The sequence below is a fragment of the Lissotriton vulgaris genome, chromosome 9, assembly GCF_964263255.1.
Source record: "Lissotriton vulgaris chromosome 9, aLisVul1.2, whole genome shotgun sequence".
In the NCBI taxonomy this organism is placed as follows: domain Eukaryota; kingdom Metazoa; phylum Chordata; class Amphibia; order Caudata; family Salamandridae; genus Lissotriton; species Lissotriton vulgaris.
Window position 1 is genome coordinate 1,180,042,819 of NC_141697.1, and position 144,179 is coordinate 1,180,186,997.

At 45.0% G+C, this 144,179-nt stretch overlaps 1 protein-coding gene across 1 annotated transcript; it reads right to left on the bottom strand.

Annotated features, from left to right (window-relative positions):
• Positions 1-7,221: 7,221 nt before the first annotated feature.
• LOC147692984 (uncharacterized) lies at positions 7,222-46,917 on the bottom strand. Its single transcript, XM_086939567.1, has 3 exons — positions 46,750-46,917; positions 8,792-9,399; positions 7,222-8,722 (listed from the first exon to the last, which is right to left on the bottom strand). The coding sequence occupies exons 1-3, from the start codon at positions 46,915-46,917 to the stop codon at positions 7,222-7,224; spliced, it is 2,277 nt and encodes a 758-aa protein (XP_086795693.1).
• Positions 46,918-144,179: the final 97,262 nt, after the last annotated feature.

Genomic DNA, 144,179 nt, shown 5'->3' on the forward strand with positions numbered 1-144,179 from the left:
TAGCGGGCGGATTGCCCCCGCCAGGTAGCCACCGCCGGCCTGGCGGGGGCAATCCGCCCGCCATCCGCACCTATATTCCCCCCCCGCCATATTAGTATGGCGGGCGGGCCTTGCAGCCGGGGCGGAAAAGGATTAATATGGTGGCAGTGTCTATTAGACACCGCCAGCCATATTACAATGGGCTCAGTTAGATGCCTTTCCGTGGCGGCAATGCAGACACGGAAAGGCATGCAGTCTTCACAGTGAAGGAGAGGTGGGGGGTGCACACGGGGGGTACCTGTGGTACCCCCCAGCATTTGCATACACGAAGCGGCAGGCACTGCACGGTGCCTGCCGCTTCGTGTATGCAAATGCATACATGCATTTTTAGCATTGTGGCGGGCGGTGCAGAGAGCACCGTCCGCCACAATGTTAAAAATGAGGGATGCGCCGGCCACTGTGGCGGGCGCATCCTAATCCCCACCACGGGACCCCCGCCCTTATGGCGGGCGGTCCCAATCCCCGTGAGGATGCCCGCCCGCCATCCTAATGACCTCCTTAGTCTTATCATTATGATTGATATGAATGAGAATCTACCTGGAAGGGGCAAGTGCGAAAAATCAAAAGGGATACAACTCTCGTAATTGTAGTCCAAACACACTAGAGCTAGAAGCATCTAAAAGGCTGTTACTGCTATGCCACCACTCAATTTAGCGCCGGGAATCTCGTAGGAGCATCTGTGCGCTTTATAAAATAATTTTCATTCATTCATTCAATTCCAGAGAGCTTGCAGGATTAGGTTAGTCCAATCCTACATGCTTAGGTCTCTGACAGAAATAGTACTAGTATGATTAGAATTTTTATCAATATAGGTGATAAAATGCCCCCCACACATCATGAAATACCAGTCATAACAACCAAACTGAGCAATACTAATCCAAACTCAAAAATAAGTGTTCTCCAAATACCACCTTACCCACAAACGTGCAAGTGTAGGCCCATTGGAGTGTGGAGAAGTGTGGCTCAATGCTTAGAGCGGCAGACCTTGATGCAGAACGCTGGCCAGGGACCAGGGTTCGATTCCCGCCTCGGCGGGTTTCGGGCTTAAATTCCTCTGATCGGATATTCTCGCCTCAGTGCTGATTCTAAGCATGGGTCCCACGCTGCAACTCTGGGCAATAGCTTGCTTAGTCTCCACAAAGGCCCCCTGATACACAAGGGATGCCTGGTTTCACCATGGGATGCCCAGGAGTGGACACCCCACAAGGAAAAGCCAGGAGGGGTTCCCTTGTGGTAGGAGTACAAGCGCCGGGATGCCTCCGGGTCACTGTTCGCGCTATACAAATACACCACATTTACATTTAGTGGAAGTGTAGCTCCTTTCCAAGGTATTCCCACTCTCTTCCAATGGGATTAGGTTTGCTCACAAGTAAGATTTCTCTATGCTAGGTTAATTTTTTGTGTCAGTACATTTGCATGTATAAACTCACATTTTATACCTGCAGATTAAGCAATTTGCACACCAGTACAGCCCTACATAACGTGTATTTATAAAGCGTATGTTCACCCAGAAGGGTAACTTTGCGCCGAATAGCAGATGTTTATTGTTATCCAACTCAATTGTACTCATTTTATCAACCACAGAAGGATGAAAGACTTAGTGGACCCACTGGGATTTGAACCTGTTTCCAGGAGGTTGAACACAGGTCCCTACAGTGGACACAATAGTCCACTAAGGCCCAGATGTAGGTAAAAGCAAATTACCGAATGGTAAATACCGAATTTTACCGATTCGGTATTTACTATTCGGTAATTGCTATGTAGGTAAAAAATTCGGTAAAAATACCGAATCGGTAAGATTTGGTAATTACCGATTCGGTAATTACCGATTCGGTATTTGCTATGGAATCCTATGGGCCTTGAAGCCCATAGGATTCCATAGCAAATACAGATTCGGTAATTACCGAATCGGTAAATTTACCGATTGTACAAGGGGGACAGAGTGTCACTTTGACACCCTGTTGCACCCCTGTTACAGGCTTGTGTGCCATGTGACACACATACATGCCCTTAGGGCATGTATGTGTGCCACATGGCACAGGTGTACATGCACAGATGTGCATGTACACAGGAATTCGTTATTTACCATGTAATAGTATTACATGTTAAATACTGAATCCTGAATGGCCTGTAGCACTGTTAACAGTGCTACCTACATAGCAAATTACAGATTCTGTATTTTTACAGAATCAGTAAAATTTACAGAATCGGTAAATTTACCGATTCTGTAATTTTACCGATTCGGGTCAATTACCGATTCGGTAAAATTACCGAATCTGTAGGTTTTTCAAACCCCTACATACCAATGTCCAAATACCGGTCGGAAACGGCTGAAAATCGGTATTTTCGGCCGTTTCCGACCGTATTTGGACACCTACATCTGGCCCTAAGCCACCAGACCTCGTGTCTAGGTGGTGTGGGTTGAAACAGAGATGAGGCAGGACCTTCAGGCTGCTGTCAGAAGAGTGGTATCTACAATGTATTAATTTATTTTAAAAGTTTATATAGCGCTGGCTAGACCCAGAGGTATCAGAGCGCTTTACATGAGAAGATAATATAAAGCAAACATGGCATACAAGTAGATAAAAAGATAATGAAACAACATGTGAGATATACAAATCAGAATAGATATACAGGTGCAAGAGCTATACACTTCAAGTAATTAGGTAGATGATGTTCAGGAAGTGGACAAATATTACTGGACAAATATAACATGGTGATTGGAGATCAGGTGCAGGTCACAGGTTAAGACCCCCAATAATAATTGGGCAAAACATGGCATACAGGTAGATAAAAGATAATGAGAACAACATGCGAAATATACAAATCAAATAGATAAACTGGGGCAAGAGCTACATATATCAAGTAATTAGGTAGATGATGTTCAGGAAATGGACAAATATTACTGGACTAATATAACATGGTGAATTGGAGATCAAGTGCAGGTCACAGGTTAGGACCCCAATAAGAATTGAGGAGGTGGATTTTGATTTTACAATGTATAATGAGCCCCAACAGCAGCTGACCCTGGGGTCATTCTGAACTGGTGGTCAGGCATTGGTGCAGTGGGGGGGGGAATGCACCATGCAGCCAGACAATGCTGCCAGGTGCTCCCTATGGAAGGCGTGCCGCGCGGCTGTGGCACAGGGCGCCAGTGGCCAGTCATGACTGCCCTCCTCCTCCTATGCTTCCGGAGTCCTGCAGTCACACATGCACTTTGATGTGGAAGTGATCTCTCTCTCCCAGGCTGCATTGCTTCTTCTTACCACATCACTGCACAGCTTAATGAATTCACACGTGTGAGGAAAGTGCTGGCAGAGGCGACTGGTGTTTCAATGCCAAAGTTGATTCAGTCACATGAAAAATATCACCTGTCTGTGGAATTACACGATAACAAAGAAAATGAACTGCAGTCTTCTGTTGACACAATTTGCTAAATGTTTCCACCAGTGCCTTCCAGAGCCAAGGCCCAGAGCCATTAGAGCTTGGCTCAAGGAGGCTGCAGAAGGAACAACCTGCAACTTGCATCTCTTCAAGGGGCCCAACTGGTAGCCGCAGTCTGTAGCTGCAGCTTACCTCAGAGAGCATGCATTTTTAAAGTTGGTCTTTGAAAATGCCTAGCTCCCTCTGGGGGGGTAGATGGCGGTATCAGCCGCTCCTCTTTCTCTCCTATCTACAGCACTATTATATCATGGGCATAATGAACTGGTAATGGAGGCCCACTGTGCGCTATATCTAATGTAGAGTAAGTGCTTTGATAATTCACAATTTTCTGCCTGCTTTATGTCTTTTGCTATGGTCGGCATCCCTTGTTTTCTGTTGTTCTCCGGGTGAGCGCTACTTTAAGGCCACTATAGACAGCTGCCTTATGGTGCTACCATAAAAGAACACAAGAGGGTGCCAGATTGCATCTAGTGGGCTTAATAATTGCCTTATTATTCGGAGAAGGCGAGCATCCAAATGGCAGTCTGTCATTATGCTGAGGACTTTACTTGTATGCCAATATGTATGTTTAAGAAAAAGATGAAGTTTAAACAAGAAAGAGTTGTTTATCAATGTGACAACAACATAAAGTTTGGACAGACTTGCCCTGGTTTTAGAAATTGCGTATCTTTGCAGCTCGAATCTGCAATTGGTATGGCATTGTAGTATTGTGACTTGTCTTAAAGGTGAACACAAAGTAGCAAGTTCCCAGTGGGAGTTGTCCCCCAGTGCACCGCGTTGAATAATACCCGTAGGTATAATGAAGTTCAATCAAACACAATGTTCATTCCAAATTGTTGTAATTATAGTTTTCAAAAATTAATTGTGTTGGAAATGGGATCCCTGGCTGGCCAGGGCTTGCGCCAAGGTCAGTCAGAGACCACCACTCCCAAGTCAGGGCAAGGGAGTTACACGCCAAGATAACCCCTGCTCACCCTCTAGGTAACGTGGCGCGAGCAGCAAGGCTAAACTTGGAGGCGATGTGAGCTAAGTATTTGCGCACGCACCCCAGCAACAACACCCAAGGCCCACCACAAAGGAAACTCCACACAAGGTTATATAAAAAATAGCCTTTGTATTATAGTTAAAACACAATAGATAACACACAAACTTTACAATGTGCCAACAGGCACAGGCAGAATTTACAAGGGATTATGTACAGGACAGGGCCACATGGACCACTGTCAGGGGTAGGCACTTGTTAGAAATAATACTTGTAGGTATAACACTTAGCACATAAACATATACTGACTGTAGCACCAAAATAGTAAATGCAGCACACAACCAGTAATCACTGGTAAAGAGTAAATACCTCCTACGCAACCCTAAACACTGTAGGAAAATCACGCAGGGAACTAGGACCTTATCATCAGGACCTATAGAAGGAAAACCATCACCTAAGCAGGTCACTTTTAGCAAAGGGAAGGAAACCTAAACAATCCTCTAAGCAGGTCACTTTTAGCAAAGGGGATAAACATAAAATACCTAAGCAGGTCACTTTTAGCAAAGGTAATAACATAAACAATCCTCTAAGCAGGTCACTCTTAGCAAAGGGGATAAAACATAAAATACCTAAGCAGGTCACTTTTAGCAAAGGTAATAACATCAACACATTGCACATGAGGCATTAAAACATATTCAGAGGTGCAGGTAGAACATTTGCGCAGGAATCATACACACAAATAAATTACAATGCGCAGGGTGCACATAGCACCACACTAGAACTGTCCCTCAGGCCAACTGGCCTCGCAAGGGGCTGAAATGCCCTGAGCCCAATGTCAGGGGAGGCTGCGCAGGCAGCCAGAACACAAAGCCTAAACGTAGCAACTGTCCACTAAGTGCTGGACAGTTGTGAATCGCAGATAGCCAACGTTGGAGCCACGTGGGCTCAAGAACACAGGTGAGGGAACACAGCGTGGGAGCCACGGGGCTCTGACCAACTAACTGCCTGTGTCCCCCTAGAGCCTCTCAGGGCTCGCAAAACAGGTATGCTGGCACTTTTAGAGCTTCTGTGCTCTAAACAATGAAGATGGCACCAGAACCTCTCTCAGGGCTCTCAAAATCGCTGTGGGCATGGAGCCTCTCGGGGCTCAAAATACAGATTGCCCCCAGGAGCCTCGGGGCTCCTAATCACCAATGCGGGCTTGGGGGAGTCCCTCACGGGGGACTCCGAGAACCGGAATGGCGCCTCGTGAATTCAAATGCCCGGGTTGTCGGAGTGGCCCGCTGCCAACCGGGGCCACTCTAACCATAAAAGACCCTGTCCCCGCACTCACCGGGTCCTTGCTGGAGCTGCGGGGGCAGGAACACTGCTGGCTCACTTCTCCGGGCAGCGCGGGGCTCCTCGTCTCTCGGGGAGCCTCGAGGACACGGCTGGCTGCTTCCTTCATCTCGCGGCTCGGTGGGGGGCGGGACTTCCGGTTCGCCTCTCCCGGGCCGCGCTGCAATTGGCCGGTCGGCCCAGCACTTCCGGGTCGCACTAGGCAGCGGCCCGGCAACGGTTCTCGATGCTCCCGGGCTGCGGCGGTGATCACGGGCAATGCCGGGTGGACACCGGCTTGTAAACAATAAAAACACCACGGGGCAATGCCGGGTAGGCACCGGCCTTTAAATAAAATATAAAGCGAAGTAGGCACTCGCTATGCGCCGCAATTTCGGGCAAATGCCGGGTGGCACCGGCTTGGCAATCAGAGCGCTCCCAAGCGCTCTCACGGCAAAGAAAAGCGCTCCCAGCGCTAGGGACACAGAGAAGCGCTCTCAGCGCTACACAGGCAGGGAAAAGCGCTCACAGCGCTAAGAGGCAGAAACAAAGCGCTCCCAGCGCTGGGGACAAGGGAGGGCGCTCACCAAGCACAAGGTCCAGCAGAAAGTCTTTTAGGCAGGCAGGGGGGCAAGGCTGGGCCCCGAGCCAGCACACTGGGTCTCCAGGCAGGGAGACAAGCCAAGTGGCGGTCCTCCTGGCCCCAGCAACAGCAGCAGCCCCCTCTGGCAAGGATCCTGGAAGAGAACAGAACAACTTGTAAGGGGACACAGCCCCTTCTTATACAGTAAATTCCTTTGTCTGTAGGTGCAGGGTGGGGGAGAAACCAGTTGCAGCTGGTTTTGAAGTACCCTTGATAGCTCAACCACCCATTTCATTCACTGGCAGGGCTAGGGTCATCAGTCGCACTACAGGGGGTGGAGCCAGCATTGTGTGGGGAAAGTCCAGCCCCATCAGGGACCAGGTGCACTCCTCCCAAGCCATCAACATGCTAATCTCCACACTCACCACCGGGCAGACCCATCCAGCCTTCCTGGAGCCAGGCTCACCAGCCATCCCCAGCCAATCACACGGCAGGCATATTTTACATTAATATGCCAAGTCCTAGAAGTGGCATTTCTACACATGACACACACATGCCACATACACCATTGCGAAGCATTCATTCTCACGAGCTCGCACATACCAAATTCGAGCTTGCACTCCCCACGCATCAGGAACTACCAGGGACACAGACATTCCCCATGCATTCCTATGGGAGAGCAGGCCAGCCTAACTACATGCACGCACTTTACTCTGGGACACAGGGAAAAAGTGCGCAGAGACCAGAAAATCAGTAACACAGATCACAGATTAAAAGCAAAAAGATTAGGGGTGAACCTGCCAGAAGGGCCATGTCCAACACAACCCCCTTCCAGCCAAAACGCAGGGCAGACCAATCACCACCGTGATGGGCTTCCCTGCTTGGGGCGATAAAAGACGGACGCGGGCCCGCAACTGCAGGGACACCCTCCTGTTTTACGCCACGGTGAACCCCTGGGGTTCTTTCTAAAACTATGGTAGGGACTAACTGGGCTACCCCACTGGTACTCTCCAGCTGCCCTCGGCCAGGACCAGGCCCTAGGCCACCCAGGTGCCACTGGTTCCTGCCTACTCACAAAGTGGGGGGTAGTAACCCCTGGCACATAATAGCCATTCTCCACTCTTCCTGTCTGCAAGACAGAGCTAGACTGCCACTGGTTCTCCAGCCTAGGGTCTACAACCTTAGGTGGACCAGGAGTCTCAGGGAAGGCTCTCCTCCCCTTACCTCTTCTCCTAGGGTTCCTCCTCCTCCTTCGAGGGGTACCCTCAAAACACTGTTCTCCCAACCTAGGGTTTAACCCCTCAGGTGGTACCGGGGTCAGAGGTGGGCTCTCCCACCCTCTGCACCCCCTTCCAGAGTCCTGCTCCCTCCCAACCGGGGCGGTACCTCTGGAGAAAGAACTGGTCAGGACACTGATTACAGTATTCCCACCCTTCAGGTCAGGCAAACCCTGAACCTGGACCTCCAACCTCCGGCCTAGAACCTTTGGTGGAATCACTGCCTGGCACTCCAGGACTTCTGGGGACTCACATCCTATCCCCCAATCACTCCTTTCGCTGGACTTCTGTACCCTCCATACTGGAGCAGTACTGCCAGACTCTACAACCATAGAAGCTCCGCTTGCAGATGCTCCAGGTCCTCTACACACTAGGAGATCTCCCTCAAGTGAACTAACAGGTAAGCTTAGGTCCCCACCCTGGTGTTCCCTAAAGAAACCATCCAGGCTCTGAGGCAGGGCTTCGGGCGTCTGGGGACTCTCGGTCTCACACTCACTCCCGCTCCTCTGAGACAGGCAGTAAGCCCCTACACCCTCCTCACTATACTGGGACCTAGCTGGGCTACTTTCACCCTCCTCCACCACGCTGGATTGGAGGAAACCTGACCCACTATTGTTGGAATCACTCACTAGAGACGCTAAAGAACCTCTCGCACCTTCCCATCGGTCTGCTTCCTCTGCAAGGGTGTCTGGATCAGTCAACCCAAATTCCAACAGGTGTTGGCACAACTCTGGCAAACAACTACTGAGCACCTGCTCTCTTAGAACCAGATCAAATAGCTTGGCAAACTCAGTTCCCATGTGAACCTCTAACCAATCAGACAGTGCACCTTGACAGTCATCCACAAACTCTTCCCAAGACTGGTGAGACAGTTTCCTAATGCCTCTGAATTTCAACCGGAACTCCTCTTCTGGGGAAACAGGTACTAGACTCAGGGAACTGGGAGTGGGACTGTCTACACTGACACTTAAATCGCTGCCACCACTGGACTCCACCCTCCCTGGGGAATCCAGACAATTACAACTGTGGGCAGGGGAGAGTCTATCTTCTAGGGCTGCTCTCTCACGGATGATGGCCCTTCTCTCCACCTCTATCCTCTCCCACGCTAAGGCTCTCTCGATCTCCAGCTGTTGTTTCTTGACACCCAGCTGCGCCATAGCCTGGGCATGCTCTAACATGAGCTGTTCCATTGCTAGCTGATGCTCCCTCTCTTCCTTCCTATCTAACCAATCCTCTGGGGACAGGGAAAGGGATGGGGCGCTAGTACTGACACTGGACCCAGCAAGGGACTTCCTACCTATGGGGTCCTCACTATCTGCTGGTGCCCATTCACTGTCATCATCATCCAACTCACATTCTTCATCAGAATCTTCAGGGCTCTCCACAGACTCACATCCCTCATGGTGTGCGGCCCGGGCCCTATCTCTCTCACTGTGCTCAAGATCCCACTGACCCTTTTGCCGCAGGATCAGGCTGTCCCTAAGCTGGGACTGAGTATCCAACTCACTCACCTCTATGCCTCCCTTTTCACAGAATCTGACCAGCTCTAACCTACTGTATCTAAAAAGACCACAGAGATCAAAAGCAGGCTCCATTTTGGCGGACGTTCTCAAGAAAAGTTTGACACAGGGAACCTGGGGGTCTGAGCTTAACAGGAGTACACAATTAACAAAATTCAGTAAGATTCCTATCTCAGAGAACTTGCACTCCTCTGTCCAGTGTAACACACACTCATTCACACACACCCTCCCCTCGGACTGGTAAGGCAGTTTCTACCACCCCTGATTTCTCAACCTGACCATAAGCGACACAGGTACCAAACTCTGGGAGCAGGGCGGGGAACAAGGTACTGGACAAAATACAAAATGACACCTTTCAGGAGAAGCAATACTGATCTTCACCTAAAAAACAATAATCCCCAAAATGTGGTTATCTAAAAATGTAGATTTTTGTAGTGCGGCCTGTCGCTACTGTGGTACAGCGCAAACACAAATCCTTATCCTCACCGCTGCGTCCAATGTTGGAAATGGGATCCCTGGCTGGCCAGGGCTTGCGCCAAGGTCAGTCAGAGACCACCACTCCCAAGTCAGGGCAAGGGAGTTACACGCCAAGATAACCCCTGCTCACCCTCTAGGTAACCTGGCGCGAGCAGCAAGGCTAAACTTGGAGGCGATGTGAGCTAAGTATTTGCGCACGCACCCCAGCAACAACACCCAAGGCCCACCACAAAGGAAACTCCACACAAGGTTATATAAAAAATAGCCTTTGTATTATAGTAAAAACACATTAGATAACACACAAACTTTACAATGTGCCAACAGGCACGGGCAGAATTTACAAGGGATTATGTACAGGACAGGGCCACATGGACCACTGTCAGGGGTAGGCACTTGTTAGAAATAATACTTGTAGGTATAACACTTAGCACATAAACATATACTGACTGTAGCACCAAAATAGTAAATGCAGCACACAACCAGTAATCACTGGTAAAGAGTAAATACCTCCTACGCAACCCTAAACACTGTAGGAAAATCACGCAGGGAACTAGGACCTTATCATCAGGACCTATAGAAGGAAAACCATCACCTAAGCAGGTCACTTTTAGCAAAGGGAAGGAAACCTAAACAATCCTCTAAGCAGGTCACTTTTAGCAAAGGGGATAAACATAAAATACCTAAGCAGGTCACTTTTAGCAAAGGTAATAACATAAACAATCCTCTAAGCAGGTCACTCTTAGCAAAGGGGATAAAACATAAAATACCTAAGCAGGTCACTTTTAGCAAAGGTAATAACATCCACACATTGCACATGAGGCATTAAAACATATTCAGAGGTGCAGGTAGAACATTTGCGCAGGAATCATACACACACAAATAAATTACAATGCGCAGGGTGCACATAGCACCACACTAGAACTGTCCCTCAGGCCAACTGGCCTCGCAAGGGGCTGAAATGCCCTGAGTCCAATGTCAGGGGAGGCTGCACAGGCAGCCAGAACACAAAGCCTAAACGTAGCAACTGTCCACTAAGTGCTGGACAGTTGTGAATCGCAGATAGCCAACGTTGGAGCCATGTGGGCTCAGGAACACAGGTGAGGGAACACAGCGTGGGAGCCACGGGGCTCTGACCAACTAACTGCCTGTGTCCCCCTAGAGCCTCTCAGGGCTCGCAAAACAGGTATGCTGGCACTTTTAGAGCTTCTGTGCTCTAAACAATGAAGATGGCCCCAGAACCTCTCTCAGGGCTCTCAAAATCGCTGTGGGCATGGAGCCTCTCGGGGCTCAAAATACAGATTGGCCCCAGGAGCCTCGGGGCTCCTAATCACCAATGCGGGCTTGGGGGAGTCCCTCACGGGGGACTCCGAGAACTGGATGCCCGGGTTGTCGGAGTGGCCCGCTGCCAACCGGGGCCACTCTAACCATAAAAGACCCTGTCCCCGCACTCACCGGGTCCTCGTTGGAGCTGCGGGGGCAGGAACACTGCTGGCTCACTTCTACGGGCAGCGCGGGGCTCCTCTTCTCTCGGGGAGCGTCGAGGACACGGCCGGCTGCTTCCTTCGTCTCGCGGCTCGGTGGGGGGCGGGACTTCCGGTTCGCCTCTCCCGGGCCGCACTGCAATTGGCCGGTCGGCTCAGCACTTCCGGGTCGCACTAGGCAGCGGCCCGGCAACGGTTCTCGATGCTCCCGGGCTGCGGCGGTGATCACGGGCAATGCCGGGTGGGCACCGGCTTGTAAACAATAAAAACACCACGGGGCAATGCCGGGTAGGCACCGACCTTTAAATAAAATATAAAGCGAGGTAGGCACTCGCTGCGCGCGCAATTTCGGGCAAATGCCGGGTGGCACCGGCTTGGCAATCGGAGCGCTCCCAAGCGCTCTCACGGCAAAGAAAAGCGCTCCCAGCGCTAGGGACACAGAGAAGCGCTCTCAGCGCTACACAGGCAGGGAAAAGCGCTCACAGCGCTAAGAGGCAGAAACAAAGCGCTCCCAGCGCTGGGGACAAGGGAGGGCGCTCACCAAGCACAAGGTCCAGCACAAAGTCTTTTAGGCAGGCAGGGGGGCAAGGCTGGGCCCAGAGCCAGCACACTGGGTCTCCAGGCAGGGAGACAAGCCAAGTGGCGGTCCTCCTGGCCCCAGCAACAGCAGCAGCCCCCTCTGGCAAGGATCCTGGAAGAGAACAGAACAACTTGTAAGGGGACACAGCCCCTTCTTATACAGTAAATTCCTTTGTCTGTAGGTGCAGGGTGGGGGAGAAACCAGTTGCAGCTGGTTTTGAAGTACCCTTGATAGCTCAACCACCCATTTCATTCACTGGCAGGGCTAGGGTCATCAGTCGCACTACAGGGGGTGGAGCCAGCATTGTGTGGGGAAAGTCCAGCCCCATTAGGGACCAGGTGCACTCCTCCCAAGCCATCAACATGCTAATCTCCACACTCACCACCGGGCAGGCCCATCCAGCCTTCCTGGAGCCAGGCTCACCAGCCAGCCCCAGCCAATCACACGGCAGGCATATTTTACATTAATATGCCAAGTCCTAGAAGTGGCATTTCTACACATGACACACACATGCCACATACACCATTGCGAAGCATTCATTCTCACGAGCTCGCACATACCAAATTCGAGCTTGCACTCCCCACGCATCAGGAACTACCAGGGACACAGACATTCCCCATGCATTGCTATGGGAGAGCAGGCCAGCCTAACTACATGCACGCACTTTACTCTGGGACACAGGGAAAAAGTGCGCAGAGACCAGAAAATCAGTAACACAGATCACAGATTAAAAGCAAAAAGATTAGGGGTGAACCTGCCAGAAGGGCCAAGTCCAACACATTGCAATTCCATTTCTCTTTAGATGTGGTACAAGTATTCCTTAAGCATCAGTAAATACATCCACAATTTTTCTCCCATACATCCCATGCATTTCGGGCTAGTTCAGCCCTTCGTCAGGGGAGTGGTTGGGGTTAGGCTTTGAACGCGGTAAAATCAAAAGTTTCTGCTCGCGTAGGTGTGCAGCCTCACAACCCTGGGGTTTTGTGCGGAGTACGATCTCCCAGGACGTGTTTTTTTTTGTACTGGGTGTTGGGCTATGTTGATAATATGCATTATTGCATGACTTAGATGTTTAACATGGCCCGGGGTCTGGCTGGATGCTGGTGCGCCTTTGATATGGTGTGAGTGCAGTAGCAATGTGAGTGCATTCGCTTGTGATCTGGAGCTCAGTCATCCTGGCTCCATTTACGGGTAGTCCAAGTTAACAGTTTGCCCAGTGACTAATAGTCAGCATGGGGAGTTGTTTTAGGTAGATGTCTTGCGATGTCTGGTTATTGTGTGTTTGCACTCCATCTGATGCCTGATGTTAATACACAGTGAGAGACACAATAGCCACCACTGCATCCTGGATGTCCCCCACCAAGATCCCCACTCAAGATAGCGAAGAAATGTGGTACCACGACAAGGATCATACAAACCATCACCGTGCAGATAGTGAAGAAATGCAGCACCCCTACAAAGATCATACAAACCATGACCATGTGCCCTCAACCATGGACTATAGTCAAAGTAAACGCCCTACTCATACAAAGACAAGCACCACAGAAACAAGTTTTTGAGAGATTCACCTGGACTGCAACAGGACACCAAGACACAATGATCACGACTGAGGGGCAAGAGGAGCAGGTCACATGAAACACATCCATCCTCAAAATGTTCAAATGTCCACTTTTCTGAGTGCCGTCCTAGGATCAACCACCTGTCCTTCCATCCTGGAGACACAAATGAAATCTGATAGAGCCTAGATATGGCTGGTGAGAGGCCTAGGACCCCACATTTTCATGTGTACATTGGGACCTGAACATAAGGAAGGTATGACTTTCAACCCCCTCTGCTACCATCTCAACCCCTTAAATTCTATGAACTTCATGGAGAGACTGGAAAAGACCGCAGGGATGAGAAGGACTTTTGCGGGGCGGGGTATCCCCACTGAGGGCCTGACGGGCCAGGAATGCAAAGTGCCCCCTTCCCCATCTTGTCAGATAAGGGGATGGGAAAGAATATGTAAATCAGGAGGAGGCCCCCAACAAGGCAAGGACAAAGGGTGTGGGGAGGGGTCACTCAAATGCCGGGCACCTTTCAATCTGCCCTATTGGACCAGGGCAGCAACAGGATAACACAAGGAGGCCAGTAGCGACAAGGGAGGGAGAGTGTCGAAGATGCCAGGGGCGGAAGAAGGTACAGGGGTCTGTCCATAGCAAACAACGGACAAGGGCTGCAGGGGCAGGTGGACAGCGCTGCCATCCCTCACCCACAGGCCTCGGGATGCTGAGCAGCAGGGCAACTAGACGGAGACTGCGAGGACATGTGGATCCACCAGGCTGTGGGCAGGACACCTACAGCCCAAACACAGTGAGGGCAGGTTATAGGACAGCAGCAAAGTGGAAGCAAGTGGAGCCTACAAGCCCACAGTCTCCGCTCTACAGAGACCATAAGGTGACGGATCAATAATTGATTATGAAGCAAAGTGATTTATGATGACAAAGTTATGGCGTGACTTGATCTCCATCTGCAAGGGGAGGAGTGTTGTAATGATGTTGTGGCCTTATAATCCCAGCAACGTCCCTAATTTATTGGTAAGTGAAAAGAGGGACAGAATTTGCATAAAGGCTGGGATTCAAGGATGGTCCTCATCTTCCTCCCCTGCTGTTTATCTTGGAATCCAGATGTTCTATTTTCCTTTGCATCTTTGATGGGATGCTATCCTTGCACTTAACTTTGACATTTGGCATTATTACGTCAGCATGAAGCTCACACTGCGCAGAGGACCAAATAAAAGGGATGTGGGTGAGAAGGAACCCCGGTCGCGAGCTGATGACGTGCATTAGCTGCCTCAGTTGTACTGAGTGCGCCGGCAGCAGTGCGCTTCCCTCAAACCAGCCTCAACTGTGCGAGTAACCAGCGAAGGACTACGTTATTCTGTGGGTTTATGTCAACTTATGTTGGTGAGCTGTCATGTTAGTGAGCTGCTTATTTTATGTTATGTTATCTTTTCCTAGGGAGTATGGAAGGCAGAAATGTACGTGGTATGTGGGCATTGGTGCCTCACCAGAAAACGTTGTGGGTTTTGTGTTTTTTTGTTTGTTGAATATGTATATAGCGCAAACTCGTTCGAAGGTATTCGAGTGCTTTACATGAGCACCGCATTTACATTACACATTCAGACACGGGGAAATTACAGGGCAGATTTACAATAACTGGCGCATCCCTGCATATCAGTAGGGATGCACCAGTTATTGTGCGTCATGGCAGACAACTCTTGCGCCACCATGGATGCGCCGCATTTATAATGCGGCACACTATGGCGCAAGAATTGAAAGATGCATGATGTATCTGATGCCGGAAAGTTGACGCAGTGCTGGAGTTGTGTCGAAAGCGCGACGCAATTCCAGCACTGCTCGGGGTGGCCCTGTACTAGCTGTGCTGCGTCATTCCTTACCCCTGCTTCAAGCAGGCGTAAGGTTTTAACGCAGCGGGGTCGGAAAGTGACTGAGTGACATCTTGTAGATTTCACTCAGCCACTTTTCCGAGGTGTTCCTGCGTCGGAACGCCCCCCTGTGCGGGAACACCCACATGTGGCGCAGTTAAAACGTGATGCATTTCCCTAGATGCATCACGTTGTAAATACCCCGCAGCATGGTGCTGGCTTTGCGCCGCGTCACAAAAGTGACGCAACGGCAACGCAAATGTGGCGTACAGGGCTTGTAAATCTGCCCCTATGTGATTTGCCCAGAATCACAGGATATGGACGCGACCCCGAGGCTCGAATCCTGGTTTCCAGCACCAAAGTCAGCAGTCTAGGCGACGGACCACATCCTCTCCCCTTATCAAGTGCCTGATCTGCCTGTGGTATGTTGTTTTGTGTCATTTTAGCTGACATTTGAAAAAAGGGACATTTACAAATGCCCTCATCACGTTAAAATTCAGTTTCAATGCATTAGCAGCTGGCACCAAGCTTTTAAGCTGAGGTTCTTCTGTTCGGTTATAGTTGCCTCTAATGTGCTGTAATCAGTGATTCATCCCGTGCATGGACAACAGAGCGAACTCTATCCGAGCTCTGGCTCTGTTCCTGTCGTGGAATATGGCTGTGAGACACTGGTGGCTGGTGACTTTTCAGAGTGGAAAATTTTAAAAAATAGAGGGACAAATGGTGCATTCTTTTGCTAAGTTTGCTAAAAGACATGTGGCAAAAGCAAGTTAATAAAGCAATTCTGAAGCTGTAGTCTTGAAATATTTAAAAACATGACAATCGTGCCCCATATCTTGCAGGGGCGGAAGAAAAATGTTAATGACAGAAAAATGATAATGGGACAGTGAGGCAAAAGAAGGGGTAATTAAGAGAAGCTGGAATGAACTTGAGAGAGAGATAATGAGTACATTAATAATGTACATGCTGTGCTTCCTCTGGCGAGAGAGGTTCCCAAAGGCCAATCTTAATGAGGTGTTCTTTCAAATTGTATTTTTATATGTATAAGTTTAAATCTGAGTTCTTGGTTATGTAGTTATCTTAATTGATCAACCATAAAGACATTTGCATTTGAGGTACTTGTCCTGTCTGTACTCTTACAATTCATTTTTAAAATAAAATAAGCCACAACCATCTAATGTATGTACTTCTTTTAGTTCCTCACAATTACCTCTATTGTTTGGTTTATTACAAATCATTACAGTTTTGGTAAAAGAACAAATTAAAAACGACATAACCAATGGGAATGCAAAGTTTTGTTTCGCGGCAAGAGGTTCTTTGTGCAAAGATAAGTCCACCAGCTTGGAGAAGGAAACCTTAAAAACAGCCTTGTGGTCCTATCCAATTAACACCTGAAATAAGACAGCCTGGACAAATGTTAATACTTTACAGACACTTCATCTGATTAACATAGTGAGTAAAAAAGAATATAGATTCACAACAAAGTGCTAAAGCGGGAACCGAGTAATGGCAGCAAAGTGTCACAATCATAATCGGTTGATTAACCACAGTAGCAAAACGACCCTGAAATTGGAAACTAGTTCAGAACTAAAGCATTTCTTTCAAAATCAATATTGATTAGTACTAAACAGTCATGAAAAAAGAACACAATAACAAATACCAAGATTCATTCTTTTTGAATATCCAACCACCAAGGGCTGTCGCTAGTCACCCTTTTTGTCCTGAAGAAGACCCTACCTGATGTATCTACAAACACATATACCCACAGGGTCAAAACGTCGACGTGTAACCATCTCATGTCCAGGCTCACTATAGCGATTAATTTAGAAAATAGTATGAGCTAGAGTGAAAGACCGGAAAAGGGCAGAGAATGTATATTATTGTCCTGTTTTTTTGTTTGAATTTGAAGGTCACTTTTTTCACTATATGTCACCACAGACACCCACTGAATTGTCTTTTCATTTGTTATTGTGTTCTTTATTAAGACAGCCCATACTACTTTCTGTATAAATTGTTCACAAAATTGGTGAGAAAGAAATGATTTGGTTCTGAACTAGTGCCCTATGGTACTTACCCAACAGAACCACTTGTAGCTTTGAAATTATAAACCCAGGTTCTGAGGGAGACAGGGTGACCCTATTGATCTAAATGGCTGAAATAGGAAACAACCAGGGTAATGCTAATACTCTGCAGGCAGGTAAAAACAAACATCAGATTAAAAGATAACAAGAGCAGGGAAGTGTCGAATTTAATGGCAAAGTGATACTGCAAAGTCCAGAGAATAGATGAGAGATGCACTCTTGCAGCATTCAATGACAGAGGAATCATTAGCTCACATTCCGGGGGCGGCTCCTCCGTTATAGCGGAGGAACATCGCCCCACTGAAATGCCCCCAGAGAATTACTATTTTTTATTTTTCATCACTCCGTCCCAAACGGAGTGTCAGGACGGGACAGGCCTGCTGAATGGCAGCACCAGCAGTGAGGAGGGTGGACTGCCTTTGCACTTTTCTAAAGTGTGCATGTCTCTTTGGCCGTCCATCTTGCTGTGCTGGGGAGCGCTGAGACAGGCTGCTCCCTCCAATCAGGGTGCTACTCTCATGCTGGGGAACAGCATGAGAGCACACCAAGATTGGCCTTTGAGCCTGCCTCGAAGAGAGAAGACAATTGAAAACATTGAGTTCATTGCAGTAAGGTAAATGTGTTTTATTTAATTTAATGTTTTATTTGTGCCACCCGGCCCTCCATTCTCGGGACTTGCCAGCCGCTACTGTCAAGTTCATGAACACACAAAGTCCGGATAATAGCAGCAGTTCATCAGATGAAAGATACAATTGCACAGCATTCAATGACAAAATAGTTATAAACTCACGTAAGTAAACACACAAAGCTCAGTTCAGATGACTCCTAATGCAGAGAAACTTCTTGGAGAGGGGAAGCGAGCTAAGGGTTTACCAAGGGTGAGGAGGCGGGCCCCCCAGTGTGACCATTGAGTGGCTAAACCTGTTTATGGCTAACATGACAAATTTGGTCAGCAAAATATTTAGGGGCATATTCTCAAGAACGTGTGATAACCATCGAAAAAGTAACTTTTTTTTTTTGTGTTCAAATCGTTTTTATTGGTCAGCAAATGAAGACAAAAAGAATACAAGCAATAGTACATATGTACGTGGTTCTTTCAGGTTGAAATACAATAAAGTAAGTAAGGAGGCAAATTAAATTAATACAAAATTAGTACGAAATACAAAATACCGAATTCAAATACAAAATAAGGAAAAGTAAGGTAAATGAAAACACAATAAGGTTCCACATAGCTCGTTAAAAACAGATGGATACTTATAATGCCGACATGTGACTTGAGATTGAACGTCATTGTTTCCAAGTAATAACAGTATTTGATTTCCAAGCAGTTTCAACAATGAGAGTGTCAGCATAGGAAACAACAGATCGAGCCCATGCGGGCAAAACTATGAATAAACAATGATTCGTAATGTGTTGTGTTTCATTAACTGTGGTCTTATGTGTATGTTTATGACGCTACAAGGTAGCTCTAACCCCATCGCCAACATCTTAGTAATGAAATATTGAACCTGGACTACCAGTAGTAGGTTCCACAGTGGCCTATCCTTGGTTAATACGAGATGGTAACTGTATGTAGGGTCAACGAGTCTTGAATACCTATGGTGGATCAAAGGAGAAGGAGGTAGCGTCAAGAGCAGTCCAAAGTTTTTTGCTAGATGCGCGCCATGGGGAAGACTGTAGAGCAGAGTTATCTGTTCCTCTAATGCAAGACAGCCAATCTCTCCACATAATAAAAGAGACCTCTGATGCGCTCTTCCATTTGCACAAAATAGCTTTGCACGCTAGTGTAAGTAGTAGATCGAGTAGCTGTCGATCATGGTCTCTTGATAATCTCGGGTCAATGGCCCCCAGAAGTATGTAGATAAATTCCCTCTTCGGCTTAATCTTAAATATGTGCTCAACTTAACACTACTCCCAACATCGCAGTGTATCGCTGGAAAATTACGCCGTGTTAACGAAGCATTCTCAACACGGCGGTACCATGCGATAGTCTCCAGACAACGCATCAAATGTCCGCGTAAAAATCAATGCCACGCTGTAAAAATGCGAAGCGTGAACGCTAAAAGTCCTGCGATGAGGCCAATCGCGGTACAAAAAGCAGTGAAAACCAGAAAAAGGCCTGCAAATCCCACGTGTCTGGCAGGAAAATGCACTTTAAAAGCTACAAATACAACACACCAGAAAAAATCCAAAGTGCGTAGCGACATGAATGCAACCTGACCAAGAGCAGAGGCCAACGCGAACCCCACAAGCCCCACAGACCACCAGCAAGGAACAACAGGGTCGGGGAAGGCCAAGGAGAAGAGGGAGAGGAAGAAGGGGTGCAGTCCGCAGGCAAACCAGATCAGCGTTACAGAGGTGACAGAACACTACCATCAACTGACCCACAATTAGACTAACGGGAATGTAGTCAGAGTGTTGAGGAGGCCAATAGAGGAGGCCAAGAGGCACTGGCATGATGTGAAAATCTAAACCAGGCACGAAGCCGCTACCAACAGGAAGGCAGCAATGGCAACAGGAGGCGGGAGTCCTGCTCCACAAGAGGAGCTGGAGGAAACGGAGGCCACAGTCATCAGTGTGGAGACAGTGCAAGGGATCGGGAGTGCGGACACAGCTCGAGAGGACCTGACACAATATCAACAGGGTGAGTAACGACCAGGGACTGGAGGGACGGCGGGAGATGGGCACAATGGCGCACATGCACAACGAGATAAAGCACACTGCACACCCACAATGACCCAGGATAATGTCCATGTTCCCCGTAGCACACTCCAGCACACACACATAGCAAGAAAGGCACACCCACATTGATGATAATGTGGTACAATGCGCAAACACGACTCTGAATTACAGAGGACACAACTGGGTCCATACACGCGCAGAAACAGGCCTACTACATCTAGCAGGGCTGGAAACTGTGAAATGGAAATGTACTCATACAACCTCACATCCGTCATGTAGTCGAAATGTACACACTCCCGCATCCAAATCCTGCACCTCCCAAACAGGCACAATGTACATTGTCTGACAGTCTGCATGTAAACAAGAACAATGCGCCAACATACATGTCAACACAATGTCACCATGCATCTCCCCTTCACATTGCAGAGGGACACACAACACCTCCAGCAGAGCAGAGAAGACCACATATCAGTGATGCTGGAGAGGACCACCACACCTTCAACACCGACGCCCTACAACAGCCCATGGACATCCCACGCAACCCACCACCAGGACCAGGGCAGCCAAGCTACACAGAGGAAAACACAGACCCTGCAACAGACAACACAGCAGGAAGCACCCGCAAGCACGGATGGCTCACAACACTTCACCGAGCCACACACGCCAAAAGGAGGTTGCCGAACAGGTGCGGGTGGGGTCCGAACCCATGGAAGGTGAAGTAGATCACAGACGTGGGTGTTCATTATCCTTCAGGTACCACCCACACCCCACAGAGGAGACCCACACTGCCATTGACACATGCAGATGCACATACCCGGTACATAACCACGCCCATGGGCACGCAAACATCAGTCACACACCCACGTTGGCTCTGTGTACGATGGCCCAATCCACTCTCCTTACAAATTGAGGGGTTATCGACAAAGTTACATCTCCAAGCTCCAACCCGCTGCCTGCGGTGACATGGTTGCATCCGCTGTATACAGCACATAGTACTGTGGTAGGGCCCGGGGCCCTCATGCATACATCAAGACCACAGGGACACATTCAGATATCATGTCGAACTGGGTACGGGCACGTGCGCCCGGACCCTTAATTGGCAGGGCCACATGTACAGTGATGCCTGTGCTGGATGTGTGTGGGGTGAGTGTAAGCCAGCCCGCACGGAGTGTTTAGTGCTGAAAACAACCTGAACAGTGGACACCAGTGCAACGGAAACATAGAAACCTGCATAACCGAGTCAACTGCTGAGCAACTTGGAGGGAGCCGGAGCAAGTACAGAGGTCACCCAACATACAAACAGAAGTGTCCATGAGTTGCAGTGCACTGAGGTAGGGGCACTAGAGCTGAGCGTGCTCATCTGAAGAAAATGTCTTGTATTGCGTCCCTTTGGGATATTCCTGATGCAGACGCAGTGGGGTGTGTTAGAACTGCATCATCTTCCACATCAACATCCCAGGTCTCCCACACTGCCTGAGGTGACATTGCTGCGCAACCTCTCCACAGCATAAAACTCAATCAGTGACGGTCTGTGGGTTGCGGTGCACTGAGTTAGTGGCACCTGGAGTGCAGAGCAGGGTAACAGGCAGATGATGGCATCCACGACAGGTGCCAGCAACTCCGTTAGTCTGTCAGTACCACTATTTCGACTCTGGTAGATGGCGGTTGGAGGTGGTCCTGGCGATGGTGGCGTGTGCCTCCTGCGGTGATGCCACGTCCGGGCCGGTCAGGACTCGATTGGATGTGTGAGCCCTGGTGGACCACAGTTGAGGCAGGAGGCAGCGGACAGTGCAGGGCCACAGACACATGGCATTGACGACCCCAAGGCCATTGTCACAGAGGCCATCAAATATTGAATCAAGCAGGCTCCCTGACTTGAGCCGTACAGAGTTAGTGGCCCCGGATGCACAGCGGCCGGCACAGGCACCCCGCCATGGGACAGTGACTTGCTGTCCACTGAGGTAGGGCCATGCAGACTGAGTGGGTCTTTGTCGATGTTGAAGGTGAATGTGGCGAAGGGTTGCGGGGGGACAGTGGAAGGTGTCCTCCAGGGGTATGCAACGCTTACAACGCGCGCGTTACCACGACCTACCATTACAACGCGGTCGTAACAACGAAAGTTGTTACCACGCAATGCGCTGGGGGGCGCTCAAGGATAGGAAATGATTTAATTTACTATCCCAACACCTTCCCTACTATCCACGGGGACTGGTGTTGGAATAGTAAATTAAATTATTTAATTTTGCGCCCCCCCAGCGCAATGCGTGGTAACAACTTTCGTTGTTACGACCGGGTTGTAATAGTAGGTCGTGGTAACGCGCGCGTTCTAACGACATACATCCCCTCCAGGGCATGATGCAGAGGTCTGATGTTATCCGGAAGCAGCAAATTGAGGAGCGGAAAGCGACAGCCTCGTTGCCAACACCAAATCGGTATCAGCTACATGAGGATGAAAACTACCCACTAGTCCATAGACTTAGATGCCACCAATGTACGACCTGAGAGTGTCCATGATTGTCGGGGAACAGACTTGGTGGCACCGGGTTTGAGAAGGGCTGCAGTCTGTGATGATGCTGGTACACTGATATGAACTCCGCCATTGCAAAATCAAGACTCTGTGACCTACTAGACTGCACTGTAGGTCGGAGGCAGCAGTCAGCAGTGGCCCACAGCCACGTGTCGTAGGCTTGCGATGCACATTGTCAGTGACACCAGGGCAGTCGTCAGTAGTCTTCAATCATCTCCATAACGATGATCCTTTTTTTCCTTCCAAATACAACGTGTCATCCTCTTACGCCTCTCCATGCATGCAATATGTACTCTGCCTTTGAATAATTGATGACCAGTTCCAATTCTGTGGCCTACTCGAGCGCAGTGTAGGCCGAGAGCAGTAGTCCGCGTGGGCCCACATGCACATGTGTTTGTGATGCTGTTGTGAACGTATCTAAGACCCTAATTAAATATTCCCGATTAATGCCCTTATGTGGTTATAACAAATCATATCCTTATAAAGGCATAAGAATCATATACATATTTAGTCATAGCCAATGCAGTCCAAATACGGCAAGGCTACTTCCCTAGACTCCTAGAAAGTACAACGTGTTCTTTAAATAAACCAAACCTCCAACAGCCCGGGAATTCCCCCTGCTTTTGTTTTGATTTGTCCTAGAACTCCTGAGAGTCCTGAAAGAACTGCCAGTTCTTAGTGACAATTCTTAGTGACGTCTTATGTCCAACCTTACGTCAAACTCGGCACCTTCCAGATATAAATATACCAGCATTTGCCTTAAGCAACACATGGTGGTTTGGTGCAGAGCGGCTATCTACTTACCCAAAGCCCAGCTGATGCGAGTGCCGAAGGAAGCCGACCCTCCCATTTGACGCACTGAGAAAGACGCTGTCTTTTCTCCTGCCGAGAAATCCAGCTCCAGTGTTTCCAGTCACCCCTGCGGGTTGCTGGGAGATCGAGTCCTGAGAAAGAGATACAAGACCTCCTTCATTCTAAAACCAAGGTACGGAGCTGATTAGACCCTTAGAGAATTCTTGATTCAGATTCTTGGCAAAACTAACTTAACTTAAACTGCAGCTCACTTACTCCTTCCCACGTACTAGGCTTAGGTTAGGTACACTGGGGTAGGCGTATTTTAGAAGCACCAGTTGAGTACGTTTAGTCAACTATTATCATCGAATGTTATTGTATATATTTTATCCGTTTTAAGTATCATATGGCTCAGAAACCATATAAATGCTTTTACAGTATTATTTCATAATACTCCTTTTACTGTACGCACTTTACTGTATGACAAGTATTGCAATTGTGGCAATTCATTTCTCTTGCATGAGAAAGAAGACTGCTCAATAAATAACAACTTTTATTGAAAACGCCCGTCTCTCTATTACTGAGTGAAATAGCTATCTATTGTTTTCGCACGACTCTGGAGATATACTCCTTATTCTGGAGGGAGCAAAGTTGTCATGTTTATGCGGTTGTCAGAAACTAATCCCTTCTTGTCTAATCAGGAAAGTAACTCCTTTCTGTTCATTCGAGAAAGTTTCTAGTGACCTCTGAGCTAGCTGGCATACCTAATTAAGTCTAACATATTCAGTAGAGACATAGTCGACCTCAGTTCCTATGTCTAAAATACCGTTTATGTTATTCCAATGGCGCCCAACGTTTGGTAAGGCGATAATCTAACGCAAGATACTAGAGTAACTCAGTCGTGCTTTTTCACACAGACCCCTTTTCCCGTAAAAACTCCAATAGAGGTCTGGAGTGGGTAAAAGGTTAAAATCCGCCAGAACTTAGTAGGAAGAGATTCCTATGTATTAGTTTTTGGTTTAGTCAACGTTTAAGGATACAGTGTTCCAAAATATTGTGCACCTAATCTTTGTTTCCTTGAAACTTGCTCTGCAAACTTTCATTAAACAATGTCAAATAACGGTGACAACAACGAAACCGGTGGAGCTGCAGTAGATGCGAATCAACAGGGTTCAAACGTTACAGGGTTTAATGAAGATGATGACCCGAATGCTATAATCATCCTGGTCAATATAAGAAAAACTATAACTATAAAACTTATAGAAAATGGAGTAACATCAAGAAGTGGTACAGTCGTATTTGTGGTAGAGGCCCATGAATATCGGCAGACAGAGGTATTCTATTCCTGGATAACTTTCCCAGCAGCACATGCTGTAACACACGAGTTCCACTACTACAAAATAGAGGAATCTCCAGAGGAATACTCTCCTTTCGAGGAAGTTGAAATTCCACTAACATACCAAGAGCACCTGCTCTGGTTTAATGGCGCCCTAAAACATCAAAATCACATTACCAGGCTCGGTCCACTAGATAGACCAGGAGCCAAATGGCCGGTTCTAGCCAGCTATACACACCATCCCGACATTGAAAAAATGTCAAGCGGAGAACTTTTAGTTCAACTAAAACAACTAATTAAAATACATAGACAATTGGTCCAATATGTCATGCGGACTTCAACAGTCCAACCTGCAATTAAAATTCCACAAAACACCCCGCAACAGCGGAACACAAATAAAATTACACCACAGAATATACAATCACGTATTGGTAAAGTAGCCGCAAAACGGGAACAAATTCCATTCTGGTTAGCTCAAAAAATCACTCAAATAGAGGCAGTATTTCCTGATACTACCCCTCACGAAAAACACAGAATCCTGACTATCTGTCTCCCAACGGGGATCGCACCACATGTGGAGGACTGTGACACTTGGGACACAGTCTTTGCTTCTATCTACACAAAAACACATGGTGTTCCGTCTATGGCGTTTATACCAGATGTACTAAGACAGATTCAAAATGAATACGGTCCAGAACCTGCTTTAACTCTAGGTATGAAATTACTGAAAGACTTTAAGCAGGTCTCGGCTATATTACTAGCCAACATAAAAGGAGAAGCAGCATCTGTGGCGATCCGCCAAAAATTGAAAGAAACAGATATAGCAGAACAACCTTTTGAACTTGCCAGAATAATTGAAAAATCCTATGAAGATTTAGGTAGAGATAGTTTGGGTGGTAAACCAGTAAAACCACAACTAACTGAAAATCCTGAAAAAACTTTCATTAAAAATAATCTCAATTCTCAAAAGAAGAAGTGGGAGGGTAATAAACAAACCTCTCCCAGAGAAAAACAGTTTCAGACCAGAGGAAGGTCTCCCCAACGAAGAGATAGATCTCCAGAACGGGGGGGCAAGTCTCCACAACGGGAGCCCTCTGAAAAAAGATACAACCTTAGAAATAGGGACAATTTGAGAAAACCTGACAGATATCAAGATATTGATACACGTCCCTCTCGATCTTTTCAGACTTCCTCACAGAAATCAGAAAGAAGAGGACGGTCAGAACATAAAGAAGAGCACGTCAAGTCCAAAGACAAGGAACCTGCTCATCAAAGTAAAAAATTACAATTTCCCAAAAAGAAGGTAGCCAGTATTAAAGTAAAACGTGCCGAGAATTCTGAGGACACAACTGCAAAACGGAGAGTGGGCCCAGACAATGCTAGACAGCGCAGCAGAAGTGACCATAGCTCGCAAGATCCTGATGAATCTTCTGGAACAGTGGACACGAATGAATACATTCAAGTGGAAACTGCAGACACCCGAGTTAGCGTGCCCCATAAACTTTATGAAATAACATTACGTATAGAGGGAGATAAAACTAGGAAAATAAGAGGTCTCTTTTGGGAGAATCTATCTAAAGGCTATGATATCTTCTAGCAGAGAAAGACTGGCCAACAGCGTGTGTCAGGGAGTGCCCACATGGCGAAGAAATGATTATGCCTGCCTTCTCAAATCACATTCCAATTCATAAACAATACACATTTGCTAGAAAATGGGCAGTGGCCCAAGCCCCTGCATTATATAAAAATCATGTAGGATGGGATGAGGATTCTCCTCACCATAAAATCCAGTTACAAAAATCAACCTACTGCACAGAGGCAGTATCCTGTTAAGCAAGAAGCTAAAAAACAAGTCAGAGAAATTTTAGATCAACTTGAATATCAGGGGGTGATTGAAACATGCACCTCACAAATGAACAATCCTTTGTTTCCTGTGTCCAAACCAGACGATTCATATCGTCTAGTTTTGGACTACAGACACCTAAACTCTTGCTGTAAAACTTTTGCAGTACAAAACTCACACAGTGCAGCATTAATGAATAATATTGTTCGCAATAAATATAAAACGACATTAGATATTTCAAATGGTTTCTTCTGTCAAAACATAGCACCTGAAAGCAGATATTTGACCGCTTTCTCCAGCATGGGGACCTAAAAAAATGTTGTCGTCTCCCACAGGGATTCAAGAACATCCCAGGATTATTTTCAGCCAGGGTAACAGAGTTACTACAAATATATGATGATGAGGCATTATCTTATGTCGATGACATCTATCTTACAGACGATGACCTGGAGACTCACTTGAAAAGAGTGAACACCATCATACTTGGGTTCGCATCTGAAGGGTGCAAATTTAACTTTAAAAAATCACTAATTGCCCATCTAACTGTCCTATTTTTAGGATATGAATTATCAAGTGAAGGCAAAAGCCTAGCAGACAACTTCTTAAAGAAGTGTGCAGTACTCCAAGCTCCAAAAACGCTGAAAAACTTACAATCAATTCGGTGTTTCCTGAATTTTGGAAGAACATACATTCTAAATTATGCAGAGAGGGTTAAACCTCTCTACGAACTAATAAAACCTGATTTTAAACCAATTAATTGGACTCAAAAATACACAGAAATTTTACGATCATTACAGAAAGACATGTTAACCAAAACAAAACTGCAAGCACGCGCAAACGAACGCAACCTTGTAATCCGAATCATCCCAGGAAGATGCGGATTCACATACCTGACCTCTAATGAGGGAGAAACTGTACCAATAGCTTACAAATCACACTTGTACACACAAGCTGAAATGAAATTCAGTTCTACTGAAAAAATTCTAACTGCAGTTCAAACGGCTGTAGCAAAAGAAAAACCCCTAGCTCATGCGAAGAGGATATCTGTTTTAACAGCAGTATCAGCCCTTGAAGCGGTAACAAGACCGAGCATTACAAATGCTTTGACATTAGATCCAAAATGGATACAATGGGTTAATTCTCTTGATACAACTGACGTGATACACACATTTGATCCCAAAATGAAAAAACTAGAAGATCTGGAATACGAACATGAATGCCCTCTGTCAGCCGAAATTCTGCCTCTCGAACAGTACACCTGTGTAATCTACACGGACAGATTTGCACAACACTACGTTGTGGAAAAACAAATTTACAATGCTGCGTGCGCGATTGTTAAAGGTCGCTGGCGCTTAGGTAAATTCAGACCGATGGTCACTAAAACTGAATCACTCAGAAACTGTACAGCTCAGCGAGCTAAAATAAGATCTCTAAAGATGGCGCTTGAAAAGGCCGATCACGAATTCCCCACACTAATAGTGTGCGATTTGCATTACTGCGTCTGGTCTTACAATAATTCCATGCAGACCTGGATAAAAAAACAGTTACAAAGATGAGACAGGTGCCACTATAAAGCATAAAAAACAATGGGAACAAGTAGTTCTTTTGAAGAAAGAACTACGAAAGACTCACGTGATACATACGCAGAGTCTTCAACGTGATGGCGTTCGCGTTGCAGGGAATTCATTGGCTAACAGAGCCACAGCGGCAGTGGGTCAACTGGCTTCCGTTGCTACAAAAAAGCATATGAAAAAACAAATAGATGGAGAAACGCTGCTAGCAGTAAAAGCCTCAATGGAAGGCAATTATGCGGCGTTACCTCTAAATTATCCACTCGGAAATACATACATAATTGATGCGAACTCCGTTCCGTTTGCTCAAATCCCTGGAGTGGGGGATAGAGTAATTCCAAACACGAACCGGAGAATCTTCTTGATTGAAGAAGCACACATGGGATTGGGTCTGAAGCACCAAGAGATCCTGAAATCTCTAATAGAATTACAATCAAAATACTGGTGGCCGGGGATGAGCGTGCAAATGTATAACTTTGCAATAAATTGTCAGGACTGCAATAGAGATCGCAGTTGTGAACTGGAACAGACACCTGCCCAGACACCTCTATTAGACAGCATCAGGCTATCTATACGCAGACATCCAGACGGAAAAATGCGATCCCATAATTATTAGGACGAGATTCATTTGGATGAGGCCCCAGCGCTCGGCTGACGCCAGAACTGTTATAAAAGATTTGTGAGTCTTTATCGGCACATACGCAATTGGCATGCTACATTCTGACCAGGGTCCTGCGTTTAGCTCTCGGGCTTACAAGGAGGCCATGGCCAGCATGGGCATTGCATTGCGGTATTCTAGTCCATCCCATCCCGAGGGAAATGCGGTAGTGCAGAGAAAAAACCGTGACATAGAGCAATCTATAACGGCGAGGGTATTAGGTTCGGGTGACGGGTGGGTCAAACATCTAATAAGTGTCCAACGTAGTCTTAATAACATGCCAAGAAATTCTCTAGGAGGTATCAGTCCCTACGAACTTTTGTTTGGTACTAGAATGATCATCCAGGATCTGGATTGTCAGACTTCAGTGGTGAAACAAAAAACCTTTGATATCAAAGATCGTTTGGCTGTTTTACAGGACTTGAATGAAACAAGAAAAAGTCTAATTAACGAAAAGCTAAAGCCAACGACCACTGAAGAAAAACCACCTGTCCCAGCAAGACCTGTCTGGATTCCAAAGATTGGGGATCTGGTCAGAGAAAAGATCGCGGTGAAGAAGGAATTTGGGCCTTCTTACAGAAAAGCAGTACCTGTCTTAGCTGTCAGCGGAACATGATCAGTAGTACTACCGCCCCTTGCTGGTAAAAAGGAGAACCGAGTTGTATCAATCGACCTGGTAAAACCACAACCATGTGGCTAATAATAAGTAGTAGGCCCAGTGGACTCCCAAGAAGTAGCAGAAGACCAAACCTGGCTACAATCCAAGAGGTTCAAACTGAGAGACTAATCACATTTGATAAACCTGCAGTGAATAAAAAAGGACTATGCAACAAAGCCATGGAACTTGTGCCTCTTGAAACCCAAATTGCAACAGTTCGTCAAGAAACACCAGTCTACAACGATGTAGCCTCTGATTATACAAATGTAACAAAAGAAAATCTAAAGATCAATGGAAATCCGGAAGCAATTCCACCAATTGACAGAACTGCATCTGGCTACTTTATCAACTTTGATGACTTTTCTGATGATCCAAGTGAACATGAAGAAACGCCAGCAACAAAAACTTTCAAAAAGAAAATTATAGAGCTCTTTCATCAACTCAGAGAAACATATCTAATTTCACCATGGATTAAATTATGGATTGTGTTAGATGTACTTTTCCTCCTTCTGTGGTTCATCTTGGTGTTAAGTTTGGGTAGATTTATTGATGGAAAATATAGTACAATGGACACCGCAAGTCAGAACATCAACTTGGTCCTGAAACCACACAGATCTTCTCACATTGAAAAAAGAGAACTATCATCAGTGAACATCACAGCCATCCCTATACCTGGTGGTATAGCATGGGACAAAACTGACTATGAAATCTATGGACCGGTTGAGCTCTTGAAATATCCACACCAATTCAAGATCTCCTTAAGTGACTTTGTATCACCTAGTACTTTCTATGATGATTGGGACTTTGAAAATATTAATAATATGATGTCAGATTTAGAAATGTCAGCAAAATTTACAGAACATGATTATTTACAGGGTTCATCGAATTATGAGGAAATGTATTGCTTCAATCACTTTGGGCATCATTATCTGCATAAATCTGCTAATCCTAGAAATGTTTTCAGTTATAATCAGTGGGAACATTGTCCAACTCCGCCCAAAGGCAGTTCGAAAACATTTTATGAGAAGTTTCCATACTTCTCAGGGTTTAATTACACTAACCCAGAAACGTTTTATTTTAAAATGGTAAATAAGACAGGAATGAAAAACATGTTGACAAATACTAAATTGATTTATTCTGAAAAGTTTTATGACAAAAATGTCTACATTTGGTTTTGAATTTTGGAAAAACAACATTGAGACAAAAACCATCTGGGGTACAAAAGAGTGGCAGGTACAAGGTTTAGAATCATTATTTAGAGCCTGCGTGATCCCAGAACAAATAATGTTCCTGAATGACACCATTCAACAAACAACCTGTCTTGGCCTAGCCAAGATAAAAGATTTAAACAACCCGTCTATACCAAAGCCTATGCCTAATAGAAACACCACTACAGATGAGGGGTTCGACATGTCCTATATTTTAAAACAAAACAGAATAATTCCTGATTGGAACAAATGGTTGATCTGGCCCACAGACACTAATAACTGTCAAGATAGATTCCTGAACAAAATACAGGGGTTCAAACAGAACAGGCCAGACCCAAGATATTCCCAAAGATAGCATCCAGGGATAATTACAACATACAGTGTAGGAAAACTATGCCTCGATTGGCTACAGAGATCCACACTTCCCAAAATTAAGCAACACTTGACTTTACTTAAAGAAGGTGCTGACTTGCGAGATTTCATAATGGGACCTCGCAAACAGCGTCAAAAACGTTTCATATACGCCGGTATATACGCAGCTTACAATGAAGCTTGGAAAGTAACACAAATTGAAACTGCAGAAAAAATACGAGAAATTGATCGTATTCATTTGGAAAAATCACTTTCTGTAGTGGACAATGGGTTAACGACTCTGTCCTCCATAATTTATTCACTGGACAGCATTGTATCATCTGCTATTGATATAATAGAACAGGATATGCTAATGTTACAACATGGCCAGTCCCAATTACGTTCTATTGTACAGCTAGGCTGGACTTTACAAAAACTCCGTTCAGGCTACGTGCCATGGCGTCTAATCAACACAACCTCATTTTTTTCTATCTTTAACCTTACTGATAGACAAATCTCGTTGGCACAAAAAGGAGCAGACTATACGGTGCTGAGCATTGGAAAACTAGAAAGATTACCATTGACAATGTCAGAAAGACCTGTCATTGAATGGATAATACATGGCACCATTACAATCCCGATAACAACTTTTCAGTTTCAATACTGCCAAAAGTATATAACAGCAGGCCTGTATGAAAGGTTGGGTAAAGGATACATCAAGTCAACCTGGAATTTACCTTATACACATAGATGTTATAGTGAAGGGAAAAAAGAGGTATTTCTGTGTGATAACAATTGTAAAAAATCACTAAGCGGTACACTTCTGTGTCAATTTATTAACTTGCATGGAGCCTGCAAAGGTTCATCAAACAACCTTTCATGTCATCTGCACGGCACCCCTGCTACACAGATAGAGCCCTTTTTCAGACAACTTTCCAACGGTAGCTACATTATAATAAGTGACCACAGCTGTTGTGGCATGATGCCAGGAAAAGCCTATCTCGTGAGCGTTACTTCCAGGGTCATTTGTTGTATGCAAGTATTGTATCCAAACAGCATTCCAGACATGGAGGCAGCAATATGGCCGTCTGTGAATATCTCTTCTATTCGAATTGATACTTTAAGCAGAATGAAGTCTATTCTTTTACAGACAACTGTGCCTTTAACCTCGTCCAAAGAGACGTATGACCTGCAAGTTGCAAGGACAGCGGCAGAGATACATACCCTATTATCGACAAATTGCCCCGTGCATTTCGTAGAAATGTTAAGCCAAATCTTAAACATGTCAGATACCAGTGGCATCGCACATGTATTTAAGACAATTTTTTCGGGACTGTTAGCACCCTTTGAAACAGTTCTGGGCATCTTCCCGAATTTTGTGCATTCTTTTTTTGGTGGCCTGCCTCTTATTTTGGGACTCGTAGCAGGAATTTTATTTTTGTTCCTTCTGCTCCGATATGGCAAGCCAAGTCACAGACAAAACTCAAGCTACGATGGAAGAAACGATCCTAGCAATACGATACCGAGACCGTATCACTAAGATTCTCGGATTGGCCTGGCTAAGAGATCTGAATACTACCTGGTTTCTTTCGTTCAGACCAATCTGGCAAAATTGCATCTTACCTGTGCTTCGATGTCTGCTATGCGAAGAAGAATGCGTGTTGGACGTCTGTCTTACACTACCATCAGCAGTACCAATGGATATCGATGCTTTGCTTGGTCCGGAAACGACTCATGCAACGTGTTGTCCCCAGCGGCAACCTATTCTGATGACGGCATTCGTTGAGACTTCACCATTACGATTAGGTGGCGGTGAAGTACGAGATGAAAGCGGCACCACACAGGTACAACCTTCTGTGACCATTGCTGATCTGAACACCGATGATGGCAATGCGTCGCATATATGCACTATTTCCACTTTTTCTGAGTTGGCCCAACTTTCACCTACTGTTGTAGACAAATTTTTTGCTGACCTATCTGAGGTAATGTTCTCTCCTAACAACGAGAATAATATTTGAAATAGCAAGCACACAGCGTTCCCTGAACTCTGAATTCGGCCTTCAGTTTTTATAAACAACACTGCTGAAAACATTTGGAACTATTTTTTCCCATGAAAACGAAATTATTTTTCCCAATTTCCAAAATATTTACCTTTTTTGGCACATGGTACTCTGCTTAAAGTAGAACTATTCTTAGAGAACAGAACTTCTATTTTTAGAGACTCTAGAGACAATATTTTGAATCAGCCTCTAGCACATGTACAATCTTGTATAAATATGTGATGAAATGGTCTCGACCTTTTCTTCTGTATTAAGAGCCATTTCATAAATGTAAATTTTGTGATTCATTCAGTGAAGATTACAATGCACTACAAAAATGTTATCTGAATGATACCACTGCTTTAAAAACGTACAGTATAATACTCATTTTCGTGTATCTATACCATTTCAAATGCATTTGATGTATTTTGGGGTGGGCTGGAAAACACATGCATACTTATATGTTTTTATATTGGTTAGTATTTAGTAATGATGGACATTATACGTGAAGTGGGTGTTGTGAACGTATCTAGGATCCTAATTAAATATTCCCAATTTATGCCCTTATGTGGTTATAACAAATCATATCCTTATAAAAGCATAAGAATCATATCCATATTTAGTCATAGCCAATGCAGTCCAAATACGGCAAGGCTACTTCCCTAGACTCCTAGAAAGTACAACGCGTTCTTTAAACAAACCAAACCTCCAGCAGCCCGGGAATTCCCCCTGCTTTTGTTCTGATTTGTCATAGAACTCCTGAGAGTCCTGAAAGAACTGCCAGTTCTTAGTGACAGTTCTTAGTGACGTCTTATGTCCAACCTTACGTCAAACTCGGCACCTTCCAGGTATAAATATACCAGCATTTGCCTTTAGCAACACACGGTGGTTTGGAGCAGAGCGGCTATCTACTTACCCAAAGCCCAGCTGATGCGAGTGCCGAAGGAAGCCGACCCTCCCATTTGACGCACTGAGAAAGACGCTGTCTTTTCTCCTGCCGAGAAATCCAGCTCCAGTGTTTCCAGTCACCCTTGCGGGTTGCTGGGGGATCGAGTCCTGAGATAGAGATACAAGACCTCCTTCATTCTAAAACCAAGGTACGGAGCTGATTAGACCCTTAGAGAATTCTTGATTCAGATTCTTGGCAAAACTAACTTAACTTAAACTGCAGCCCCCTTACTCCTTCCCACGTACTAGGCTTAGGTTAGGTACACCGGGGTAGGCGTATTTTAGAAGCACCAGTTGAGTATGTTTAGTCAACTTTTATCATCGTATGTAATTGTATATATTTTATCCGTTTTAAGTATCATATGGCTCAGAAACCATATAAATTCTTTTACAGTATTATTTCATAATACTCCTTTTACTGTACTCACTTTACTTTATGACAAGTAGTGCAATTGTGGCAATTCATTTCTCTTGCATGAGAAAGAAGACTGCTCAATAAATAACAACTTTTATTGAAAACGCCCGTCTCTCTATTTCTCTGCACTCTGGTGAAACTAAGCATGCACGATTGACTGAGTGAAATAGCTATCTATTGTTTTCACACGACTCTGGGGATATACTCCTTATTCAGGAGGGAGCAAGGTTGTCATGTTTATGCGGTTGCCAGAAACTAATCCCTTCTTGTCTAATCTGGAACGTAACTCCTTCCTGTTCATTCGAGAAAGTTTCTAGTGACCTCTGAGCTAGCTGGCATACCTAATTAAGTCTAACATATTCAGTAGAGACATAGTCGGCCTCAGTCCTACGTCTAAACTACCGTTTATGTTATTCCAATGCGCAGAGCCTATTGGGAATATAGGAACTACACTACAATGCTAAGCACAGACTTGGTGGCACCACATCGAAGGGAGTATATTGATTAAAAGTCAGCCATAAACATCGTCCTCTGCCATGGTGTAATCAAGACTCAGTTCCAAATGTGTGACCTACTAGTCTGCTGTGTCAGCCGATAGAGTACGTAAACGAGAAAGGAGTCCTGCACGCCTTGCTCGCGGAGGCCGTGACGGTCGTAGCAGATTTCCAGGGTCGCAGGCATCTGGCTTGGAGCGTGCACCGGCACGTGGTGGGCCCTCTTTGACACACGCTGGTGTTGGCAAGTGGGCATTGAGGCCTGGGTGCGCAGGGGCGGCTCAGACAGGTTCGGAGACCAGCATGCGCACAGGAGCGCAGGCAACCCCGCTCACGGCGACGGCCTCTTGGTGGGGTGAGAGGCGCCGCACTGGCAGAGACGATGGGCATTCCGGAAGAGGACCACGCCCAGAGGTACGTGCCTTTTATTCACACCCCTCCGCTGGTCTCAGGCTTACGGGGGGAACTTAACAAGCTACAGTCCTGCGATCTTCCCCACTGGCTGGGGTGACATGGTTGCGTCCACTGTCCCCTACACTCCAAACACCAGCAGTGTGTGTCGACATGGATATGTGTGTGTGGTCTGCATACCGCAGTCTGGCCATCACATCCACTCCACACTTGGCATTGTGTACATTCTCATTCATCGGCCCCCTTCGCACATGCCTAGTCCCCACCTCTTCTGACATTCTTCTATTGTATTGCTGAGGTGCCATGCCGTTGATGGCTAATGTACATGGCGGGAAACATTGTTTACAATGCAACCATTACATCACACTACACTCACAATGCAGTCATTACATCGCAACATCCTTTACCACGCATGTCACTACAACGCAGGCATTACAATGCATGACACTACATCGCATGACACTACATCGCATGTCACTACAATGCATACCATTACAACGCATACCATTACAACGCATAGTACCCCTACACTATCCAAAACTTACCCAACGGTTGCACCCCCTGGAGTTAGAATAGTAGTTTCTACCCTTGCACTATTTAACACTTACCCTGCTGTTGCACCCCCTGGAGTTAGAATAGTAATTTTTACCCCATACTATCCAATACTTACCTTAAATGCAATGTAATGGTATGCGTTGTAATGGTATGCGTTGTAATGGTATAATGCAATGTAATGGAATGCGTTGTAAAGGTAGTTTCTACAAATGCGATGTAGTGTCATGCAATGTAATGGAGTGCGTTGTAAAGGATGTTGCGATGTAAAAACTGCATTGTAAAGGCATGCGTTGTAAATGTATGCTTTGTAACATCATACATTCGAACATGGCTGGGTCACGTTCCCACAGTGAGTTGTGCTGTCATGTCTGGTGGGTGTGCATGTTGTATGTGAGCTTGTGACGTGTGCATTTCCTGTGTTGTGGGTTGCATGATTGTGGACTTGAGGTGTGTGGTGTGCGCATTTGGGATTGGCCAATGAGTAGTGCATTACCGTGGGTGCCATCCTGGTGGCGCAGGTTGATGATGGACTGTTGGAGGTGTATGAATCATGCAAACTACCTGGGTGGTTGGCGGCGACGTTGGCGGAGATTCCCCGGTGGTCCACTAGTGCCTGCACGTTGGTGGGATACGTACGCTTTCTGTAGTGCTTATTGTGTGCAGTGTTGCCAGGGGGCACTAGTGGAACATGTGTGCAGTCAATTGCCCCCTGACACGTGTGGGAATCCAACTGTGGCATAGATTCCTTGCTTGGTCTCCGGCTGTTGCAGCACAGTGTGTGGGATGTATTGATAGTGGGGTACCAAGCTGATGGTGTCGTTCAGGAACCGTTGTGAGGGACTTGGATTGGCTTGGCTGTGTGACTCCCCCCACTCTGGTGTTTTTTTGTTTGTGTGTACCAGAGGCCAGCAGGTGCATCACGGCCAGCATCTTTGTCTGAGGTTGGATGTTGGTTGTCCGCTGTGTTGGCACCGTCAGCCGGTGGCCAATGGGGGTCAGGATGCGGAGGTGGTTTGTCCCTTTGAGACTGTAGTAGTCAATGGCATTCTCTGGTGTTGGGTCTGTGAGGTTGGTGCCTTTTCTGGGGTCGCTGTATTTGTCTGCGCTGCCTCACTGTTGGTCGGGCGGTGGGGGTCCGGGGGGATGGGGGGTCCTGGAGGTGGTCCTGGGAGTGGTGGTGGTGGGTGTTGTGGCCCTCTTGGGTGCCCGTCCCGCATGTTGAGTGGCTCCATGGCATCTGTTGTTCTTCAGGTGTGGCTCTGGGCTGGCCTCCCTTTTCTGGTGCAGGCTGTGGTCCGACTTTGCACCAGGTCAGAGCAGGGGTTAGTTTCCTGCTGCTAACGGACCTTATTACATGTTCTGTGGTCTTTTCGCCAATCTGGCTCGTCGTTGAGAATGTTGCGGAGTGCTGTTGTCGTGGCTTTTGGCATGGGAACGCCAACTCTGCATCTCATTAGCGATAGTTGCCGGGGTTGTCTGTGGTGATGTTTTTTGCGGCTACTATCCCAGGTAAACTGGTGCTAAGGGCTGTTAGCACCAGCTTGTGAATGGGGTGATAACTTTATCGCGACTTTCTCTGCGATAAAGTGCCGTTACCTCGGCAATAGCTCCTTGAGAATATGCCCCTTTGAGTACTATTGTCTGGGTTAAGAGGGGCGATAATGACCTGCCGAAAAGAACAAACACCCACCTCAATCTGATTGTGCACACGTCCAAAAGGAATAGGCAAAGGCAGACAATGTGTTCGAGTGGTTCCTGCAGGTTGTTCCTTCCGAGGGCCAACGCTAACTGGCAAGGTGTCTCACAAATGGGAATTCCCCATGCCTAAGAGCCATGAATCTTGCCTTATGGAGTTTGGAGTAGGAGGTAGGCTGGTTGGGACACTGCTGGTAGATATTGATGACCGCCCAGGCATGCTTATACTTGGCTAAAATGGCCCTGTCAGACTGGTACGATCAGAGGTGTACACATTTTTTAATACCCTGCTTAAAGGCGGGTTGACTCAGGTTGGTGGCCAAAAGATCTCTCACAACAATTTGAGAAAAAGAAGGGGTCCCCCGCAACAAGCTAGCTTGCCCAAGGTAGAGAAAAGGTCAACACATTTAAAAAAGGGATTCTCAGGCAAGTGATTGTAAAATAGGGTTGAGGGCACAGAAAAAGACACACAGCGAAACTGTCTTATTGCTACAAAAGTAGGAAAATCTTTTTCTTCCTATAATTTAGCAATTTCACTTTGCCTTTAATCCTAATGATTAGCAGAAACGATATACACTATATAAATAACATACATTGCAATCAACAGACATACTAATACTCATAAATACCCTTGCATGCATCCACTTCTCATCTCTCTCATTATCTATATATTGCAGAAGTACATTGTATTCATACACTTGTTTTTATATCACAAAATTATCTTAGATCTCTCACAACCAGGGTGCTTAGGCAGTCCTCAAGGACCTGATGGTGTGATTGCCTCTGGCCGCCGCTGTTGATGCTGTTGATCTCTTCTCATAGTAGCGCCTCTAGTCAACCACACCTTGCCGCCTGGACTTTATGGCACAAATTAAGATAGGTGCCAGCTCTGACTGCCCGCTGACCAAGAAGACCCAGTTCCAGTGTAATCTGGGCTGCAGAGAAGGATCTCGGCAACTGAAGGACGCATTTACATATCCTGGTAGGTTGTTCATCATATTGCAATCTTTACTCAATAATATTTCACTCCTGTAGGACAATGATGGGGTGATTTTAGCCCTCATAACTTCCAAAAAGGTTGAGTGGCTTGGGCCTAGCATTGAGTTTGGATAGTTTGGACAGAGTCACCGGAAGGGCCAGAGCCATTGCCTCAACGTCCTTCTGTTACCAAGCATAGGAGCCTCTTGCATCAATAACACCCCCGCTAGTTGTATGATTGGTCCTTCATAATCTTGTTGAAGTTGTAGAGCCAGTCAACCCCCTGGCAAGTTTTCCTTCCGAGTGTTACAACTTTAGTTTTCTTCAAGTTGACCTCCAAGCTGTTGGTAACAGTGTGGGGATGCAGCAGGTTTAACAAGTGCTGCAACCCTACTCTTGTGTAGCTGACCAAGGCTAAGTCTTCGGCATATAGCAGGTTACGGATCTTTTCCCCACCGATCTTTGGGGGGGTGACTTTTGATGAAGTCGAGGGATTTAGACAGATTGGAGATGAACACATTGAAAAGGAGGGGGCTAACACATGCTCCTGCTTTACACCCCACGTGTTGGTGTTTTTTTCTAGACACGCAGGCACTGCCACCTAGTTTGATGCAGATCTAGGTATTGGAGTAGAGCTGTATAATAGACTTCAGAAGCTTTGGAGGATACCCCATTCCTTTAGTTTGGAGTCAAATCAGCAATGCAGCAGGGAGTGCGAGGAGATTGCTTTATCCAATAAAACTGATGTGACTAGCAAATTAGATAGTGTATTAGATTTTGCTGTGTTTTGGTTCTTTAGGATAGGCCCCCCACTGATGCAGTGTGCCCTTTGTAAATACCGAAAGTCTAACATTACGACTTTTGGTATTCACAAAGGGCATTTATGAGTAGTAATGCACTTCTTTTAGTTCCTTAAAATTACCTTTAATGTTTGGTTTATTACAAACCATTATAGTTTTTATAAAAGAACAAATTAAAAACAACATAACCAATGGGAATACGAATTGTAAATGCCGTTTGTGAATACCGAAAGTCGTGAAGTTAGACTTTTGTCTAACTTTACCTTTGTGAATCGGGCCCCTTCTGTGGGAGGGCCCCTGAACATTTTAAGAAGGCCCTAATACTGTAACAGCACCACCAGTACTTCCCACCCATGCCCCAGTATTATAAAAGCAAATTTCGGTTCTCTCATACTTTCCCATACTTTCAGTGGCAGCTCAGCAGCACTTCACAGCAGGGTCCAGGTTTATAACAGCACAACTCATGTCTATGCCCATAAAAGGGTAGGGCATCAGCACTTCTCAACAGGACCCCAGTTTTGTATTATCACTTATTAGGCTCCCCCGAACTTTCGCTGGCAGCCGCAAGTCAGACGATCACACACCAAAGGCTCCCCACTATTCTCAGGATCCCCACTATTTTCAGTGACAGCTCAGCTGCGCTTTGCAGAAGGTCCCCAGTATTGTACCAGCAAATCTCGGGCTCCCCAGTACATTCAGTGGTAGGTCAGCGGCACTTCACAACAAAGTCCCAGTATTGTAACAACACTTCTCATGCCACCAGCACTTTCAATAGGAGAGCAGCAGCAGGTCACCAATTCAGTAACAGCACAGAAACTGGATCTAGTTGAAGGCATTTGTACCTGGTGAGCAAGTATTTCAGTCATGGTTTTAGATCATTTTCATGATCTTAGTTGAATTTACGGGAGGGTTTAGTCTGTAGCAACTTCTGGTACCATACAAATCACTACTAACTGCCCTATAAGTGTAGACATCACCTGACCACAACACACAGCTGTACAGGTACCCAGTGTTCATTTTGGAAATATCAGCCTTTGATGGGTTTTCCCACCCTTTTACTCTTTACTATGAGGGCTTTATCACAGTGCCGGCCTCACTCATGATGTTGTGTTTTTTCAATATTTCACTTAACATCAGATTTGGGGTGTTTTAACGTGCTGGTACAGGTCTGACTATCACTTAGTTAAATGATGTACGATGTAATGACTGTAAAAGGACTGAATGCTGGCATCCTTGCCGGGATTAAAACTCACTGCACATCACACCGAGGGGCATATTTACAATGTCTGGTGCATCTCTGCAAATCAGCAGGGATGCACTAGAACAGATGCGACACGCAATGTAAATGTAAATGTAAATGTAAAGCGCACTGCTACCCGGAGGCGTCCTGGCGCTATAGTATTCCCCCCTTGCGCTCCCACGGATGCGTCACATTTACAATGTGGCGCACCATGGCGCAAGAATGGGCAGATGCGTGTCGTATCTTGTGGCGTAAGGGTGGAGCATTGCTGGGGTCGCGTCACAAGCACAACGCAACTCCAGCAATGCACAGGGCCGCCCATACTTAACGTGGTGTGTCTCTCCTAAGCAGGCGTAAGGGTTTGACGCAGCGGCGTCGTAAATCTGACTCCGTGAAATCTTGTACTGTTCACTGCGTCAGTTTTGCGGGGCTTTCCTGTGACAGAACGCCCACCCTGCAACGGAACGCCCACATGAAAGCTGACACAGGTTTCATGTGGCGCAGTGCTTTACAATGTGACGCATCTTCCTAGATGCGTCACATTGTAAATAAGTTGCAATGTGGCGCATGGTTTACACCGCCGCTGCGTCACAAAAGTGAAGCAACAGTGGCACAAATGTGTAGCAAGGGGCTTGTAAATCTGCCCCATAGATGTCAACAGCAAGCATTGAATCCACTGATCCCTCCTCCTGGCTTTAGGAAGGGGCCCTTATTTAGAGCTGTGGTAACTGCTAGGTTTCTGAGAGCAGAGCCTCAACTGGCTATGCCAATGGTAAGTATGACCTGGTGGTCCATCAGATGGTATGTGAGCAAAATATCCTAGGCCGTCTAATGAATAGGCAAACAATTAATCTGACCCAGTAATGAAAGGAACATTCAAGAATTAAAATTATATAAAAAACATGTTTTTAATTAAATAGTAAAAATCATATAGAACCTGAACATAAATCAGACGATATGATAGGATCAGACAAGAATCATAAGATATACAAAAACACCCACATTTAATACAAAAGTATATAAAATACAAGAGAATTATACACAATTCAGTAAAAAGTACACTCTAAAACGTAAATGGTGCCTAGAGAACAGGAATAAATAAAAACTCGACGCGCGTTTCGGCAGAAAACGCCTTCCTCAAGAGTCACAGTTGATAATCTGGAAATATATTTACAAGAAAGGAACAGATATCAGATACATTTTTATATATTATGAACATGCAGGTAAACAGAAAACTTTATTTCAGTTATCCCCCAATATAACATAAATAAAGCAAAGATTAACATGGCATATCTCTAACAAGAATGTCCTCAACACTAATCCGATCAGATCTACTAATTTGTTCCCTAGATGTCATAAAATAGACAAGTCTTTTCTAGCGATTGTTTAGTACTCAAATAATAATATGCAGTACAACCTATAACCATCCAATGTAGGTTGTTGTAAGAGCTATCAAGTTATAATTACAACAGGACACTAATTAATGCATCCAGAACAGGCATTGATACGTACATTGATGTAAACTTACATTCTAGACTGGATGTCAAGGCAGATGATATCTTCATTTATAAATAAATAACATCACTCGATAAATGTTTGACCTGGTCAGTGAAGAAACACAAATATGTGTTATAATATTTCATAAAAAATCCTTTGAACACATGGTGCCACACGAATACATGACATAATAGCAAAACTCCATGTAGAGAGAGCTAAGTGGGAACCACTGTCTCCTAACTGAGTCTCAAGAACAAGTAAGTCTATGTACAGGCACTTGATTACCTGAGCGATCCACTAGACAGGTAAAAATTAGATGGATTAGTATATATGTCATAGAACGCACGAAATAAAGACAATATACCTGTAGAGGATATATCTGCAGGTGTATAAGATGTTTTCACTCGCAAGTCATGGTTGGTGATGAAAAAAATCTTAAAACCATCTAATGAGATATATGGAGGAAAAATAACAGACATCAGATCCTGATTAAATCATTGGTCCAGGGGTATTTATAATGATACAGATAAAATGATGTCTTTTTCTATGTGAAGCGAAACAGCAGTGGATTCATGTATGAATAGTGAACTAAGAGGCTAAGGAATATCGTTTGTCACGAAAAAGGTTTCCATCAGATGGGCCACCCTATTTACGTCAGATCTTACAAAGCATATTATTCTGGTCCAGGTCTGCCATACGATGCACGGTAGGTCCAGATAGGTACAAGTGGCAATGGCCCCAAGCATAGGGAGAAAAGTCCCCAGTACCCCAGTAGGCTTGTTAATGCAAAAGAAAATATAGATGCTGGTCACCCCCCCCCCCAATCCCCCGCCCGCCTCCCCCCCCCCCCCCCACCTACCCCCCCCCCCCCAAGGCTTAACCAACAGCATCGACTGCAGCACTTTTGCCAAAATGATTCCTGCTAACACAGCAATAAATATGGTGGTCAGTCCTCTAACTCCACCACAGAAGCATGCTGGAAGATTACCGGCGAAGGTCTAGGTTACCTCCTGAATTTATTCAGAACAGAGGCCCAAAAACAACAACTAACTCACCCTGCCAAGACCATTTCCTGGAGAGAGAGGCCCATGATGGACATCAGTTTTGTTATCATTTTGCTGTAGTCTATTCAATTATGTTTTTTGTGTCATGACCAGAAGCTGTGCCCTCTCGACTCATCCCATCCTGGTCTGCATTTATCTCTTGTTCTCAACAAACTACTCAGTATCTCCAACCTGTTCCTTTCCACGGCGCTCAATCCCGAATCAGCATTTATGTTTGCCTAAAATGTTTTTGAAAAATAAAAAATGAAATATGACATCTTCTTTCATCCTTTCCACAATCTTCAGAAGGACAAATTACTAGAGAAATTTGTCCTTGAGAATGAAGCAAACTTTTGCATTTGCATTTTGAGCCTAAACAGCGCAACAGTTTCAAGAACTCCGGGTAAAGTAGCATTTTGCCTGCTGAAGCGCTCCCTAAGAACTGATAAAGTGGCTATTTTGCCGGCACTGGACGGTGTCCTAATGCAGCTGCCTTACCTCTACTTACGGCAGCACTGCACCTTCAAGGTTCCTACCTCCTTCCATCTAGTGCTTGAAGGGGGACATGTTTAGCGTCATACCTAGCACCCAAATCGATAAATATTATTTGCATTGTTCAAACCTTCCTGCTCGTCAACTAACCCCAGAGAAGTCAGAAGTACATCAATGTTTGAGAAAAACAAAGGATTTGACAGATGCAGGAAATTTGACTTCATGCACAGAGTGCAAATCTTTCGATCCCAACCGTGGAACAGCCTACCCCATCCCTCCACCACTTATAAGAATTACGACAGGTAAATTAAGAACCGCCTCTGGGTGGAATTTGACAGGGGGCCACAAGCAGAGAGCGCATTCCTTCCACGTTAATTTCCTGGCATCTTCCAGGAATCTGTATGTGACACGTGAATGTGAATCTAGTGCTGATCACGCTACTTCTGCAAGAGGGGGTCAAAGCAGGACACAGGAGCAGGTGGAAACATTGCCTGCTCGACGCTCCCAACCTCACTGCCTTGTTGAGAGCAGGGTAAGTTAGAGGTAGGAACAGCCCTCTCGGGCTGCCCAAACCAGTCATGTGCACTTTCCTGTCCTCCATGCAGGCTGCATTACAGCCTGCATGGAGAACATGCCCACCCCTCCAGCCCCTCGCTGAGCACCTTGTCACAGCGTTCAGACCAATCACAACGCTGCAGCGTTGTGATTGGCTTTGGGGAGGGAGCCTGGGAGCCTGGCTGCCTGCTTCCTGTTTCTCTCTGAGTATTTAATAGTATAAGGTTAACACCCAAATGTAGCAATATGACACAGAAAGGTGAACCGTCAACCTCTGCAAAGGGTCTTACTCTGTGCGGCAACACATGTCGCTGCATCTTTACTAACCTTTGAACCGTTTGAGCTAGAAACCATTTGTTTTGTTAAAATCTGCAAGATGATGGATTATGTGGCAAACACGGCAAATCTACAATTGTGTGGAAATCACTGCAGCTACACAATTGCATCATTTCAGTGGCCGTGCTTATAGGGGCTTTCAGGACAAAAAGGAATACCAGCTTTCTGCCAGCCTTCTCCATCACTTGGTCTGCTGGTGTGTCATTCAGGGGCGGCTCCTCCACTAGGCTGGAGGAGCGTCTCCCCACTGATTTCTGACACTTCGAGAAGCCAAAACATAACATGGTAATAACTTTTAGTTATTACCATTTTATGTTTGGTTGCGGGTGGGTGGGGCTGCTCTGCTCTCTGAGCTGGGCAGGGGAGGAGTGGTGTGCCCACTTCTGAGTGTGCAAAGACTGTTTGGTAGGCCTTCTGGGGCTGTCCAAAATAGTCATGAGCCTTCTGGCATTCTCCATGCAGGCTGCATTGCAGTCTGCATGGAGTACATAAGTACATGCCCACCCCGATAAGCCCCTGACTGGGAGCTGTCCCGACCAATCACAACGCTGCTAGGGGAGGGAGCCTGGCTGCCTGCTTCCTGTTTCTGTCCGAGGCAGGAGAGCAGGAGCCGAGAAGATGCGGGATCTGTCGGAAAGGTTAGTTTTTTCATTCTTTATTATTATTAAATTACCCCTCGCACGACCTCTGACGTGACCCTCCACGCGACCTCCCCACTCTGCATGACCCCCTCCACCACCCCCACCACCTGCGAGCCATGCCGGCCGCAACTGGTATCATTCACATTTTCTCCTCTCACTACAGCATTCAGCACGGGGTAAAGATCCAGCTCACTTCAGCCATGGCTAACCTCACTGTGAGTGGCAGTATTCTTCCCTTTCACAAGAGCACATCCACACAAACAAGATTGACTTTCAAAGTGGGTCCTACTATGGCAGCCTGTGCTTTTTGAGACCAAACAAATATTTAGATTGTTTTCCAATTTGTTTTTCACTTTTGGCAGGGTCTGGTGGCTCCCACAATAATTCTCCATAAGAACTATAGCAAAACAAACCAGCATTGACAAAACCCAATAGCCGTCAGCCAATGCCAGCCTGATTAGCTTTGCAAATGATTGTTGGAATAGCAGCACTTGTGACTAGTAGGCTGGCTAAGCCGTGGGCACCAGCATAGTGAGTCTTTGCAAGGAAGCAGCCTAGGTTGGATCACTCAATTATGAAATGAAATTAAATGAAATGAAATGAAAAGGGGTTTTATTAAGCGCGACTGCTGCCCTCGGGCGTCCAAGTGCTGAGAAAAAAGGATAGTGCCTCATGGTGCAACAGGTCTAGGAGTTAGTTTTGTTTAGTAAAGAGGAAGGTTTTGAGCTGCTTGCGGAAGGATGACAGGTTAGGATTGGATCTTAGGTGTAGAGGGAGTGAGTTCCACAGTTTGGCGGCGTTGAAGGTAAAAGACCTGCCTCCAGCTCTTGATCTCCTAATCCGAGGAGCTACGGCCAGGAATGCATGGGCAGAGCGGAGTTGTTTGCTGGGGTGGTAAGGGGAGAGCAAAGGGTGGTTAATATTGGGGCCAGTTTTCCAGAAGGCTTGGTGGGAGATGCACATGGCTTTAAATTTGATTCTCTCCCTAATAGGGAGCCAGTGCAAAGTCCTCATCCCGGATTCTACTGACGCTCTTCGTGGTAGCTGAAGCAGCGTGCGTGCAGCACAATTCTGAATCCGCTGGAGTTTTTGCAGAACGTATTCCGGTGCCCCTAGGAACAAGGCATTACTAAAATCTAGTCAGGATTGAATTAAGCCTTGTATCACAATTTGCTTGGCTTCAAAGGGTAGGAGCGGAAGGATTTTCTTCAGCATCCTGATGATTCCAAAGCAGATCGCACATGTCTTGGTTGCTTGGGTGTTAAGGGTCAAGGATTTATCCAGCCAGACCCCAAGGCTTTTTATGTTATCTTTCGGGATGGGCGGCGTACCCAAGCTAATGGGACATAAGAGGTCGATGGTAGACAGCGCTGGAGGGCCGAGTAGCATATGCTCGGTTTTATCACCGTTAAGCTTAAGAGATGATGCAGTCATCCAACCTTTGACCTCTTCCATGCAGGTAGTCAGGTTGATCTGCGCCTTTTCACAGTTTTTTTGTGAGAGGGAGACCACCAGCTGAGTGTCGTCCGCATATGTGATGATCTTAATACCATATGGGCGGACAATCTCAGCCAGTGGTCTCATGTACACATTGAATAGCGTAGGGCTCAATGACGAGCCCTGCGGTACCCCACTATCCAGAGGTTTACTTGAGGAGAAAGAGTCTCCGTCAAAGACTTGGAATGTCCTTCCGCTCAAAAAGGATTTAAACCAAGCCAGAGCGTCCCTTGATACTCCAAGATTGAGGAGTCGACACAGCAGAGTTTTATGGCTTACCGTGTCGAACGCAGCACTTAGATCGAGCAGGATGACTGCCACTGATCCCCCTCGATCCAAGATCCGCCTAGTGTCCTCTGTCACGGCCAGCAGGGCCGTTTCCGTCCCATGTTTGGGGCGAAATCCCTTCTGTGAGGCGTCAAGTAGGTGGTTACTCTCGAGAAACATTGTTAGATGAGAGTTAATGTGTTTCTCCAGGATTTTGCTCACCCAGGGTAACAGGGAAATAGGGCGGTAGTTGTTAAAATTAGTTGGGTCAAGGTTAGCCTTTTTCAGAAGTGCTCTCACCATAGCTTGTTTCTAAGTAGGTGGGACACTACCTGTTGTTAGAGAGATGTTAAGAAGCTCCAGCAGAGTGGGGAGAATGACTTGGCTGATTGCAACCATAGTGCATGGAGGGGCAGGATCGCATGGGGAACCTGACTTTACTTGTTGTATCAAAGGTTCCAATGTTTCTAGGTCTAGCAGAGGAAAATGATCCAAGGTTATTCGGGAGGAGTAATCAGTTTCCGTGGGGAGAAGGGGTCCATTGATGGGGGTCTCCAAAACTGTGGCTGCAAATGATGAATACATTTTATTTATTTTCTGATAGAAAAATTCCACTAGATCATTGCAGCGAGAGAGTGGATTGTCATTGGGAACTATAGGTGGGGGAAGCTTGGTAAGACTTTTGACAATTTGGAAGATCTCTCTTGGTTTTGATCTGGCCGTCATGATTTTACCACTGTAGTAGGTGGATTGTGTCGATTTTATTTCTAATTTGTAGGCTCTAATGGCCTCCCTATACATGACTTTATCTACGGTGGCATATCCCAGGCGCCACTTTCTTTCAAGCTTCCTACAATGTTGCTTTTTTGCTCTAAGCTCCTCCGAGTACCATGGAGCTGTTTCTCGTGGCCTTTTTAAGCTGATTTTTCTAGAGGGGAGTATAGAGTCAAGCGACTTCCGAATCCAGTTATCGAATTCCCTATTTTCTAATGAGGGATTCTGGGAAAATGAGGGTCTGGAGGCTGCCAAGGAGCTGGTCCACTGTTCTAGTGGGAGCCTAGACCAGTTTCTCATCTTTCGCGGATTGGGAGTGCAAAGAGCGCGTCTATATATCGACCAGATAAGAGGAATTAAGAAGTGGTCGGTCCATGGAAGGTGGGTGATGGAGCCTGCCTTGAGTTCTGCACAATTGCTGAATACAGGGTCCAACAAGTGCCCTTTAATGTGCGTTGGGGCTAGAACTAATTGCTCCAGCTGAACTGCAGCCAAACTCGCTATCAGCTCTTTGACCATGTTATCTGAGCTATTGTCAAAGTGAATGTTAAAGTCCCCCAGCAACGTAAAATTGGAGGGAGATGTAGCTAATTCTGCTACAAGGGAGGGTAGTGCAGTGTGAAATTGGTTCAATGGACCTGGAGGGCGATAAATAAGGATCCCTGAGAAGCAGTCATTGGAGAAGAATTTAATAGAGAAGGACAGACTTTCACAGTCAGGAATAGTGTCCGAGGTGCAATGGCACGAGTATTGAGCTTTGTAAATAATTGCGAGTCCCCCGCCTTTCCCCTGAGCGCGGTCCCTGCGTGCAATTTGGTAACCAGGGAGGAGTGCTTGCACTAAGTCGGCTTCGGAGTCAGAGGTTAACCATATTTCGGTTAAAAAGATTGCATCGGGTGCGAGTTCGTCCAACAATAATGAGATTTCTGTGCTATGCTTCAGTAGAGACCTGCAGTTTAAAAGAAACATTGTAAAATTCTGTAGGTCAGCTTCCTGCTGAGCGGCAATGAACCTTGCATTACAGTGTGGGCAAATAGTAGGTAAATCCAGGGGATAATATGGGTGGCAGCAGCTTGCTTTCACAGGGGGTCTTAGATTATGAAGGAAGCCAGAGCTGTAATGCTTCCCCAAAACCGTAAGACCAGGGGTTGTAGCCCCTGGCCCCGGCCGGTCGCTGACGGGCGCAGACGGGCTTGCCTTAGGCACACCTTCGGCGCGCCCGCGGCGGGACCGCTGCGCGCGCCGCTGCGCGGCCGGCGAGGGGAGCTCGTCATATGGCGGAGAAGAGGGAGGGGCCGAACAGCTATACCGTCAACCCAGCTCTACCCCCAATATGGCGGCGGCGTTTTTTCCGATCCCAGCGCCTATTCGGCTGAGGGGGGAAGTGTGTGGCAAGGAGGTGAGGATTGTGCAAATGAGCAGTTGTAAATCACAGCAACAGATACACATAAAAAGTTTTCACAATTTAAAAGCTTTAAAAAATAGTTTTCGTACGCAGCTAGTCTCCCGGCTTCCGCCTCAGGAGGTTTCCATCCAATTACTTCTGTACTATGACTCAAATAGACACACACATGTCTGCTTCCAGCAGACAAGCACAAGAAGGTGGACAAAGCTGAGTATGAGGTGTGGACACCACTAAAATTTACACAGCCAGGACGTGATACCAGAGGCTGAGGATTCTTGTGAGGAAGGGAAGTCAAGGACCCCATATATTTCTATTTGTCTACTTTGTAATTATTCATCCTGTTGAACATACAATATTTTAATGAGTTTGTTGTATGTAGTGCGCTTCATTATTTAAGTATTCAATTTCGAAACATGAGTGTACATTTTCACTATTCTGTTCGTCAAGTTATTGGGTTTGTCTGGCACATTTTAAATTTTTCCTTCAAGAATTTGAACTAATTTCCAAAGCACAGATTTTCCAATATTTTTCCTTAGGACAGGACTGTCTAAATATAAGTGCGCAGAAGACATGCAGCTGAATGTATGCTATCATGAGGACCAGAGTTGGTCTGCTACTAAGTTTTATTCACTGAGCCTAGATATCGATTTGAAGCAAAAAGTTATGCGGGCACATACATATTATTTGCTAGTGTGTGGCTCAATAGAAAGTTCTCTGTGCATTGTAGCACACATAGAAAGAGGAAGAAACAGGGAGAAATAAGTTCTTGTAAATCTGGGGATGCGTCAAAATCCATGGGAGTTGCATGGGGAGACCCACGCAGAACTCATGGACGCCTTCCCATGAAAGAGTATTGCAACGCAGTGATTTGCGCTGCGGTTCTGCTACTCCATTTTTATGAGAGCTCTCAGAGCCACACAGAGCAGCTTTGCGTGGCTTCATAAGTCTGTTTTAGAGGTTTGCTTTACTAGGTGCAAATGCGGCCCAGCTCTCTTATAAATATGCCCTATAGTGAATGTCCCTTGACTATTGCACCTGAGGGGGGACATATGTTAAGGGACCTTTGCAGGCACAGTTCGGATCAAAGTGCACTATAAGCTTTGTGGTCCTCTCAGCGATGGGGGAGCAACCAATAGGAATGGTCATTATGCGACAAGCTATATTATATGTGGTCCAAGAACTTTGGGAGAGGCATGGAGCATTCCATAGGAATGGGAATAATGTGGCCAGATATTGTATGCTATTATAGGCCTCTCATGGAGTTAACACAGGAGCGGCTGTTGTAGACCAGCCTTAGTTAATGACTTCATAAGGCCACTCAAGTGACAGAGAATGACCCATAGTATGGACATTATGCTACCAGTAATGGCATGTGTCAAAGTCCCACTGACATAGCAACTTGCATGTCACATCGGTGGCGCTGTTGAAGCAAACACATCAACAGTACAAACATGCTTTTCAATTCAGGCTAGCCTTAAGTAGATTTAATAATGTAATAGAGCCCTGTTCACACAACAGCATGGCAGATCAGAAATTCACTTCAGTTCAAATGGGACTTAAAACATTATATTGTGCCTTAATGTTAGGACAGCAATTATACTATAGAAAGGTTGTGCTGTTCTCAGGAAACACAGACAGTTAAAGCATACCTTTCAATACGAATGAGCCTTAAATGGATTAAATTGGGAAAGCAGCACATTTCAAAACCGAGATCTAATTTGTTGTTAATTAGACTGTGCTGGGCATCATGCTGGTGGTTGACTCCTTGTATAGCGACCACAATGGACTGGGAGTTATCCATAAGTTTGCTGTGAGCATGCGGGGTGATTGTGCAGCCCTAAATCATGCCCTGAATAGTCCTTTCAGACCAGCATAGGGTATCATTGTTTTACCTTCCTAGTCATGGGAGCTGGTTAGGTCTAGTTATTGTTTCGAAGCTTAGATGTTTATTTGTAGACGGTAGTCTCACTGATGTGTTTCTTCGTATGAGCTGGGAAGGTCAGTTATAGTGCCAGGCAGGCGCCTGAGTGTTCTCTTCTGTGAATATCTTTTGAGCTTTACTTGAATGAAACCTGGGCCTTTGCCAATGATAACCCTCCAGGAAATGCACAAGTTCTTGAAAACTGAACATCTGTAGTTGGAAGACAGCAAAATACTTCCAGGACTGATGAAAGGTGGTCACAAGGCATTCTGCATACTTTGTAATCATCAGAATAATAGGAGTTAGACCTTCTGACACACTCTTTTTGCATAATGAAGGCTTGACAAGGTGAGGGAAGTGGTCTCCTTGAGCTTTTGTGTATAAGTTGCTTCTGGTGACTTGGTTACTACAGCAATCTGGGAAAGGCTGGAATTAAAGATCATTTCCAGGTTTCCCACTTCTGTTGTTGGGGTTAGTGGCACTAATCCAAGTTCTTGTGGTGAGATGACAAGGGATGGAATTTCTTCCAATATCCACAGAACTGGTTCTCTGTTTGAATAAGTAAAGCTTAAGGAGACTAGTCAACATCATTGGTTGACTGCTAGAAGACACTGGTCTAGTCCTGATCTGTCAAGGTTCCTCTTATTTTCCAGCTTTAGAAAGATCATGGAGTCATCTGCGCAGTTGATCCATGTCATGTTGAAGGATTTGATGAGACCTAGTAATTGGCTGAATAAGTCATGAAACACAAGGGCAGCGTGGCATGGTGCTCCAAGATGGTATCTGGCGCTAGTGGATTTTACTTAGTTTTTATTATTGACCTGATAAGATATTATGACCAAAATGGCCACTACCACATTATAATGAAGGTGAGAATATAAAGATAAGTGTAGATTTACTGTTCTTAACTCCACATATGTGTACCTTGATAATAAAAAGGTATCTTCGGGATACATAAACAAAGAGTCAAGTATAGTGAATCTACTTAAATCTATGTACATGCTTATATCATCATATAGTGGTAGCCAAAATTTTGAACATGAAAGTTTAGCAGGTCGATACATTTTTTTTCAATATTACACACAAGTGATTTGGTAACATTACTCCAGAGTGAGTGAATGATTGTAAACATAAATAAAGCGCTTCCCCAAACTGAACTACTTATACACTCTGGAGTAATACTCATCATGTGCTCACAGTAATATATTGCTTTATAAAAAGAAGTGGTTTTAGTTGACTTTAGTTGTTTTAGCAAAGAGGATCAAGAGTGAAGGGAAAGTAGCGAGTACTAGTGGTTTGGGATTTTCTCAGGCCTGAGGCCTTCACTACCAGCCTGCCTTTTAGAGAGGGGACAGAGATCCCCTTGCAGGTGGGTGCAGTGAGCGACTGCAGCTGCTTGCAGGAGAATGTCTGGTGGTCAATAGGATCCCCCATCTCCCCCTTGATAGGGCTGCCCTCAGGGGGTTTGAAGAACCGGGTCTTAAACCCAGCGGCGCCAGGGGCACGCCCAAAATCTTCGGATTCACCTGTCTTGGTATACAGAGACACGGAATACTTCTGGGTGGCGTCAAAGACCAAATTTATTAGCTGCAGCTAGTAACAGTGATCCTAGAAGTACATCACGGTGTAAATTCTCAGGAGACTGCTCAATTTTTGTAAGGCAAGACGTCTCCTTTTATACACAATATTCACATTATAAATGTACACCCACTGCACAAAATTCTAGCCAATAAGGTACATTTTCAAACAAAGTATCACATGACAGAAAACTCAGTTTGCAATAACCCAACCCAAAGTTAATTATTAGGAATGTCCCAAATTCAATCTCCACAAGCCGGACAAACCCATAATTGAAAGCACAATGCATGTAATGAAGAAACATAGAAAGGAAACAATGACAGATAATGAGCAAGATAAGGCATGTGTAAAGAAACTAAAAGTTAACGATGTCCTGAACATTGATTGGCAATCTCAGACAACGATCAACCAAGGAAATTGGCTTAGCCGGGTCAGTTTCAGGTGAAGGAGTCAGATCCTTACAGTTCACCTTAGAGTCAAGAAGAACCTAGTTAATGTATACCGGTATAAAAAGGCCAGGTCGCTTCATTCGTTCGACCGCATTCATCGGCCTACGTGATGGCAACACAAAATGGAGGCACGGACAAAATGGAACCCATATTCGAGACAAAGTCTCTGACTACGTAATGAACTCGCTAGTTAACGTGACAAATTCACTCCATATTAGCCGAACTTACTAAATACGGTACAACATCACCAAAATCGTGACGGAACCATAACCTCACGGGACAAGATCGGATTCACAGAACCTCAGACCCTCCTTTTGCCATTACGTAGGCAATAGCCCTAAACTCACGTTAATCTGAATCTAGGTCTATATCAATATTCATTAGATCATCAAGGTGTTGTTGGAGCATCATCCTGTTACTCTCTACTTCTCTCGAGACAGGTCTCTGCACACACATGGTAGCACAAAGACTACAAATGGCGGGACCACACTGGATGCAAAGACAACAGGAGAAGAGGATAGCTAAAACCATACCAAGGAACATCAGAATCTTCCATCCCCATTTGGACAGTAGTCCCCAAAACCATCCAGTCAATGACCAGTCTCCTTCGTCTACATGAATAGACTCAGAGATATTATGTAATCTAGAGATGGCTTGGTACACTGTAGGGGCATTATCTGGTATGAAAACACAGCAACTAGATTGGATCAATTTACATACCACTCCTCGATCTGCAAGTATGACGTCTAACACCATACGGTTCTGCAACATCATAAGGCGGTTCGCTTGAAGCTCAGCTGTAACATTACTAAGGGCACCTGCAGTTTCATTTATAGTGGCCTCAACCACTCTCGTAAGTTGTCATATATTCCTGCTATTGGCCATAGGACCCCAAAACGGTAGGAAACCCTTGAAAAAGTCTCCTACTTCTTGTGCTGCAGTATCTTCCTGATCGAAGACACCTCTACCATATCTTGTTCTATGATAGTCCGAAGTAGTAGTGTATGTAGGGGGAAGCAGAAACGCCACATAACATGTTCCTGAAAAATCAGGCGGTAACCATGTGTAGGCTCTGTCGTGACAAACAAAATATGTGCCTTTAGCTGGCACGAACAGAGGAGAAGTCTGAGATGAATAGACATAGGTTTGAGCACACACACTCTTACCTAGCTGAGCTCTCGGATTTCGTCCACTACCTTGCAAACAAAAGTGGCCTCGATGGGGTACAATCCAAATTGGGGGAGACTTTTTTCGTCTCTCTTTCTCTGTCAAACTGGTACTATATCCAGTCACTTTCCAACCAACATAAGCCTGCGCCTCATCCTTTGGGATAGCATTATATGCATCAATATCTCGGATCATATCCACTATTCCCTTTAACAAGGCACTATTACTCGGATTGTCTTTCACGGGACGTAAGGGATATACCTCATTTGCATAGATGAACATAGTCTGAAAAGCCCATACAGACCCATTGAAAGAAAAAGGCAAAACCAGATATGGCATACCTCTATCTGTCGTATGAGGCATAAGACCACAAACCCAACAATTAGTGGTATTTACTACCAACTGATGCTGATGCAACAGCTGTATAAACAAATTGTTGACAAATTCTGACCTCCTTGTCTGTTCATGTTCAGGCAACGTATAAAATTGGTGCAAAGAAACAGTAGTAGAGGAAAGCATAGGTTGGGAGGTGGGTGCAGATATCAATGGTGTAGCATAAACAATCCAACCCACACAAGCTAATGTGATACTGAAAAACATAAAGGAACACAATATAATAAAACATTTGTTACGGATCAATGTACAAAATCTTATCTTAAAATCTATTCTTTCAACAACTCCTTCAGTTACAAAAGACTCCATCCTCTAACGTGCTGCTCATGGCAATTTTCCTTCCTCCTTTAAGTGTGCGTCCAGGCGTCCTAGACGTCCCTAGAACCGCAGACCTTTCGTCAATACGCGGGTCACCCCTTAAGAACTTATACTGTGACCCTGCAGCTGAACCCGGATGGTGGCTCAAAAAAGAAAAAAAGAAAAAAAGTCTCTTGTCTGAGAGAGTGTAATTCATAAAAAAATTCAAATTTATTTGTCCATTCTAGTCCTTAAGTTGTAGCGTTCTTTACCAGGCACAGTTTGATCCTGAAAGAGTGTCTCTGGGTGCGTAATATCAAGTCCCAAATGCGGCGGCACAGCTTCTTGAAAACTTCGTCATCCGCACGTTCCGACAGTGCATTTCAAATGTGCGTCACTAAAAGGTACAAATCTCGGAACCCTTTCACTCTCAGAATCGGCAATACCATCCTTGACCCACTGATCATATGGTAAGGGTAAGGGTACTCTCTTACAATGGGTGCCGTGCACCCAGTTTTTCTTGCCGCAAACCTTGATGGCAGTCCAAATCGACAATAACACTTGATACGGGCCTGTCCACCTCGGCTCCAGATTCTTTGTCCTTTGAAAGTTTCTGACGTGGGTACACTCGCCAGGTTGAATCGAGTGACCTGCATTCACAGAGGCTGAAGGTAAGGTATCATGCACCTGTTGGTGAAGAACACGCAATTTAGCAGTCAAGTCATGTAAGTAATCAACCAACATAGGGTACTCAATATCACTGTATTTATTTGGCCTCAGCACACCCCAAACATTTGCCGGGCGACCAAAAACAATCTTGTATGGGCTAAGTCCTACACGAGAATGTACTGTCGTTCTTGTGGACAAAAGTGCCAGTGGCAAAGCATCCGGCCATGTAAGACCAGAGCTTGCTTGTATCTTGGCCAATTTAAGTTTAAGAGTGCCATTGTAGCACTCGACCAAACCAGCTGACTGGGGGTGATTCGCAGCATGAAATTTCGGCCTGATTCCCAAACCCGCACACACTTTCTTCATAATCTGACCCACAAATTCACTTCCGTTGTCACTCCATACCATCCTTGGCAATCCATACCTAGGGAAAAACTCCTTTAGCAAAACCTTGGCTGTAGATAAAGCAGTATTATCCTTGAGGGGGTTGGCCTCTATCCATCTGGAAATGGCACAAACAACCACAAGGACATACTTTAGCTTATTGCATCTTTCCATGTGAATAAAATCTAACTGTAACACCTCGAACGGATACGTTGGAGAGGCGAAATGACCCGCTGGAGTTGGGGTTCCCTTGCCAGGATTATGCATCAAGCACACCATACAATTCTTACCAAATTCTCAGCACATTTGGGAATTCCACTATTCTGCCACACTGGAGCCAACAACTTGCATATCCCTTTTGAACTAATGTGAGCCAATCCATGAGCCATTGTAACCACTGGAAGCACATACGCATCAGGCAACAACCCTCGCTGGTGTTCTGACAACTCAACCCAACAGCCAGTCGAATCCAACTTTCCCGTAGTCTCTCTCCACACACTCAATTCTTTCTCAGTAGCTTCAGCCTGAATCGATTTCACACTTTCTATTGTGTCTTCACACATTCCTCCTGCCATAACCCATCTAGCAGGACCTGCAACATACATACGGCTCATCACATCTTTCGCCGTTTCTCTCGCTACTTCATCTGCAAACGCATTGCCACGATCAACATCATCCGTAACCTTCCTATGTGCGCTGCATTTCACAATCGCAACTTGTGTCGGCAAAGTGACTCAAGAAGTTCATTCACTAATTGTCCATGCTGAATTTTCGTACCATGGGAAGTAAGAAATCCTCTCTGTCTCTCCACAAACGCCCAAAACTATGAGCCACGCCAAATGCATATTGGCTATCAGTATACACATTCACTCTCTTTCCTTTCGACAACACACACGCTCTCGTCAGTGCAATCAACTCTGCTGCTTGAGCTGAATTCTGTGGAATATGTGCAGTTTCAACAATCGTGTGCAAAGTCGTAACCACATACGCTGCAGTCGTATCACCATTCGGAAGCTTAAAGCACGAACCATCTACCCATAAGGTACCATCTGGATTCGGAAGAGGAGTATCTTTCAGATCAACTCTACCCTTCGTTTCCTCCTCTGTCCGGAGAAAACAATCATGCTGTTCCTGAACATCTGTCTCTACAGAAATCGGCAACAATGTAGTTGGATTCAATGTGTTGCACCACTTTATGTGCACATGACTAGCCAAAAACGTCAACTCATAACCTGACAAACGTGCACTAGTAAGATGTTGAATATTTGTTTTATTCAATAAGGTATCCACTGCATGTGGGACCATCAAATCAATGTATTATCCAATACCAAACCAGCAGACTGTCGGATAGAAACAGCCGCTGCCGCTGTAGCTCTCAAACAACTAGGCAACGCCCTAGCTACCGGATCTAAAGTAGCTGAAAAATACGCACATGGGCGCTGCTTGTCTCCAAACTGTTGTGTCAACACTGATAATGCACAACCTTCTCTCTCGTGTACGTAGAGTGTAAAAGGCTTACTGTAGTCGGGAGTACCCAACACCGGATCAGAACACAACGCATCACGCAATTCAGAAATGGGGTGGTGTGGCTCACTGGTTAGAGGCGGCAGACTCGGAAGCAGAGGACGGCCTGGGACCAGGGTTCAATTCCCGACGTGGCAGGGTCGTGGACCAGGGTCAGCGGACTTGATAATTCTCGCCTCGGTGCCTACTCTAACCAGGGATCACACTCGGCAACTCTGGGCATTAGCTTGCCTCATCTCCACAACGGCCCCCCGCATACGCCGGGGATGCCTGGTTTCACCCTGGAGATACCCAGTAGGGTCCATCTCACAGGGAAAGCCAGGACGGGTTCCCCAGCGGTCTACAGCGCGGAGATACCCCATGTGGGGTGATTCATGCGCTTTACAAGACATCATTACATTACATTACATCCGAAGGAGAACAATGTAATGTCGCATGCAATCTTTTCAACAAATCCAAACCCAACAGATTCTGACCACAACCTGTCGTCAGAATAAGGGGTGCTTCCAAATCACAAGGCCCATTAGAAAGAGGCAAAGGGCAAGAAACCGGGTTACGAACTGGGGCGCCAGAAAATCCTACCGAGACATTCATCAAGCCAGACAAAGGTGCGCCAGGGAGTTTAGAGAGCATGATAGAACTCTTTGCTGCACCAGTATCCAAAAGAAAAGGTTCTGCCACACCTGATGTAATTACTTCAACATAAGGTTCACTCTGGTCTACTGGAAATGACACTACTCCCTCCCTTTATCCATGGCTGTCCTAGCTATCATTAAAATCAGCCCTATCGCTTTCAACATAATAATCATCAGTGTAATATTGAGCAGACTGAACAGACGGAACATTCTGTTGATCAAAATAATTCATAGAATTCGGAGGGGGAAAGGAACGTTCATTCTGGGGAAACGCACCACGTCCCCTACCCCTAGGTACTTGCCAGGACTTCAGCTCTCTTCCAAGGAACATGTACCCGCACTCACTGAAAATGAGCCGGTGCAGCCGCAATACCTCGAGCGGCATCAGTCATAACTGCCTATCTCCATACAGGGGGAACCTCTCTCATTGGGTACTGCTTCACTTTTCTCCTGACAGAAGGGTCAGGTTCAAACAACGACTGGGAAGGAAGTCTACACCTAAATGCAAGAAGCGTCTCTACCGCTTCCTCAACATCGGGACCCACTATCGTCCCTTTAGCAAATTCAGACTGAACATTAAGTAGTTCCAATGGAATTGGACCCAATTCATTATCTTCCCATTCTTCACGGAGGAAAGTACACATAACATCAACATACCTTTGTGTTGATGCCTCCCACTGCAAGAAGACATCCATAACCGTTTGTAGATTATACTTGGAGGCATTCGAAACCCATCTACGAGCAAGGAGATCTAACACTGTCCGCTCCTCAGAACTAGGGAGCTGACTACGCGTTTGTTTCCGTACAGAAACAGGGGTCATATTCAGTGACCCAAAGAAAGGAGACAAAAGGCTAGTGACAGTTTCAGTCATTCGTTGTCGAGCAGAAGGAGAAGAAGTTGACATGAGGACAGGAGACAAAGTGTTTTGAGGCGACAGAGACGTAAGGTCAATAGCAAAGGAAGTCGAAGGTAAGTGAGAAGAAGACAAAGAAGTTTGAGGCAGAACTGTTAGCAAAGCTGGCGGCCCTAGAGAGGACTGCGCCGGGGGAGGGAGAACCACCTGTGGAGGAACGGGTGGCTGGACAACAACAGGGGGTTGAACAACTGGGGGTTGCGGAGGTGCCCTAGCACTCTGCACATAATGGGGTGGTAATCTCAACAAATGCGACATCAAAGGATCCTTTTCAGGGTCATTAGTCACATTTGGAAGAAGAGGTGACAAAGCCGGATAACATTTGTCAATGGCCATGCAATGTTGTCTATCTGACACCTCAATCGCATGATCTTCTTCGTCTTCCTTAAACTGCCTAGCAGCTTGTATTATCGATATATTCTTTTCTTTCCTATCTCTTTTAGCTTGCTTAATTTCTCGCTGTTTGGCTTCCTTACGCCAGAGGCGGAAAGAGTCAAACATCCCGGCCGGCTTTCTTCTTAAATAGCGCAACTTCTAGATTGTCTAAACCATCTGATTCGAAACTACCATGTTGGGGCCATCGTAAGACACCATCTTCCTTCGTATAGCGGACCCATACTTCATTAAACGTAATGGGACCCACGCCATGCTTTGAATAGAGCTCATAAGTCGGAGTTCCAACCGGAGGTATCGGACACGAGTCCTCCAATCGGGAATCCCTGTTACAACTACAACAAAACCATTTCCTAAATTTGCTAGGACCAGGCATCTTATAGCTCACTAATCTAGCTTCAAACTTCAAGGGGTTATCAAAAACGATATACTCGCAAATATACGAGCCCCTCGGCTTCGGTATTTGCAAAAACCGAATCAAAGAACCCAAGAAACAAAACAAAGTCGTGGGAGCGACCCACTTGTACTTAACCAAAATGTCTGTCACGCCACCAGAAGAGGTCTATCCTCTCGCCTTACAAATCATCACAAGAGGGTCCAAGACAGGGCGACAGTCAGGGCAGCAGTCCTTCGTAGCCGTCGGAAAGGGGAAGCCTTGCAGTAAAAACCTTCAGTCCACATTCGACATGCAGGGGTCGATGAAGTGGGGGCCCTCCTCCAGAATTTCCTCACGAAGCTCCTCACAATCTTCGGGCTTGGACCGGTACCACTGAAGTCGCCCTACGTTGGGCGCCAGTTGAAGAATCGGGTCTTAAACCCAACGGCGCCAGGGGCACGCCCAAAGTCTTCGGATTCACCTGTCTTGGTATACAGAGACATGGAATACTTCTGGGTGGCGTCAAAGACCAAATTTATTAGCTGCAGCTAGTAACAGTGATCCTAGAAGTACATCACGGTGTAAATTCTCAGGAGACTGCTCAATTTTTGTAAGGCGAGACATCTCCTTTTATACACAATATTCACATTATAAATGTACACCCACTGCACAAAATTCTAGCCAATAAGGTACATTTTCAAACAAAGTATCACATGACAGAAAACTCAGTTTGCAATAACCCAACCCAAAGTTAATTATTAAGAATGTCCCAAATTCAATCTCCACAAGCCGGGCAAACCCATAATTGAAAGCACAATGCATGTAATGAAGAAACATAGAAAGGAAACAATGACCGATAACGAGCAAGATAAGGCATGTGTAAAGAAACTAAAAGTTAACGATGTCCTGAACATTGATTGGCAATCTCAGACAACGATCAACCAAGGAAATTGGCTTAGCCGGGTTAGTTTCAGGTGAAGGAGTCAGATCCTTACAGTTCACCTTAGAGTCAAGAAGAACCTAGTTAATGTATACCGGTATAAAAAGGCCAGGTCGCTTCATTCGTTCGACCGCATTCATCGGCCTACGTGATGGCAACACAAAATGGAGGGACAGACAAAATGGAACCCATATTCGAGACGAAGTCTCTGAATACGTAATGAACTCGCTAGTTAATGTGACGAATTCACTCCATATTAGCCGAACTTACTAAATACGGTACGACATCACCAAAATCGTGACGGAACCATAACCTCACAGAACAAGATCAGATTCACAGAACCTCAGGTTCACTAACAGTGCGGCACCTGTTTGTGGAGGTGCACCTCCTGGTGACATTTTTGCCTGTGAGCCAATATTTATAATATGGCGCTGGTGCAAAAAGGCAAAGAGATTCCCTCATTTGCATGAGGCCACTCCCATGCAAATGAGGACATGCCCTCTCATGATTGCGCCGGTGCTATATGTGTGCCAGCACTATCAGTATTACAGAAGGGGCCGCACAAGCGATGGAGGCCCCTTCTGTAATACCATAGTGTCTCTGGAGGTGCAAAATGTGGGCCCACATGCTCGTTGCACCCCCAGGGCACTTGTGTAATATGGCTCCTGATCTATCTACACACAGAAGCAGGGCCAACCTGTCAAGATCTTATGGAAGAACTCAATCATGCCTACAGACTGATCTTCTTTCCTCCAATCACATATACAGAATACAAGTATTGTCCCTCACCCAATTACTTGCACTTTCATTCTACCTCTTACCTGATCAAGACTGCATGAAATGTGAAAAAAATAATTTCTGCTATAAATTATACTCTGTTGTGTTATAAAAGATTTATAGTGCACATAACCACCACAGGATCGCCTGGTGCTACCAGCAAGATAAGTAAATAGGAAAGGAAAGCATGCAATTGTTTAAAAGCCTTAGGGAATAAAATGGTTTTGTGTTTCTTTTTGAAGCACAAATGATCAGCAGTGGGTTTTATGGCCTGTGGCAGAGCATTCTAGAGGGTGATGCAAGCAGAGCACCTGGCAAGACATGCTCTGCAATATTTCCTTACCAGGAGCAAGATATATTGTGCAGATTATTAGGAAAATATCTTGTATGAAAAGAGTATATAAAACAAGGATTGGCAATGCCAATACATCTGCCTTTAACCCGTTCCGTGCTCTACCTCGCGAGTGCTGCACACGACCGTTGGCCGACGCAGCCCCGCCCACTCAATAGAACACCCGCACCGCGGCAGAATGTCCGCCAGTGTAAACAGGTTAAAAGAATGGTGTATGGTAATGGTAAGTATTACAAGTAGATAGCGTGGAAATGGATGTGCATTTGTGTAGAAGCAAAGAACTGTCGAATATTATTGCTGTAGTGTGTTACCCTCTGATGAATAATGTTGAATTAAATTAAATAATTTAAAATAGTTACGTTTTATTAGTTTTATTGTAAGTGCCTGCCTCCATTATATTTCATGGGTGATTGTTGCAGTACCAGTAGTTGGCGATGTGTAGTGCTGGACTTACCACAAAAGTGTAAATTACTAATGAAGTGTAAATTACAAATAAAGGGCAGATTGTTAATCTTGAAATGTAGCACACTTACTCAAAAGTGTACACTTATTGAAAAGTGCAGTTTGTAAATCAGGCCCAATTCATTCCAATTCAGTCCAAACAGCGACCAAAGAGGTTGCAGAATCTAAGTCAAACGACTTGCTACCAAATTTTTAGCAATTGTATCTCCAATATCACAAGATTTGTGTCGGAATGAAATTAGTTAATAGTCTCAGAAAAGCTGAGAGGCAATATTGGAGCTAGTAATCCCTCCTCCAGACAATATGTTAATAAACGCAAACCGTGTATTTTGTTGACTTTCAGATATGCAGTATGCTAGCAGTGTGAGTGGGCTTCTTTTGAAGTAATTCTATTTATAGATAAAATTGACTTATGTTCTGACTTCTTTTTTTACTAGCTTTGCAATTGTGGCTCCATGCATGCTCACCAGATTTTACAATTCATTTGAGTCATTGAGAAGAATCATTGGACCAAGAAGATTCAGCTTTATTAGATGCAGAGGCGAGAATAACAACGTGTCATGTTTCTCAGAGGAGTGATGTTGAGACAAATGCTATTGAATTTGGAAGAAAGCAACAGGCTCAAGGAGACAGGCGCTAACTTTTCCAGTTTCAAAAAGATCCTTGAGAAGAATGAGGAGTGGGTGAGATATTGGAAGATAGAAGACTAAAGGAGGATGGTCAGCCCCCTCCCCCAATCGGAAGAATAGGGGTGGAAGGGGGTCCTTCTTCAGGAGAAGTTAATAATCCAATATATGACAGTGAGCAGCTGAGGGAGAGAGTTATAGAAGCGAGCAGGAGTATATTAAGTCAGTCAATTTACATACAATGGAGTCAGATAGTTTATCAATATAAATATTACAACGATAGGGTGCAAATGACTAGTGGCAAAATTCATAAGACAATCATTAACATCATTAATAAAAAGTGATCCACTTCCAGGTGGATCATAGATAAGCATAAAAGTGTAGGTATCGGTGGTGGTAGGAGCGAAGTTGACAGCCATAAATTTCGAAGCCATCAAAAAAGTTTCTTTCATTAACAGGTACTGAGTATCTGCACTTCTTTCATTTGAAAAGGAGAGTACCAGCACTTTTCAGAAAAGGTGCAGTACCTATAATGGGAGAATACCGGCACTTCTCAGTAGCAAACAGGCACTTTGAGATGTGACATACCTGCACTTTTATTTTTATATTTCAACTATTGCGGTGGCAAAGAGGACATTAGCTGAATATGAGACTTTATAAAACATAATTACACATCTCCCTCATTGGCCACCTGCACAGTAGACATTGAAAATATTGGGATAATCTTCATTGATTGCCAAGCAAGACCGGTTTTTGAGCCAGCTTTCTTTAGCAGAAAATAATATGTATAATTATCCACAATGTAGCAAAATCCCTGCACTAACCAAAATTACCTTGTTTTATCACAATTTAATACCCACCATTCTGTGCATGGCCTGCGTCCCTTATTTGGCTCCTGTTCAAAATAGCATGTGCGTATTGAGCACCTATTCTAAACTGCATTTTCTCTGGTTTATTTACCATTTTTATTCCTTTAGAAACTGGTGATCACTTGCTTGAAATCTATCAATACTTTAATCCTCCTATTCTCTACCTATTAACCCCACCTATCATTCATTTGAGTATTTAACCCCCCCCCCCCCACACACACACACACACCCTGCTAGCAATCAGATACAAGTCTTTAAATTCCATCACAAAGAAACTGGGATAAATGCATGGAATGGCGTCTTTTGAGAATAGACGAATAATCCCGACAAACAAACAAACACACAAACAAGCACTGGTAAAACAAATAGGTCTTGCCTAGCCTAGGCTGGCTGGTGCCATGGTTATTTCTTTTTGTCTTTTTTTATTGTAAGCCTACGCAACAATAGGAAAATGTAAAAAAAAAGAAAGCTATCACTTAGGCATGGTTATCGTATGCTTTCAATTAAACTATTACATTTAAGAAATGTTCACTGATGGAGCTCTTTTGCTACAGATGTATTTAAACAGGAAGTCTTTCAGTTGTGTCCAACATTTTATAACTAATATTTTTAAGGAGCCAAAAAAGAAATCACTAAATAACAAATCACTCAAATCGGAGGTAGATACAATGAAAAAATATCAACTAAAAACTTTATAGCAAACTTTAGAAAATAGTGTAGGCAAATAAATAGCTGATATATAAAGTTATTATAAATAAAATAAAAATACACACTTTAAACTAGCTTTGTCACTGAAAAGAAGGGCGCTACTTTTATACAGATGTGAGAAATAGGCACAGTCTTAGTGCAATCACTCAAAGTGAACAGGGGCAAATATGGCCACCGAAGAAAATGTCCGCTTCCTTGTAGAGCTCTGCAGGGCTGCTTGGGTGGATCTTGATTTTTGTGGATGAATTCCGAATGTCCATTACAAAGCAGACTGGTGGTTTCACCCTGAAATAGATTGGGGATTTTTCTTGATTAAGGTCCTCCCCACAACCAATAACCCAATTCCCAACAGTCACAACAAATGCTATTTACGAGGTGGTTGGGGGAGCCAAATCAACTTCACAAACAGTACAGCTGACAGCCTTGCAAGACACCACATTAGACACAATCATGAGGGAAATCTTGCTGATAGGTGCAACACAGGGGTCGGTAGTTTCTGGAATTGACCTACAGACAGCGGAAGCACAATCTACTCGATCCGAAACTGCAGCATTCCCTGTTAAGCTTGAAAGGGTAGAATATTTGGAGGACCGGCTAAATAAAGTCACAGACTGGGGGCGACACTTAGGACAAAAGATTGCTCAACTGGAAGGTAGGGCGAGGTGGGATAATTGCCCTTTTTTATGGAATCTGTGAGAAACTAGAAAATGGAGATATAAGGGCATTCTTGGCGAACAAAACTCTTGAACATCATTTTCATGCCACCACTCGAGCTACAAAGGGCCCACAGAATGTGCCCGTGTGATGGTCCCAACCATGGCCAGTTCCTCACCAGGCCTATCATAGCTTATTTCCTCTGACATGAGCAACTTAAAAAATTGATGAAAGCCAGCATGCTCCGTCCTTCTTAGAGGGCAATATAATCCAGATTGCTGATGAACTCTCCCTGGAAACAAAGCCAAAAGCTGCCAGGATATGGATCACAAATGATGGGAAATCAACAGACCACATGGATCCAGAGCATCTCAAATGCTTCCTGATTAGCCCGGAGGCAAGCTCCATGGAATCAAGACCACAGTCGTTAAAGCAAACAACATTTAAACAGACCTTTTCACTTACCTCCAGACTGCAGTCATTTTTACTAGTCTCTTACATGGGACCTTTGATGGACTTTGAACAGGTCCACCTAGGATTCGTATCTGAAGGATATTACTCACTCTCTTGACTTTGTAAGTTACCAGAGTTAAACATTAGAAGTCACAGCAGCATCTAAAACTACAAGGATCCCTCAGCTAAGCCTTGAAAGTGCCCAGGCCTGCACGCCACATGGGGCAAAGCATGTGTTGGCTGCTCACTCAGAGATGCTAATTGGAGGCATGTATGAATGTTGCTAAGGCTAAAATTTCTTGACATAAAGAATATGCCATTTAGGTGTCTGCGTTCGCAATTGTTTAGAAGAACCATAGGCACAACAAACTCTTTAGATGATCCCTGGAGACCACGCGATTCTCGCCACCCATGGTGTTGAGAACACAATATCAGGGTAGAACTGAACTGCCCCTTTTGCAAACATGGATGTTGTCAGAAGAAAAGCGGTTGTGTATATGTATTCTTTACACTATAGTATACCTAATATGATTATTGCTGCATGCATTGTTGGCTATCTGTAATAGCTCTTGAAGTTTGAACAATTAGGCACATTGTTTTGTATTTGAAATGTCATTTCTCTATTACCTCCCACCTATTTCCTTCAACTATTGCAACAGGAAAATTGTTCTGCTAAGAGGACTGATGCCTGGGTGACTCGAGTGTAGAGTCAGGCATTAAGAGGTCAGCATATTGATGAAAGTTAGAGTTAAATTAACCTCTTCCGTGCTCATGACTAGCTCAGCTCGTCATGAGGCACAGTTGCGCTGGGCTCATGACGAGCTGAGCTCGTCATGACCCGCGCAGCGCTCACACGCGGGATAATTCGCCCGCTGTGCTGAGCGTTCTATTGAAACAGGCGTGGTCGTGACGAGCTCAGCTCGTCATGAGCACAGCGTCACCGTGCTGCGTGACGAACTAAGCTCGTCACGAGCACTGGGGCGCTGTGCGCGCCCCCCCTCCCCGCAGCACAGCGGGAGAATTAGCCCCACATGGAAGGGGTTAAGGTGTTGGCAGCAGATTATACAATTTGTTTCTACTAGATGCATGGACAATTTCCTGAGTTCCCTCTTCCTCCTTGGCAGGTTTACACTGGTGACAGTATACTTCTTATATGGTAGTATGTTTTGAATCCTAACATCCTGTTCTAAAAGGTAACAACCAATATATCAACTTGGCCCTTCAGTATTATGGCCTCTTTTGGTATTGCACACTGCCACTGTGGCCCATAAGCTGACTCCTGTTGGTTTCTAGATTGCTACTGGTAGTACGTTCAGGAATAACCGGGACAAGCTCCTACTGCTTATGACACAGACTTCCTTAAAGTGACAGAATACTCAATTACCCTGATACCGGTCCCCCTCATGATTATATCGTTGAATGTCATTGGCATATCAAATTACTATTATGGAAAATTATTCTCCTTGGTCTTAAAGCGTACAAACATTGCGTTGTTACAGGAAACACACCTATTGAGTGCTCAATCCCAAAAGCTAAAAAGAGCCTGGGTATGTTGACTTCTACTTGCAAACGTATTGCCTAGAAAAAAAGGCAGAGTGGCTGTTCTGATCCGCAAAACTATACCCAGCACAATTATAAGAACAATATGTCATTATCAAACTTTGGGTAGCTGCTCACAACATTACAGTAGGCTCAGTCTATGTTGCTTAGTCTGCAAAGATGCACTTTTTATCTAAACTGTCTAAAGTCTGTGAAATCAGTGGCGTTGCAAGGTCCGGTGGTACCCGGTGCGGAAAATTTCTTGTCACCCCTGGCTTGACAAAATGGCAAAAATATGTGTTTAAAACATATATTTTGGGGCGTGGCCAAGATGGCGGGCTGAGGAGACGTACTCATCGTGAGCTCCGCCGGCCCTGGGCCCTTAGACCGTTCATATTGCTCTGATCTCCCCCCCAGATCGCTGTAAATAACGGCGCAACGGAGTAACACCCCAGTGTAGCTGTTAGAGGGGTCGCGGACGCCCGGAGCTGAGCCTGACCGGCCCCGGACCCAGAGCCATTGCCGGAAGCGAGAGAGGCCTGGAGCGCGAGCCGGAGGTGGAGTCAGCGCTGGCCCCGCGGCGGAGGTCCAAGGCGGTGGGCACATCGAGGCAGCCGGTTCTGCTCCCCGGTTCCGGATATCATTGCTCGGCCCTGCGGAGGCTCTCGGGGGTCCGAGTTGTCCGACCCCCGGTGGCGGAGAGGCTGAGGTGCGGGCCTCGGGGCCGGGCGCCAACCGGGATTCTCCCCCCGGGACACCGCGATTCAAGGTGCGGGGGAGTGGTGCCACGGAGTTCGCTGGCGGGCCCCGGAGCGTGGGACTGACTCCGGAGGCGGCGGTCGCGGAGAACGAGCGGGCCTAGTACACGGCCTGGCGGAGAGGCGGACCCTGCCCGGCCCTGGACGTCGGCCCGGGTGATAAGCAGCTGCTTTCCTGATATTGCCCGCCTATCCCGGACCTCTGCGCTTCTCGTTGCTGTGGGGGTCGGCACCGGAGTTGCCTGATCCGGGGCCGCAGAGAGTCCGACATCGGGCTGGCATCAGTCTTCACGCAGGGCCGGGGCTCGGGCCTGAGTCCTGGGCCTCGCCTACCCTAGCGGCCTCTGGGCGGGCAGTAGCGAACTGTGGGTTTTACCTGCCGGGCCTGGACGGTCTTGGGGCCCCCCTGCTACGCGGGGCCGGGGCTTTGGCCTGTGCCCCGGGCCTCGAGGACGCTGCGTAGTGGTGAGCCACCGGCCCGCCGGCCGAGACTGTGGAGCTGGGAGCAGATCCCCGGACCGACGGAGACCCTGCGGTGAGTCCGACAACGGTGGGCCCCTGGGGAGGAGAGTTACAGCCGACATCCCCTGGAACTGCGGGGGCCTGGGGGCAGGGCTATCGAGTCTCAGGCCTCCACTGCACCTAACCACCGGTCTGGCACTGGAACGGACCCCTTTGTGGCATCTTGGGTCTGACTGTGGGACAAGGTGGAGTTAGACCGGGCGTTGTCGCAGCCCCCACGTGGTCCCCGAAGGCCCGATGAGACCTAGCGTGGAGGGAGATCCCACATTGGCACTGGAGACGCCGAGCCCGAGGCCGCAGGGCTAGTGGCGCGAGAGGAAGGTGCGCTGCCAGACGGAGTGGAGCTAGGGGACTGGACAGTGGCCAGTCAGTGAGGGAGCAGACCGCTGATCAGTGGGGCATCCCGGCCCCATAGGCCATTGGGGGACGGAGTGGCAGATCATCAGCCCGGCACCTACGTTGCTCCCAGGGTGCACTGCAGAACTTCCAAGAGGGAAATTTCGGTGGCTAGCATGTCGAATAACAAAGGGAATCGGAAGGGAGATCGCACGTTGCCGGAGATGTTGCACCGGAGCGCTGCGAGACAGGACCGGGGTCAGCCATCCCCACCCCACCCGACTACCACCCAAGGAGCGAATGGAGGAGAACCCCCGGTCACGAGGTCCTTCCTGGAGTCCCTCTTCAGCTCATTGAGGGACGACTTTCAGGCGCTCAAACAGGAGGTCGCAGGTGAGGTCCGAGCGATACGGAGGGAAGTAGACGGTTTGGGTGACAGAGTGTCCACGGTGGAAGACGCGGGCCATGCCAGGGACGAGGAAATCGCGCAATTGCAGCAGGAGGTCATCCGACTCCGGGAACAGCACCTTGACCTGCAAACGCACACAGAGGACCTTGAAAATCGCTCCAGGAGAAACAACATCCGCGTCCGGGGCATTCCGTCCCGTGAAGAGGGGGAGGATGTGGCGGCCTACCTTGGCGAGCTGTTCAGAGAGGTGCTGGGGGAACCGGCTGATTTCACTATCCGAATTGACAGAGCACACAGGGTGGGCCCGCAACGCCGGACTTCTGCGCCTCCGCCCGACATCTTGGCTTTCCTGCCGGACTATCCCTTGAAGGAACGAATCCTGAGGGAGGCTCGGAGGAGACCCTCCCTGGAGTTCAGAGGCCATCGGGTAGCGCTCTATCAAGACCTAGCGGCGTCCACTCTGCAAAAGCGCAAAGCTTTTAAAATTGCGACCGACTTTCTCAGGGAGCATGGCACTCAGTATTCCTGGGGACATCCCTTCCGGCTCATCTTTAGGTGGAATGGGACCTTGCACCAGTTGCGTTCTCTTCAGGATACGTGTGGTGTGTTGGGGATTACTGCCACTGAGGACGGAGATCACACGCCACACAGGAGCCGTATCACCAGAGACGGATGGCAGACAATCCCCGGCCGACGATCGTCTGCTCCCATGACGGAGCCGGGTTCTCCTGCGGCCCAGGCAGAGTCGGGCCCAGCAGTGCAGGACGAAAATGGAACTGCCAGTGCGACGGAGGTGGCGCTCACAGCTTAAGTGAACTCCGGGGGGAGATCGACATCGATATGATGGAGCTGCAGGTTTGAGGGTTCTGGGGGGGGTGGGGGGAGCGGAGGGGTGCGAGGTGGCTGGACGTCCACTTTTTCTGACTTTCCGCAGGCTTGTCCGATAAGGACCGGACTGGGACAATGGGTCTACAGTTTTTTGGGGGGGAGGAGGGAGGGGTGTTTGAAGTTGTTGATCTGGTCTCAGTTGTGGGAGGGGACTGGATGAAGGAGGGTGGGTGGGGAGGCCGGGGATCAGTTGGGAGGGTTCAGGGGAGTTGGGGGGGTAGGGGTAGGAGGGGGGGATCCGGGAGTTGGCAGTGGGGAGGGGGGGTCGTCCAGTGCACAAGGAGGTTTCTGGTTACCTTGGCAGTGTCCGTACTTTTTGGGTTGCTTCCTCTGAGCTACAGCACCTATGGCTTGGCTTGTCTTCGTGGCTTCCGAGTGACTTGGGGGGGCAGGGGGCATTTGGTGCGATGCATTTCGAGGGCGGTGGGTCGGTGGCTGGCTGGTGGGCTCACTGGTTTGCGTGGCACGGACTGCTTCTCATGTCTCTGTGTGTTGCTTTATGCTCTACTGCGCCCTGTGCCGTGTTTGGCCTTTGTCCTCCCAATCTGGCTGACGGGGGACCCTGCTGCTTTTTGCTCCACTGTTGTCCATGCCTCCCACCACATGTAAGGTGGTGACCCTGAATGTTCGGGGTTTGAATAATCCTGTCAAGAGGCGGGCAGTCCTCTCGCTCTTAGAGAACACGCAGGCAGACATTTGTCTCTTACAGGAGACGCACTTGCTTTCACAGGACACACACAGACTCAAGTCCCACAAGTTCCCTACACAATTTTTTTCCTCTTGCACCACTAAAACGGCAGGGGTGGCGATTCTGGTGGCGCGCCACTTCAAAGGGGAAATTCTTCACAAATTCACTGAACAAAAGGGTCGACTGCTGGCTTATCGGTTTAGGATAGGGGGTCTTCCGTTTACAATCGGGTCCCTATACGGTCCCAATGAGCGGCAGGACCGCTTTCTGCAGGCGGCGATCGAAGAGGTCTCTGCTACGCAAGATAGGCATATCATACTCGGGGGGGACTTTAATATTGTCTTTGACTCCGCACTGGATAGGTCGGCGCAGCGTTCCCCCCAGGTCGGGGAACTCTCTGCAGACCGCAGAGCTCAGCTCGCGGAGGTGGACCTCCTTGACTTATGGAGACAGCTACACCCGAATGATAGGGATTATTCATATTTCTCCCACGCGCACAAGACGTATGCGCGGTTAGATTACCTTTTGGTTACCTCCCCAGTAAAGGCGCTAGCCTCGGGAGCGGAGATGGGGGTGATCTCCCTTTCGGACCATGCTCCTGTTGAGGTTCTGCTTGATATGCCCCCGATGGCCCCTCGCCCTCGGACATGGCGCCTTCGTGACACGCTGTTGCACAGAAAGGAGGTAGTGGCTCGCATTGAGACGGTGATTAAAGAATTTCAGTCTCATAATGACAACACTGACACTAGTCGGGCTACGCAGTGGGCGGCCTTGAAGGCGGTTGTCAGAGGGGAATTCATTGCGATCTCATCGGCAGAGAATAGGGCGCGGCAGGCCAAAAGAGAGGAACTTACAGATCGGGTGAGAGAGCTGGAACAGATCCACCGCAGGACGGGGGCTCCTCGAATTTGGCGGCAGCTCAAGGAGGCCCGGAAGCTTCTGACAGCCCTGGATTTTGATCGGGCCGAGTATGCGGCGTTACGGCTGCGGCACACCTTTTACACCGGTGGGGACCGGTGTGGCCGGTTATTGGCAAATAGGCTCCGAGCGGCGAGGCAATCTCAGATTGTCAAAGGAATCACTGACCCATCGGGGCGACTGGAGACGGATGACGCGCGGATTGCGGCTGTCTTCCGCGGGTTTTATGAAGATCTCTATTCAGGAACTCCCCCGAGCGAGGAGGCCCTGGATGCATATTTGGGCTCGGTTGACTTGCCCTCCCTAGAGCCGGTACAGGCGGACCACTTAGACAGAGATATCCGGGTTGAGGAGGTGATCTCCGCTATTGCCAGACTCAAGCATGGTAAGGCACCAGGGCCGGACGGCTACATTGCACTATTTTACAAAACGTTCTGCACTACGCTGGCTCCCATCTTGACGCGTCTGTTCAACTCCTTTGCGGAGCATGGGGCCATTCCACCTGATCTGCTTCGAGCCACCATCTCGGTAATCCCTAAGCCCGGTAAGGATCCGACAAAGTGCGGATCGTATAGGCCGATCTCCCTTTTGGATATTGACCTGAAGTTATATACAGGGATTCTGGCGGCTAGACTGGCTCTCCACCTACCCGGACTGGTCGATCCCGATCAAGCGGGTTTTGTCCCCGGACGACAGACGGTGGACAATACGAAACGTATAGTCCATTTGCTGGAGAAGGCATCTCGGATTCCTGGGGAGCGGATGCTGTTAGCAGTGGATGCGGAGAAGGCATTTGACCGCGTCCACTGGCCTTACCTGGAACGAGTGCTGCTTAAAGCGGGTATCGGAGAGAAATTCCGCTCCATGATTCTCAATTGCTACAATCGCCCGTCAGCGGTGGTCCGGGTCAATGGGTGTGCCTCAGCCTCTTTTAGTATTGGACGGGGCACCAGGCAGGGATGCCCGCTCTCGCCACTGCTTTTCGCGCTGTACATGGAGCCATTGGCCCAGCGGATGCGGGATAACCCAATGGTGACTGGCATCCGAATGGGGGGCTTTGAACACGCTATTAGCCTCTACGCTGATGATGTTATTTTGACCATTGACCGGCCTCGCGTGGCCCTGCCTGCGTGTATGGAGGAATTGGCCTCTTTTGGTATCGTCTCCGGGTTCAAGATGAACATGGGGAAATCGGTGGCGCTGGATGTCTCCCTCGACCCAGACACTAGGTCGTATCTGCAGCAGCGGTTCCCCATGCTCTGGTCCTCGGGAGCGGTGCCGTATCTGGGGATCCAGATTGCCCCTACCTTGCCGGCCATGGTGTCAGCGAACTACCGGATTCTAGGTGCCAAGATTAGGGAGGAGTTGAGCCGGTGGAACCGAGGCATTCTTTCCTGGCTTGGCAGGATAGCTGCTGTCAAGATGACGGTGTTGCCTCAGGTACTATACCTTTTCCGGGCCCTGCCGCTCCAACCACCAGTGGGATGGATCTCACAGCTACAGGCGGACGTATCTCGGTTTGTCTGGCAGGGTAAGAAGCCTAGGATGCGTCGAGCCCTCTCGTTGCTGGCCCCAGAAGCTGGTGGGTTGGGTATCCCTGACTTCCGCAAGTACTTTCAAGCTGCTCAATTGCGCTACCTTGTAGAGTGGAGTAAATGGGAATCTGATAAGCATTGGCTTTTTCAGGATCAGTCGGTAGCGGGGAGGCCCTTGCAGGAGATCCCTTTCCTGCGTCGCCCACACCGGCCTAAAAACCTCTACGCCTCCTTTGTCACGAGAGTGCCTCTGCGAGTGTGGGACGCTACTGGCGTTCTGCGCGGTCTTACCACGTTTCCGTCTCCACTCACCCCGCTGGTGGACAACCCGGACTTCACCCCGGGGATGGAAAAGGGGGCTTTTACGGAATGGCGTCAGGCGGGATGTAGGGCCTTATGTCACCTATATGGCCCGGAGGGGGTTCACCCCTTTCTCCAACTCCGTCAAGAGTTTTCGCTTCCGGAGACGGAGCGACTTCATTATATGCAGGCTCGCCACTGGGCTCTTCAGCCGCAGGTGAGAGGAGCGGCCGACCGGCCTTTTCTCCCCTATGAACATTGGCTCATGACGCGGACTTCGGACTCCAAACTGATCTCTGATTTGTATAAACTACTGCAGCCACCAGCGACACACCTTTATCACCCCGGGAGGGAGCGATGGGAACGGGAGTTGGGGAGGACACTAAGCCATAAAGAATGGGAACACATATCATACAGAGCGAGGCATTCAGCTTATCACATGGGGCTCACAGATACACTAACGAAAGTTTCTACCTACTGGTATTACACGCCTGAGCGAGTGCGAGAGTTTGATCGCAGTAAGGATGATACATGCTGGAGAGGATGTGGGCTCCGAGGTACTCTCACTCACATACTTTGGGACTGCCCGCTTCTGGAGCCTTACTGGAGGGAAGTGCTGGATGAAATTGATTCTAGCTTCGAAATTGAACTGCCCCGCTTCCCTGCCTACACTCTGTTGGGGCTTCCGAACGATCTAATGTACCCCCTTCGATCTCGCAGGGGCAGACAGATAGCGATAGCCCTGGGTTCTGCTGTCCAGAACATTTTAATACACTGGCACACGGCCACGATCCCGTCTATCACTGGCTGGCTTCACAGATTGTGGCACGTGTTGGGTATGGAGAAAATGTCTCTTACAGTGGCGGGGGATGTGGATCAGTTTAGAGAACTCTGGCAGCCCTTTCACTCCCTGTTGCTTACTGAATTTCGGGAGCTCTCCTGTCCCAAGTATCTCCGCCTTCTCAGGCTCCCGATTCCGGAGGGCTCCGTTTCATGATCTCCCTATGGACTGGTCATCTTTGATACTGAGGCTCTGAGGTGGGTCGCGATTCAGGAACTGTGCACTGGACGAGGGGTGGGGAGAGGGGTGGGCGAAGGGTGGTTGGGAGTTGGGGGGCAGTTTGGGGAGGGGGTTTTGTTGAAAATGTCATGGCACATTGAGGCGACATTTGTCTTCGGCTATTGAGTGATCAGACTTCACAGGGTGTTACTTGTTGCTGCCGCTTTTGAACTCTGGCACTGCGCCCTGCTAGGTCTTTTGTATCATTTGTCTGTCTTTATGTGTCGTGCTGAATAAAATACTTTAAACTTAAAACATATATTTTTGCTATTTTGTCACCCCCCTCAGTGATGAAACTTGTCACCGCCGGCTTGACAAAATGGCAAAAAATATGTGTTTAAAACACATATTTTTGTCATTTTGTCTCCACCCTCAGTGATGACACATGGGGCAGCCCACACCCACTGCCCCTCCCTTCCTACGCCACTGTGTGAAATAGGAGGGACTCCTAGGATATTAGAAGGAGAATGGAATCTAGCCCCAGACCCATTCCTGGCCAGAGCTGGTCCGATAGAGAAGGCGCATAATAATGACAGTTCACACATTGTGACTCATGGATCCAGAGGTTCAGGGATATTCTTTTCATTCATGTACATACAGCACTATGTTAAGAATAGACTACCTTCCTATGTCATACTCCCAGACATCAGGAATACTATGATGCAAGAAACTGGTGAGTTCACTAACTGGTCAGCCCCTTGTCCAATGGCAGACATACTGGGGCCTTCGTGTACTGATAAGGAAACCATGGGAGTGAATATTGCCCAATATAAGTTACCCACAGAAAAAAAGCCCAGTTAAAAATCAGATGTTTAATAAGGATGAGGATAACAAAAGCTAAGATAACACCCCTTATACCTTATGGGCTGCCAGAAAGGCTACAGTCAGAGGCCAAATGATGAGAGTCTCCGCTATTGAAAATGGACAGACGAAAGAGGTTAGCAGGATTGGACAGGGACATAAACCTTCAGACCCAGAAGTACATAAAATCTTCCACCCCTGCAGACAGAAGAAATCTAGAAATGGCAAAACTGGCTTAAAATAACAAACACATTCAAAGCAGAATATGCCCTTTATCATTTGCATGTTGTTGTTTTGAGCACAGGGAAAAGGCTGTCCGATTGCTAGTGGCACAATTCTGGCAAAGGGAGGCAGCAGTGGCAATGCCCGATGTACACCAATAAAGGGGGCACCATGATATGACTCCCGCAAGAGATCATACATGCTTTCAGCAGGTTACTATAAAGAACTCAAATAGTAAGAATCCACAAACATCATTGTGCCATAGAATCTTTGCTTTAGACAGTTAAAACTCTGAAACTATCATAGACGTTACAATCTCAGATCTACCATAAGAGTCACCTGGCGATTATAGATTCCAGGTGAGTTTTATAAATGGTGCAAGGATTACCTACTTGAGATGCCAAATGAGCCCTTCAAGGACACAGAGTTTGCAGGTACCCTGAGGGCTATTCCTAACAAAGCTCTGATTCTATGGTATTCTGCAAGCCATAAAAATCCCTCCTCTTTGGCTAACAATTACTATCCGATTTCTTTATTAAATGTAGACATCAAAATAATAGCAAAAATACTGGTGGAAAGATTGAGAAGAGTTATTCCCTCACTAATTCATCAATCACAAGTGGGATTTGTCCTTGGACATCTCAGGCACCTCATGTCCCACTTACTATGAATCACCAAACACAATCAGACAAAATCCTGAATGTTGTCAAAAAGCCTGAATCAATTAATACATTTTAACATTATTTGCTATGGGGTTTCATTTTATTATTTTAAGTCCCTGCCTCCATTATTTTCCATAGGAGGGTGTTGCAGTACCAGTGGTTGGCCATGTGTGGTGCTGCAATTACTCCTGAGTCCATTTGTCTGTGGTAACTTTACACTCATACATTTGGCTCCTCCCCCTATTTCGAGGGGGTTTCGACATGTGAGTCTACACTTTGTAATACATTTACACTCTGGAATGTTGAAAACCAAAATGTAGTAAATTTACTATAAAGTGTAAGAGTAAATTTCACTGAAAAGTCAACTGTAGTAAATGTACTATAAAGTGTAAGAGAACATTTACACTGGTAGGTTTATTCAAATTACAATTTATGTTCCTGAATAGGCAACAATGTTTTAAATAAGCCTTTTATATTAGTGCACTCTAAAGATGTTGGTAAAAATTCCACTTTCACAGGTGAAATGTGTGGGAACAGGCCTAGTGTGTCTGAAGAGTACTGTGCTTCAGAAAGAGATGAGCAAGCCACTGAAGGCTACAGCCAGCTTGAGCCAAATGTGTGGCGCTTGGTCATCTGGACTCAGCTCTTGGACCCTCTAGCCCAAAATGAAGCCAGCAAATATGCGGCTTCTGCCTACCACTCATGCTCTAATCTCATGCACCATGTATTAAAGACAAAGCAGTGACCTTTGTTGTAAGATATGCGAGTGGCTGACTTGAACAATGAAAAACAAGAAAACCTGGAATCATTTCCAGTTTCCAACTTTGACTAGATAGTGTTTCCTAGGCTACTATTTTATTTAAGAGTGCCTCCTTTTTAGGTCGAGCTAGAGTGCGCATGCGAAGCATGCATCTTGCTCGACAACTATTGTTGTCAGTCTCCTGTGAATCTGAGACAGGGGTCGGGCACGCGCGGAGATTTCTCAGATTTCTCCTGGTGGGCGCGCACACCCAGCCCGGCGCTGTGCACATCCCCTGCCTCAGATTCCCAGCAAGTCAGCACACAGACACAACACACATACACGCAGGCAGGCACACACACAGGCACAACACACGCAGGCACATACAAGCGCACACCCCCCCCCATGGGCTCACGCGCACACACACAGCCACGCACGCATTTCCCCCCACCCCCACCCCACTCACGGGCTCACACGCACACACACACACACACACACAGACACACACACATGCACACAGACACACACATATCCCCCTTCCACTCACCGGGCTCTTTTGTCGCGTCGCCTCGCTGCGCTGGTGTTTTCTTCGCTGCATTACCATACGCGGGGCTTCCCTCATGCTTGTTTCTTCTTCTGGTCTACTACGGCGCTGACGTCAGTACGCCCAGGGTGCGTGCTCGGGCGGGGCCTAGGTATTTCCTGGGGCTGACGTTGAGGTGGAAGCAGACTTGGGAGGTTGAGCTCCGGGCAGAGTTCCGCCGATAGAGCGGCTCTGGGTACGGGGGAGGCCCGGCCATGGTGCAGAACGCGAGCACCACCTGTGTAGCTCTGGTGAGAAAGGGAGGGGAGGTGGTGGGAGAAACCGTACCCAAGGAAGGGTGACTGGGATCCTACGGACGGGGCACAGAGCCCTGGCTATGGCAAACAGTTTGGACGCAGGCTGGTGAACCTGCGGACGGGGCAGGAGCTCAGCGCTGTGTTTCAAGGAGAGGACATTCGTTTAGAAAAGGAAGCGTTGAGAGTTCACCCGAGCACTCTTATGAGCTGTCTTTCCATAGTGCACAATTAAAACAAAAGTTCAGCGTCCACAAAAAGTTCCCTTCACCGTCCGAAATATTGTGGATAAATCTGCCAATACTTAAAAATAAAAAATAGGTCAAAAGTGCCAGAGGAATAGCGTCTTATTGGAACTTCCTAGGCGGCTCCAGTATCACGGGACCCCTTTCTGGTCTTTTAAAAGCAAACACTTTTGTTTTCCCATTGCGCGGATGCTCCTGTAATTTCTCTCTTGTCTCCGATACTAGAGATAAGAAATAAAACAAGGACACCGACTCTGGCGCCCCTCTTGGACTCCACAGACCTTGTCTGACGCGCGTGTTGTTCATAGACGAATCTACAAAGCACTTCCCTTTCTACCAGGGTGTCTCCACTGATTCCAAAACAGCATCAGGATAAAAGGGCACCGTGTCTGTGCAGGAGGCAGCCAGCGTCAGCTCTAATAGCCGTCACTGTCCCCTGTCAGCCGCCTCCGTTTCCTATACGTGGGAGTAAGCTTCAATGATTCTAATAATATTCTGTAATAATACCTCAGCCGTTTCTCACCTGAAAGTCGCTCTTCACTCAGACGAGGGGCTGTCTCAGGCGGGCTTATAATCACAAGCTATCCACTAAAGGATAACTGCCAGGCCACAAAAAGTGTTTTAAATTCATAAGTACAATTGTATTCACTTCCCACTGTTTTCCTTTGTCTTGAAAATGTCAGCGAAAGCAGTTATAGCCACCTGCGAACGTTGTTAAACAGGGAGCGTTAAACACTTCCGAAATGCGCTCAAAATTTCGGATGCCGCTCGAGATTCCCATTGAAGCAAAGTCACGTGGGTGAACATATGTGAGATCACCAAAAGTCAACACATTGCTAAACATTATTGAATGGGCAACAGCATTGTTTCCACTCGGTGGAATACTGACTGCACGTTCTGCCCCTCTAACTTGGACACTGTTCCATTGCAAAGTGAGTAGCAACCTCATGGTTTCTGCAGAAGCGTCTTCAAGAGGGTACAAGACAGTGCAGATACAGGAGGCTCAATTGGAAAAAAAAATCATTTATGTACACCCATACATGTTCTCCCATGCACAACGGTAAATTTTCGACTTTTTGGGAACTCACAGAATATGCCATTCACTGAAGAGCCATTTTATAGCCCAGTCAGGAGCCACAGGAGGAAGTATACCACTAAAAGAACTTTCTTCTGCATTGGATAAACTTTTGAATGGTCTTCCATTTGAAGTGTTAATGCTTTTTTTATTTATTTAATCTATTTTGAAAGGACTGGCTTTAAGTATATGTCCACTTCAGAGCACTAAACTTTTCAGAACCAAATAAACTTCTCATGTGGGGTCAGCTGCGACGACTAGTCCATAAGCTGAAAGTACCTAGGGCCTCATTTATGAAAAGTGACGCATCGCTGCGTGAAAACAGCGATGCGTCACTTTTCACTGCGCACTCCTTGCGACACCAATGATGCGTCATATTTAATGTATGACGCATCATGTCGCAAGGACTTACAGATACGTCAGTATTTCTGACGCATCTGTAAGCGCAAAAGTGACGCATTGCTGGAGTGTGTCACAAAAGTGACGCATCTCCAGAAATGCGTCCTTTCACATGGGGAAAGCCCCATGTGAAAGGGCTTGCGTCAGTCTTACGCCTGCTGTGAGGCAGCCGCAAGATTTTGACGCAACAGCATCCTAAAAGTGACGCAGTGAAATCTCATAGATTTCACTGCGTCACTATTACGAGGCTTTTTGCGGGGGAACGCCCCCTCTGCATACATTATACCTGACGCAGGTATAATGTGGCGCAGGGGTTTAAAAAGTGACGCATCTACCTAGATGCGTCACTTTTTAAATATGGCGCAACAAGGCGCATGTTTTACGCCGCAGATGTGTCACAAAAAGGGACGCATCCGCAGTGCAAAACTGACGCAAGGCCTCATAAATGAGGCCCCCAGGGTCCAGCACCATCTTAGCCAATGTCCAGAGGCTCCACCATATTGCCTCGATCCTCGCTGCCCAAGGACATTTGGGGGCCTTTCAGGACTTACACTCTGGCTAGCCGCCCAACTGCCGACTCTCAAGTTGAACAGGGCATTATTCTGGCTGGTGTGGGATAAATACTCTTTGCACCACACTCTCCTACTTCGTTACCGCCTACAGAAATGCTTTCTTGAATGCATGTATGTGCCTGGATTAGATCGGTTGGCGGGAGGGATATGCGGCGGGCAGTTGGGGGCAACCTATGTATGGAGCATACATAGGTTGGACTACACCCTCACCCCCTCACACCCCCTCACCGTCACACCCTAACACCCCCTCACCCTAACACACACTCACACCCTTTCACCCACCCTCACCCTCAAACCCCTTCACCCTCACACACCCTCTCACCCTCACACACCCTCTCACCCTCACACACCCTCTCACCCTCACACACCCTCTCACCCTCACCCTCACACACTCTGTCACCCACCCTCACCTTCCCTCACACACCCTCAGCCTCACACCCCTTCACCCTCACACCCCCTCACCCCTCACACACCCCCTCACCCCTCACACCCCCACACCCCTCACACCCCCACACCCCTCACCCTCAAGCCCTCACACACCCCCTCACCCTCACCCTCACCCTCAACATCCCCTCACCCTCACACCCCCTCATCTTCATCCACTTTCACCCCACACCCTCTCACCTTCACCCTCACACACCCTCTCAACCACCCTCTCACACCCTCACTCACCCTCACCAGCATAGCATAACAAAACATAGCATAGCATAACAAAACATAGCATAGCATAACAAAAAAAGCATAGGATAGCAAAAAATAGCGTAGCATAACAAAACAAAGCTTAGGATAGCAAAACAAAACATAGCATAACAAAACAAAACATAGCACAGCAAAACACAACAAAGCATAGCACAGCATAACAAAACACAACAAAGCATAGCACAGCATAACAAAACACAACAAAACATGGCATAGCATAACAAAACATAGCATAACAAAACAATGCATAGCATAACAAAGCATGGCAAAACAAAACTTAGCATAGTATAACAAAACATAACATAACAAAACATAGCAGAACAAAACATAGCATAACATAAAACATAGCATAACAAAACATAGCACAACACAACAAAAGAAAGCATAGCATAACATAACAAAGCATAGCAAAACATAGCATAGTGCAACAAAACATAGCATAGCATAACAAACACAACAAAACATAGCAGAACAAAACATAGCATAACATAACAAAACATAGCATAACAACAAAACAAAGCATAGCATAGCAAAACATAGCAGAACACAACAAAACATAGCATAGCATAACAAAGCACAACAAAACATAGCATATAAAACAAAGCATAGCAAAACATAGCATAGCATAACAAAACACAACATAGCATAGCATAACAAAACAAAGCTTAGCATAGCACAACAAAACATAGCATAACAAAGCATAGTATAGCATAACAAAACATAGCATAGCATAGTAAAACACAACAAAACATAGCATGGCATAAGAAAACATTACAAAACATAGCACAGCATAACAAAGCATAGGATAGCAAAACTAAACCTAGCATAGCATAAGAAAACAAAGCATAGGATAGCAAACCAAAGCATAGCATAGCATAACAAAACATAGCATAACATAACGAAACATAGCATAACAAAACACAACACATAGCATAACAAAACATATCAAAACACAACAAAACATAGCATAGCTTAACAAAACACAACAAAACATAGCATAGAAAAACAAAACATATAATAGCATAGCAAAACATAGCATACCAAACACAACAAAAAATAGCATAGCATAACAAAGCATAGCATAGCATAACAAAGCATAGCATAGCATAACAAAGCATAGCATAGTATAACAAAGCATAGCATAGCATAACAAAGCATAGCATAGCATACCAAAACAAAACATAACATAGCATACAACATCACTCAGCACCACCACAGCATCACTCAGGGGCACCACAACATCACTATGCACTACCACAGCATCTCTGAACGCCATAGCATCACTCGTTCACCATCACAACATCACTCAGCGCCACCACAGCTTCAATCTGTGCAACCATTCAACAACACCTGATTCAAATATGTTCTCTCAAATTTTCAAGCTTTATTACAAATGTAACAAAAAGATATTAATATTTCACTTCTGTTCTTGGATTTTTGTCACAATAAATTACACTGAACATAATCTTCACAAAAGTTATTTACAAAAGTTTAAGCTATTGCCATTATGAATTACAATAACTTTCATTTAACTATTAATTATTAAAAAAAATAAAAACCATTGTTATTTGTAATATCAATACATGAAAGTCTTGTAAATACAACACATATTGCATTACAAATGCTATAGGTGTCACATTTGCGAAAGTTATAACTATTGGCATGGTAAATGACAAAGCTAATAATTTCGCTATTTTCAAAAACAAAACATAAATAAAAAAATTGTCATTTACAATACCAATAGCTCAAACTTTCCGAATGCGAGACCTATTGCATTGCAAATGCTTGTTTTCTTCATGTTCACACATGAGAGCACTTGGAACTATGAGGTTTCAAGTTGTGCACTGTACAAAAACCTCTCTTGTATTAAGTGCTTTAAGTGAGATGAAAAATGTGACGTTTTCTAAAAGGGGAGTGGTCAAACAAGTGAAACCAGGAATCCCTTCACAAGGAATGGCCTGTGTAATTTAGGGTGTGGCTTAAAACGTGTAAACTACAGTACTATGCTTTCCTCGCACACTTACAATTGCATGTGGCACATATGCGGCCATCGTCTGTGCGTCCTGCAGAGAGGCCAAGGATTGGAAGTGCAAGTAGTCTGCACACTTTTTTGACCCACTGATAGGCACTGTAAGAGACTCACTCTGCCTTCAGCCTTGACTTCAAGAGCTCTTAATCGTTCATGGTCGTAAACACTCATTCAGCTCACTTGAGCAACAGGAGGCAACTAAGTTCAAAGTGTGTACTACACACGTTTCATGAAAACACAGGAGCTTCTTAGAAAAAGCAAATACTCTTAGGGAATGCAAGATGAAGTTAACCGTGAAATGTAAACAGAGATTGCTTCGCTGACCTGGGAGACATTGAGTGTTTTTACAGCATTTGTTGAGAACTGTAAAAGTATTTTTGAAAGGAAAGTTGAGGACATGATTATAGAACCAAAGGGGACATGTTGCAATGTTGGCTTTTAATTGACCCAGCAAGGCTTGATCAATTTAAAGCCCTGCTTGCCTTTGATTTAATAGGCTATGATGTTCCTGCATATAAAATGGCAATCTAGGTGCACATGACAAATTATTTGCTTCTTGCTTTGCTAATGGCATCTGCATCAGGGTGGAAGGGGAAGCATTCAGGCTTCTAAGTTCATGTTTTCATGTTCATCAAACGAACACTACTAATAAATGTAGCAGCAATTTCTTCATAAGGGCGTGGGAGCATCGCCTCCCACCCCCACGCTGCAGCGGTGCTAAACCTGAAAAATAAAATGGCAATGAAATGATTTAATTGCCCTTTTTTTACGTTTAATGAGGACTGAAGCAGGGCTGATTGGACGCTTCAAAGTGTGCATGTCACTTTGGCCAGCTGTCTTGCACTGGTCAAAGTGAAATGTAGCGCCAGTTTCTTCATGAGGGTGTGGGAGCGTCCCCCCCCCCCCCACCTCCCCCGCCTGCTGCAGCGACGCTAAACCTGAAAAATTAAATGGCAATGAAAATATTTCTTTGCCCGTTTCCTTTTTTACGTTTAATGAGGACCGAAGCAGGGCTGATTGGACGCTCCAAAGTGCGCATGTCACTTTGGCCAGCTGTCTTGCACTGGCCAAAAGGACGTGCGCACTTTGAAGCTCTCCACCCAGCTGTCTTAGACAGGTGGGTGGAGATCAAGCACATGCCTAAAGAGCTTGAAGGAGCATCCAGCCAGGACGCTCCATCCAACCCTGGTGCTCCTCTCATGTTGGTGAGAGTAGCACTAGGATTAGTTAGTGGAATTTTATGGAGGTTGGAGCCCGCAGAGCCAACGGAAGAGGGACCGTGGAGGACGTTGAACGTTCAGCAGGCAAGGTAAGTGACTTTATTTTTTATTCTTTGTCACTCGTCTTGCCTGCATGCACGCACCCACACTTAGTTGCCCACCCCACCGATGCATAAACTTCCCAGGCACCCGTGAATAACTGCAACTCAATGCAGTGATATCATCTAAAGAAATACACTATTTTTAAATATTTTCATGACTCCGCTAATGCAAGGGCTTTTAGAGCCAAGGCTGACCATTGGCTTGGCTCTGGCTCGGCTCCCCCTCTTATTTTGTTGGCTCGCAAGTTGCAGTTGCAGTTTATAGTTATCGAGCTCCCGGTAAAATAAGTGGGGGGACACCGTCCACCCGCATGGCACCCCGACTCGAGCCCTGCCACTGCCCTGGTCCTCGGCTCTGATGATGCAGACGCTGTTAGATCTTCCTCTCCCACACAGCATTTGGAATTAATGAGACATCCGCCACTTTGGTCAAAACAAAGAGGGAACGAATGTGGACGTCGTAGGGTTCCGCTTAATTAAGACCCTAAGCTGGTAATTAGGACTGCTTATCTGTGCTCTCGGTTAATATTGTTTGTACAAGGCAAAGACAAGGTCTCTTAATTGAAAGGTTAAGCTGACTTTACTGTGAAAACCTTCTTTGAAGTTAGTTACTTCTCCCTGCCTGAGCAGGCCTTATGACACAAAAATGCCACAATGCATTGTGATAGCTTGTCCTTTACACACAACCAGTGGTTAATTTGTAAAGAAATAAGTACCAGGGCTTTTGTCAGGAGGCAGCTTGCACCAGCCCATTTCTCTTGTTAGTGCCACCTAAAACAGAAGCAACTACTAACCATGAAAGTGGGGGGGGGGGTGTGGCATAACGACCAGAGCTGCCGTCTTCGGAGCTGGGGAACCAAGTTCGAGTCTCAGCGTCAGCTTAACATCCTGTGATTATGAGCAAATGACGTAATCTCCCCACGCCTACCATAAATGTCCTTAACTGGTGCTCATGAAAAGTGCTGGTGTTACTAATTAAGGGTTGATGCTGAGCACCGGAAACCCCCGGCTCAAATTAAGCACTGCACACAGCCAACTGTGTGGCTAGTTTGGGATGACCTGGGAAAACAATGACTCAAACTAATTTTTCAGGGAGGAAGTTACCCAGGCTATTGCCCTTGTGAGAGCCCTATATGGTCCAGGTTAGAGATAGGAAAGAAGGGAGAAACCAATCAGTGTAAATGTTAAAAGAGGGTCACGTGGGTTGCACAGTCGGTTTGTTGCATAAGCGTTGATAGTTGGGGTGCGGGGAGATGTGGGGGGTGCTGGAGTTCAGAAGGGGAATGAGCAGTAAAGATGCCTTTAAATTCAGTTTTTATCGTGTCACATGTGCTGTGCCTTCAGAGACAGAGGTCAAATGTCAGGTTATTACTTCTGACAAACTGCTGCTTATTCTTTATAACATGGATAATGATGTTTACATTTCTTTCTCTGACTGCAAAGTTAGAGGATTTTGTAAAGTGAGCTATCTGACATCCTAGCTGGGCAACAGTAAATGTGAAAGGAAAGGCTGAAGGATGTCAGTTTTTCCCCCTAACACACTACATGTAAATACCTCTAAAAACACTGTACTAATATTTAAAAATAAATCAGCAGTTAGCAAAGCACAAATACATCACATTGTTTGTTATTCTGAAGTTGATGAAAAAAGGATTTTAATAGGATCCAAAGAAAATAAATTTTTTACTTGTTGATGCACAAATGATTAATTTTCGCTGTAAACCAATTTCCATACATTATTATTTGTGCACTATATGTTCGATCAGTAAAGCTGATAGTGCGAATTTTGTAGCCATTTCAATGAAAAATGTATTGCTGTAAACAGCAGTGTGCTACCACACCATGCCTTATTACTATATTTGTAACAATGTGCACCAAAATGCATCACCATCCACATACCACATCCTCGCTACTCTCTTGCTGAATGGGTGTGACTCCTTTGCCACACTTGTTATTTGTGGATTTTTCTCAGTTCCTATGTGTTCAGTGATATAACATTAACACCTGCATCTCCACCTCTGAAAATTGTTCCAGCCCCACTTGACCTGTTGACAGTGCGGCTGCAGCTCCTGCATGAGAGGCACAGTGGACGCCATTTACACTGCAGCCGCTCACAAAATGAAGGGCCCCCCTTGTCGAATATGAAAAGGGGCCCTGGATCTCCCATATCTCACAGATATTCATTGACCTTCAGCTGAATGGGGACCCCCCGGGGGGCTAGGGGGCCCCTGAAGTCTGAGCCCTCCCCTTGCTACAGTGGCCTACATTATGCAAAATACAGCGACTCCCGGCTGTGTTGAAAGCCCCCGCACGCCTTCAAGGGGCAGAGTGTAAAAAGCTCAAAGGTGCCCACTCTTTCCCCAACCTTTACTTATCAGCTGTTCACATAAGGAGTCCTTCAGCATCTATTGAGCGCTGACTGCACTTACTGACGGCACCGTGCACGCATGACTGGACCACGCCCAGCTATTCATGGCATTTAAATCACTTTAGGGATTAAGCATGATTACACATGAATTATCAACAACAATAACTGAAATTAAGTGTTCGCCATAAGCCGGTTAGGGTTTTAAGAACCATGCGTACTGCAGCATTGTACAGTAAGCAGCAAGAACAAATGAAGAGACTTTCTTTTGAACCTCCATGGTGGGGGTCTGCGTGGGGCACTAACACCTCGTTAATGCTGGTTCATTGTGAAATCCTGCCAGTAGATGTGCTCCAAACTCGTGACATGTGGGCAAGCACTTCCGCATCCTGATCAGGGTTAGTAGGTGTTGTATAAATGCAACAGTACAATATGCGAACCAAGCCAGGCACTCAGTATCTGATTATGTGCTAGGCATGGGTAACATTTAAGTAAAACAAGCACAACTTGCATAAATCATGTTATGCTTGTTACATGAAATTCCCTAAATTATGCCATTGCACCAGCTAATACCAGCACTAAGGACTCACCTGCTACAAGACAACAAAATACTGCTCACTCTTCTACAAAAAAAAAGTTGCACTATCACCAAGGCAAAAGAGGAGGTGGCCTAGCTGTTGTGTTCAGGCAAACGTTACATATCACTAAAGCTGACGATGACGAGGCCCTTTTCACCAGATGCAATCCTACACCATCTTTCTCCTTTAACTTCCTGCTCCTTTACAGTCCTCCACCTAGCAATGCAACATTCCCCGTCACGCTTCTTGACACAGATTCAAACCTGATGACACTACACTCCAACCTATGCGTTCTGGGTGACCTCAACATTTGGTTTGACAAACCCAATATGCCCCATTCGAAAACAATAATCGCTGGCCTCGACGCACTGAACCTGCAACAGATCATCCACAAACCCACACAAATTGCTGGACACATCATAGATGTCATTTTTGCAAAAACATAACTAGTTACCTTTCAAACAATAACTCCACTCACATGGTCAGACCACCATTTGCTTGCTTTCCAACATAAAACTACACAAAGCAGCACATCTAAAACCACCTTATTTGCATCCACCTATTGACTGTGGAATAAACTCAATTTGGAACACATGGAAACACAACTAACATCCAGTACAGATCTAGACTTAATAAATCCTATAAAAAAACTATATGAGTGGTATTAGGATATATGAGTCTTTTGATATCCTAATACCACTAAAACTACACAACAGAACAAAAGAAAACAGGCACCAGGGAGAAATACAGAGATAAAACTGAAAATTAGAAAACTGTAACAGGACAGGCTCAAAACAAACACCTATCAAGACAAACTTCGCCTACGGAAACGAAACAGATTATACAAGTCAGCTATCAAAAAGGCTAAGAAAAAGTACTATTTAGACAGAATTCAAAATGCTAAATGTTCAAATAAATAATTCTATAACATTTTCACTGAATTTCGTAAACCAAATTGCCTAGAAGGAGCTTATCCCGTTACTCAAGATTTCACAGGCAAACTGGCAAATCATTATACAGCCAAAGCAGACACGTTGGACTCATATTTAAAACAAAGAAAAAGCACCAGCAGAGCAGCATTCACCCAGATGTCACAACTCATTGAAGATAATGCCATACTTTCAGACATGCAAATGGGATTCTAACCAGGAAGAGGCACAATATCCGCCCTTGTTGCCATATGAGAAGACCTTAATAACACAGTTGAACGCAACAGGGTTGCGGCACTACTTTTCTTTGAGCTCTCATCTTTCTTTTCATTCGGTTGACCATGACACCCTGAGACAAAATCTCTTTGAAGCCGGCATTAAGGGGACTGCTCTAGACTGAATCACATCCTACCTTTACGGCAGAACTAATGTCATCCATTACCCTCCATCAAACCATACTTTACAAAAGCAGGGGTGCCTCAAGTCTCTTTCATCTCACCCATGCTTTTCAACATCTACGTGAAGTCATTACGGTCACTGATCAATCAATTTCACCTCAGGTGCTATAACTATGTAGATGGCACACAAATACTCCTTCAACTGGAATGCCCCAAAGACATTGGAAACTCACCAATTAACAGTTGTTTTAGAGCTGGGGATCAATGGATGACATGGAGTCATCTCAAATTGAAAGCTTCCAAAACAGAAATACTCATGTGTGGTGATTGGAAAAATTATGACCCACTCGCTGCATGGCCTGATAATCTGGAAACACTACCTAAAGTATCAAAGGAAGTAAGAAACCTCGGAATGGCTATTGTCTATGAAAAGTCTACAATGGATTCAGAGCTTGAGTGCCAGACTACTCTTAAATAAAAGCCACAAACTCACATCTCCCATGCCTTGAAAGCCCTACATTGGTTACCGGTTGCCAGAAGATCCACATTCAAGCTGCTTGGTATCACCCATAAAGCGATACATGGAACCGGACAGATCTTCATCAGGAATAAAACCACAAAACTCATTCAACAAAGGAACTTCTGCTCTACAGTGGCACCTCACCTCAAAATCCCACCGTATAAGAAAAAAACATGCGTGGCACATCCTTCTCTGTTCAAGCAGCCAAACTATGAAACTCTGTACTCCCGAACAGAAGATCCATGGATTCAAAAACCTACTCAAGAATTGGCTCTTCCCCACATAATCACAATTCTCAAACATAAATATGCAGCATATCCCTCACTATAGATATGTACCTATATATGTGTATTGCTTTGTATAAATGTGTTTTAAAAAATATAGATATTCGTCAGTTCTGCTTAAAAAATGTACATATTACTTATACTTACATAATTCTATATTTAACATGTATATAAGTGACTGCATAAATAAGTATATCTTTTTTCATAACTATTGTTTTACAATTGCTTCACTATTGAATTACAAAAAATAAAAACAAATACATTAATTTAAAGTACAGCAACACTTGAAAGTCTGTATTTATTAAATGCAACTTTAATCTACATATATTACCTTCCTTAGGCATATATATATATATATACCTTCCATGCACTTATGTATCTTCAAATGTATTACCTTACTTCTAATTCAGCATATCCAATGCACTACCCTATATCTCATCCTATAACTCTGGCAATATATCCTCTACCCCTATACTGATCTCAATATATCCTCTACTTCAACTCTCTGACACATCTTAAACCTCATTCTACAACTCTTTTCAATGTGCTGCCCTATTTCTTACCCTATACCTCCATCCGATGGCCTCTACCTCCACTTTCTAATTTATCCCAAATCCTATACCACTGCTAGGATCCCCAAAATGACCCTTTCTAAACTCTTCCCTCCCTATCCCTCCTCGTATCTTCACATACCTCTTTTACTATTCAGATCTCCCAAACAAGCCTTTCTACAACTTCCCTCCAACTCTTCCTCCTCCAAAGCCCTCCTACTGCTATGAACTCCCCAAAAAGAAAAACTTTCTAGACCCTTCCTTCTTCTATTCCTCCACTATTCTTTTCAAGCCAAATAACACATAAACATGTCCACCACTCAAATTGTTTTCATATTTCCCTAAACAAATTCCCCATTAAGCCAGTTTGAATTCCAGAGTAGCATGCTACCTGCCAAAAAGTGCTTCAACACCTCATCGGGGTAGCAAGTGCTATATAAATACAAGGCCTTCCCTCTTCCATCACCCCACTATGCTTTCCAATCCAAATAATTGACTAACATGTCCACTGCTCAAATAATTTCATATTTCCCCAGACCTGTTGACCACTAATCCTTTTCTTGGTTCCTGAGTAGCGTACTAGTCGGCTAAAAGCGCTTCAACACCATCTCAGGGGTAGCAAGCGCTATATAAATGCAAACAATGCAATACAATCTTGTGCATTTTTCTGCAATTTGGAGGGAAAATTTAACGTGAAGATACCATTCGCAATAAAATGTTTCCATGAACACATGGAACCAACAGAACACGAGCAGCTGTTCATGGTGCTCTTGCATATTTTTTGTACAAAATGCATCCTCATGTGAAACTTTTACAGTTATGTTACACCTGCTCATAATCCCCTTGTTACAATTTTTTCTCAGACTATCCACCCTGATGGGTCTCTAGAATTTTTAAAAGCAGTTCATTTTCAGCTTTCCAACGAAGTACACTTGATATTATAAATTAATAGATAAAATAACTAGTTTTGAACCTAAAGAGGTGAAATAGACAGACTCTTTGGAAGAGGCATAACATGGAGACTTTGTTTTGGTATCACCCATACCTTTAGTTTGCTCTTTTCCTTTCCACCTATATTCATGAAAGTGTGTTAATTGCAAAATCTTTATAATGTTGATCAGTGAAATAGTGGCTGGCATTTGGGAAAGATGGTCTGCAGGACTCATATCCATGCTATTTACCATTTCCATGTTGAGTGAGGTTAGATGTGCTTCATTGTACAGTGCAGTGTATTTGTACAGCTGCTTACATATGATCCTATAAAACCAATGAATTATCTAGAATGCGTTTCTACAGCTGTTTCAAAAAAATGCCACCTATAGCTTGGTGACCTCCCAAGTAATACCCCTCAGTTTGAGAGTTGTACTCTGAATTTTATATTTGCAAAATGTTCAGAGCGACAGTAGCAAAGAAATACTGCTCAATTTAAAAGAAAATAAATATTCTGTCATATTGATGAAGGTTATCCACCACCCTTGCACCACACAATGGGATGCAAGGGCAAGGCAAAGCCATGACTTGGTAAGCCCAAAGTAATGCAACTCAGTGCAAATCGCTGCATTGCACCCCTGGAATGCCCTGGAAGGCATTCCAGGGGTGGAACCTGGATGTTCCCACGCATCCACCGATGGATTCTTGCACATTTCCAGCTTTAAAAACCCAGGTTTACCCCTTGCAGTTGGTTGACCGAATTATACTGGATCCAGTCCTTGCAAAGTACAATGATTTGTCCAAAGGTGATATTACCAGGTTCATATTTTTTGTAAAGGCATTGATTAAAATGCCACCTGTGTTATTAAAACACACAGCAATCTCTGTTCTACAGTTTCGTATTTTTATAAGCGGAAAGACTAGCGCTAAAAGTTTCTTTGGTTCATTGAAAAATCTGAGCAGCATTTAATAACATGGGCTAAGGACTCAGAAGTTTATTTACTAGATTCTTGATCAATTCAGCACAGCAGCCAAAATACTGCAGTGCACGAGGTCAGCAGAACAGCACCATGTCTACAGAGATAGGGCATTCTCCTCCTCTCTCCCTAGCGTCAGTGCACAATCAGGCTGATCAGCATCAGGAACACACCTTCGCACAAAGTACTGGGAGGATACCCTCTCAGTACAAAATACTATGCTTACAGTAACTTTAAAACTTTTTCTACTTTGTATGTGTGCTGTAAAGTGCAGCACACATGTAACTTCGGGAGATGAAGAAGAAATAAAAGCATTTCTCCTTGATAATGGCCATTTTAAGAGAGTGTAATTGTGTGATTGTTTGATGCAAAACCCTCTCTATTTTTTGTTAGTAGCTAAGGATTTGCATAAAAAACCATGGGTGGTTACATTGAACGTCCAAGTACCACCTATGGAACATCCCTTGGCACAAAGGGATGCAAAGCAGTGGTATACACTGCTTTGCACAACTTTCAAAACAAGCTTTGAGCTGGAATATAAAATGGGCAAAAAAACAAATTTAAAGCGATTTGTGTCACTTTTGTGACACCCATAAATCCCAAAATCTCAGTTAATATACCCCTCAGTCTTACAGTTGCAAAATCTGCAGCTAATGTTTGGTCCACTGTACTTACATTGCTGAAGAATAGTTCAAAGCGCACTTGAAGATATTTGATCTTCAGGTTCCAGATCTCAATATGGTTGGAGCTTACTTCATCGAATTATGTGACCATTTCTCTGTGAGATCGGTCTACATAGGCTTTGAGGTAATTTCTGCTGGATTTTAGATGAACGTATTTCCGCAATATTTTTACAAAAGTTTAATATGTGAAACTGTAATTCCCTGGTGGCTCCATACCGAATTCCTGAATCGTTAAGTCAATGATTCTGTGCCACAGGGTTTTAGTAGAGTGATTTAACATCTCAAATTCCCTGTTGATAATGCCCCAAAAGGATCCTTCATGGAAGTTTCTCAGTTTGAACCAGTATCTTCATACCCTTGCATTCTGTGCCAGAGACTAGTCAACCAGTTTAAATTTCAATACACTAGATCATGAGCTGTTGATTGTGGTAATTGAAAAAAGTATCTGAATAGTTTGGTTTGCGCCTTGTATAGCCACCTAGGGCTCCTGGGAATGTCTCTCAAACCATAAATTAAAGTAAGAAGGAATTTTATTCTTATTAGATTAAGGAGTGGACTTAATGATGGGCCATCAAGATGTTTGGGTAGCTTTACGAAACCAAACTTTAACCTTGCTGCTCGATTTTCTAATAGTTGTTGGTGAAGTGTTGATGCTCTTTGGCTTGAAATCCCACCACCAAGTATTTATATTATTGAGTGCTTTCAATAAGTTTCCCATCCAACAACTAGTTGCCTTTTGGCATTTTGTGGGCAGAGAAAACAACACGTTTTAGTCTATTTGGCTGGCAATATGAGGTCAACTTGTTTGGCGTGTGTTGTAAACCATTGCTAGTATAATCTAGAAGTACTGTGTTATTAGCAAATTGTAGAATGAGTAAGGAGTGCCTACTTGGTGCTTGCTATATATTGTTCATGTAGAAGTTGAATTAGACCTGTTGCCATCACGCAGACCTTTATGAGCTTTTTATATACATTTTATATACATTTAGACATCAAAATAAAGTGTAACCAGAGTTATGGATTTTAGAAGCAATATTAAATCAGTACAAAACAGTACTGAAAAACTTTATCATTGGAGTCAATAGGAAAAAGCCCTAGTGACAATTGGTCACTTGCAGGTCGAGTTACGTGGAAGCCAAGGATGGTAACGGTCATGCGGATCCCAGGACCAAGCCAAGACAATCAGTTTGATTTTACTTGGCTCTGCAAGTCTGTGTGCAGAGTTGTCCTGGCCATTTTTGATGCTGACACTGATGGGGAACATGGTGCAAAAAATCAACAACGAAGCCACTGCTAACAAAGGTTTTGCAGAGTTCTCTCGAGGTTCAGCGTCGAGAAAAGGAGGTGGTTGCCAGATTGGTGACAAACAAGCCTTGGCAGAAGTAAGCACAGCACAAAGTTAATTCAACGTCTGGAGGTCTGAGGAAAACTGTAGCCCCCTGAACTTTGTGGACATCAGGACTATGCTTCCCACAATGCACTGGATCATCTACTTCTGGGTAACTAGGTGAGCCCCATGACCAGGCACTCTTTGGTTCTGGTATGTTGCTTTTACCTGGTGTTGCGGATGAAAAGTGCCACTAGACCAGGGGAGTCAGGTGATGCCTTTGGCTCTAAAAGGGGTCCCTCTGTCTTTGGAAACTGAGCTGTGGTCCAGGACGAGTCACAGTCATGCAGTTCCAGGAGGGTTGCCATATTTGCAGAGTATCACACCTTTGGTTTGTGCATCTCCTGTTGTCGCAGACTCGGGTCTCTTCTTGAGTTCTTGTTGCAAGTCAGATGAGAACTGAGGTTTTGGTGTCAGGGGTAGCCATTAAATCCTATATTTATAGGTGTTAGAGGTTTGGGTGCAAGAGACCAATGGGCTGCTTGCCCCAGCGGCTCATCCACCCCTGAGGTGACCACATCCGGGGATGCAGGTCACCTTTTCTATCCATAACACTCTATTCTACCACACTTAAAAATGAAAGAAGTATTTCTCAGCTGTACAGATTAGGTGGCCCACCCTAGAGGTGTGGCTAGTCTTCTGGGGGGTGTACACATCCTGAATACCTAATTTTCTTACCTGTCTGTATGCAAATGTGCCTGGGGGCAGGGGGAACGCTGTATCCTCCTTTAGGAGGCAGCCTGGTTGCATATCACAGGTGGTGCAGCCTTTGAAACTTACCGCCTTGATGTGCCACTTCACTAGCCATCCTGTCAGGGAGGAGCTAGATCTAAACTACTTGCGCCAGCGTGCAGTCTCCATGACCATATCTAAATATAGCTGACAAAAACACTTATTCTGGGCTGAAAATGTACTTTCCCTGATAGCTTTTGTCTAAATCAATTCTTGGATTCTGTAGTTAGCAAAATTAACCAGGATAGTACGTGGGTACTTTGCATTCCCTGGGATACGGATTGGAACCCTGTGCACTTATATTATTGTTAAGTCTAAGCAGCTGAGCTGAGCAGCACTAGAAGCCATTGCAGCCCTTGGTGCAGGGCTAGCCAGGACAGTCAATCCAGCCAATCAATTCAGCCAATACAGCCAATTAAACCACACCATAAGCCGGGGTATGTGAGGATCCAGGGCCCTACCATCCCCTTTAGCTTTGTCTGGCTAGCCATCGGTAGAGGGGAGTTCGCCTGCTCCCTGCTCCCCTCTCTACAGTGCTCTGTTGCACCGGCTTGCAACGGAGGTTGCTTGTTCTCCCACCTCACAGCCAAAGCTTGGAACGACCTCTTCATCCACCGCCGAACATCAACATCCCTCGCCGAGTTCAGGAGTGGACTCAAGACCTGGCTGTTCGAATAGACTCACTTCACGCTAGTAGTGCCTGGATACCCCTTGGGGTGATTGGCGCACTTTACAAAACTCTGATTGATGGATTGAAGTCCCCTGTACCACACAGTGTGCAGCCATCACCTCTCCCCACCTGTCTCAGTTCTTCAGAAGTTCCACCGGCCAGAATCGCGACGCCCACTCTCTGACCTCAGATGTGGCCGGGTGGTGGGGAGAGCCCATGCATTCGCAGCATCGGAGGGGGCTTGATCTCATTTGGGGTCTACAGTGTGAGACCTGAAACACAATATCAGCTCTACCGCACTGTCAGGAGGAGAGGTCACCTAGCAGGAACCAGGAAGGGCGTGCCGCTTACTCGGGCGGCATAGCAGCGTGGCCTTCCATTGTACCTCCTGCCTTATCTCTAATGTGAACCAAACATTAGCAATTCCTCATTTTGTTGAGTAAATTTGATAAACTATGAAAAAAATTAGCATGTTGCATTTATCTGTCTTACTTCTTCCTCATCCCAATTTATCAGGCAGTTCAATTTTCTCATTTTATTGTCAGCAGCCGCAAGAAACTCACCGTTTTGCACCGCCTGGTTCACTGCCTACCCAGGGTAGAAGATTGCTTAGACAATGCCACACACATTACGTTTGATGCCGCTGCCATCTCATGCCATGTTTCTGAATCATTACCTCTATCCTGTACTATTAAGCTTGTCATCTGGTTATTAACCTAATGCTCTGCTGATTGCTGTTATGAGTTAATAGTGTGTACGTCCACAGCAGGGTTTCAGTGGACAGAGAAGGATAATTCATTTGACTCACAATCATGTCCTTTTTAGTTGGCCTTTGATGGAATGTTTGTGCCTTTGCCTGTGATAGATTAGCACGCAGTGTGCTGGGGGAGGGGGGAGGGGTGCTTCTTCAGCTAAAAGAAGCTAGCGTTGAATTATCTTTAGAAATATGCGTTATATTGCTTAGCTCGGTTGGGTGGCATCGAGTTATTAGTAGGGGCACTATTTCTCTTTTATATGTAAAAATAAATACCTGTTTTAATGAATATTGTGATGTTATGTCGTTGGTTTTGTTTGTAGTGCACCTTTGGGTAAGACATGGCCCCACGTGATGAGAAGGAAAGGATTATTAATTATGCAGAACTGTTTCCTAGATAAGTTTTACCTCTCGCAGTCGTATGTTAGGAGCCCTATTTATGTTTGGACATGTCTTTGTTGTTACTATTTTCGAGTGTTTTTCTTAGAAGAGAACACTTCAGTATGGGAGGGTTATGGGCATGTGATTCACAGCCACTCACTTACAAACGCATTCCCCTGTGAAAAGTGCTATTTAGTAAGTGGATTAAAAGTACTTTTCTTCACATTTTGCAGTGCACCAAATTGTGATAGCATGCCAGGCCTGTCACTGGCAGCAGGCGTGATAAGTGACCAGAAACGAACAACTATGTAAGTGAGGGAAAAAAGCTGAGGCAGGCAGGCTCGCAGACTAAGCCTAGGAGACCTGGTTTCAGTGATGAAAATGGAAGAAAATGAAAAAATAAAGACGCCAGTGGTTTGGAGCAAAAGCTTTTACTCAACCATCAGCCTCCCCAGTTGGCAGCAACAGCTTTTCCCCAGAACCTTGCCTCCCCAAAGTTCCACAAAGGGAACCAACTCCCCCATACATTCCAAATTACAGAACCACCCCTTGCTTCACAGCCAGAAAAAAATATATATGACATGTTTTACCAGTGATAATACAAACAGAAAAAGAAAAAAAATTAAAATAGCTGCCTATATGAAAAGCTCCATCTCTTGAGATAGGAAACATGGTAAGCCACATGTATGCTAAATAAAACATACATTTATTAAACATAAGCCAAAATCCGGGAAGAACATCCATGATAAGACATGTGCACTAACAAAATGCACATATAAATACAGAAGTTTACGAATTGTAGCCGTATGTATGAAAAGCGAACCAATCAGAAACAATGGTCGCACATAGGCAATAAAACAATACATATCTAATTCGTAACATAATCCTTAAACTTCACAGAGATAGAGAGCTTATCCTCCAAGAAAACTGAGGTTGGCGTTGTTCGCACTCAAATTCAACACACTCATCTGTACTCACACCTATGTTCTCACGCACATACTTGGAGTTGAAGTTGGGCACTAATGAAACAAAGCTCTTGTTCCACACCTTCCCATCCTTGAGAAATTTAGTGTTTCTTCATTTCTTTAGTCTGAACTGGCATGAAAAACTGGAAAATCCTTTCTGAATTTGACCAGGTTTTTTGATCCTCACCTAGTCACCAGCCTCAATAAGCAATTTGTTGCAAACTTTGCCGATCATACTATGTTTCTTTTGTACTTCAAGTCTCACATCCACAACACTGCCAGCCTTCACAGCATCAACACTTTTCTGGTCCATCCATTCTTTCTTCAGCTTTGACCCGTCAACATTAATAAAGTAAAAGGTGACATTCCTGTGCTAATATGAAGTGTGGTTCTCATGGCCCAAACCACATCCCTCATCACAGACATCCATTCCAAACTATTCACCAATAGCAATTGCAGCTGATCTTTAGTGATACGATTCATACTTTCCACCAAACCATTGCTACCGGATTGATATGAGAACATTCTGATGTGTTTTATGTCAGTTGTAAAAACTCTTCCATTTCCCTCAACACCAACCAACTGGGTGCTATAATCGGCCACCAATTCCTCAGGATACCCCTCCCTCACTTCTTTGAAGAAATCAATGACCGCACAAGCATTCACACTGTCCAAATTTGATTTCAGGCCACCTGGTAAAATAATGAATCAACACGCAAGCATATTTTGGTGAGGGAGATCTCAAAACAGGTCAAAATGGTGGGGAGCATTTATCTTCTCCATGAGTGTGGCCTTGCGTTGGTGAGTTGCTGCCACTAATTATACACTTGCTGTAGATTTATTGACAAGGTTAAAGTAATCAAAGTAACAAGGTGCACCTGTCACAGTGAATGCAGACTTATCTCCAATTTCCAACTTATAAATCAGTGCCCATGGCCAATGACCAAATTTGATGACCAAATTAGCCATGTGTGCCTGCTACCGTAAATGGAGGCTCATTCGACAGAAAACCTGAACAACTTTCCCAAACAACTAAGATGACCACCAAAACATAAGAGCATACGTTTCCAAAGCAGATTGGGCACAGATTCACTTCCCAACTACACACAATGGTTGCTAGTAGTGATGTAGGGTTGCTTCCCAATTGAAAACCAACAACTACTACACTATGCAATGGAAAGCTTCCCAATTAAAATGCCAGCAGAAGCAATACACGCAACATGTTTCTAGAGCCGATGTGGCATGGAGGTGTGGCTCAAGAATTCCCAATCCGATGAGAGGGAAATGCATTATTGAAAACAGTCGCTAACACAGCTATCGCCTATCAGAAAGGCAGGCAAAGCGATAAAAAAAATTGCGCTAACAGCAGTTATCGCCAGAACCTAATGCCTGCTAATAGGATGACTTAACCTGTTTATCCAATGGGAGGTGGATATTCAGTTTAAATCCCCATTTGCGTTAATGTCTGAATATCGCTAGATTTCCAGCGATATTCACGCATTGAGCCGCTATCGCCGGATATTTTTTTGCATTGGAGATAAACGTTGCATGTTATCTCTAAGATAATATCCGATGATAGGCAGCGATAAAAAAAGTGCGCTAAGCGCATTTTGCGACTTATCGCTATTCGTTGCTAATATGGCCGTTAAAACTTGGCTGTTCTCCCCTATGTGTAGTGGATTGTCAGTCGACTCCAATGGCACCAAGAAACTGAGTTAATGTTAGAGTGCTCTACAAGCGAAAGAGAAGAAGAAAGATAAGCACAATTCATTAACTTCTCGGTGGGATCTGACCCATAGATCTGCTTTTTCTTTTTTTTTATAAAGTTTTATATAGCGTGAACTAGACCCAAAGGGTATCAGAGCACTTTACATTTAGGATCGTTGTGTTACAGGTTACATCATTTACAAGAGCAAAGTAGGGCACAGTAAATAAAACATGATTCAGTATGAACTGGGTATAAATAGCTATCCTGCAATATCCTGCGTATGATGATCACTTGGAACATCTATGATGCTGAGAGATTGTCTTGGAAGTATGACCTTAGTCAATAAAAATATCTTCATCCTGGGAGTCTAAGGTTTATCGAAGAGGCGGTAAACTAGAGTGATGGATAGCCAATGAGTGCTAGAGTTGTGTTTTGAGATACTAGAATATATGATGCAAATAAGGGCTAAAATTAAAGTAATGACCTGCTTCTGAAAATATACTGTCTGAAAATTAATGCAGTGTGAAACGCCAGCATCTATTAGAGGGCTGGAGAGCTCATTATCTCTCAGTTGGTGTTAAACTCAAAGCCATCACTTCCTGGTACAATGGATTATACAGAAAAAGAAATACCGCCCACAGAAAAACTTTTTTTTATTATTGTCTTTCCAAAAGGTTTCAGTTGATTCCACTGCACACTTTACAAATAGTTAAAGGGGAATTGCTATCCAATACGTTTTTTGGGTATTTGTATGATCCCACGTGACTGTTTTGCATGAGTGTTACATATAAGGCAACAAAGTAATCTGTGCCTCTCTCCCACTTGAAATATGTCACAGAATATCAAGAAGGGAAAAAGGTAGCGGTAACCTTCAACTGTAAACATGGAAAAAGTAACAAAGGTCACATTGAAAAAACTAAAATGATTGGATAATCTTGGGATTTTATATAATAGGTCGTTTAAAATGTCCAAAGTTTGTTGAGTGGAGTTTCCTTGGTATCCCGACAACCACAGGGCAAGAAGGCAACATTTTACAAGTCGGGAGGTTTAACGTACCGTTATTTAGGGCCCGATTCACAGAAAAAACTTAAGACAAAATCCTAAACTTACTACTTTTGGTATTCACAGAAGTTATGATTTTGTCTTAAGTTTGTCTTAAAACAAACTTAAGACAGACTTAAGACAAAGTTAAGACAGACTTAAGTTAGGATTTCGTCTTAAGTCTGTTTTAAGATAAATTTAAGACATAATCCTAACTTCTGTGAATACCAAAAGTAGTAAGTTTAGGATTTTGTCCTGAATTAGTTCTATGATGCGGCACTACAGAGTCAACAAGAGCAGAGAAACAGTGGCTAGGCAGGAGGGGCGGATCCCTTAGTGGCGCAAGACTAAAGTGCGGTTTGTGCCCCTCAGATTGATGCCACCCAAATAATAGCTGCCTACCCATTAGCAGGCTACCCTCATCCTGCCCATAAAAATGATTTCTTTTAATGACCGTGTAGCCAGTCTCTGAGACCTTTGTTTATAATGACAGCTGATTCTAGCCTGCTATCCATGTCTGGGGACCTGGACAGTGATGGTGCAAGGATATACAGAGCCCAGACAAAATGAGCATTTGCCATTTGGGTGCTTCTCTTAGCCCAGCAATAAGTCGTGTCTGAGGCCATGTGTTCAAATATGGGCTCTGCTGTGGTGTGGTCATAAAGCAGCTGCCAACAGTGGCTCTAATGGAGCCCCGGCCCTCTTGCTCCCACTCATGCTCCTGAGCTTGAAGTTGTGTCATATGGACGTTAGAACCCCTGCAGATAGAGTCCTCCTCAGCCCCACAGCCAGGACACTGGACACTACTTCCTGGCAAGGGACTGGACAGGAAATCTGTGGTGGAGCGCGGCATTCCAGCTTAGAGGAGAGCAGGGTATTGTATTGTATTGTAATTACATTTATATAGCGCTTACTACCCCAGACGAGGCGTCAAAATGCTTTTTCAGCGAGTAGCACGCTACTCCGGGACCCATAGAGGATTAGTGTTGAAATAGTATAGTGAAACATGCAAGTACATTTTAAGTGGTGGATAGGTTAGTCAGTTATTTGGATTTGGAATGATAGCAGAAGGATAGAGGAGGAAAAAGGTTTTGTATTTATATAGCGCTTGTTACCCCTGATGGGGTGTTGAAGTACGCTATTCAGGAAGCCCATAAAGGATTAGTGGTGAATTAGTATGGTGAAATATGGAAGTAATTTGAGTGGTGGATATTAGTCAGTTATTTAGAGTGAGAAGGATAGTGGAGGGATAAAAGGGAAGAATGGTTTGCATTCATATAGCACTCGTTACCCCTGATGGGGGTTAAAGCGCTTTTCTGGCGAGTAGCACATTAGGAGCCCTAACTTTACTACTCCTAAACTGAGAAAAATCCTAACTTTAAGACTTTCGGTATTCTCAGAAGGCATTTAGGAGTCCTAAAGTTAGGACTCCTAACTTCTGTGAATACCGAAATGAGTAAGTGTCTTCTGTGAATACCAAAATGAGTAAATGTCTTCTGTGAATACCAAAATGAGTAAGTGCCTTCTGTGAATACCAAAATAAGTAAGTGCCTTCTGTGAATACCAAAATGGTAGTAAATTAAGGATTTTGTTTTGTTAGTTCTGTGAATCGGGCCCAATGCTTTTCCACATACAGAGAGTCAAGTCTTTCAGGCACCTCAGAAGAAGAGTCTAACAGTAATACAGTTCACGAAAGTGACACAGACAACAGCATACCCAAAAGGAGAGAAGATAAGAGAAGCCACAGATGCTGTGGCAACACTCCCACTATGTCAAAATCAACACACCAACGAACAACTGAAAGATGCAACAAGAAGGGGAGTACTAGGAGGCATTGGCCAATATTTTGAGACAAGAGCAGAGGCAGGACCCATCTGATCCGAGATAAAGTTCGGGACATTTGCTGACACACTCAACTGCTATTGTCAGATAGAGATGAGCAGATAAAGACAAGCTGAGACGAGCTGGAATGTGAGTCTGTCAGACTTAAGAAAAACTTTCCAAAGCTCAGTGACAGCCAAGGTGGAAGAACAAAAAAGATATTGCGATTGTTAACTGGAGAGTTACCCAAGAAAGCCTTTACCTCAAGGTGCTGCTTGCAATATTCCATTGGATCAATGAAGTCACTTAGTAAATTTCACATGGGAAGCCACCTGAAGACACATCAGACTTCAAAAGCATGTCTTTGCAAACCCTTGGGTCAACAAATCTAGTCACACTGAGGGCAAGAGAATGTCCTTAAAGACAACCAATAGAAAATACATCAAACTCAGAGAGGCTCTTCCGCTATCAAAGCTTTGCACCTGATCTGGATGAAACTGTGCTGTGCAACAAAAGACTCTATGCCAACTGCAGTCACACAAATCGTGAACATTATACCATCCTCAGAAACTGACTGACTCAAAGAATTCACAGTTTACAACCACATATTTATGGAAACTCACCCAAAAACTTTTCTATTATTTTGCAGGGAGTGCTGTATCATCCTTCCATAAGAAAAGTGGAGATGTCATGTCAGTACTGTATCGTTTTTCTGCAAGGGGGAGGGGGATGTTTCCCCGTGAGGATATTAGGACCCTGCGTCCCTCACCAGATGCACAGCCAGGAACTGGGCACCACTTCCTGCACATGGACTGGACCGGAAGTTTGGGCAGTAGTATGGCATTCCAAGTAAGCGGAGCGCAGAGACACTATGGGTGGAGACAAGCTCCCCTGGAAGTAGTAGAAAAAGATGTGCTCAAGAGGATATTGATAATAAATATGAGAATAGCAAAGCATATTATCTGTGTTGTCTCCAGTGAATCCTGCCCATAGGACACAACACTCCTTTTATTGAAAAACAGGAGCCTAGCCGCCACTACGACGGCCTTAGATGCAGTACGGTGGGCTGCTGTGTCACTGTAGGGTCTCAAGGTCATGGATATATCTCACTGTCTGCACTTGCTTACAGCCTACCGAAGAACATCCAAGAATTATCTGGAGAAAAGTTAACTAACATAAAGTTCTGGTCCTGCGGAAATGAGCCAACCAATTGAGCATGGCATCTGCAGTTCAGCAATGACCAGGCTGCAGTCTCAACAGGCTGATTTGAGATTCACCCCCACCTCATCCAAGAACAGCTATCCCAAAACTATCTAATTTACTGGGAAGTTGATATCTTTCTAGTACTGTGAAATTCATGAATACATTTGGGAGAACAGATATTGATTGATACATCTGTTGGTACTTTGGAGCAACAAAGAGGAAGCCTCCATTGCACACAGGAGGTCGGAAGTGCAAAAACCCATGTATAGAATCAGTTATTGCAGTAGTACTACATAATAGTATGTGACAACCACTTCAATTTCACCATCTAAAAGTTGAAGTGAAACTTTAGTTGCAGAAGAAAAGACAGATACACTGTTTCTGAATGTTAGTCAAACAGTAAATCTGGCTCCCCTTGTGACTTACTTCCTATCTCAGTGTTGAAACAGCATGAGTTTCCTATACGTGCGCTAATTATGGATCTCCTCAACGCCTCCTTACAGGAGGGAAACATGCCATGGTACTCCCTCTTTTAAAGAAGACCAACACGGATCCTACTGAGCCATCTCATTTTTGCCCTATTTCACTGCTTGCAGCTTTTTCCGATATTCTTGAAAAACAAGTGAACTCTCAGTTGTCCTCTTTTGTTGAGGCCCAGAACTTACTTCACATTTCTCAATCTGGCTTTAGAACTGGTTTCTCCATTGAATCTACTCTGCTAGAGTCACAGAAATGCTGCGACACCGACTGGATCTTGGTGACACTGTGGCCCCTATTTTATTGGACCTGAGCACCGCATTTGATAAGGTGTCTCACATTATTTTGTTGAGAGCTCTGCAATCCTTGGGTCTTGAGGGCTTAGCTCTTCAATGGCTTCACTCCTTTCTCACTAACCATACGTTTCAGGTTTTCCCTTCCAGGGCCAGCTCTTAACACCACCTGTCCTCTTACAGAGTACCACAAGGCTCAGTGTTGAGCCCTTTGTTGTTTAATGTTTACGTTCGCCCACTGGCTGATGTTGATGAAGAGGCTGGGTGGTCCCTATTTTCCTATGCTGATGACACGCAGAAAATCTTCTCCCTCTCTTCATCTAAAGAATCTGAATCATCAGCTCTGCCGTCTGGTTTGAGGAAAGTTGCGTCTTGGATGCAAAATACTATACTCAAACTTAACAGAGGAAAAACGGAAGTTATTATTCTAGGGAAGCAACAAGATCTCTGGGGCCCCCAGCATTGGCCCCCTGAAATGGGTGCCTTACCCCGGCCTATTCATCAGGTTCGTATCTTGGACATCATCATTGATGACCATTTGTCGATGAAACAACAAGTCACAAAGGTGTCGTCAACTTGTTTCACCATTCTTAAATGGTTAAAGAAATTGCTTTGGAAGCTACGTCCCTCCATTCAGAGAACAGTAGTCCAGGCCCTTGTCATATCTTGGCTAGACTGCTGCAATGTCTCCAGAATCAAACTTATGCGAATGTGTGGTCGGTCCTTTTCTTACTTAGGACCATCCCTATGGAATTCTCTCCCCATTTCATTACGAAAGAAAACAGTTTATGAGAGATTTGGCAGATGTTTGAAAGCATGGCTATTTAATCTGTATTGTTTATGTCCCTTTTTCCCACCTACCTGGCTGGCGCTGGGAAACCCCTTGGGGTAACTGTATGCCCTATAAATTTAAATACCATAACATAACATTAGTCCTCATTTACATTTAATACAACACTTACAATTAAAAGTTAGTACAATGAATTTTCTGACATTCTCTAAATAAGGGTGTCATTGCTTTTGTAACTGGAATAATTCTACACCCATATTTGTATTATATTCAAAATGTCATATCCCTTGCTACAGTTTGAAGAAAGAGGTACACCTGTGCTTAATAAAATGTATAATTTACATTCATTGAAGATAACACCATAGCCATACCAGGTGTGAAATTCCATTACAATATTTAAGGCTCTTGGGTCTGGCAATGAGTGCCTTGGACCCCCGGTGAGACGTCTGTGACTTCCTGCTTTATCTCCAGGTTATCATTCTGCACTTCGAATATTTTGAATTACCATCTCTTCTGTTAACTGAGCTGTCCTCATGACATATGCTCTTTAGTTCTCATTTGTCTTATGCTAGACCGCAGCTGTTACTAGTTATTGTTTAGCTTTGGGTTCAGTTTCCGCTGCCAATGATTTTATAATTAGATTCCATTTTGAGCATTTTTCCTTAATCAACTAACTAAGGCATTTTTGCCTTCTGTATTGTTGCTTACATGTTACATGTTTCTTACATGTGGATTTTCCTGTGTTAATTTTACAAGTTGATTTCCCTGGGTTAAATGATTTTATGACTCACACAGAGCCTTGCTCCATCAATTGGCCCTTTTGATGCAAAAAGTCCCAAATGTTTCCAATATGAATGGATGGATAACACAGCTCATTGTGCTGTCACCCAAACTGGTAGGTTTCCCACTCAGCAGCAACTTGGTGGGAAAATCCCAAAACTGTGGAATTACTGCAGGCGCAAAAGACCCATAGTCCACCTTTCTTTCTGCTCGCTGAGCCTGCCTGTGGTGGGTTCAAGAAGTGTAAATCAAGTCCTGGAGAGAAAGCAGCCAGTTACACTGGCATGGAGTGGTGAAGCCAATTTCCTTGTGGCCCACAGATTGAAGCATGGGCAGCTGAGCGATATTTAGTAGTGAAAGTTAGGGCAAGTTGCGGCTGGGAGAAGAGATGGTTGATTAAGTAGATAGGTGGAGGCTAGATGTCATGGTGGAGGATTTGATGCGCTTCGTATGTGAGCTGCCATAGTTCTCTGTAAAATGTGGGTTCTGGTGGTGGAATGGGCTTGGAAGAAGTGGGTTAGTGGAAATGTTTCCATAAGCCTAGGGGTGACATTGTGAATTTTGGGTGGGTTGAATAACAAGCTGGAGATGTGAGGAAAGTCTAAGTTAGAATATCTAAGGAGGTTTGTGATTTTTGTTGCATGGAGATTACGCAACTGGCTGTTCAGAGAACCTTAACCCTCAGTCAATTATAGTGTCATCAAATCACTTATCACAGCATCAGATGGAAGTTCCCAATATCTGTAGGGCAGAAATGGAGAGCAAACATATATTTCCAGTTGGTGATTTAGAGAAAGTAAAAAAAGCATTTGTACCTTAATCATTGTTCTTATCAAGATCACAAATTATTATGAACACAATACTTTACCACACAGAGAGACATTATTCCTCTCTGTCCTTAAATGTCAAACTGAGAACAATTCCTTAATCATTCCCTGGAAGTGTTTCCTTTCCAGATCATAGAATGATTAACATATGAAGAAACAATGAAGGACAAATATCACTCAGGCACAAGACCATAATATGATTGGCCTCAGCGACTAAGATCCAAGAGGCACAAGTGGCTGTCAGAGTGAGTTTCCACATATACAAATCTTGACTGAGTATAAATGCTTATACAACAGAGACCTGATTCATGCATCTCTACAGGAAAATGGTCACCCACACACACATGCGCGTGCACACACACACACACAAGTGCGCATACACACTAATGAGACACAATAGAAGCAAAGAGTGAATAATTAGTTAGACTTTTGTACATGTTTTGGAATAAAAGTGAACAGGAAGCCCCATGCAGCCCAGAACCTCAGTGTGCTACTTGGCAGCTATGGCTTACCATCTGGCTCCCGACATGCTAGTATGTCACATTCGCTGTTGACAGTGATCCAGGGCACAGATTCCTGAAGCGGGAAATGATGAGTATGGGCCAAATCGAGCATACGCTCTGTGGTGCTTCCCCGCTGTCTTTCTGAGATTTTAGCCCGGAATGACTGTGAAAAGAGCAAATCTCTGCAGATGGATCTACATTGAACATTACAAAATGCATTGGCAATGGACCTGGTCTTGGCAAATGTGACATTTTCATATTTATTTGCAAGCATGTGCGATGGAAAGCAAAACTTCTAACATAATGAAATGTAAAATGCAGCAGCGGCTCCTCCATTTGAGCAGAGGAGCGTTGCCCCACTGGTTAAAATGCCCCTCCATGCCCCAGAATTGAAAAATAAAATGGTAATAAAGTTGGTTTATTACCATTGTATTTTTCAATATACCCCCGTCCTGATGCCCGTTTCCGGACAGGTGGGTTGCTGCTGCTAAGTGATAGCAAAACAAACAAGATGATGGACGGAATGTTGCACAATGGCAAAACATTCACCCCCAGTCACAGATCTGGGTTTAATCCATCGTTATTTTGCTCACCTAAGCCACCCCAGTTCAGACATGGCCATATGCAAAACAGTCTTGACCCTGTGCCTCATGGGAACAGTCCAGCCCGAACCGGTTCTAGGATGCTTGATTCCGGTCCAGGGAAGACATGGTTTGGCAGTTTGGGCTTGACTGTTCCCATAAGGCACAAGGTCAAGGCTGATTTGCATATGGCCATGTCTGAACTGGGGTGGCGTGGAGTGCATAAAAAGATGCATTTAGGCCCAGATCGCTGTACTGGGGTGAATGTATGACATTGTTCTGCATTCTGTCCATCAACTGTGGTTTTTGCTGCTAAGTGACAGCAGCAGGGAGGAGGATAGGCTGCTTCGGCACTTTTCAAAGTGTGCATGTCTTTTTGGCCGGCAGTCTTGCTACAGCAAGCCAGACATGCGCATTTGAAACCTCTAACCCAGTGTCCTTGAGAGCGGTGAGTGAGGCCGCTCCCTCTAATCTGGACGTTTCTCTCCCAGCATGAGAGCAGTTCCAGGATTGGTTAAAGCACTTCTCAAGGGCTTGCACTGCAGGAGTAGGACATGCAGTGAGGAAGGGGTCAGAGTTGGACGTGTCACAGCGAAGTGCTTTTTATTTTTACCCACCATCCATTTGCCTGCCCCACCACTCACCCATGGATGCCAGCCACCACTGTAAATGCTGATGTTTAAGGGTGGGACGAGTATGTCTGAAAGACAACTAAGCAAAAGGAGAATTTCTTTTCAGGTAGTTGTGCACATGTGATCAGAGAGGCTGCAGTGACACACAGTGGAAGAGAGCAAATAGCTGAAGTGGACTGACCCATTGCCTATGCTGAATTTTGCGTCAGGTGAAAGCAAAATGTCAATGGCACTTGAACAGAAAAACGGATGAAGAGGGCTGACTGGGTGCATCTATGTGCATGTACTTACGTTTGAATTTTGATTAATAATTAAATAAATGAGACTATACACATCTCATGTTGTGTGTAGGCCAGGCCTGACAAGATTTTTACCTCAAAAATTGAAGAGTTTCTTCCAGGTGACACTGCTAAAACAAATTATGCAGATGTGTTGCTCATAAATCGATTTAAACGTATGGCAGGATGTGTTTGACAAAGAAATTCTAACCCACTACATTTTTTTTTAATATTGACATATCTGACTTTGAGTTATTTTTAACTGTGTAAAGAAAAAAAAGCAGAAAACTGATTTTGTCTTAAATGTAGTCTAATTAAGTGAGAAAATATGTTATTTTCAGTGGCGCTTATTTTAACAATATTCAAAACATACCTATTGATGGCAATCCAGTGGGGACAGGGCCGGACTGGCTATAGCGGGCACCAGGCAATCCCCCGGTGCACCGCACGGGTGGTGGCCGGTTTAGGGCCCCTGGGTGCCGTTTTTTGTTACAGGGCCGTTTTTGCAGCATAGCTGCGAAATCGACCCTGAACCAAAATCGGCTGAAAACCGGCCCTGGCAAAGAGCTCGGCGGCACCAAATGCCCCCCCCCCCCCGATTGATGAAGGGGCCCGGACGAGCACTTTGCCATCGCTGGTTGTGGTTCCTAGTCCGGACCTGACTAGGGGCTAAATATGGGACCTGCATGTTGCGCACAGAGCTTGGCAGCCTGTGCTGTGATGCAATGAGATCTTTATTTTACTGATCAATTTCGTAATTTTAGATTGTGAGGCTGACTTTAAAAACACTGCCCCAGGGTGCAAACCCTCCATCTGCAGAGGCAGGGTCGGTTCTAGGAATTGTATGACCAGGGGCAGAGATGCCCCTCTAATTTGTATAAGAAGCAACAACACAGTAAACACAACATCACAAAACCTTCATTGCATCATTAAATCAATGTTACCAGAAGTGATTTGACTAAAATGTACAACAGTAAAGACAGTAATACCTAAGTAAATAAAACCCTCATTAAAGTAAATACCTACATCCTAATGTAATTATATATCAAGTGGATACACAATACACTGATTGCACTGCATGGAATGTTACCTCCAATTCACCTTACAATTGATATATTTCCTCCAATGTTTACTGAAAGCTTTTCCTGATCATAGACTGATTCATGTATGAAGATGCAATGCAGGCAAATATATCTCAGGCACAATACCTTAATATGCTTGTCCTCTGAAACTAAGATCCAAGGTGCATAAGTGGGTGTCTGACTGAGTGAGCTCTCATATATAAATCTTGACTGAGTATATATGTTTATACAACAGGACCCAGAACCATGCATCTCTGCAGGAAAATGGGCACTCCCACACACTCACACACACACACTCACACACACACCCTCTCTCTCTATCTAATGAGACACAACACAAGCTGAGAGTGGGTAAATTGTTAGAAATTCTAGAGGGTGACTAGTGGAGTATGGGTAAAAGGCATGACTATCACATCTCACTGCATAATGCATACCCCATGAAAGGCCCGTGTGCATGATTTGCAATAATAATAAATGGCGGTCGACAAGTACCGGAATATATAAATATAAGACTGGGGGAAACAGTCAATGTTGACAGGGTGAAACATTAGAGAGTGGCAGAACGGTCATGATATACAAACAGCAATGCTGCAGAAATACTCTGTTACTGTGAAGGTTGTGGCTAGTGGTATGTGATTTTGCCCCCTCTGCTGGACCTGGCTAATCTTTCATTCGCCATGGGCTTGGTCCCGGGAGTGTGAAAACATGCTATAGTTAAAGATCTTCTGAAAAAAAAGCAATCTTGACCCCCAGGAGTTAGGGAATTATTCAGCTATCTCTCTTTTGCCCAGGATAAGCAAAACTCTAAAAAAATATAAATTTTTAGTTTTCTGTTATTTTTTAGAAAAACTATTTTTTACATACGACGCAGACTGGATTCCGTCCCTATCATGGTATCGAGGTAGCCCTTCTGGTAGTGATTGAAGAAACTAAAAAGCTTTCAGATCAGGGAGGATCAGCTGCAGTCTTTTAAATCTCAGCGTTCGACACAGTAAGTCATGACATACTCATGGACAGAATACAGAGCTCTGGAGTAACCAGTACTGCCCTAGCATGGTTAAAACCCTTCTTGGAAGACAGGACTTTCCAGATTCTTGAGGGGGATTGTACATCAAACATCTTCCCCCTTAAATGTGGTGTAACCCAGTGCTACTCTTTATGCACCACCTTGTGTAATCTATATATGAAACCTCTGGCTGATATCGTCCTTCCCTTCGGGATCTCAATAATTTCATATGCAGATGCAATTGGTTTTTTTCCACTGACCCAGAATAATGATTCGGCATCCCCTGCACTAGACCCCCTGTCTTGAATCGGTTGCCAAGTGGATGAAAAGCTCCTTTTTAACCCCTTTCCTGCGGGGGTAATTCTCCTACGGTGCGGGGGGAGGGGGTGGAGAGCGCGGCGCTGTGGTGCTTGTGACGAGCCCAGGTTGTCATGAGTCATGGTGGAGCTGTCCTCATGACGGCCTGGTCTCGTCAAGACCCCGCACACTGATTAATTCGCCCGCACAGGTGGGGAATTAACCACGCGTGGGCAGAGCGGCGCTGTTATGACGAGACCAGCTCGTCATGAGCACATCTCCAGCGTGACTCATGACGAGCTGGTCTCGTCACGAGCACCGAAGGGGTTAAAACTAAATGCAGACAAAATAGAGCCGATGATCTTGGGGAATAACACGAGCCCAACCCTCCACTTGGGTTGGCATGCTCATTTTCCTATAACGCAGCTAAACTGTGCAATTGCCTCACTTTCTCTCTTTTATCTCTCAAAAGAGAACTTCCTTTTTGAAAAGCACTGAAGGCATGGCTTTTCCAAAATGACTTGCTGTAATTCCCTTTACTACTCAGTGGTGACCTAACTGCACTGGGATGCCTCCAGGTAACTATGCTCCATACAAGCGCTTATAGAATAAAATAGAATATAATAGAATACTGTACTGTTAAATGCACAACAGCCCATCAAAATGTACAGCATTGTCTATGTATATTCAACACCATGAAGGATTCCAACAAGCAATGCTGTCTTAAAAACAATCGAACACTGCATCAACACCTTTCATGGCCCACCCATACAGCACTGTACTGACAAAGGTGATACATTGAAGCATTTCCTTACAAAGAAGATTACAAAGATCAGACTACAAATGGTACTATTGGAAGCTGTGTTACTGGGGGGGGGTGGGGGGAGAGACTCTACTCAAGTAGCAATAACAATTCTTGTCAGGGTGAAACACAAACATACCCCACATTAACCTGTCCTTAACCTACTGGTAGCTTGGCACTAAAGCAGTCAGACTTACCTTAGAGGCAATGTATAAACTATTTTTGCAGCTTGTCAAACAGTACTAAAGTGAAAACACAACACAAGAAAAATCCCAAAACAATTTAAAGTTAGAACGTATTAAATGTAAGAGGGAAAGGAAAGCCTTTGAATAAGAAGCTGGTGAACAAGAGGGAGAAGAAATCAAACCAATGGAATGTAATGGCTGGCCTAAAATCGACTTTTATTTCTGGCAGGTGCACAAGAGGTTCTTCAACACCAGTCAACTAAAAGCTGTCTTTGAGAGAGCTCTAAAAATCTGAAATTACCAATTCAGCTAGAAATTATGGCCGTAGAGTGATATTGTTGTTTTGATTCTTAATGCAAAAGTAACCATGAGATTAAAAATCTGGTTAGCAATGTTAGGGTTGGGCGAAATGTGTGTAAATGTAAATGTGTGTAAAATTGCATGTAATTATATGAAATGCAAGTCTGCGATTTAGCACTATATTTCAGTGCAAATTGTACCTTCATGAGAATTTTTGATATCAGGACACATTTTGTGCTAAAACAAAAAAGCACAAAAATAAAAGTGAAACAAGCAACAGACACTTATGTTCAGGCCATTCGCTTTCATAGGTGGCGTATCAAAATGCCTTACTTTTTGCGGATTTCAAGTAACAAGCTTACTGCAAAATTCCTGCAATTATGCAAACTTCGCAAATTGCACCACATAATTTTGGTCAAATATGCATGACTTTCATGAGAGCAGACAGAGAAGGAGTGAAGTCAAGGGGGCAGTGGGTCAAAGAGTTGAATTAAGCTTAAGTCCAGGTGGAAATAAGCCTAATGGAGAGTTGTAGGTCAAGGGACATAGAGGCCTGGGAGGAGAGTGAGGCCTAAATGGCTTCAGAATTACAGATGCCAAGTACGCCTAGGTCCATTAAAAAGAGACATCACAGCCTCTGCATCAGTGATCCGGAACAAGCCCCCATATCCATCAGAACCACTCCAACACTGCTCAAATTTAGGAAAGAGTAGAAGTCTCACCCCTCAAAATAAGACTACATCAATATGCATTATTAGTCCACAATCCAGGTACCTCTCCTATCACGTGTTGATGTTATGCTTGTCTTTGACCCTGTACAGCACACCACTGCCTTTAGGCTAGGTTTGTGCTACACATGTAACTTAATGTCGCAGGACCCGATTCACAGAACTAACAAGACTAAATCCTTAACTTACTACTTTTGGTATTCACAGAAGGCATTTAGTAGTAGTAAAGTTAGAATTTTGTCTTAAATTTGACTCTAGACTTAAGACAAACTTAAGACAGACTTAAGACACACATAAGACAGACTTAAGACAGACTTAAGTTAGGAGTTTGTCTTAAGTCTGTCTTAAGTTTGTCTTAAGTCTGTCTTAAGTCTGTCTTAAGTCTGTCTTAAGTCTGTCTTAAGTCTTTCTTAAGTCTGTCTTAAGTCAAACTTAAGACAAAATCCTGACTTTACTACTACTAAATGCCTTCTGTGAATACCAAAAGTAGTAGGTTTAGGATTTTGTCTTAAGTCAGTTAAGTGAATCGGCCCTAATATTTTTGTCAAGTTGCAATTCATACAACAATGTAGCAGGAGCACCTTCACTTTGTAAACACTTCCCTCACCCACAACGTGTTGTGGCGGGCTTCATCATAGGGCTGCTGCAAAACGCCTCAGTGCAGACCAATGCTAGAGGTGGGGCAATAGGGTGGGGTAGACAATACAAACAAATAAAGAAGGAAAAGAAAAGGATCCAAAAAAGGTGCAGACAGTGAATAATAAAAATAACTAAGGGATATCCTAATACTACTGTTATTCCTGGATTCCCTTGTCAGAATTAAAAAAGGGTAATAAGTACCCACAGATGATGGTGAAATGAGTGTATTATACACTCTCCACGCCTCCGTTTCTGCCGGTTCCTGTGCCTCTACCGGCATTCATCAGGACAAAAGGATCCCTATGCTAACTTTCCTTTCTGTCAAATATACCACTATACTAAGTGTTACTCCACCTGTTTTATATGGTGCAGTCAAGTACACTGATTCTTATTAGAGATCGAGTTTATTGAGTTGCGTGCCAGAAATTGCACAGAAGTAGAGGGACGACCCCCTGTTGTCACACATTCGTCAAGGGTAATGCGCCGCCGCTAAATAGGTCCTTCCACAGCATGCCTATATGCGTCACTTCTCAAGTACAGCGCAACGTGCTGCAAGAATCACACTGCAAGTAGGTCAAGAAACTGATGCACTTGTATGGGTGAAACTGTCAGAAGGGGCTCATTAATAAGCCCCCATGTCTTTTTCACCTATGTTGGCACACAATGGTTGCCATGCGCAAATGCAGGCACCCTTGCGCCATGGTGTAAGGGTGACTGTGTTGCAGAGGAGATTGATGTTATGGCTCCATCCCTTCTCGAGACATCTGCAGGGCATCTGGACTAGTGGGGGGTGGGAGTGAACCAGATGGCCTTCTTGGAGTGTTGTTTGGCTGGTCATTTCTTGAGGGGTCCCAGTGTATCAGCGCAGTAGGAGATGCATCGGTGGAGGTTGCAAGCTGCAGTGTTATTGTCTGTAAGCGTTTGCTGAGTGGTGGTGCTGAGGAAGTTGACGAGAAGTTCTTTGCTGGCTTTGATCCAGCTGCGCGGGGGGAGCGATGATGGCAGTGGTATACGGTGGGCATGGTGAAGACGTGATGAATACAATGATAGTCTGTCCAGGAGAGTCCGGTGGTGTGGCTGTAGTTGAAGTTCCTGCTGGTGGAGGAGAGGTGCTCGAGTGTGTGCCCTGCTATGTGGGTTGGTGCGGTGACTAAGCTGCTTGAGTCTGATGTTGGCGAGCTTCCCAAGGAGGGGGTGGTGTACTGGTCACTGGGGTTGTCCAGGTGGAACTTGAGGTCTCCAAGTAGGATGGGAGAGCCTGGGGTGCAATTAGGTCTAAAATGGTAATGGTAACTAGGGAGCTATGGACCTGGGGGCCTGAAGATGAGTGTGCCATATAGGATGGGGTTGTGGTTGGTCGGGATTTGGAAGTGGAGGTGTTCCATGGTCACCATTGGGTCATTTGAGTGCATGGTCAGTTGGAGTGTGCTTCTGTAGGAGATGGCGATGCCTCCTCCTGGAAGGTCGGTGTGGTCCTTGCAGTTGATTAAGTAGTCATCGGAATAGCGAAGGCAATGTCTGGTCCTGAGCAGAGGTTGGTCCAGGTTTCAGTGAAGAAGGTGATGTCTATAGAGGTTGCGTCGAGTAGGTCCCAGATTTCTGTTGCGTGTTTGTGGAGTGACTGCACGTTGAGGAGGATGCAGTTGAGCCGGTCGGGTGCACTGTTGGTCAGCTGGGCGACACGAGGCACTGGTGTGCGGATATGGCAGAAGGTACATTTGTAGTTTCGACAGGCACAGGGTTCAAGAGAATTCCACAATGTTGCTAGATGGCAGGTGATGTGGTATCTATGGTTGGTGGCAAGGATGGTGCTGGCGTTGTAGCGGTGGAGTGTCCGAGAGTTGGGGTACTTTGTGCTGGGCGTGGTCCAGGGGGGGTCCGATGCAGACGGGCTTGCCTATGGCTTGCCTTCGGCAAGGGAGACATCCATTACAACTCAGGCATTACAACGCAAAGGTTATTAATGGAGAATGTTAAGTTTTAGGGTGTGTATGGGTTTTGGGGTGCCAGGGTTCATTTTATGGTTCAGGGTGGGTATGGGTTTTGGAGGTCAAAGGTGAATTTTAGGCTTCAAGGTGTATTTGTGTGTTGGGGTGCAAGGGTTACCATTAGGGTTGCACTCACTGGAGTGGGAATAGTGATTTTTACCCCTCCGCTATCCAGCACTTTCCCTACTGTTGAACTATGAGTAGTATTAGTATGCATTGTAATGCAATGCGATGTAATGGTATGCGTTGTAACATCATATATTCCTTTGGCACACCAGTGGTACTCACAATTCGCATCGGCGTACTGCGGATGCCATTGAGAAGTGCTGTGGCGGAGACTAGACAGCTGGGAACCGGGAAACGCAGGGAAGGGGACAGGGACGTGGGGGTTGTGAACTTTGTTTCTAATGAGTTTTTATCTCGAAGCCAGGTCCCGCGTCTTCTATGCTCCTGCTCTCCTGAGTCTTCTTCCAGGAATAGGAAGCAGGCATCCAGGCTCCCTCCCCATAGCCAATCCAACGCTGCAATGCATGATTGTTCTTGACAAGGCATTCAGCCAGGGGCTGGAGGGGTGGGCATGTTCTCCACACAGGGTGTAATGCAGCCTGCATTGTGCACAGGGAAGAGCGCATTACTGCTTTGGGCAACCTAAGGGGGCCAACCAAACAGTCATTGTGCACTTGAGTGGTCATACCACTCCGCCCCTCCCCTGCTCCATGAGTGGAGCAGCCCTACCCACCCTCCCGCCTGCAAAGGAAACATAGCATGTGTATATCAGAAAGTTATCATCATGTTATTATTTTGCCACTTCTTGCACTGCTTAAAAGCAGGGGTGCAACGCTCTTCTATCATAGTGGGTGTGCGTCATCCACAGGTGCAAGGCCTGGGCGACTCAACCCCCGGGCCTCCTCCACTACGTGTTTCACCTTCTCCTTACCTGGACATTGACACCGTGGCCCAATCCGCTGCACTCGCTCCAAATCTGTGACTAAGCCAGCAGGAGCCTCAGCCAGGTGGAATTTCACAAGCCTCGGTACAGCAGTCGCAGTCAAGTCTACTGGGGAAGCTCCCGATGCAGTTGATGCAACAGGGCTCCTTAGGTGTGAAGTTGCAGTGCTACCGCCATACAAGTTCGGCGCATCTCAAGGGCCACACGCTCCACAGCGTCCAGTCAGTGCAACATAATCAGGCCTGTGATGCACAGAGGCACCGCCCACCATTGGTAATCTCCTCCTTGCACCCGGTGTAGTGGTAGGTCGTATTATGTGATGCAGATTTCCTTACGTTGATGTGCATGAGTGTCTCTAGCATTCACACCTCCAAGGGGCTCAAGGTGGTCTTCTCACACAGGTCAGCAATGTGTCTCCATACGACCTCAAGACTTCACCACCAGGCGATCGCCGCGCCTCATTGTCTACCGCCACAGCCCAGCGACTCCACAGCACCTCCACATCCCACTTCCGGTCCCAGACGCAGACCCAGCGAGGCCTCCAGGTCCCAGGGACTGTCCGCGCTTTCAAGGTATTGGATGCCTGGTGTTGCAAGGAGTGCGCAATGAGAAATGATGCAACATTGGTTTTGCACCGCGATGCGCCTCTTTTCATAGATGTAGCCCTGAATTTCCTCTTCCCCTGGGACTCTGGCCGGTCATCCTGTATGTTGGGGGGTTTGAGGGGGTTGTTGATCTGTGCTGCACTTGGCCCTGGATGCTCCATTTTGCAATCCATTGTTTTTTCTTATTTTTCATTGGAGGTGGACTGATGTGCTATTTATGCCTATAAAGGAAAAAAACTCACGTTGGGCTAACTAACGTGCGTTTTTTTTTTTCCGCTGATGGGCCTTTAGTTAATTTTCGCCCGCTAACGCCAGATTTCCTATCGCCTTCACCCTAGTGTTAGCTGCAGTTTTCATCGCGGCTCCCTGAAACTATCTCCATGTAGCGATGTCTTGTATATACGTCGCTAACAGGGCGATAGTTTTCAGCGGTACGCGGCGATAGGAAAACTGCAGCTAACTAGTGTTAGCTGTAGTTAACGCCAGTCCTTGTACACATGGCCCCTTATGTTCAGTGCTTAATTTGAGCCGGTTGTTTCCGGTGCGGAGCGAATTGTCAACGCCGGGGCTTGTAACAGTCTGCTACACGGTGGAGCTGTCTGTCTAATTTAAAGATGTGGACAAGAACAGTTGTTTATTAATTCAATATACAATAAAAATGACTATTGACCGGCGCCCAAGCTATTCTTATAGGTTTGGGGTCTGGATTAGGCTGAACTGTCACACTTGTAGAAGTGTGATGATTAGTAATTGTGTTGGTACTGCCATTAGAAGCGCTGGGGGGGGCACAATATGTGGTGCAAGCTGCAGTGCCCTCCTGACAAGGGCCCGGCACTTTTTTCTTTACAAATGAAGCACTGCTCGTGTTTGATTTAATAGGTTTCAACTATATGAATCAAGGCCAAATACAGGGTACCCATGACAACTTACTTGCCTCATAGTTCACTAAAAGCATTGTTGTTAGGGCAGGGGAGGCATATGTTTTCTTAAATGTGTTTTTAAAAATGTTCTCTTTAAAAAAATACCTTTTAACGCCATTATGTAGTCTGATTTACCAAGGTGAAACACTTCCACATTTGAAAAGAATACATGTTTAGAATTTGATCTACAGGCCAAATATGTTCATGCTCAACTCGGGCAGACCCCGTAGTTCGGCTCTGTTTCCGCTCTCCCTGTTTATTTGTTGGTCTGCTCACCTCTTCTTTCTTTGCGTCCTGCAAGCACCTAACAACAGGCTCTCCACTGAGTCGCAAGGGTGCATTATGATTCTACTCCTGCTAGTACACAACTCCAAAAGACCCTAGCAGCAAGAGTTATCCTGCTCAGCCATTTTACCAACTTGTTATTAGGTTCTCAGGCCTCCTGAGACATGTACAATAACTTCTTAGCTTCTGGGCACATAGCCTTCCCTCACTTTGGATAAAAAAGTATTCAGGGTCAAATGTAAGAGCCACACAACGGGGCAAAAGAGCGATGCAACTCTTAAGTTACATTTATCAAGCCATGCAAGACCCGCTTGGGTGGCCCTCAGTCGCTGGATGAATCTGAAGTAAAGCAAGGCAGCGCAGATCGCTGTTTTGTGGTATCCTGCTCCAGGGAGGCATTAAATGGGTGAAGCCTGGGTGTTTCAACACATCCAGTAATGGAATTTGCTGCATTCACCGATTCACCATTACTGGTAGACCTGGGAATGCATCAAAATGCTAACCCTCCCCAGGTGAGGAGCAGCGAGGAGGAATATCTTAATTTCTCCTTGTTTTTTCCTCTCACTATATGTGGCACACATAGAAAGAGGAAAATGACTCAGAGGATTGTTTTTGTGCAGGAAGGTGTCCCTTCCTGAACATATACAATCCTGCTACAATGCAGGTATATTGCATTATGGTGCAAGGGTGCCTGCACTGGCGCTAGGAGGCTTGTTATGCACCAATGCAGAGAAGAGACAGGAATGCACCGCATAACGTTAAATGCCCAAATATAGGCCTGTTTAGGGTGGTGGTGTCGCATGGAAGGATGTAGGGGGCAGGCACACAGTGCACAGTTTAATTGTGTGCGCTATTTTATAAAAGAAATAGCTTTACTGCTGCAGTTGGTTTGTGTTCTCTTGTGTTCCCCATTAGTGTGCATCGTTACTTATTTTAAGGGTGTGGGGCCGGGGAATCCAAACGATGTTGACTCGGGCATTTAGCTGTGGTTGCTAAGGAGTGATGCTACAATGGCAATGAAACGGTAGCAGCGTACTTAAAAAAAGGGCCTCTCCTGCCTGATGAAAGCTGCTTTCCTTTTTCCATAAAAAGTATAGGAGGCCTGCTGTGTGGCTCGGTTACTTGTGTGCATTAAATCCACAGTCATCCTGAGGCAAAAAATTAGTGGTGTGGTGTGACAGTAGTGTTCTGGGCCTGCAGAGATGGCTGCACTATTGTGTCTCTCACTTCCTCCCTGATTATGCCTCATTGAGCCTGTGTAGACTGGCGAAGGGGGAGTTTAGATTCCACGATTGCTCTGCACTTGAACTCTCAACTGAGAGTGCCAACAAGTAATACACATGCCCATTTCTTTATACAGGGCTTTCTATGAATAACTATCACCAGGTTTTTTATTAGCTGAGGTGTCTTGTTTCTGTTAGCTGTGGCCTTTTCAGGTAAGGTGTCAGGGCCCATATTTAAAAAAAAACATTGACAGTTTTTAAACAATGCTTTAACATTTGATGAGTGGTTGATGTTTGGTTTATATGACTGTATTATATGCTCCAGATGTGTATTGTAATTAATTTGCACACATTGGCCTTTTAAAACATGTGTTCTTTGTAAATGTAGTAGTAGTAGTATATGCTTTATTTCGACAAACTTGTGTCATAAAAGCTTCGTTAACTTTGTAAAAGAAAATTACAAAAGTGCAAACTTGACTTAAAATACAAAATGAGCCAAAACAATGTACACAACTAGTTTGTTGTTGTTGTAATACTTTATTCGATAACAGAGTATCATAAAAGTAAATATAAATTCATCACAGAAGGTAAAATTAGATAAAGCAAGTTACAGGATATAAAAGCGAAAAAGCAAGTTTAAAAACCAATTAAAATACACGTCAATAATAAAAACAGGTCAAATCTAGTTGGTTTAAAAGAGATACTAAAAATGCTAATTAATATGTTGACACAGTTATAACACTTGATGTCCTACCCCGTACTTAGTTTAGCAAGCTTGGTACGTATTTGCCATGCTTTCCCCAGAAATGTTGCAACTCCGCAGATTACCATCATGGATGTGGTATCTGTTGTTAAAATGCGGAGGGCCTCTGAATAATGCCTTGTTCCCAGTTCTCTACAAACAGGTCTTAACCATCTTTTTCTGGGGCCCCTGTACGCCCTGCAAGCAAGCATAAAGTGAGCAAGGGTCTCAGTGGGATTTGCACACATCAGACAGGTAACTTGATGGTGAGAGGATCCTCTCCAGCTTCTAGTAAAGGCATTCAAGGGTAGCGTTCCATATCTCAATTTCAAAAACAGTGTTCTGTCTCTCGGATTACTAATGAAATCAAGAAAGGGTTCTAGCTTCCTCTCAGGCTTATGGTCAAGAACTGGTCAGTTAAGAGACCCCCCTTTGGATTTTTCATGTCCCTAGCTTGAATCCACTCCCAATAGAGTTTCTTGATGGTTTCCTTCGGGGGTGGTAACTGAGAGGTCCACTCTTCCCTTAGTCCCAAATTGATCGCCAAGTCCCTCAGTTTTTTCAGCCAGCCAATCTTCATTGGGGAATTGGCAGTAATAAGGTCATCAAGGACCGCAGAATAATTAGCAAGCTCCGGTGTCCTTCTAAGACATACCCAATAGAGTAAAGGCCGAAGGCCAACAATGTCTTTAAAGGAACGGCGACCCATGTCGTGGAGTAGCGGTTTTAAGGGTGTGGAAATGGGGAGACACACTAGCTCTCTCAGAAACGTATTCTCTACTTTAACCAGATCTGGCACTCTGTCGAAGACCCAGAGTTCTGACCCGTATGTTGCGGCAGCCAAGGCCTTACCATCATAGACTGCTAAGGCAGGGCTAATAGGTCTTCTAGAGGTCGCACGATGATCTCTGGAAATAGCTACCGCCACTCTCTTAAAACTTAAAAGCATTTTAGCTATGTTGGAGTCCCACTTCATTTTACAATTTATCCTGACTCCCAGGTAGTCAAAGGCTTCCTACTTCCTCTAAACAAATGCCATTAAGGGAAACATTAATCCTCCTAGCTTTTTTGTTGCCTGAGAGCACCATCAATTTAGTTTTGGAGGTGTTAATTTTGAGCCCACGTTCTTCACAGAAGGTACTAAACCTATTTAATAGTTTCTGGAGACCAGAGGGGGTTTTGGACATAAGGAAGGTGTCGTGTGCAAAGAGGAGGGTCGGTATCTTTTCACCCGCCAGGGTGGGGGCATCCACTGGGTCCTCCCTCAAATGGTCTGCCACCCCATTTATAAAGAGGGAGAACAAGGTGGGAGCCATCACACAACCCTGGCGGACCCCCCTCTTTACTGGTATTCTCTCTGTCAGTTCTCCTGCATTCCACAATCTGATTCTCGCATAGGTACCATCGTGCAGCCTTTTGATTAGTTCTAGGGGGTAACGTGGTAGGCCCATGTCATGTAGCACCTGCCACAATTTGGCACGGGTACAAGATCGAAAGCAGTTTTAAGGTCGATAAAGGCCAGATACAACGACCCTTTGCCAATGGACACAGTTTTCCAGTATGTTGCTGTAAATCTGAAGACCTGGTCCATCGTGCCTATTTTCTGCCTGAATACTGCTTGTAGGTGCGTTAATATGTCTCCCTCCTCTAACCAGACCACCATTCTAGAGATAAGGAAGCTGCCAACCACCTTTTGAATTACATCAATTAAACTTATTGGTCTGTAGTTGGCAGGATCCTCTCTCGCCCCCTTCTTGTGTATTGCGACCACTTCTGCTCCTTTCCAGGAATCTGGGACTGTATGGCCCTGTATCAAGAGATTCATCAGGTATGGGATGATGTTAGCCCAAACAGAGGGATCATGTAGAATTAAATCGCCAGGTACACCATCCGGCCCAGCAGCCTTTCCAGGGGCTATTCTATTAATGGCTGCCTGAACCTCCAAGAGTATAACGGGGTCATCAATTTCAAGAGCCGTGCTCTATGGCTTGGGGTCTGGTTGGACAGTTGAAATTTGCTCCGCACCATCCTCATAGCTATAGAGATTTAAAAAGTGGGAAAACCATTGTTTTTCAGTTATATTATTTGGAATGGAGTCAGTTCCCGTTCTGGGTAGTTGGTTTATTAAATCCCAGAAGAGAGTGGAATCTTTTAAAAAGGCCGCCTTCCTGAGTTTCTGCCAGTGATCCTCCTCCCATACCCGTTTTGCAGATGCTATGATGTTTCTATATTCCCGTCTCGCTAACCTTACGGCCAAAGGATCTTTTTTCCGTAAGGCTTTAGAGATGGCTTTTCTCCTTACTCTGCATTCTTTGTTGAACCAGGGATTACCACTTTTATATGCAAGATTTTTCCTACCTCTGGTCCCCTCAATTCTAAAATGGGAGCCTATGACATCTATAAAGGCCTTATAAGATTCACTGAGGTCAAACCCTGGCATAGAATTAAGCATGGGGGTGAGAAGGGAAAGTTCCACTGTCTTAGATGACACCTGAAGAGATATGCTCGAAAGTGTTTCCTCCTGACATGCCACCTTGTGCCATTTTAACCTGCTGTTGCAGTTAGATGGCACTACTGTTTTTGAGGAAAGGAGAGGATTTATGAGCTTCCCTTTAACTTCCCATCTAATATCAGCGCAGAGTGGGTTATGGTCACTGTCGGGCATCTGTTTAACCTCAATATCTATCACGTTCCCCCATAATCTTGAATCTAAGATTATATAGACAATGTGAGAGGGGCCATTCAGCCTGTTAAATGTCATGGCCCCATTGCGGTTCGAAGTTGTTCTTCCATTAAGTGCCCAAAAGTTATATTTTAATGTCAGGGCATTTATCTGTAGGGCCCTGACCGTCCATCTTTTAATAGGACTCAGGTTTAATAGAGGGATAAAGTGTTTCATATCTTCCTCACTAGTCCCCAACAGATCTTCCTTACTTAGGGGTTCATACGTGCAGTTTAAATCACCCCCAAGATAATATTGGAACGTGGAGGGATACCTGCTGAAGCCGTTTCCAGAGTTAGAACTGTGCTCAAGTTTTGATTGCTTGGGCTTCCCCCGGCATATACATTGAAAAGATCAACTCTATTGCCATTCAGGGGTCCTTTAAAGGATAGGTGTAGAATGTCCTCTGAATTTACATAGTGGACAGAGATATCCAAATTAATTGATATCTTGACTCATATATGTAGACCCCCTGATGGATGACCCAAGCCTTGCGTTACGGCAGGGTTAAAGAACGTGGTATAACCAGACTTATACAAGGGTACCAAGCTACACGTCTCCTGGAACATGCAGATCTCATGTTTATCAATAAATTCTTGCCAATCTGGAATATCCTGTTTCTTTTTGAGGCCTGCAATGTTCCAGGAGAGGATACAAATAATACCTGATTTGCCCTCCCCAGACCCGTTTGGTTCGATATCAGATATGGGGAGTTGAACAATAATTTCATCTTCAGGAGTACCCTTCCAGCTAGTGACGCTACTAATACTTGTTGAATCTGAACTAGATGGTAGTGAGCTCATAGGGGCGTTCAGTGTTTTTACTACTTCTATACCACTTAGAGCCGTAGGTGATGCATTGGTGAGTCAATCAACCTCATCCAAGCCTACAAAGGGGGAAAATCTGTTTGATGTTTGGATGTTAAAAAATGTCCCTCCCAATAATGTGGCTTGCTTATCCTAGGTTGCCGTGGTAATGGTGACCTAGGGTAAAAATAGCTCAAATCGTGTATCCTTATCCCCTCTCCACCGGTCCCTGGCACCTGGTGCCAATCATTTATTTACGAGATGACCCTTCGGTCCCTGAAATTAATGATTACTGCGTCTCCCTGCGTGTCTTTCGGCCTCTGGCCTACCCACCCAAGCCTTCTCACATTTAAAATTTCCCCATTAATATTGGGAGGTAGAGGTCTATTATTCACTAACCAGTGAATCACTTTGTTTTTTAGGTCAATGTACCCTTCCTTAATCCCTGGTTTTAATTCTGGGACCCTTGTTAATTTTGCCACGTATGGGGCGGCTTCTGGGGGCATGTCAATCTGAACATTCGAGCCTTTAGGATTCCTGGGGTCTGACATCCTCCCACTACGATCTCCACACACATCTGCTGTTTTGTTTGGGGATACTTCGAATTCCTTAGCCCTGGGTGTTTTGGATGCTTGTGGCTCAATGTTAGTTTTAGTTTTAGTGGAGGACTGTATTTTCCCTGATACCTCGGGTGTTGGTTTTACAATTTCATTCCCTTTACTTAAAGGTGTCGATTTAGGGATATTGCCCACTTTACTTTGATTGTCTATTCCAGATTTATTACTATTACCTGCTAGTAGCCCTTTTATTAATGTTGTATTTGAGGTAATAGCTGCTTCTAAAGACTGCAGCTGAGTTGCTAGCCTTTTAGATCTTTCTACAAGGGGTAGTACTAAAGATTTTACCAGTAGCTCTATGCTCCCCAATAAGTCTTGATATGGGGAAGGATGAGCCTGTTTCTGGGCTGGAATTATGTTCTCAGTTCCTATCTTCCTCATCATAGGGGGATTCCGGGCGATATTAGGTAATTTTGCCTGCCTACCCTTATGGGGGTTTCCCCCCCTCTTTCTCTTTAATGTGGGCTTATTAGTCGGTGGTAAGGATATAGGTTGCAGATTAGTCTTTGGAACAGACAATAGGGGATGAAGTATCAAAGATTCCTCAGGGATAATTTCTACTGATGGATCTATGCTAGAATTCCTATTGTTATAAGGGGTACTAGTCTCCGATAGTGTGATAGCGTCGCAAAAGATAGAGGGAATACTGATATCATTATTGCCAGGAGTTGTCTTCCTACTTTTCAAATAAGAGGTTGTGGCTAGTTCAATTGGACCTAGCGAAGAGCGTCTATTCAGGAGCTCTGTGGATAGACGGCACTCCGCCATTTCAATCTCTTGGCCAATCGCTGAAGCAGCTTTTGGAAGGTATTGTTCAATCGTGCCCCTTAAAGACCCTCCCTCTAGGGATATCCTACCCTTATCTGCCTTTGCGCCCTTTGGAGACATTGTTCGTGGTCGCTAATGAGAAGCAAACAAGGAATTATATGAAGATGTTAAAAAACATACGGATAGTTGCAGGACAGTCCAGTGTTATGGATTGCAGTGGCATTGATTTTCCCAAGAGGCAGATGACAATAGTATGGCCCAGTCTAGCCTCCTCTGGCCTCCGAGGGCCACAGAGGGCCCACCCTTTTCCCGGGCTTAGCCCGGCGCGTCCCGCGCGCGTCCTCGCGGGACGAGGGACCAAGCGTGTCTTTATGCGCCTCCTGGCGTATGGAGATTCGTCGTCCTGCCCCTAAGGATTCTGGGGCTTGTAGGCAACCAACAAGCCGACTGGCGGAGCCAAGCCCGGACGGTCGACAGCGAAGACAAACAGCCAGCAGGAACAGGGGGGCAGAGCCAAGCCCAGCCGCGGAAGAGAGAGTAGCGAGTCCAGAAGGTCAGCCCCAGTGAGATTAACTAGTTTGAGAAAATGCTCAAAGGCTCTTTGTAAATGATGAGCTCATTCGAATGGACAGAATTGATAAGTAAGAAACAGCCCATGCCTCAGGGTAATATAGGTCCCAGCATTGTTATTTACACATGGTTTATTATCTACAAACTGCAAATCTGTGCAACCTCTCCTAGACTGGTGAGCAAGTTAGATGGGGGTGTCTTGTAGAAGGCACACCAATGGTGGTTTATCTACAGTGGCAGTGACAGGGCAGCTGCTTTTCTCATGGTGAGAGACTTAATGAAACAATCCAGTAGCATATTTGACCGCACATTGGCTGAATCTCCATCACAGACTCCTAATGAACCGTAACACTTGTTCTCCATGTAATATCTGCTGTCAGGGTCCAGCTCTCCATGGTGAAGGATGGGGCACGGTTCTCTGAGACAGAACTCATTATAATCATGCCTTTGTGAGGTTGGTGTTGTGATTATGTCCTTACAAGAGGAATAGCTACTTCCTTGTATTCAGGCACCTTCTGTGCGTCTACACTTTCCATCTTCAGTAATAATGAAACCTATTCTTTGTTCCGGCTAGAGACTGCTTATGTGTTTAGCATGTTTAGCAGACCTCATGCACAATACAGAAAGACGAAGAGTAAAGGGCGCGCTTTTCAGCCATTTTAAGTTTTACCCATCAATCATGACGTATGGAGTATTTTCTCCTCAGGGACACACACTTTCTGTCTCAGCCTGACTTGGCAGAAGTCTTCATCTAAGTCAATGCCTGCTCACCCACTGAGCGTAGGGCAGGATGCTCACATCCACACACAGACCTGAGATATCACTGCAAAAAGACCTAGAGCATCAATGGACATAGAACAACCTCATACCTACTGCGAAAGAAGAGCACAAAATGGCATACATAGACAGAGAACGTGGTAGGCTGGCGCCTGATATGCATCCGATTAGACTGACAGTTTTGCCAGTCATTGTCTTTTGTTAGAACAGATTCAAAATTGCTTTATTAACCTTCCTGCTTCCTCACATTTGCTTGAAAATGCACCATTTGTCCACCCTTTTTCCAAAATTTCTCGGGAGAAAACCCCCAAACCCTCCATAGATTGTTCGAGCTCACTCGCTACGCTCACTCGCCGCAGTGCAATGCAACAATTATTTTACGCCTCGCCACTTTCAAATGTCACCAGCCGCCACTGTTCTTTTTTGTGAAGATTTTTAACTGCACTGTGGTTTCTAAAACAAATGAGCCTTCTTCAAGAAATATGCCGTTCGTTGCACGCCTCTATTTCAGGAACCTGCTCAGCAGTGAAGTGCGCCTTCGCTGTTCTGCTGGAGGCAGCCTGTTTAATTGTCTTGAATCTCTTCAGGCTGCGGTTCAAAATATGCGGAAAAGGGTAGGGTTTTGAAGGGAAAGCTTGACGTGCAGTGCTTCAACATAGGGGTAGGCGGGCTGGGGAGTGAACTTCACTTTTCATTGACACTTGAAGATGAGAACAGTGCTGAAATGGAATAAAATAAATCAGCGAGGAGACAGAACTGTGATAATCATAAGAAAATAGCAAACACACCCTGCCTATTTTTTTCCTTTTTTTTTTTTTTTTTTTATTTTTAAAATTTTTATTTCCATAATTTGCACAATTTACACATCATACAATTTATACATTACATATACTGCATTTCATATTATTTGCCTATAAGGTAAAGCATGGGAACACGAGAATGAAAAGCCAAACACCAAAAAAAATACAAAAACACAAAAGAATAGCCCTTAGACTTACTGAGACCCCATACTGTCTTTCCAACTAGTTATGGGTTCCCATATTTTTAATCCTCTCATTTTGCCCCTTATCCCTTTTCTGGAATAGATAGGCTTCTCCAAATTGTAGGCTGCTAACAAATTAGCCAACCAGGTTTGCATGGTGGGTGGATTTTTATCTAACCATGCTCTAGCTATAGTCAGTCTATAAACTGCAGCAGCCACAAAAATAAACTCTTTATGTGGTGTATTTCCAACCTGATCCAACCCCAACAATAATACTGATGGTGTAAGGGTTATACGTAACTTCAAAGTCCTATTTAAAAATCGTTCAACATTTTCAATCAGTGTGTACAGCTGTGGACAAGTAGCAAAGACATGTATTATATCCGCCTCCGGATGGTTGCACCTTGCACATGTAATGCCCGTGGTTCCTCCCCATTTAGCTATTCTAGCTGGGGTAAAGTATAAGAAATACAGAGTTTTAAAATGCTGTGATTGTAGAGGTGCCGAACATAAAACCATACGTGCAAGCTCAAGTGACTCTTGAAATAAATCCTTTGGACTACCCAGTTTAGCTGTCCATTTGTTGCTGAATTTCTCTATATCGGCTACTCTTCCTTTCACCAGGCATGCATACAGGCTCCTAATTGTACAATCTCCAGAGATTTGTATTTTCTCTAGAATTTCATTCCTCTGGAATCCTACAGGCCCTCCCTGTTTTCCACCCAAAAAGCTCCGAACCTGGAGATATTTAAAGAAGGATCTCCCATCAATGGCAAATTTCGACACTAAATCTGTGAACTGTAGCATCGCTTCACTCCCTCTGAGGTCCCCAATCTGACTAATTCCCCTTTCAGCCCAACCAGCCATTGTGCTATCTGCAAAAATTGCTGCGGGTAGTGACCTATTCTTGTACAATCTAACATATCTGTTAAACCTGCCGAGGCCTGATTTCTTTAAAAAAATATTCCAGATTCTAACGGCAGCACTTAGTGTTTTAAACCTGGTCCTTTTGTAGTACCCATATTCCATACAATTTAAAAAACAATTTTCAACTTCTTCACCCAGAACAGCCTTATAGATTTCTGTCGACATACTTGTAACTTTTTGTGTCTTACCCCCTCCCCCAATTAGCCCCTGCATATACTGTAGGGCAGCAGCAAGATAATACATCCTGAAATCAGGGACTCCCCACCCCCCTTCTTCTCTTGGGAGAACCATAAATCTATAAGCCCTTCTCGTCTTACCTTGCGCCCATATGAATTTATTCAAAATAATCTCTAATGAGTTAAACCACTTATTCTCAAAGAGAAGGGGAATGGCTCTAAAAAAATAGAGGAACTTAGGAAGAATTAACATTTTGATAACATTTGTGGTTCCTACAAGAGACAGATGTAAATTATTAAGTCTTTCCAAATCATTTTTGACTTTTGCCAATAGGGGGGCGATGTTACTTCCCACAACGTTATCAATATCTGCCGAAATAGCCACCCCTAAATATACTGCAGAAGTAACCACACGCGGATCATTACAATTAGAATATCCATTTTCTACAATCTGGGTCTTTGCTTTATTAAGACTATACCCAGAAATTTGCCCAAATAGCTCCGCTTCCTGTTCAACTTGACCAATTGCCATATGGGGGTCAGAGGTGAGAATTGCCACATCGTCGGCATAGGCTAGGGATTTGACAACGCAGCCATTTGCTCTAACTGGCGTAATCAAAGGATTGTCTTCTAATCTACGGAGCAGCGGTTCTAAATACAGGGCAAATAGGAGTGGAGATGAAGGGCACCCCTGTCTTGTCCCCCTTCCTATAGTGACATCTGCTGAATATCCTCGATTCACTCTGATTCTGACTATTGGATCAATATATAACCCCTGTATAGCCCTAATAAAACCCTCACCTATCCCCGACCACCTCAAAGTTTGCCATAAATACCTCCATGTGACCCTATCAAATGCCTTCTCGGCGTCTAAGAATAGTGCTGCCATCGGGTCTCCCAGTCCACCTGCAGCATCAAACATAGTTAGAACCGTCCTGATGTGCTGCGTTGTCCCTTTTCCCGGTATAAATCCATGTTGGACGGGGCTTACCAAACTCTCAATAACCCCTGATAGCCTTGTAGCTAATATTTTAGAGTAGACCTTGACGTCAGCATTCATTAATGTGATCGGTCTGTAAGATCCAGTATTTGTTGGATCTTTCCCTTTTTTAAGAATTACAATAACATCTGCCCCTCCCCAGGACGGGGGAGACCCATCTCCTTTTTGTGCTGAAATCATAATATTAAACATATCGCTACATAACACATCCTTAAATACTTTGTAAAACTCCACAGGGATCAAGTCCGGCCCTGCGGCTTTGCCTGATGGCAGGCTATTCAGTGCTGTATTAAACTCATCTAATTGTATTGCCATCTCAAGTTCTTCTCTTCCATTTTCAGACAATTTACAGGACTCAACTCCCCTTAAGTATCTCTCAATATCTGCAAAGCTCTCTTCCTTCTCTGGAGTATATAGGGATGCGTAGTACTCCCTAAAGACCTCTCTTACTTGTTCTGTCTCGCTTACCAAATTGCCCTGTTTATCCTTAATTTCTTTAATATCAAAAGTAGCAAGTCTCTGTCTTGTGCGAACCGCCAATATATGCCCTACCTTCTCGCTTAATTCATATGCGCTCTCCTTTTTAGCCAAATAATTACTTGCCTCCTTCTCTGCAATCCACTCTACTGCTTCTGCTTTCACAGCTATAATCCTATACAGATGTGGCTCTACTGGAGCGTTCTGTATTAAGGCTATAGCAAGATCTTCTTCCTCTTTTATCAATCTCACTCTCACCTCCTCCAATCTCGCTTTCTCCTTCTTTTGTTTTGTTAATACATAACTAACTGTCTCCCCCCTTACCCCCGCCTTGAAAGCGTCCCAAACGATACCTAAGCTGGCAGATCCCCTATTAATTTCCCAATAGAATTTTATCCATTTTTCCATATGACTTCTATATGCGTCATCTGTTAGTAAAGATCTTTCAAATGTCCATTGTGTTCTCATTTTCTGACCCTGTCCTAATTTAATAGTTATAATCAATGGACTATGATCAGATATTATCCGAGGTTGTTTCTCAATTTGGACATCCTGAAATATTGTCCTAGAAATTAAAAAGTAATCCAGCCTAACCAAAGACCTATGCGGGGCCGAAAAATATGTGCTACCATCTACCTGTTGTTGTGAATTAATCCAAGGGTCTACCAGGGAATTATGTGTCACCAAATCTACTAGAGCCTTGTATACTTTCTTCTTCCTCCCCCCATAGTATCCACCCGTCTGCAAGCTAGAACCATCCGGAACATGTATGTTTAAATCTCCGCAACACACTATTGGCTCTGGCCATTGAGCTAATTCAATATCTAGATATTGTAAAACATCAGGGTCATCCTCGGTAGAACCATATATTGACGTCAGTGTAAAAGTCTTTCCTTTAAAACAAATTTCAAGTATGACCCATCTTCCCCACTGATCTTCTTTCTTTCTTTTAACTGTTATCTCCCTAGTCTTTCCCAAAACCGCTACTCCTCTTGTTTTTGTCCCTTGTTTAGTATTAGCCAATAGCCTGTAGCCAAGCTGTTCCATTAAATAACCTCTTGTACCTTCAATATGTGTCTCTTGTAAGCACACCAAGTCCAATCTCAAGGATTTTAGCAGTGCTGCCACCCTCAACCTCTTATTAAGACAATTAAGACCACAAACGTTAATTGAGGCAATTCTACACGTCATCATACTTCCACATTTTCCTTATATGAAAAACTAACTTTTTTATATACCACATACTCTGGTATCTGTATGATGTGTAATCGTGCTGAGTCAAACATTGTATATCGTGCAACAGTACTTCTTTCCCCCCCCCCCCCCCTCCCGCCCCCCCTCCCCACGGTTCCCACCCTGGTCTCCCCCCCCCCCCTCCACAGGCAAATAGGTCAACAGACCTATGTGTGGCCGCTTTTGAATTGCGTCAGTCGCTTCCCCTCTCAGCCTAATCTCTCCACTTAACTGAGTCCATGGTTCCCCTTATTGTTTATCCAATCTGTACTTATATTATGATCCCAACTATCATATCCTAGTCATCAGCTTAAGCCCCCTTCCTGTTCTTCAACTCTTCAATGAACTGCTGGGCTTTAATTTCGGAAATAAACACTCTAGTTTTCCCCTTTGTTACAACTTTCAGTTTAGCAGGAAAAAGGAGGTATGCCTCTGACCCTAATGCCTGAAATGGTGCGATCAGCTGCCTGAGCCGCCACCTCCTCTCTACCGTGACATGACAAAAATCAGGCCTAGCAAAAAATGTGGTACCCTCAAATGAATAGCTGGGCAAGATGGCCGACACTGGATTGCTGTGAGCAGTCGCACTCTTCCTCTCTCCAGCCTAAGGAAGAGTAGCAGTATGCACAGCTGAAATTCCATGGTTTTTCTAGTCTCCTTCGAATGGCACTTACATGGCTGGTACAGGATGAATCAGAGCTATTTAATTCAAGCTACTCAGGGGTAGTAGCTAAGCAACTTTATCGCTGTTATCAAGTTTTCAACTATCTGAAGGAAAGCGCCAAAACTTTGATGAGCACATTCGCGCTAAGGATCAAAAGGAAAAACCTCGCACAACAGGCTGAAGTTCAAGTGCAGGAGTCTTCAATGCCTCCTCCAAAAATGACGAAAAGTGAAAGACAAGAGAAGCTAGAGCTGCAGAGGGAAAAAGATAAAAAAGACAGGAAGACACCGAGCGGACCGAGTGATCCAACAGTAAACACAACTGGGATGAGTAAAGCTTTGCGCAATCTAGGCGCCAACCTGGGTGCTATCCCCAAGACAGGGGGGTCGATCGGAGGAAAAAAGAAACCCGATCTGAAATGCAGCAGCTCTGATGAGCCCACTCTACGCGCAAGCAACATCATTAAACCCGGCAGGCAACAAGAAAAGGGGAAAGTTAAGGATACATTGTTGCGGCAGCCTACCGTGACTGAAGCTTTCTCACCGAGATCCCTCCAACGCACGGACGGTGTGCAGGCTCCGGGAGGAAGACGGGGGAGTGCTGGCAGCAGCGGAACTAACAGACTCACGGGACCCGAGGGAAACAATGGGAAATCGGGCGCTCAGGAGAGCGTCCTCGAGGACGCAGCCGATGCTACGGCAGGGGTTGCTAGGCAACGCTCGAATCGTGATCATGGCGGAGAGGTAGAGCTCGGTGAGGAAGCCAGCGTTAACGACACAGCAGTGAGACCGAGACCGAGAGCGATAGAGGGGCAAATGCGTCCAGAGAAGCTGCAGCAAATCGAAGGAAGTGTTACTGAGGCTGGAGAAGGAAAAATGCAGCCAGAAGGTAATAACGCTGGAATTGTTAATGAGATTGAGGCTGAGTCTGGAGAATACATGGGAAACAAAGAAAGTCAAGGCAGGCCCATGACTGAGTTTGGTAATGCTGATATGTTAGGCGCTCTGTTGGTCATGGAAAATGAAATGAAGTCAGCAAGTTTAGAGCCATTGAAAACATGGGGAAGCTCTCTCAGCCTGACAAGTAAAAATGATGTTGGTGAGGGCGATGGCAAGCTTGAAGGTGGATCGGCAGAGGGAGATTGTTTTTTCTCAGTGAATGAGGAGACAGACACTGATCAAACAAACACTGGCAGCTCGGAGGAGGGTGAACATTCAGATTCAGACTCAGACTTAAGCATTGATAAGGATACCACCCTTAGAAGGAAGTCCTTACAATTATCTAGGCAGCTCGCAGGGGGGTTTGAGGAGGCCCAGAAGAAGTTACTATGGGATTACTCAGCGACATCACATGCGTACCAGGAGGTAGATGATAATAACCCAGGTCCTACCTCAGTAGGCTCTGATACATCCCATCAGTTCCCAGCTGAACTTCTGTTTAATACCCTCAAGCAGATGCAAGCGGAGGCCAGGGCAGAAAGCCGTAGAGCAAGACAGGACGCTAAAAAAATACAAAATACAATGAGGAAAATGAACAAGCTCTATGATGAACTAGCTGAAAGAGTAACAGAGGCTGAAGAGCGGACAGGCAAGCTGGAAGATGAGATGGGCGATTTCAAATCTTTTAAATCAGATCAAGAAAAACTTACGGAGGACTTCCAATGGAAGTTGGAAGATTTTGAAAATCGTCAAAGAAGAAATAACATTAGACTTTTGGGTGTGGCAGAAGGGATTGAGGGGCAGGACACAAGGCGGTTTGTTGTGAACTTGTTAAAAGGGTCTTTTCCAGAGTCAGATTGGCAGTGGGATAAAGAGGTACAGCGTGCGCATAGATATCCTTTTACATTAAAACAGGGGGCCAGGAAAGATGGACAGGGCTCTTATCCCAGAGCGATCTTGGTAAATGTAGGTAATTACCTGCTGAGAGAAGAGATTATTGCCAAAGCTAGACCAGACAGTAAGAGGGTATTTGAGGGTACCACATTTTTTCCCTGCCTATTTTTTTCCAAGAGTTTTTGCTTTTTTGCTTTTTTGAAGATGGGGGAGGTGTTAGAAGTAGTCGCAGACAGACACAAATACTTTTTATTGACCCTCCACAGATGCATTTTATTTTTTTCCTGCAGAATAAATGATGTCCCAGAAGGAAGAGATAACAAGCATTTGCAATGCAAAAGGTCTCGCAATCGCGAGATTTTGAGCTCTGGCATTGTAATTGACAATGCCTTTTATTTATGTATTTAAAAAACCTCCAATAATAAAAGGCATTGTCGTGTACAATACCAATAGGTCAAAGTTTCTAAAATGCGAGACCTATTGCATTGCAAATGGCTGTTTAGTGAGCGGACGTGCCCCCCCCCACCCCCCCCCTTCGAGGTTTGGTGACGTGTCACATGGGGCCCCATTTGCTCGCACGAGACCCTGTCTGGGCATGGAGCGCATCCCATAGCATCATGGTTGTCAATGACAACAGCTCAAGCGCTACCGGGACCATTTTATAGTGGGTTGCAAATTACCTCCCGCTCCACTTGATCCTCTGTGGCTTCTTGGAAATCCAGGTCTGACCCATTTGTCCACGCATGCAGCGCAATCAAATATCCAGTCACTATCATTTTCAAGAAGAATTCTAACTGGGCTTCGCTACAGGAGGCGCGAGCACCAAGTCACGTGACTATCTCACTTTAAATGCTTTCTAAGGCGGATGCGCACGAGGCTCAGATCAGTGACACGAAACTGACCAGATCCTCATGGTAACCTTCCCAAAACAGCATCACTTGTAAACATCATGTCCAGACAGTCCAGGGCATGTCGCCTGGATCCCTACTACAGCAGCAGATTCAGGGGCTGCTGCGGTCCCAAATATTCCATGCCAGTCTAGTGGTTAGAGATGGGCGAGCCAAGAAATAAACAGGGAGGGCCGAGCCAGAACCGAGCCAAGGGTCTGGCTGTCTCTTAGAGCCAGTGTACCAGCCAAGGCCTGACAATCTTTGCTACGTAAATCATACAACAAACTTATTAAAAAGGTGCATTTCTGTAACATTTAGAAGCTTTGAGATGAATACGTCACATTATGGCACTGCACTGAGACGTACTTATTAAAAGTGAAAGATTTGAAATATGAACTTAGAACTATTCCTGCCACCGTCCACACACTGAGGACAGTGCCATTAGCGAACCAAGAAATAAGACAGTAGTTGTGTAAACTAGTATGTGGCCCAAATTATTACAGAGCATTGTAATTGTCTATTAAATCAAGCGCAATAGGTTTATGTACTCCCGGCAGTCTGAACTCACATATTTGAAAGTGCTTTCAAACACAAATATAAAGAAAAATAGGTTTTGTTGAAATAAATTAATTGCCTAAGATCACACAATGTATAAGGGAAGCTACAATCTATTAATATTTTCTGGTTTCACTTTGTACAAAATAGCCACTACATTTGTATCCCCTTTTAATATTACTACTTTGTTTTTCAGCGGCGGCCGGCACAGGAAAGCACGGGGGAGGGGGGGTAGGCCATGGATGGGGGAAGTCCACAGATGACGGAATAGGTATTATTTAATTATACCTAGTCTGTCGTCAGTCGACTTTCCCCCTCCCACCCTGCCCCGCCTCACCGCGTTTACCTGTGCCAGCCACCGCTGTTGTTTTTAGATTTTGGGCATTTTTTAATACAGTGTAAACTCGACCTGTACATATTGGAGCACTTTACATGAACACCTGTTACATCACAGAAGGGGACATTCCCTTTTTTCCTTTTTTGGGTACCAGAAGTTCAAGTGATTTGTCCAAAATCACAGGATGTGAGCCCACGCAAGACTTGAACCTGGTTCACCAGTTTCAAAATCGGGAGCTCTAGCTGTAATGCTACATCCAGCGGCGGCTCCTCCGCTATGGTGGAGGAGCATCGCCTCCTCACCAGCATCTGCAAACATTTTAAAATGAAATGATAATAAACCAAGTATATTATCATTTTATATTTTTTCTCCCGAGCGTGTCTTGGGGGCGGGACCATCCCAGGGGCATTCTGGTTTGGCCGGCTATCTTGGGACGGCCAAACCAACATGCGCACTGAAGTTGTCTCCAACCTGAGCTGCATTGCCGGGTTGGAGACAGCAGGCACAGGCTCCGGCCATCCTGATGCTGCTCTCATGCAGCATGAAAGCATTGTCAGGGTTGGCCGCAGGGGATTCTGGGAGCCTGTGCTGGTGAGAATCTGAAGAGCGGTGATGCGGCAGGTAAGCTATTTTTTATTTGTTTTTTGTTGTTTTATTGTTGTCATTCGTACCCCCCTTCCTCACCACCGGTCACTCAGCCTGGACACTAGTGCTACTGGCTACATCATGAACAGAGTGAGCAGGCAGATGCCACACAAAAGCTTGGTTCCTTATCAGGGCACAAGTCCTAAATAAAGAAGTGGGAGGACGCTCAGAGACGGAAGTGACGTCACGACAGGAAGTGACGTTACGGAAGGTAAAAAACCTAGAAGTGGGGGGACGCACAAATACGTGAAGTGACGGCACGACCGGAAGTAACGTCACGAAAGGTAAAAAAAACTAGAAGTGGGGGGACGCTCATGCTTGGAGGGGGCTATCTTTTGTGTGAAGGGGGCTTGCGGCCTCGCTGGCGTGTCGCATTCCGCCTGTGCAAACCCCAACCAGTTCAAAATTCAGTTAAAAAATAAATAATAATAATTTACAAAACGGCAACAAGTACCTAATATTGCAGAAACCTTTCATATATCATTCTACAGAGCTCATCTGAAAGTGACGCAATGACCTACTAAGAATGTGCGTAATCGAGAATAGTCTTACTTAGTAAGCAAAGTTTGCAACAGCCCAACTTTTGCCCAGTGCACTCGGGTAAAACTAGATGGCGGAAAAGAGAGAAAAAAAACATGACCCTTGCAAGGCATACACTGATGTCTAATGCAGTTGCTTTTACCCACTGAGCTAGCTAACCAGACAGTTTACCCCGAAGAGGAGGAGCGGGAGAGAGGCGGGACGAGGCTCGGAATCGCACTCGAGGAGCTTTTGGAGGGGCTGTTTGTTTGTGCTTTTGCAACCTGACTCCAGCCATGACATATCACTGAATGGGCTTGCCGGGGGGTGCCGATGTCGGTAATGGCTCACTTGCTGGAGTGGAGGCGCCCTGCCTGGGGCCTTAATTATACTGTCTTTGGGAACTGTCGGCTCAGCACATGACCTGGAGCCGTAGACGGCGTTAGCGCCAGCTTAGAACAGCTTTTGCACAGGGGGGACGGCGCCCACCCGGTTAGACCCCTTAAAATAAGTGGGGGGACGCCGTCCACCCGCGTGGTACCCCGACTCGAGCCCTGTTCCTTATGGGCTCGAACCTCAAACAAAACCTCAAGCTGAGTCAGATGCAGGCTTCACGCTCGAACATGGCTCCAGCTTTTAGTGGCTAACCCACCTCTAGATAGTGATAGAGTTGGAGCCCTAAATGCTGAAATACAAGGCGTTAAAGGACGAGTTTCTGAATCAATGAGGCCCGATGCAAAGTGTAGCCATGTCCGGGGAATGAGGAATAACCAGAGGGTGTGCTTGTTTTCAGACTGTACTGCCCCATGGTGCAAACAAGAGGTTTGTGGTGAGAGACGGTCTTGGTGCACTGCATTTGGGCAGCAGCTACCCATGTATGCAGAACTATAAAACCAAAAAGAGCTTTAAAACAAAAAGCAACCCCTTTGCTTAAAATATCACAAATAAACGTGACCTGTGGGTACTGCACTGGGTTTTGGAGGTGCAGGTAAACAATGTGCAGTGTTTAGTTACGTGCCAGTCAGTGACCCAGCAGTTGCTACAAATGCCTATTGATGTACATAGTTTGTGGTCTACCGTAGTGCGGAAATTATTATGGTAACTTTGATGGTGTTTAAAAGACTTAACATTAGTAAGTAATTTAGATTATTTCGGATAATGCCCGGAAAACATAGAAATAGTTACAAAAAACCTCCAGAAACTATTTGTTACTATTACATAGCATAAAGAAAGCAACAGGGCTCAAGTGAAAGATAGACGCCGCCTACCCACTATCTTCAGAGAGCAGACGCCGTCTACCCTACTTCAAACCTAGCTACTTTTAACAGGGTGCTACGTTCCTTTCCTACTTTTCCCTGGAAATCATAGAATATATTGAACTCCTACAGGTATAATTTTCTGACACCGGGACACTTTCAGCAGCACCCGCACATTGTTTGCTTTTGTTCCGAGCAGCATTGTGCAGGCGGGGAAGGGACTTATCAGATTCCAACTTCGCCCATAACAAAAGCTGGAGTTAAAGGGCCATTAGGCATCTTTTTGCTGGAGTACTCTGGCTGGGAGTTATCGGGAGCCTCTCATCTAGATGCATTGGAAGGCAGGCCCGGACTGGCCGTTGCGGGCACCGGGCAATCCCCCGGTGGGCCGCACGGGTGGGGGCCGGTTTGGGGCCCCTGGGGGCCGTTTTTGTTACAGGGCCGTTTTTGCAGCATAGCTGCAAAAACGGCCCTGTAACAAAATCGGCCGAAAACTGGCCCTGGCAAAGAGCGCGGCTGCCCCCCCCCCCCCCCCCCCCCCGGGTGGAGGGGAGGGGGGGCCGGCCGAGCACTTTGCCAGGGCCGGTTTTGGTTCCCAGTCCGGCCCTGTTGGAAGGGCAACAAAGGCTCACATCTTATCACTTAAGGTACTTAAGAGAGAAATGCTTTTGACTTTTTGTCCGTCTCTGTATGTAAGAGATATGCATATACTTAAGAATGTTACATGTGTCTGTCACCCCAGTATTTACACACATAACTATTGTTTTATTTCCTTTAAAGCGCCTTAGCACTAAAATAGTGCTAAAGAAGTATAAAAGAAATAAAACAAAATAGTGCTATTTAAATTTTTATTTGTGTACGTGTGAAGTAAAGCGCTCTGACACCCTGCATTAGCATGAGTAGTGCCAATACTCATCTCAAAGCAGGGTGTCAGAGCGCTTTACATCACACGTACAGATTATACATTGACAATAAATCATATGTGTACATCAATTTAAATGATGTGTTACATAAGACAGGGTGGGATAGGGTGTAGGAGCCACGTCCTTCATACCTTACTATGCTACATTACAATTTATGAACTGCAAGTAACAAAAGGGTCTCTGTCTTAAAAGCTGTAACCCACTTACCCTTCTATATAAAATAAAAATCTGTCATCTGCGTTTTACATAATGTGTTTTGAATGAGCCATATTAAACCTCTATGCTACTTTGATTCACAACTAGGACTAGGCATAGCACAGATCTCTCTAGAAAATATGCTATTCTCCAGAGTTAACTTACCATTATTATTATCTCCCAAGATTTAGCTGGCACACAAAGATCACTGCAGCAGGTGCCATTACCCCATAAATTATTTTAAAATACAGACATTGCAACCAAGTAGGTAGAACAGATTTAGTGCCATGTTTCTCCTTGTTGCCAATTTCTTTGTGGCAGGGTTAATATATATATATATATATATATATATATATATATATATATATATATATATATATATATATATATATATTTATGTTGAGGCCCAGATTTTGTATCTGGGTTGTGTCAATATTTTGGCACAACCCCAATGCAAATTCTGATTTGTTAAATATTGTAATCCACTCAAATGCACTTATGATAGACCTGCTAAACATATGTGAGGTCTTTGGATCTGATGTAATTTCCTGTGAGGTCATGGACTGTGATGTCACTTCCTGTGATGCCACATGCGATGCCACACTCCGTGATGTCACTTCCTGTGATGTCACACGCCGTGAAGTCACTATATATGTCACAAGTGGTGATGTCTAACTTGGTGAGTCCCCCACTTCTTTTTTAGGAGTTCAGCCCATAAAAGAAAAATCTTTTAAAAACGTAATTTAAAATAATCCAACTAGCAGAAGTAATAATGTATGCCTTTTTTGATTAAAAAAAATTCTTTACTTTTCAAAAATTAAATAAGATTGAGCTAGCAAAAAGCCCAAACTTGTTCTTAATCATTTTGTGCAGGGGAACCATCATTAGCTTAGTTATTGATGTATTAATGACTAGCTCACTTGCTAAACAAAATTTACCAAACTTTTACAAACATTTCTGTATCCCCGTTAGTGTCTTAGAGACCAGCACAGCGTCGTGTACAAATAGCAAGATGGCAAATTTTGATCCCCATTATTCCCTGGATGACAATTTGAGATGCTTCAAGAGCATCTGCTACACAAAAGATGTTCAGCGAAAATAGTAGTAGAGCTAGTGAGTAGCCCTTAGAACACCGATGTTGACTGGAAAAGAAGCTGTGGTTTTCCTTGCCGATCCGCGACATACTGTGGCAGAGCTTTCACTGTGTAGCCTGAGCAAGATGTGTAAACAGCCATAGCAGGGTACCCTGGGTGAGCAATGATGACCATAGAGGATTCCTAGGGACATTAAGGAAGGCAGAGCACAGATCTACAAATCCCACATATAATGCTTCTTTCCTCAGGACCACTTATTTCTGAAGGAGTAAAGAAAAGAAAAATACCGGTCTAGGGCACTTGCTTCTTTCTGAAGGCATCCTGGCAGTAGGGCAAGATCTTGGTGTTCCCAGCCCAGTTTTCTAGTCATTAAAATAGGATACCGGAAACATTTTTGGATGTTGTCTAGGAGGCTCATTGGTCGATACTTGACTGTGTCATTTCTATCTCCAATTTGTGCATGGAGCCTGGTTGGCGGGATGGGAGCTCCACTTAATATTGCATTGCCCAAGAATTGCTCAAGGATTAAATATTTTCCACACAACACAACAACAAGGTCCTTCTTTGAGGTCATCAAGTTTCCGCAGAAGATACACCCAGTAAATCCAAGTTCAATTATTCATTGAAGAGTGAGGGCCAATCAGGTCCTAATAGCAAGTACAGTCATGTCAAAACGTGAGGTCAAACAGGACTAATGAATGAGCCACAAAGTCTAACAAGGACCCAGCACAATCGTCCACAATTGACTGAGTGTCTGAAAGATGTAGAAGGGCCTTCCCTGAGGAAGTCTAGGCAACGAGGCTGGACAAAACATGTGTTGGCTAGAAGCTTTTAATGAAGAGAATGGAATAAAGAATTATTGTTAGAAGAATCCTGACATAACTTTCTTCAGTTCAAAATGATTTTATTGAAATTTTTTAAGACAAAAGAAATAAACAAGAACAGTACATAACAAAAAATTAAAGCAGATAATCGTAAATGACAACAATAATAACAATAACTATGGATCCTAGGTAAATTTGTAGTAAAGAGAATCATTAACAAAAAATCGTATAAAAAGAGGAAGGGAAAAAGGGGGAGGAGGAGAGGGAGGCAAGAAAACATATCATTGCATCGTAAAATCATACCATACAGAGTTACAAAGCAATTGAATACCTGAAATACAGAAATACAAAAAAAGGTGATAATGAAAGTCAAAGTAGTTCTTAATATACAAAGAACACTAATTAACAATATCATTTCATAACATATGAATCAATAGGTGACCAAAACGATTGAAATGATTGTGAATTGTGATTAACACCTTTAAGTGATAGCTGAGCACCATTCCTTGTAAAGGTAATCCATGACCACCAAGCGTGAACCGAAAGAGAAGAAGCATCTTTCCAACAAAAAGTAATAGATTTTAACGCAGCTGTAACCAAAAAATTAAATAACTTAGCCCTTGACTCACAAAGAGGATGAGAAAGGGCAACCGATTTGCATATTAACAGTATATATGTGATATCATCTTGCAAAGATAAAATATTCAGAATGATAGGCCAGACTTCCAACCAGAATTTCTTAATAACTGGACAATCAAATAACATATGGCGAAGTGAACCAGAACAAGACTTGCAGTGCCAACATAAATCAGACTGTAACAGTTTAGCATTATATAATCGCAATGGAGTCCAAAGAGTGTTAAACAAAATATACGCATTAGTTTGATATAGAGACACTGGGAGCCATCCAGATATGCTGTTAAGCCATATAGAAGACCAGGAGTCATCTGATAATGATATGGAAAGTTCATTATTCCAAAAAGAGGCAATAAAACCAACATTTGAGCCCTGAGAGATGGCAAATTTTTTATAAAAGATAGAGACAGCTTTGGAGGCTGATGTAACAGCTGTAAGGTAAATAAATAAATCATTAGTGGCAGATGAGGGGATACCATTTGGAAAGGAATCTAGAATTGAATTACATAAGGATTGATATTTAGGGAAATCTGAAGCCGGGATTTTAAATTTTAATTGGAGTTGGTCAAAGGGAATAAAGGCGGTTCCATCAAAAACATCTTTGAGATATAAAACACCTTTTGAAATCCATGAAGACCAGAAGTTAATGTTTCGGTTCAGTTTAAGTAAAGCACTGTGCCATAAAGACAGGTGGACTGTAGAAAGTAAGGGTAAGTCAAAATTAGAATCCAAATCATTAATGATTAATCTCGAGGATTTAATTATAGATGATCGATGAACAACCTTGGAACCAGAAGACATCGATATCAGAGAAGGCAGAGAAAAGGGTCGAACAATTGAGGATTCCAATTCAAACCAAGTTGGAGGTCTGACAACCGGAGAATTAGTAAACCATAAGGAGCTTTGTTTTAAAATAAAAGCTTTATGATACAGATGAAAGTCTGGGAGTGCAAAACCAGCCTGAAACTTAGGGAGTTTTAATTTTCTATAAGCAATACGAGGAACTTTGTTTAACCAAAGGAATTTAGATAACAATTTGTCTACATCCTTATAAAATTTGAGGGGAAATTGAGTGGGAATCATAGTCAAGGAGTAAAAAATTTTAGGAGCAATGTTCATTTTTATAGAATCCATTCTTCCCCACCAGGAGAGATGAAGGGAAGACCACTTGGATGTTTTATTTTTAATATACTCAATTATGAATTCGCTATTTAATGTCAAAGTAGCAGGTAACGAAGATGCAAATAAAATTCCTAAGTATTTAAGCTTATTTTTTTGCCAAATAATGTCTGGGGTTGGTAACATATCTGGAGTACAAAAAGCATTTAAAGGAAAAAATTCAGTCTTACTTACATTCAATTTGTAACCAGAAACCATAGAGTAGTTTGTAATAATGTCTAATAGGGAAGGAACAGAAGAAATAGGATTACTAATAAACAATAAAACATCATCAGCATATGCTAAAGTTTTAACCATAACATCATTGATCACAATACCCTGAATATTATCACAGTGACGGATATAAGTAAGAAAAGGTTCAATTCCTAACAAAAATAATAGTGGGGAAAGGGGACAACCTTGCCTAGTACCTCTAAAAAGGGAAAACTGAGTGGAAATTTGACCATTAATAAATAAACGAGCAGTAGGAGCAAAATACAAGGCAGAAATCATACGAATAAAAGGGGCACCAAAGTTAAAGGACAATAAAGTTTTAAATAAAAACTGCCAATGAATTTTGTCAAATGCTTTTTCAGCATCAAGAGCCATAACTCCTGCAGGAGAAGAGAGAGATGGGCTTTGCTCAATAATGTGTAACAATGTTCTGGTGTTGTTAGCAGAGAACCTATTTTTCATAAAACCAGATTGATCTGGGTGAATAATGGAGTGAAGGACAGGAGCTAATCTAGAGGCAAGGATTTTAGCATACAACTTACAGTCTTGATTTATTAGGGAGATGGGACGATAATTAGAGACCAGGGTAGGGTCTTTATCAGGTTTGGGCAAGACAATGATTAAAGCGTCCGCAAAGGAACCAGAAATAGTACCAGAGGAACTAAAATGGGAAAATATCTCACTCAAATAGGGCAAAAGGAGAGACTGAAATTCTTTATAAAATTCAGCTGGGATACCATCTGGACCTGGAGATTTATTCTTAGGGAGCGATTTGATGGCAAGCAAAATTTCATCACAAGTAATAGGAGAATCTAAACTAAGTCTATCTGATGGAGAAATTTGAGGTAGAGTACACTTATTCAAAAAGGAATCAATTAAAGATTCATCACAGGGATCTGGTTTACTATATAGGGAGGAGTAAAATTGCAAAAATTCTTGAACAATATCCTGACATAACTTTGATCTTGTTTATGAGTGTGCTCAGGACTTCAGAACAGTAATTGGGGTTGTCCTGAACCTGGAGGGTGTTGGTGTGGCTGTTCTGCTTCTTTCTCGAGCACCTTGGATACATACATATATTATTGTGTTATCATAGTGACGTAGCTTGCACCCACACTACTCTGGCCACCTTTTAGTCTATCTGAACAGTTTATGCACGGAATATGATGTTCAGAATTCAGAGGCCTCTATTTCTATGTAAATTGCTTTGAAAGGAGATTACCACTGGGTGATGGAGGGGAGGCATTATATTCGGCTGCAAATATTAACAGAAGTGCTCACAGCCTTGCACGATAGGATGGCTTCCACCGCAAAGATGTACCTTTTATTTACCAGATGTGCCTAAACTGTGTTTGTATATTGTTTACAAAGTCAAGGTGCAGGACACTCTGCAGACTTCAGATTCCTGTATGCACATGGTGCTTCTACACCTATGTGTGTACATGTGCACTGTGCCATGAGGACTGAACTGGGGTGGCCAGGTGAGCAAAATAACAATGGATTAAATCCAGATCTGTGACTGGGGGTGAATGTTTTGCCATTGTGCAACATTCCGTCCATCA

Excerpts from the sequence above, each read along its gene's own strand:
- LOC147692984 (XM_086939567.1), bottom strand. The coding sequence starts at position 46,917 with ATGTTTCTCGAGAGTAACCACCTACTTGACGCCTCACAGAAGGGATTT. Across the intron at positions 9,400-46,749 it reads TAAGTGCTGCGTTCGACACG|TCCGAGGGGAGGGTGTGTGT; the intron begins GTAAGCCATAAA and ends CTGCCTTACCAG. Across the intron at positions 8,723-8,791 it reads CATGCCCAGGCTATGGCGCA|AAGGGCCATCATCCGTGAGA; the intron begins GCTGGGTGTCAA and ends AGAGGTGGAGAG.